A 144,179-nucleotide genomic window follows, 5' to 3' on the forward strand; every position below is an offset into this window, starting at 1 on the left:
CTTTATTTATCAGCCTCTTCTCTCTGCCTTGTCCCTACACTAACTGCCCCTCTATCCTGTCGGGACTCCTCCTCTTCCCTTGACCCTCCGGCTCCGCCCTCCCAGCTACTGGACTGCTAACTCTATTACAGTGATCGCAGAAATAAACAATTTTTTAGCTTGTGTTTTTCGTTATTTAGTGCACGCGAGCACCCTGCTTGTTTAATTTACGGTGTGCACTTCTGGAGATTGTGCGCGATCGCAGAAATAAACACAATAGACTACTGTGCTTGTACCTTATCCTGCCGGAGCTCCTGACTGTGGTGACTTACGTCTGCTGCAAATCTCCGTATTTACCCCGGTAGCGGAGACCGGAGAGGAGCAGTGGGGCCCGAGATAAGAGGAGCGGTTGACGCACTGGAAACCTGCCCTTCACTGCACGTTGATGTCCCAAGCAGTTGCTGTGGCTTTTGTCAATCCTACATGTCTTTCGTCTCCAGTGGTACTCTCTAGGAAACTAATAATGGGAATTCACTTTAGGTGAAACGTTTCTGCGCTACCTGCATTACAAATATAATCAGAGGTTTTTTTTTTTTTTACATCTATTATATCCGAGTTTAGTTTTAGGGCACGTCCTGGAGTAGCTAAGTAATCCCTGGTTGTTTGTAAAGATTGCATTTTTTCAATTTTATTTTTAAATAGATGTTTCTTTGCTCGCATTTATCATTTTTATTTTGAAATAGCTGTCGTTCCGACACTGATAAATTGCATTTTGTCAATATGACCCAAGGTTTGGCTGGACATACTCCTGCTTTCATTTCAGTGCCAAGACTGTTCCTTGTCTTGCATGAGTGATTTGCCTCAGCCCAGATTTCAAATTTTGAGGACGCTAAGCCTATTTGAAAGTTGCAAAACCTTTTTTTTGTTTTTGAAATTACGTTTTTCCCAACACAATTTTCCCCAAAAAATGCTGCTCTCTGAATGATGCTTGTTTCATCCTAGGTCGAGTCAGTAATCGCAACAAAGTCGTCCTGCAAGAGGTAATATATGTGAACACGTGTGAATTCTGATAGGAAAGCTTCATTGCAGATCAGGAGCGCTCTGTCTGCATTTGGAAAACTGAGTCACCATCTCAGTAATATGTGACCAGCAACGTACGGTGCATTTTGCACATTCCAGAGAGAATTAATGGTGGCATAGTTAATGAGCTTTCATGAAAATAATAGCCAGTGTCAACTAAGCACACCTTTGTGTCGCCACCAGTCATCACGTCAGTTTCGCTTTTGATGAAGATATTAAGCTTAAACATGTCGGGGCATAATCTCAAGGATCTATTGCCGAGTTATCGGCACTTTATCGCAGCCAAAGTCACGATCAATCTATCACGCAATTCACAAGCTGGTGCTAACAGCCGATACCACCAGTTTACCTGCGATAGCATCCGCAAAAAACATCGCCACAGATGACCCCGGCAACTATCGCTAATGAGATGCATAGTAGGTGTTCCCGAGCAAAAATCAGCGACAACACCACACCTCAACATTCTCAATGACCATCCAAATCGGCGATAAGACCACACAACAGGTGATAAGGCGCGTTAGCAGCATGAAATTAACACCTGCTCTGACCTGGTGTAAAGTCGGACAACAACCTGCACCATCAAAGGGAGCCCAGCCCAGAGCCACACATGAAGAACAACAGATGCCATGGAGCCACTGACCATGCATCCCGCAGCCCCGAGAGGGCAACAACACCCACCGCCACCCCCCCGGACTCCCCTCTGCCCTTGCCCACACCATCATTGCCCACAGGCTGACGGTACCAACACAGCGGACAACCAACATCCCTCCACAGACAAAGCTGCTGGCTGTGCTGCACCTGTTGGCCTCTTGTACCTTCCAACCAACAACCGCCAGAGTCGGAGGAGTCTCACAGCCAGCCATATCCAAATCCCCCACACCTGTCCTGGATGCCATCATCAGCCTGGTACCCCAGTATCTATACGTCCACCACAATGCACAGGAACAGCTGGAGACCAAGCAAGGACTATACGCCATAGCTGGATTCCTGCATGTGTTGGGGGCAATCGACTGCACATATGTCCTACTTGTGCCCCCTGCCGACACTGCACACAATCACCGCAACAGAAAGCACACACATTCAATCAATGTGCAGGCAATAGTGGACCTCCGGGGACTCTTCCCCAATGTCTTTGTCAACTACCCAGGCAGTGCGCATGATTCCTTCATCTTCCGACAATCCATCATCAACCAGCGCTTTGAGGCTGGCACCTACGCGAATGCACTGCTCGTTGGTAAGTACCAAATGAACATACCACCCACCTCAACTCCACACTCATGCAACACACAACTCTGGCAATGCACACGTTACAAAATCAAATACAACATGCCAAACAACATGCCCACCCACCAGACACAACAGCACAACTTACTGTGGCAACACAGGGCTAGCCATGTACATGAGCCATCATCGGCATGGCACCTTAGCCACACAATAGTGGAATGCGGGGAGAGGTGGGAACCAGGCATGTGTGGAGGAGGCAAGTGACCCATGATTGATAATGTACACAACGCCAAGTGTGGTGGAGATGTGCTGGACACACTGCAGTATGCAGACCACAGACAAATCCATGTCTACATGCACTGCTGTTGTTTGGAGTGTAGTGGACAGTGGACGCAACCATGTCACCCCAGCCTGTGGGGAAGATTGTGGAAATGTAGCTTGTGACGTTCCCACCCCCCTGTAAGCGTGTGCGGAGTGGGCTGGCCCAGCGCACACCAGGCCAGCGTAGGGGTGTGAATAAAAAGCACGTAGCTCTGGGCGTGGTTCTCTTCCGGAATGGCCAACGTGTCTGCCAGGGCGGCACCCCTCACGCCACCATGAGGCCGATGCCATGAGCGGTAGTGTCTGCGATCCTGAGCGCCTGCTGCACCCTAGGCCGCTGGTCCCCAGACCAGTCTTGCCCGCCACTGCGCAACCAGGCCTCACTGCTCACCTGCCGACACCGGCGTGCGTCAAAGAGAGCACACCACGTGCCGGCGCAAGCTCAAAGATGAGGCCCGCGACCTTGGCAGCCTCCTCAGACCATCACGGCCTCCGCGACACAGGCCCACTGTACTCCTTTCTCGTTGATGTACTCTACCGCTGCCTCTGGCCTACACTGCGGTCAAGTAGGTCACACATTTGGAACTGAGTCTTGATTATACAATGGCAGAGTACATATATTTATTGCAGATTTGATTTACTCCCTTCGATGTGGTGCCACTAACTCTGTGCATAGCATTCGAACGACACCTGTCGTGGTCCCTTGCTGACTACTGCCTTCTGCTAACACTGCGGTCGAGTAGGTCACACATTGTGAACTCAGTCATGATTTATTTATGGCATATTGTATATCATTGTACTCGCCTCATTGCAGAATGCATCCCCTTCATTGCAGACTGCATCCCCTTTCAGCTCCGGTGCCACTAAGTCTGTTCCCCAACATCCATGGACACTTTCCGGTTGAACTTTGGTGGCGACTGAGACTATGGACTGGGGAGTGTCTTCATCATGTTGGTGATACTGACTTTGTGGCAAAAATGAGGCTCTAGCATTCCACTCCTCCATTTGCCGCTTCCAGACGGCTTCTGCCCTCTGCATCATGCCCTGGAGGACACCTTCCACTATCCCTCGCAAACCTCCGCTACATTCACCTTCGACATCGACGAGGAGCCGCTCAGCTCGCGTGGCCCTATCTCACTGCACCGCAAGTCACCGTCCCGTGGCGGTGTGCCTGTGCCGGCCGCAGTGCATCCGGGGCCACTACCTCTGTGCAGCTCAAGTCATGGACCCTGTCTGATAGCATATTGGATGGCCTCCGGGTCGATGGACTGGGGTCATCAAGGCCATGTGTCTGTGGCCCTGCGCTGTACGCTGGCTCCGGCCTCATCTGTGGTCCACCTGGGCTCACCCATCAAATCGAGTCCTGACCTGCCTGGACATCGCATCACCGCTGGATGCACACGCCACCACCGGCAGGACCAACTCCAAACAGGTGCCAGAGTCGGAAGTGTCTTACTGCTAGCCTATTAGAGTTGCTCACACCTGTCGTGGATGCCATCATCAGCTTGATACCCTGCTCAGCTCTTCAGGTGCCACTAACTCAGTGCACCACAACTCATGGACCATTCAGCTTGCATATTGGGTGAACACTGTACTTTCTCCGGCTACCACCATGATGCTTCACAGTTGTTTCTGTTATGCTGGTGTTTTCTGTTTTCGCTTTAATTGTGATCACTGTTCAAGTGTTTGCCAGCACCAACGACTCCATGAGGGCTGGCTTACACTCACCCCACACACATCCAGCACATGTGTCACTGTACATGTGACCCTGGCAATAAAGGTTTCAAGCGCACGTGCCCGTTGCCAGTTCAATGAACTATCTGAGTGTGTCTGTGTGCTCATGATGTATGCATTGGGGCCCCGGGCCCTACAACATCACAATGTGCCATGTACAGAGGACGCAGCAATGTCACCGCAGGCAGCGGGTGAGACCTTGCACATGTAGCTTTGTCGTCCCCCACTCAATTCGCAAGAGGAGTGAACTGGGCATGCGTACGCCAGTCCAGCGTGGGGGTTTGGATGATTATCCCGTGGCTCTGGGTGTGGTTCAGTACTGGAAATGTGCTAAGGCATGTGTCTCTGTCACAGTGTGGGTCTCCGTTCAGGAGTGTAGATGGTCCCTGATGGGACTTTGACACCTACATATGTGATCTAGTTCGGCTTCCATGAGGTAGAACCCCACTGCACCTGTTTGGCCACCCCCTTCTGGCAGTCTGACACCTTGCCTTGGAATGCGATGTGTGCTTCGGTGGGCTGCTGGGAGCCAGCCGTGGTGGTGGGTGCTTCCTGCTGTTTGGTCTGTGTAGGGGGTGTGGTCTCCACGATGCAGCTGGGCTGGCCTGCTCCTAGAGGTGGGGTGCCTAAGATGTCCATTAGCTGTTGTAGGGCATTTGTGTCGAAGGTGTGGAGGTCCTCTTCAGCATCACTGTACAGTTGTCTCGTCTGCTCTGCTCGAGGTGTTGTTTGTCTCTCTGCAATGTGAAGGGGGAGATGCTTGTTGACATTGTGTTGGCATGTAGGTTGGCATATTGTTCAAGTATACATACAGACTGCATGACAATGTACATTGTGACTGTTTGGGAGGAGCGGACTATTTGATGCGGGACAGTGAACATTTGGACTACCTGACGTAGGTGAGGTTGTACGCATACATTTTCATCTCACAGTTTCCTGCGATGTCAGATGTGATTGGCCATTTTCTATGCATAAGCGGACCCAGTTGTGTCCTCTGTTCTGCAGTGTAAGTGTTGCACTGTGTACCACATTGTCGTCCATGTGGTTGTGCTGTCATTGCTATGTGTGTGTGCTGCATTGTGGGAGAGTCACACCTGTAGCTGTGATTTTGCTGCCCCCTATCCTTTGGAGGTGGTGTGCCTTTGACTTTTGTGCTTTTAAGGTGCTGTGATGTTGGCGACTTGGGCCATTTGTGCTCTTGGACGGTATTTGTACTCTTGTGCATTGTTTGTCTGCAGATGTATTGTTGACGTCAGTGGTTGTTTGTGCATGTGGATGTGTCAGAGTGTGACCTGCTCCTTTCCGGATGTGTTCCACACTCAGCCACCTCAGTTTCGTGGCGTGCACAATGTCATGGTGATTGTAATCCAGCCATGCTGCTCGTCATGTGGTGTCACTTGCATTGTCAGTGTGGCTCACAAATACGCATCTTTGCTGTGTTTCGCACGGGTGCACGTGTGTGTTGTGGAATTGGTGATGTGTGGGGTGGGACCCCTTTGGGCACATGGTGGACGGGGACCTACTTGATGTTTGTATGTGTGCTGCAGTGTGCCACGGGGATCAGAGACATGACCCAGGGTCATTGTGGGTGTGCGGTGTGCTACATGTCATTGTGCTTGTGTGCCATTGTGCCCATCACCCCCTGTCCCCCCAGTCCCTGTTCATTACTCACCATGTTGATGTTGTGTCAGGTCATGTCGAGCAGTGTCCGGACTCCCGATTCCTTGCACCGTCTCCACACTGATGACTCTGGCCACCATTTGCTCCGGCTCCTCCTGTGGCGCAAGACTCCCACCTCCATTCACCGTTGCTGCCTTCCTGTTGGCGTGCCAGCGCATCTTGGACTCCTCGACACTCCGACTGCATTCACGATGGAATGCCATTTTTACCTCTGTGTTGCCAATGACACGGTGGAGGTGACTGACAGTTGCTCTTAGTGTTCTGTCACCTTCGTGACGACGATCCGTTTGTCATGTGGACTGTAACCCGTCGACCTCTTCTACTTGGCCTTCCACGACCCCAAAGTTCCTTGCTGGTGGTCTGTGAGGCATGTGGGGTTTGCGTTGACCTGGGCACTCGTTCTGGGTGCATCCATGTTGCTACGCAGTTTATTTTGTTTTTGGTGCGTTTTTCTTGTTCTGCTTTTATAGTGCATTTTCCCGCATTACGCGTGGGAATTGCAGGTCTGTCGCTAGTTATCGCTGATTTTTGTATCGCGGTTGGCCACATTGCAACTTTATTCGCGTTCGTGTTTCGCATTTTTGCAGCATCGCGTTAATTTTAACGCGGTCATTAGACGCGTTATCATGGGACTATCGCATGGTGCTGCCAGGTTGAGAATACTACTTTACCACGGCGTTATTTTCCCGCGATAGACTGCGATATGCGAAGTGTTAAGCTAAATTTGCGATGGTTATCACACGTTCTTGAGAATATGCCCGTCTTGTACTAGATTTCTTCTGTTTCGGAAGGGTTCAAGCAGTAATAATATTTCAAAGGGAGGGGGGGAGCGCTCTTAGTTCTGCCGTTTAAAAAAAATTCCTGCTGGTAATTAGAAGTCAGTCAGCTGCTTGCCTTTATACTTGCATTGTGTAACGAGGGTGCAGAAATCCAACATTAAGCAGCATTCGTGTACTGGCAAACGGGAGCTCTGTGTCCCACAGTTCACTATTATGTAAATTTAGAGGTCTGCCAGTAAAGCCATTGCTATACCCAGATCACTTCTTGGGTCGAGAGATGATGTAAACTTAAATTTCACAGTCTGTTTTTTTTTTTACACAAACTGGAACTTTCATTCCAAAGTACATGGCCTCAGTATGGAATACATATATTGTTTTCAGCTTTGTACCTTAACAGTCTGCTTTTTAGTGGAAATGTTTGGGCATCCTCATAGCAGGAGTGCCTTAAGTGGCATTTTTGGGTTCCACCTACAGTGCAGCGCGCATGCGCTGCCAGCGAAAGCTATTGCTAATAAAAAAGCTTCAAACTGGATGCCGATAGTGCTTTGAAAATAGGTGTTTCAGAGCGCTAAAGAGCGCAGCATTGCCACAGTAGGCACTTCAGCAAAGTAAGTAGAAACAAAACATATTTCAGTGGCATTGACTGTGTTTCATCTTGTGTTGCTGTGCAAGGTGTCGAAAAAAAATTACTGACAAAACCAGTTGATGTCACAAAGGTGAAACCGGATGGCTTTGCCAATGCTTGGTTAAAGAGAGGATGGAGACTTGAACCATGCCTAAAAAGGCTCTCTACTTCAAATAGGTTGTATAGAGCGCACTTAGTTTGGAGGCCCGTAAACTTAGATCATCTCTCATTATATTTATAACTAGCTATGTCATTGGCCTGGACCAAATGATTTTCAAGCAGTGCCAAATATACGAGGTCTTTGTTCCAAGAAATCTCAGCTCGGTAAGTCAAGGCACCAATGAATTTGCGCGACGGTGTTGATGAATTCACAAGTAAGCTGGTGACATGTATCTAGCCATGAGCTTGCATTGGCTCTTATTTCACCTAGCCATTTTTCCATTGAGGTCCTTTATTAAACCCCATTGAACTTTGGCAAACCCCAAGCAATGCTTTATTAAAAAAATGCACATTTTGCTTCCAAAATACTTTTTGTATTTTAAAAAAAATATTTTTGTCAGTGCCTTTATTTCATCATATACCACATTGTCACCGTTGATGTTACTGGTTTGTTTACATTTTGCAACTATTTGGTACTTCTTAGTTATCTTCTTGGGCAATGTTGCATAAAACACTATTGAGTAAACAATGTGAACTTATAAAATATTGCATACCACTATATCACAAGATAAGTATAAAGCTAAGTATATATTTACTATTCTAAACTCAATCAATCAAAAACCTTTATTCGTTCTTGAAAACAATAGACCGTAAAAGTACATAAAAATATTGCACATAACTGTGAACACACATAGAAGTTTAATATGATGAGAAATAAGTAAGGAATTTTTAAAATACTAAGAGAGAGTTTTGAAGTACAAGACAAAACATGATGGCTAGTACCTCAAATAACCAGGCTGGCTGAACAACGTGACCATATAATTACATTGAAATATTACACATAGCTAAGAGCGCTCAAAGTTCTTAACTCAACATTTAATTTCTGCAATGATGGCGTAGTAGGATGCAATATTGTTTTCATGCAATACATTACACAAGATATAGTGAACCCACATTAAGTTTTGAAGAATGTATGACTGGTTGATTTCACTCATGTAATGAGACAAACGTAATATATTTTCAGAGAACTGTTAAGTATTCTGATTGATTATGTTACACTGAAGTTTTATGAATGTATTGTGAAAAAAACAAACGTTATTGATTCAATTCTCAGTCCAGACAAAACAAACCAGAAGTCAGCATGGTGGCAACAAGTAGAAAAAAAACAGGTCACCCACATCAAAAGCGAAAGCTACCAATTCTTCTGGAAATAACGTTTTCACTATGTCAACTATAAAGTCCCATTTTGTTGCTTTGTCTTTGAAAAATTAAAACACTATTGGCTGGTACGTGATGCCGTCTCAGAATCGCTGGCCGGCATTGCACAATTTCACTGAATGTGCTCCAGCTATGCCACCAAAGGTACTTTTTGGCAAGCAAAAACACTGTATGGGTGAGAAACCTCGAATATAGTGAAGGGTTTTTATCTGGGTGGAAGAAGTGGTGCACAAGAGCGGGCTTAGGTGGTCTCTCCCACACACATGGATATAGCTTCAAACCTAAACAAGCATCTGCAATGCAATCTGTCTCGCATTACTGAAAGTTTGAGCTATTGGTGTTGCTAATAATTATGCAACGCCAATAGCTCAAACTTTCAGTAATGCGAGAGATATTGCATTTTACATTTTCTTTCTATTTATTTATTTGTTTACGCAATCGCGGCACTCGTGCTTGTTGCTTACAAAATAAATAAATAGAAAAAAACATTTGCAAATCAATAGCTCTCGCATTACTGAAAATTTGAGCTCTTGGCGTTGCATTATTATTAGCAATGCCAAGAGCTCAAACTTTCAGTAAGGCGAGACCGATTGCATTGCAAATGCTTGTTCTTAGTTGTTGTGCTTCTGTGCGTTCGGGGTCCTGCTGGTGTGGCTGTTTGGACAGGTAAGGGGGTTGAAGGTGTTGACGTCTATAAGTTGGTCATTGCTGTGCTTTTGTGCCCGGACGTTTTTCCTTTGCCACAGTCTACAGGCGCCTCAGTCTGTAACGAGGTGACGCTTGTGTGACACTTGCAGTCGGTCATCCGGCTGTGCTCACCCAGAGACTGTACTTCAGTAGTGCACAACAAAGGAATGTGAGAAAATGACATTGTAAAAAATATAAGGTGTTCATTAGAGAAGTTATCGATGGTCACGCATGCGTGTCTGTGTGTGTGAAGTATTTTGCGGGCTGCATTATTAAAAAGCAGGAAACAGAAAGGCTACTGAAGTCCAGTGTAACCTCGATGATGCTGGTAATTGTCAAGCCTGCTGTTTCTCAAAATGTAAAGGGTCACTTTTTATCAGGCCGTGGCCTCACGTGTGTGGCATGGGCCCTAGAGCAAGGACGGACATGGAGCCCATGGCCTCTGGATGGACAGCGTTCAGTTGCCCCTCAGGCCTCTGGGCCCCAGTGCCACTGCTCCTTATACACCAGTGGGAGCTATGGCTCTGGCACACCACTTGAAACGCTATCTGATATTATTTATTTATTTGTATTTACAGAGCTTGTAGAGCGCGCAGCTACCCAAAAGGGTCTCCCGGCGCTAGAGCAAACAGCAACAGGGTGCATAAGCCCAAATTAGAATCCACTGAGCTCATTAAGAGCAGCTGAAGAGCAATGATTTCAAATTCTTATGGAACTTGAGTAGAGAATGGCAGTTCCTGAGAGCCAAAGGAAGAGAGTGCCAGAGTTTAGGGCCTAAGTATGCAAAGGAGCATCCCTTCATGCGGGCCAGGTGAAACCTGGGCACAGTGCATAGGGTGAGGTTAGCTGATCTCAATGGTCAGGTGGGGAAATAAGGTGACAACAGACCTTTGATGTATGTAGGGGCGAGGCTGTGCCTAGCTAGATTATCGCCCTTCACCTGGTGTTTGCTAGTTTTAGTGCAGGCAGCGTAATATGTGCACCATTGGTGTGTACCTGTGTACATGTGCACAGCCGGCGTCACCCCAATAGCAGAGTATTTTTTTTTTTTTTGTTTCCACCCAGACCCCCTTGGATTAGGCAGGACAGTTTAGGTCTGAGCAGACAGCAGTTTCCCCAAGACTCCTTGCTGTGCGACATGTCGAAACAGGTCTACAGCAGCAGCCAGCGGGTGCAACTTTTCACATCCTACTTTCTGCCTTTCAAAGCCCACTGACTCGGATTGCAGTTTGCATTTTTGTTCAAACGAACATTTCCGGTGAAGGGTTGGGCGTGCCACATTCCTATGGCTAAACACAGGAACAGAAGAGTTCTGCAAAATGTGTTTGTTAGACTTGGAATCTTTTGACGCGTTTCCCCTGAACTTTTGCTTTCTGACCTCCCGTTTTTGACTCTGTTTTTGCTGATGTAGTGTTTCTGCGCACTCTTCTCACTGCTGATCAGTGGTAAAGTGCAAATGCTCCTGTGATAAGTTGTGTTATGGATTGGTGTTTCCATGATTGGATATTTGATTTACTTGTTAGTCCCTAGTAAAGTCCACTGAGTGTGCCAGGGCCTGTGAATCAAATGCTACTAGCGGGCCTGCAGCACTGATTGTGCCACCCATGTGAGTAGCCCTGAAAAGGTAACTCAGACCCGCCATTGCGGAGTCTGTGCGCAGTTTGTAACTGCGATGTCGACTTGGACAGTGCACACACTTGCCAGTCCATCACCTTCCCTTTTCTTACATGTCAGCCACGCCTAAGGTAGGTCCAAGGTACCCCTGTGGGCTGGGTGCAGTGTATGTGAAAGGCAGAACATTCCCTGTTGTCTGTGCAATGTCCTGATAGTAAATTACGGCCAATTTCGTTTTTCGCTATTGCAAGGCTACCTGTTCCCCATAGCACAGAATGGGAAATTTGTTTATAACATCTTATAAACAGGAAATTAGGTAGGAAAATAAAGTTTTGTATTCCTGAAGGGGGAGGAGATTTCCTTGCACCTCAAAGGGCCTAGTCTGCCTCTGACCATGCCGTCTCCCTCTCCTGTCAGGAAATCACACCAGAGAATACAGAACTGGGCACAGACACTCTCTGCCTAAGAGATCAAATGATTTTGGGATATAAATATTGGGGCCCAGGCCCCTGAACTTTAGAACTCTTTTGGACCAAGAAGACTGCCAAGAAGAAGCTATGAGGAGGGACTACCACAATGCTCTGTGCTTTGCTGTGTTGACCTGCAGTGGCTGCTTTGGTCTTGGACTGAACTTTCTGCAATCAACTTTTGTGAGTTTCTCCAAGGGCTTGAGGTAGAGCTTGCCCCCGTACAAGAAGTTTCAGGAACAGCAAAGACTTCAAGCTCTTCTGCCCTCAGCACTGGGAACTGTGTGTTTTGTACTGCAACAGAAGAAAAAGCAACCAGGCGACGTCGACGACGCTGCAGCCAACTCCGTGTCCTGAAGGCACCGCAGAAGGCACCGCGACTCTGGTCTTACCGACGACGCCTGCTGATACCACCGAGCCGCTGCTGGCACCGCGACCTGTGAGACCCACACTCTGTACCGCTTCACTTCAGGACACCCTGGTATCCCAGATGCCGCCGCTCCACGTCAGAATCGACACTGCTGTTTGCACCGTGGTCTAGGGCACCGCTCGTAAAGTTACACAATGCACCGCTCTCATCCCACACTGCAGCCTTGGCCTACAGACTCTGGCGCCATCGACTCCAGTTTGTCTGCCGACGACAGCGCTTCAGCAACGACGCCGCTGCTTGCACCGCAACCTGCCTGCACCGCGACAGGAACTGTATTCACTTCACACTGCGACCCTGGTCTCACCTACGACGTCATCTGACACCGCCACCGAGGCACTGCTCGCACTGCGACCTGAGGGCACAGCACGCCGCACCGCTGCACTTCGCACCGCAGCACCGGACGCCTGCCGACGCAAGCGCTCCTGACTTCAACAGAGAGAAGTTCGATCTGCGACGCGTGTGACTTCGAAGGCCCCGACGACTCCTGCACCGATCTCCGGAACAGATGCCTGCGAACACCGTGCTTTCGGAAGCTCAACGAGAGGTCGCCGATGCCCTGCATTTCTAATAGGTACTGTTTGCGGGTCTTCCCGACACCGTAGCTTGCCCGCGACACCGCGGTCAGCCAGAACTGTTTGGATTTGTTTTCTCACAACGCCATGATATCGATATCAAGGAACTGGTTTTCAAGCATATTTTGATAACCGTAGATTTTTAAGTACTAAATTGTGGATTGTATCGTTTTTGGTCTTGTCTTAAGTATATAACAATATTGGATATTTTTCTAAACTGGTGTGGTGTCCTTTTGTAGGGCTTACACTGTATTACTGTTGGTTATGTGCAAATGGTTTACACGCTGCCGCTAAGATAAGCCTGACTGCTTGTGCCAAGCTACCAAGGGTGTGAGCAGGGGTTATTTTAGGAGTGTAACTCCCTTATCTTGACTAGAGTGATGGTTTCTGCTTGGCTTTGGCACATGTCCTAGCCTACCAAAAATCCCATTTCTAACAGTGCTCTTCTTGACAAAGCATATTTTTTTTAGATTAAAACGCAATTTGTTTAAGTTTTGGCATTGCCAGCAGCAAATCACATCACCTAGAATATATTGAAGGGACAGGCAGTGGTGTAGCAGAAACTGACCCCCTCCTGCCCCGAAATGTGACGACGGGCCCCTCAGTCTCCCTTATCTCAAAGAAATATATATATATTTTTTTTTTTCACTGAAAATAACCTTAGGTTTCAGGGACGATATAGTTAGAAATTAGCATTTAAAAAAACTAAATTCACTGAAAAACCCACAGGTTTCAGGGACGTTATAGTTAGAAATTAGCATTTAAAAAACCTTTAAAATTCAATGAAAAAACCATAGGTTTGAGGGAAAGTACAGTTAGAAATTGGCATTTAAAGACCATAGAAATACACTAAAAAAAACACAGGTTTCAGGGACGTTATAGTTAGTTGGACATTTCACTCGCACAAAACCAGAGAAATTCGGCCGTTATAGTTAGCTCAGCTAGCTATAACTCACGCCCCCGCAATGCACTGCAGATGACGTCACATATTACATCATTTATGACATGGCCAGTGACATCACTTGTGTTAAATATATCTTAAAAGGGACTTACCGCCCACTCTATTGCTTTCATTGGTTTGTGTGCTTGCGACTTACTTTTGCTCTGTTTCTATTGGCTGTAGCACACTGTTTCCTCATCCTGTGCTTCTTTTATCAGTTTCCCGTCACCAAATTACGGTTTCCATTTGCTTTCGCATTCCAGGTCGTGGCTTGCCCAGCCCTCCCACCACCTCACTCCTGTCGCCTCTTCTCTCTTTCCTCCAGTAGCCGCCTCCAACTGTCCTTTTTATTATTTTGAAGTATAGCACCCCATCAGACGCCCGCATTTGTTTTCTATATTTTTTGCAATTAAATATAATGCAAACCCGATTGCAACACTTTACACAAGCATCAGTTGCATTACAAATGGACACGTTCATTTTTGGCAATGAGACATTTAAGTGAGCCTCCTTTTGAGGCCTGAACCCAGTTCCCCAGCTTCAAATTTGGCCCCCTACAGCCGGTACGCCACATATTTGCATGTTCAGCTCGTACTGTACTAAATTTATTGAGCAAGAGGCACTTTTCCAGTTGTGCGTGTTATTGACTTATTTCATATGTGTAGTGTGTACATGGGGTGAGCAAGGCGGGGGACTAGAATTTGTGAGGGTTGTTGACTTCTTTCTGCTTCTTATCGAGTGATCTAGCAGTCAGTGGTGGTTGGGGCTAGCAACGCTTTCCAGCCCTTTAAATGCGGGCACTGCCCACAGACGAGCGTTAAAACAAGAATAAGGACGTATGTCTTTGGTGCTAAAACAGTGATTTTTACTTATTTTTTTTTATTGATCTTTTATTAAATCGCTGTTGTGGTTTTTTGCACAGATAGTTTTTTTTATGCAAAGCAGAGTTTTTAATCTCACTTATGGGATTTTACTTTCAATCTCGAGCCATAATTCAGGTTCTTCCTGGCTTTTTCTTTTTATTTCGTATGAGTGGTGTTTACATGGGGAGAGCAAAGCGAGGAACTTGAATTTGTGAGGGCTGTTGACTTCATCCGGCGCTCCTTTCTGCTTCTCATCGAGCGCTCTAGCGGTTGGTGGTGGGCGGGGCTAGCAGAGTATTTTTTCCTGTAATATATACCTTATCCAAAGTGAACATTTACCTGTGGGTGCTGCTATTAATCATCCATACGCCCGCCAGACAACGAAAATGTGAAACAAAAAAATTGACTGCTTTCTTTTAAACATGGGTCTTTCTAAATAATATTTGCACAGCTGTGCGCATTTAAAGTATGCTGTGGTTTAAACAACAATTTATGCTATCTCATTTTATACTAGCAGCACACAATGTAAAAGTTTTTGAGAGCTATTGCATTTCTTCATTTTGGGGGCGCACTAACTCGTTGTTACAATTCTAACAGGGAAATATATTGGCTACTGATACATTACACACATCCTCTTATGCCCAACAGTAAAATCGCCACACAGAAACACATTGCAAATAGTATATTTTAGGATTAAAACACTGCTCCAAATTTTTTTAGCATGCTGAATATTTCTTTTACAAGCCTATACTTCATACTAATCTTCTCCTTCTTTCTAAAACACAATATCATACAACTTTTCCTGCCGGCGTACAATATGTGAGCATTTTTTGGAGAACACATTTCACAAAATATATTTGGGGTCCATAAATCACTAGAAATCTATATAACACATTTCCTTTCTTTATTTCATATATTTATCTAACTTCGTCACATTTATTACATGAAGTGTATCCTCCTTGGGAAAGTTGTGCATGAATTCAAGTAGACAAGGAATCTTCACTCTTTGATAGGAGTTTATTCCAGCCAACAGGATATACAAGTATACAGGTGTAGAGGGCTCAAGGTGGCTGCTCCAACTGCTAGAGAAGCAATTCCATCCTCTAACCCAAACATTCCAAACATGTAATACATGGAATACTTAGACAAGTACAAAGTAACGTTCTAACATTTATATGTAAAAGAAGTGCACTAAGAATGAATGCATAGACACCACATATCTCCCTCCTTTTTACAAAAAGAGAAAATTACACATTTGACAAAAATTGTGAACAAAGATCCTTATTTAACATACCTACTGGGAATTCTCCTAAATCTCGAACTCCTTCTGACCTCAGGAGAACTTTCACCAATATTTACAACTGGATTGTAAACAGGATTGGATCTGGCCAAACGACCAAAATTCCACCATTGACCATTCTCTAATTTTGCAGAGTTACCTCTAATAATGACTACACGTGCAGGATCCCTAAACTTTGATTTCCCTTTTTGCAGTAACAAAGGATCCTTGACACGAACAAGATCACCAACAACAAATTTGACTTATTTCTTGGAGACAGGCACGAAAAGTTTATCACATCTCCTAACACTTGCTTCATCACTGCGATTTTTGGCAATGAGTGAATTCTCTGCAACATCACATTTATTATCCAAGCAATTCAACTTCCAAAACGGATTGAGCGTAGATACCACTTTCCTCCCTCTCATCAATTCAAAAGGAACACAACCAGATACAGAGTGAGGAGTAGTCCTATATGCCCACACTACATCTCTAACAGCAGACTCACAGTCTACTCTAGCTTTGATGGCACTCTGAATGCATTCAACTAGCACCCTATTGAATCTTTCATCTTTGCCATTTGCTTGAGGAAAGTATAAAGGAGTGCGCAAATGTTTGATGCCCATCTTTGTCAGAAATTCTTGCATGAGTTGTGAAGTAAACTGAACCCCATTATCTGTAAGTAATTCCTCCGGTGTGCCCTCTCTGCTGAACACATCCTGAAGAAATTTAATGACAGATTTTGTGTTTGGTTCAGAAACACCTCTGACCTCTACCCACCTGGATAAATGATCAATTAAGACTATGAAATATCTCATACAATTGGGTAGTACATGAAATGGTCCAAGTAAATCTACTGTGACCTTTTGCCACACTCTATTGGGAGAAATTGAAGGTTTGGGAGACGGAGAACTTGTGACCAAATGTTTGTCACTGTACAAACACTGTGTACAATTAACAACAAGTGCTTCCACATCTCGATCAACCGATGGCCACCCAAAATCATTGCGAACTTTGCGCTTGGTGGCAGTCATACCCAAATGACCTGAATGTGCCGTTTCTAGGATTCTTTGTCGAAGGCAATTTGGGGGAATCAATTTACCTTCTCTGACTAAGAGATCACCTTCCAGAGATAACTCATTTGCAACCTTACAAAATGGTTGTAACTCAGGTTCAACAGATCTTTCCTTAGGCCAACCTTTCACTACAAATTCCATAACTTGTTTGAGTACTGCATCACTTTCTAATGCTTTATGCCACTCTACCATGTCAGAACAGATTACAGTGTCATCAATGCTGGCAATTATACACTCTTCAATGTCATCTTCTGAAACATTAGACTTGTCCACCTGCACAGGATGTCTGGATAAAAAGTCAGCTTTAATATGTTTTCCTCCAGCTATGTATTGTACTACAAAATTGAATTCCAACAGCTTTGTGGATAGCCTGGCTAACCTAGCAGTTGCTTTTTTGATTTTGTTGCCAGAAAGGATGTCTACTAAAGGCTTGTGATCGGTTCTCAAACAGAATTTTCTCCCCCACAAATATGGTTTGAATTTCTCAATTCCCCATACACAAGCAAGTAATTCTTTTTCGATAACTGAATATCTCAGTTCAACATCTTTCATGCGTCTGGATGCAAAACCAATTGTAAGCTCATTGTTGCCAGACATTTGCAATAATACAGCACCCATGCCATAAGAACTGGCATCCACAGTAACAAAAGTATCCCGCCCTTCCACGTATGCTTGAAGAGCAGGTGCAGAAAGAATGCTCTCTTTAATGCGCTGAAAATGATCTTGACAGGTGGCTGTCCATATAAAATCCGAGTTTTTCTTTAAAAGACTTCTGAAACATTCAGTGAGACTTGCGAAGTTCTTTATAAACTTGGAATAAAATTCGCAAAGTCCAATGAATGATCGAAGTTGATCTTTGTCAATAGGGTGAGGTGCATTGACAATACCATCCACAATGCTGGGTTTAGGTTTAACACCATCCTTGGAAAGAACGTGTCCTAAGTATTCAATTTCATTTACTAGAAAGATGCATTTATCTTCTCTGACAGTAACATGATTGTTTTGCAATAAGGTAAGTACTTTTTCAAGTACCATGTTGTGTTCTTCTTTTGAAACAGTGTGCACCAAAATGTCATCTTGAAACACAACTACATTGGGAATATCTTTGAATAGGTTACTCATGACTTTCTGAAATACAGAAGCAGCTGACGCCAAGCCAAATGGCATCCTACGAAACTGGAAAGTACCATCAGGTGTAACGAAGGCCGTGAGGTGCCTTGATGACACATCCAGTTCCACCTGATGATACGCAGCTCGTAAATCTAGTTTGGAAAACCATTTGGATTGGCCGACAGCGGTGATTAGATCTTCAATGCGGGGTAAAGGATAGTTCTCTACCCAAATCGCATTGTTAATAGTGCGCAAGTCAATGCATAGACGAAGTTCGCCATTTGTTTTCTTGGCCAAAACAATCGGAGAAAGCCATAGGGTGGCATCTACTTTCTCTATAATGCCATCCTTTTGCATACTGTTCAACATAGCCGACAGTTCACCTCTAACACTGTGAGGAACTTTGCGTAGTTTATGCTTGACTGGTTGCGCACCTTCCTTAACCTTGATGGTGTGGTAAAAAAATTTAATCAAGCCAATTTTATCAGAAAAAACATTTTTAAATTTCTCTTTCCAAGTTGAATGGTCAGAAACTGAATTGGTAAGAGAAACGGGATATTTATGACCAGGTTAAATGATCATCCCAAATTCTGCTTGGTGCCACCACCCCAGAACATTAATACCTTTGTAAGCCACATAAATTTTACCATGAATGGTTTTAGTTTCAAAAGTGATGTTGCCACAGAAGTATCCTGCTAAGTCAATCCTGCTGCCTTCAAAAGCGGTAGTGACAACATCAGGAGGTAATAACACTTTGTGAGACCAGCTTTGTTTATACTTGTCAATAGAAATAATAGTAATTCTTGCACCCGAATCTATGAGTAGAGGAATGTTGATATTATCAATGAAAATCTGAACTAAAGGATCAGAAATTGTGTTCTCGGAATGTACATTATTAATGTCAATGCAATCTACTGCTAACATTAATTCTTCAAATTTGTTTTCTACAACATCAGTGTCAACATCAGAATCTTGAACCAGTCTGATAGGGTGGAGTTTTCCTCCTCTACAAACATTGCCAAAGTGACCAATTTTCTTACATTTCCAGCACTCTTGTGCTGCAGCTGGACAATTTTTAAAACTTGAAACATGGGAATTTGAACCGCACCTAAAACATACAATTCTGCCGCGACCAAAAGACGTACCTCTGAAACTTCTAAAATTTGAGAAAGCGCCTCTGGTTTTGTTGGTTACAGTATCATTTGTGTGTGATGGTTTTGTTGACAAAGCACAAGTGGTTGAGGGCAAAGGTTGAGTTTGCAAAATTTTTGAATCGCATTCAGAGGTTTCAATACTCTTTGCTATATCAATAGCTTCATCTAATGAAGGATTTCTACAGGATAACAACCTTTGTTGAATTTTCTTTGAATAACATCTAGATACTAATGGATCTCTAATTAATTGTGATGTAAAATGATTAATTGTGATGTAAAATGATCAAAATCACAGTAGCTGGCCAAAACTTTTAAAGCTGTTATGTGTCAATGGACTCATTGGGACCTTGGATGCGTGTAAAAAATTTGTGACGATGAACAACTAAATTAACTTTTCCCTCATAATAAATAGTTAATTTTTTGACAGCCAGCTGATATTCATCTAGATCACCTAAATCTTGGCCCAAATATACTGGTAAATGATCAAAAACATTTTGCCCTTCAACACCTAAGTAATAATACATAAGACTACGTTTTCTTTCTGGTTTGAATTTCAAACCATCAATAGCACCTATGTAGGCTTCAAAGGATCTGAACCAAAGTCGCCATTTTAGAGGTGGTTCCCCAGGGTCCTGTAGAAATAAAGCGGGAGGCGTAACGGTTTGCATGATGTAATCTGTAAATAAATGAACTAGGGCAGTTGTACCTGTAAATGGAAATGAATAATTAAATGGTAAACATGGAACAAATATTGACAATGTGATACAAAAAGCGTTGTTGATGGCTGTGCTTCAAATGTCAATCAGCAAAAACCCCCCCAAAATTGTTTTTTTGTTTTTTTTTACATGAGGAAAAACTCAAGCATATAGAGTGTTAATTGTTGATGAAGGGAAATGAAAAAAAATTATCCAACAGATGGCGCTGTGACAAAAGATAATGAAATCAAGGAGTGTAGTAGTTCTTGTTATGGAGCACTTCCTTTGAAAATGCAGTTGAACAAGTCTATGGTCACACTCCAGCTGTGAATCTGAAAGGAGTGGATATCCATGAAGAAAAAACAAGGTAAAAGATAATATGCAGAGTAGTAGTCAAGAGCTGTATTTACTTATTTTGAAAGTAACTTGTTTGTTGGCAAAGCAAGGAAAACTAGACGTTTAATTCAAAGTGTGTATGCCTTTTAAAAGCAAATGTATTCAAAGAGCTGTTTAATACTTGGCTGTTGAACTTGGAAACGGGATGAAAAATGGACAAACGTGTGAAAAGACAATGACTGTGCCTTCGCTTCTGAATTAACACGTTAAATAAAAGCAAGGAAATGTGGAAATAAAGGCTTTCCCTTCACGCTAGATTGAGCTTGTTGAAGGGAAACACTTAAAAAGATTAATGGCTTTCCCTTCACGCTTGGGAGAACAAGTCACTTAAGGACGGGTGTTTATCTTTAATTGTTGTTTACTTAGAGATGACACTGGGCAGAGCGCGCTGAAGTCGAAGTGCTGGTGATTGACAAAAGGTAGATTCCAGACTTGAGAGCATGCACTAGAGCACTTGTGCTGTTTAGAAGGTCTAATTGAAGGTAAAAAACGAGCGCGCTGCAGGCTGAGTGTTGAATGTTGACAGTGGAAGAATTCCAGACTTGAAAACACACTCTAGAGCTCTCGCGCTGTGTGGAAGATTTAATTTAAAGATAAACAACGATGCGCTGCCAAAGTTTACTTTGAAATCGTTGATGCTCTTTAATTGAAGCGCGCAATGCTTGACTTGCACTATGAAAGTCTATGCTTTGAAGCTCGCGCTGAGAGGTGTTGGCTTAAAAAGATTTATTTACTTTCAAGTCTTTAATCACGAAGCTCGCGCTGAGACGTGTAGTCTTGGAAAGATTTGTTTACTTTCAAGTCTTTGATCACGTACTTCGTACAGCTTTATCAAAGCATATCAGGAAATGGTTTTAACGCGCATCAGAATAATTGGATAGTGAGAGTTTAAAACAACACGCTTATTGTTGAAAGTACTGAAATGAATCTTGTGCAGGCAAATAATTGTAATTGAGTGACAGGGGGATGTCACAGGAAAACGATTTGGCCTGAAATGAATCCTTGAGCCCTCAGAAATAACAAAGAGATTACAGTACCTTATTGAAGTGGGAAAGAATAAAGTCCATTTTCTCTCAGATTTTGAAGTAGAAGAAAAATAAAATTATTCATCCCAAGCTTGTCGCCAATTTTGAAGTGTATCCTCCTTGGGAAAGTTGTGCAGGAATTCAAGTAGACAAGGAATCTTCACTCTTTGATAGGAGTTTATTCCAGCCAACAGGATATACAAGTATACAGGTGTAGAGGGCTCAAGGTGGCTGCTCCAACTGCTAGAGAAGCAATTCCATCCTCTAACCCAAACATTCCAAACATGTAATACATGGAATACTTAGACAAGTACAAAGTAACGTTCTAACATTTATATGTAAAAGAAGTGCACTAAGAATGAATGCATAGACACCACATTACATTAAACCGCACATGTGCTGTGCAGAGATAACAGACATCCCTCTTTAAACACATATGTAGTGAGTAAGACGTTGGGCGAAGCACAATTGTTGAAGTTATTCTTTATTGTAGATTAAGGTGCTGCACAGCAGCCGGCAGAAGGAAACATCAGGCAGCAACTGTACCAACATATTCATACCAAGGTTCTTAATTCTCTAGTGGAATACTAAAACCAAAATGGCCACTACACAGCGAAGACGTAACCATACATAAAATACTTCCAAAATGGCGCTTAGAATTTGCGTGCATGAAACGACTGGTGCTCAGACCTTCGCAATGCCGGTGCCGCTATTTTAAATAAACATTTAACAGTACCTCACAGTCCCCAACAAGAGAGTATGTGGTCCTCACAAATCTTCCTTCAACTGTCGTCGTTCTTAAGACATATGTGACAGCGTCGCAGGACCGTACAGCAGGACAGAGGCTCAGACGGAGACCGTGGGTTCAGTAGTCACCTGAAGATTGTAGCCATCAATTTTGTAGTGAGTAAGACGTTGGCGGAGCACAATTGTTGAAATTATTCTTTATTGTAGATTCAGGTGCAGAGGCCGGCAAAGTTCTCAATTCTCTAGTGGAATACTGTAACGCCCTGAACGTCTCAGGATCGTTTAACAGACACGATAATGAGAACGCAACCACTTGTGAAGGTTTAGTTATTTTAATGAAGGCAAAAATAATACAAGGAATAAACAAAGGTTATAGTCACTGGAATCCTCCAGGCTAAGTACGTTACCAGCCCACAGCACGGATGGTCCTAACCGTCCTCTGCATATACGCCGATCCCGGCGTATGCCAACAGAGGGCAGAAATGAAATGGCCGACAATGCCAATCGGTAGGCTGTGAGGGGCACGAAGAGTGTTGGGGAGAATCGAGGAGTCAGGGAAACACCCAGCCGGGGTCTCTACCTGAAGGGAGCAGCCGCTCAACCTCTTCCTCAGACTGCACCGGGACACGGAGTCACCTCCTGGTGATGCGTCACCGATACCCCAATCACAAGCAAAGAAGACTGAACCGAGAGCAGCCGCTCGATCGATCCTGTGGACTTCCGAGTCTGTAACGCGGCAAACACCTCCTGGTGTGCGTTACAGCTGGCAGTCCCTGTATCTCTGGTCGGGCTGGGAGTTACGACTCCAACCAGCAAAAGCGCCACTGCGCTTTGACTCAGCCGAGTCAAAAAGCGAAGCTCAATGGTTATCCGGTAGAGCTTCCGGGTCCTTCACAGGTGACGATGGGGCAAGACACGGCCCAGGGAGTAACGACTCGACCTACCTCCGTTCTTGCCTTACTGGAGCACCACTCCGGAACACTGCTCTTCACTAAGCAGGTACGTCGGTGTAAACACAATATCCGACAGCGTTGTACCTCCCGGTTCCTCCCTTTATAGGGCGTGTTGTCCTTGAGTTATGTAACAGCTCTCCTGTTTACATAAGGGCGTGTTTTCCTTGAGTTATGTAACAGCTCTCCTGTTTACATAAGGGCGTGTTTTCCTTGAGTTATGTAACAGCTCTCCTGTTTACATAACCTCTCAACCGCTAAGTATCCTGGGAGATGTAGTCCGTTTTCGCTGGTTACCGTTTTCCTCCCCTCGCATGACAGGAATTCTTGACAGTACATCCTCCCTCTCAGCGGCTCCCCACGGGTCCAGCGCTGGCAGGAAAACGCCGATGGAACAAGGAGACCAAGCGCGGAGCATGAACCCCTTCAGCCGGTTCCCATGACTGCTCCTCCGGGCCATAGCCTTTCCACGCAACCAGGTACCACAGCTTCCCCCTGCACCATTTGGACGCCCGTATGCCCGACACTTCATACTCCACCTCCGACTCCACGCATACCTGCCTAGGTGTCCCAGACGGCTTGGAGGGTGCTGGTTTGAGCAATGATACATGAAAGACAGGGTGTATCCGCAATGACTGGGGCAAGCACACCTTCACGTTCACGGGACCCATACACTTGGTAATTCGATAGGGGCCCATGTACTTGGGATGGAACACACTGTTCTTTCGAAACCTCATGTTTCTTGTGGATATCCAGACGTAGTCTCCAGTGCGGTACAGTGGCCCGGGCCTTCTCTTCCTGTCTGCCGCAGCCTTGTATCTTCTCTTGGCCTCTATTAGGACAGCCCTTGAGCGCATCAACGTGTCTTTTATGTGTGCCACCCTGTCCGCTGTGGCGGGAATCCTGTCCTCTCTGAACGGATGTAGAAATGGCAAGAACCTGGGATGTTGGCCATAGTTGCTATAGAACGGAGATGACTGTGTGGAGCTGTGAGTGGCGTTGTTATAGGCTATCTCTGCAACCCATAGCAAGTCGACCCATTCTTCCCTGGTCCACAAAACATCGCAGATACTGTTTGAGCGTTTGGTTCAGGCACTCGGTTTGGCCGTCCGTTTGAGGGTGGTAGCTGGTGGACAGGGCGGTCTTAACATGCAGCGCAGTGCACCAAGTCTTCCAGAATTGCGCAGTAAACTGCGACCCCCGGTCCGACACGATCACCCCAGGTAATCCATGCAGTCGTACCACATTCTTTAGGAGTTGTGACGCCAATTCCCCGGCCGTAGGGACTCTCTTGCAGGGGATGAAGTGCCCCATTGTCGTCAAGTAATCCACCACCACCAGTATTGCCGTCATCCCCTGGTCTACCGGTAGGCCCACCACGAAGTCCAGTGATATGCTATCCCATGGTCTATCCGGGGTCGGAAGTGGATGTAAGAGCCCTTGGGTTCGGCCATGGTCGGCCTTCATGGTAGCACACGTAGGACACTCCTGTCCCCACCTCCTGACATCCACTCTCATGGTTGGCCACCAGAAATGCCGTCCCATGCTAGCCACCGTTTTTTCAAAGCCCAAATGACCTGCGCATGGAGAGTCATGGCACCAGATGAATGCTTGTTTCCTTAGCCTAGGCGTGGGTATCAATAGGCACCTGCCCTTCAGGGGTATCCCGTCCTTCAGCTGCCATTCTCTGTGACTGAGGAGCCACCTCCGCCATGCGAATGACCTGATCCCTCTCTTTATTCCCCTCAGGAAAGTATCCGGTTGGATAACCCCCAATACCATCCTCGGGGAAATGATGGAATGCTCGGTCGCAGGCAATGGTTCCTTAACTGCAGATTGACGGGACAGGGCGTCCGCCTTCCGGTTTTCCGTCCCCGGCCGATATGTGATGCGGAAGTTGAACCCCGCAAAGAAGATCATCCACCGCAGCTGTCTGGGAGAAAGGTGTCTTGTGGCCGTCATGAACTGTAGGTTCCGATGGTCCGTGTACACCGATACCACATGTCTTGCCCCCATCAACCAATGCCTCCATTCGGTGAAGGCGTCCTTGATTGCGAGAAGCTCCTTCTCCGCAATATGGTAGTTGCGTTCGGCGTCGTTGAGTTTGCGGGACATGTACGCAACGGGATGAAGCACCCCTGTGTCGTGGTTGCGTTGGGACAAGATAGCCCCCAGCGCCACATCCGATGCGTCCGCTTCCACCACGTAGGGGAGATCCGGATCGGGGTGAGCCAACACCGGCGCCTTACCAAAGGCGCTTTTCAGGGCCTCAAAGGCTTTGTTCGCTTCAGGGGACCAGACAAACTCCTTGGACTTCCTCAGTAGCTGTGTGATTGGGGCCACCAATCCTGAAAATCCATCTATAAACCGCCTGTAAAAGTTGGCGAAGCCAATGAAACTTTGGACGTCCTTCACGCTTTGGGGCACCGGCCATTCTTTCACCGCCTTGATCTTTCGTTCTGCCATCTCCTGTCCCTCTGGACTCAGCATCACTCCGAGGAATTCCACGGATGTGACGTGGAAGTCACACTTGCTGAGTTTACAAAACAGCATGTTTTCCCTCAGCTTTTGGAGCACAGCTTTGACGTGGTGTACGTGCTCCTCCACACTGGACGAATAGATGAGGATGTCGTCGATATATACGACCACGTAGATATCCAACTCCTCTCTGAATACCTCATTCAAAAAGTACTGAAAGGCTGCCGGGGCGTTGCACAGACCGAACGGCATGACGAGGTACTCAAAAAGGCCGAACCTGGTCTTAAAGGCGGTCTTCCACTCGTCTCCGTCCCTCATGCGCACCAGATGGTATGCCCCTTTCAAATCCAACTTGGTGTAGATACGAGCTTTCTTGACCTGTTCCAGAAGTACACTGATGAGAGGCAAGGGGTACCGATTCTTTACGGTTATCGCATTCAATGCCCTAAAGTCCACACAGGCTCTCAGCTCCCCATTAGCCTTCGGGATGAAGAAGAGTGGCGAGGCGGCCGGAGACTTGGACGGGCGGATGAATCCTAGCTTGAGGAGTTTATCCAGGTACCCCCGGAGATGCACGTTTTCAGGCTCCGTCAGGGCATACAGCCTGCCGCTGGGAACGCTGGCCCCTGGCACCAGGTCGATCTGGCAGTCAAACTGTCTATGTGGTGGTAGCACTTCCGCCTTCACCTCATCAAATACATCCTCAAAACTGTGATAAGCCTGGGGGAGAGCCACATCTTTTTCTGCCGCTGTAGCCACCGTCTGACTCCCGCTCTCATCTGCGTCAAGGGATTCCGTTCTTATTCCACAATGCAGGATGCAATACGGTGACGTCAGTTCGATGCGATGTGTTGGCCAATCCACAGAGGGGTTGTGTTTCTGTAGCCACGGCAATCCCAATATGACGCCATATTGGGGCGCTCGGATGATGTTAAAATCGATTTGTTCCAAATGGTTCCTCCCACATCTCATCGGAAGGACCCCCGTGTGCTGCCCGATGGGCCCCGTCACCAATCGCCTTCCGTCTACAGCATAGACGTCTTCGGGTACAGCTTTGGGAAGAAGCACTAGCCCTAGCCTGCATGCCTCGTTGTGGTCCATAAACATGCCAGTGGCCCCTGAATCCACCATGACCACAATGGGTATCCACTGGTCATGCACTCCCACGTGCACCGTGAGAAACAGGTGTCGTGGTCCCTTAGTGACCGAGTTGGAAAGTGAAGGGATGGATGAGTGACTCCGAGATGCCCCTTCTTTGGTCTGGGAGTCCTCTAGTTTTCCGCCGGTACGTCCACCACGGCTGTTACCGACCGGTTGGCCCGATAACGTGACGTCTTCGGTTTGGCAGGGCATTCACGTACGTAGTGGCCTTTTTTGCCACAATATAGGCACAATCCTTGTTTACGGCGTGACTCTTTCTCCGTGGCTGTGAGGCTCGCTCGTATTGCGCCGATGTCCATGGGTTCTCCCTTGGATGCGGTGGAAGTTTCAGGACTTCCCACTGTCACATAGGATGGAAGGGATTTTCCTTTTCTCCCATGATCCCCCTTTCTTTCACTTAGCCTATGTTCCAGCCGTAATACCAGGTTGATAAGGCCCTCACATGTCTTGGGTTGTGGGTCAATATGAGCCACGGCGTCCTTGAGCTCATCGCACAGCCCGTGATGGAAGAGCGCCGTCTGTTTAGCAACAGGCCACTTGGTTTCCGCAACCAGCCTTCGGAACGCGTTGAGATACTGCACCAGGTCGTTGGATCCCTGTCTCAACTCAAGCATTTCACGGTCCGCCGTGTACGAGTCAGCCCTTCTGTCGAAGACCTTCAGGAATTCCTCGCGAAAAGCACCCCAATCACATAAGATGGGGTAGTCCCTGCTCACCAGAGGTACGGCCCATTGTGCCGCGTTTCCAGCCAAATAGGATATAAGGAAAGCCACACGAGCCTGACTCGTGGGGAACGCCCTTGGTTTGCACGATAAATGTAGCGCCACTTGTGTGAGGAATACCTGCACTGTGTTAGGATCCCCACTGTACCTCTCTGGTGTTGCCAAGGGGACGGCTACCGGCATTTCCACTACTACCGCAGGGGTCTGGTTCGTGAGGGAGGTGCTGGGCGTGAGCGGGTCCAATTGGATAGCATCCAGTCTGGCTTTTACATCGGCTGTTTCTTGCCTGGAGGCAGCCAATTCAATTTGCACGGTCGCTAAAGCAGCCAGCACATCATCAAGTGTTGCCATGTCTGTTATCGACCGGGAGACAGTTAGTGTTATTAAGGTCGGATATTTTGTAACGCCCTGAACGTCTCAGGATCGTTTAACAGACACGATAATGAGAACGCAACCACTTGTGAAGGTTTAGTTATTTTAATGAAGGCAAAAATAATACAAGGAATAAACAAAGGTTATAGTCACTGGAATCCTCCAGGCTAAGTACGTTACCAGCCCACAGCACGGATGGTCCTAACCGTCCTCTGCATATACGCCGATCCCGGCGTATGCCAACAGAGGGCAGAAATGAAATGGCCGACAATGCCAATCGGTAGGCTGTGAGGGGCACGAAGAGTGTTGGGGAGAATCGAGGAGTCAGGGAAACACCCAGCCGGGGTCTCTACCTGAAGGGAGCAGCCGCTCAACCTCTTCTTCAGACTGCACCGGGACGCGGAGTCACCTCCTGGTGATGCGTCACCGATACCCCAATCACAAGCAAAGAAGACTGAACCGAGAGCAGCCGCTCGATCGATCCTGTGGACTTCCGAGTCTGTAACGCGGCAAACACCTCCTGGTGTGCGTTACAGCTGGCAGTCCCTGTATCTCTGGTCGGGCTGGGAGTTACGACTCCAACCAGCAAAAGCGCCACTGCGCTTTGACTCAGCCGAGTCAAAAAGCGAAGCTCAATGGTTATCCGGTAGAGCTTCCGGGTCCTTCACAGGTGACGATGGGGCAAGACACGGCCCAGGGAGTAACGACTCGACCTACCTCCGTTCTTGCCTTACTGGAGCACCACTCCGGAACACTGCTCTTCACTAAGCAGGTACGTCGGTGTAAACACAATATCCGACAGCGTTGTACCTCCCGGTTCCTCCCTTTATAGGGCGTGTTGTCCTTGAGTTATGTAACAGCTCTCCTGTTTACATAAGGGCGTGTTTTCCTTGAGTTATGTAACAGCTCTCCTGTTTACATAAGGGCGTGTTTTCCTTGAGTTATGTAACAGCTCTCCTGTTTACATAACCTCTCAACCGCTAAGTATCCTGGGAGATGTAGTCCGTTTTCGCTGGTTACCGTTTTCCTCCCCTCGCATGACAGGAATTCTTGACAAATACTCACGGCCAGAACATTATGGCGCGAGCATTTCAACAAGTAAAGTATGCGGAGCAAACCACTACAACATTCTTCCGTGTTTTCCAACTCTCCAACAATAATTTATTGTTGGCGCCATTTTACCATAAGTGAATTTACAGTACTTCACACTCTTATTAATGAAACTTTTACATTCCATGGTGCTTTTATTATTCTCTTTTCCCTCGCTTCTTCTCTGGTCCTAAATCTAATTTCTGGGCAATCACTTGAATTCATTCCCTGAAGTCCATCTTCACTCCTCATTACACCCTCTTCTACTCCACCAAACACAGCAAAAATAAAAAAAATATTATTAATCATATAGGTGGAACCAAGTGCATTTCCAATGCTTGTTTTATATGCAAGCACACAGGTTTCACCTGCATTTTTAAATTTCCACTATCATAACTATTGAAAATCCGAGCTCCACCCATTCATTCCAATATTTTGACCAATTCAAAACAATATATCACGCAGCACAAACTCGGTCACATTCCAAAAGGTCAGTAAGACCTGCTCAGTATTGACCTTCATGGCTCAAATTGAGTGATACATATGTAACATTTTATGTTTTTTTCAGTTGTTGTAGTATTATGATTCTACAAATATTTGTTTTTTTCTTGTCTGATAATTTGGTCTTATATAATCTACTAATTATCCTCTGGCTTTTGAATGTCCCACATAATTGTAATTTTATTATCTGTAATTCGCGGATGTCTTTGCAAGCATGATAACCAACTAAAGCTCTCCACACATTCACTGCACTTGAACGGTTTTTCTTGTGTGTGCTCGCTGATGATTCTGTAAAGCAGAAGCTTCACTAAAACTACTTCCAAATTCACTGCAGCGGTCACAAAATTCTTTGTGTGTGTGTGTGTCTTGAGACTGGATAGCAGCTTTTGACGTTTGCAGATAAAGATTATTCTTCCTCCTGGTGAATACAAATTGGGACTGTACTATATATTTTAGACAGCAGAACTTCTCTTTCCTTTATCCTTCTATCGATTGTCAACACTCTGTTGTATTTTTTTTTGATTGGTTGCTGTGGTATAGTCAGGAAGAGTTTACAATACACCTAGGGCGCTGAATGATGATCTATTATCATTTTAGGAATCAAGAGCACTACGGTAATCACATCATATTGATCCCATGATCAAAGCTTGTATTGGACACTTGCTTACACAGGAAGTGGTTCATCAATGGTGTTACCTTAATTTTCTGGACGTCATTTCTCAGTCTTGTGCCGTGAAGGTGCAGAGCTCAGACTCTTGCATTCACTGAATTCCTCTTGACTGTTTCTTCCACGATCTGTCAGTTTTTGTTCAGGTTACAGAATACTGTTACACAATACTTCAGACAGTTGTTATGCAAATTCAAAGTATTATCTTAATTATTATAATAATTTTGTGCATTCAAGGCGTTTCCTATTGAATGTAAAGAGATTCATAATTACTAAATGCAAATGTAATATAATGTAATATAATGTGAATACACAATATTTATCTGGCTGTAAAAGACATCTGTTTGCTATCTTTGAAACTTATCAAAGGACATTTCACCATATACAGATATTTAACTAAAAGTTCTGTTGAGTAAGTCACATTGTATTTACTTCAGAAAAGGAGGTGATTTACCAGTGTTCACAGAGTAACTTCGTGAAGAACGGGTGCTCACAGAGCACCCACATGCTACAGGTAGAGCTTTAGGAAGATGCACATTGTCAAAATTTAATTTAAGAAAGAACAGATTGAAGAAAAAAGGCTGAGCAGGATGTGCTGCTGATACTTAAGTTTCAGGAAGTGAATAACAAAGGTAACTCTTCAGGAAGCATATAAGGTGTGCTTTTCTGTTCACTTTGGGTTAGCTCAAGTGCCAACTTCTGTCTTTACCTTGCTTTTTGTTAAGTAACCTTTACCACTATCCCTGCCCCCATGGGGTTGGTTCAAGCATTTCTGGTATCTTACAACTTAAAAGACTGATGCATTATTGTGCAATGAGGTGGATTTCGTTTTGCCATAACATTTGTTCACCTCTCTAAAACTAGCACATCTTACAGGGACTTCCTCTGGCTCGCACACATTATAAAGAAGAGATTCTTTAGTTCTCCCTAAAGTAGATAAACATCAGACCTTGTTGCATTTCAAGCTGCAGCTCCTTTCTGGACAGGGATTTTTTGTAAAGCAGAATGAGGGGCTCATTATAATGTCCCGCTTTTACAATATGCGCACAGATAAGGCAAACAAACTGATTCATAATTTAATTTAAATTAACAATATCAATCATTAAGGTCTTATAATAGAGAATCTATGACAACCAATTATTTATTTACCTGACAAATCGTCACAGCCTGCATATTAATCTTTTTTTTTTGCTAAAGCGCCAGAAAGCACAAAGTACCAAGGATAGTAATTATCGCTGTAGAACCGCTATGGAGCGCAGGTCAGATACACTAACCAGGTTTGTCAATGATTTCACCTCCTGACTTTAGTCCTTTAAGTTTCAATTAACCACAAGAGTACAATTTTAAAGCCCCTCCCCCCAGGATCTCAGAGGAGGCATTAGAGACAAACTGGGTGTCAGGCAGAGTCCAGTCCAGGCATAGTTGCCACTGATCAACTGGGCAGTTTCAGAAAGGTTTCTTGTTGCTTGAACAGGTCAGCTTTATAACCCTTGCAGTCCACATCTTTGTTCTTGGTAGAAGAGAGAGCAGGCCCAGTCCTCTAGGGATCTACTCAGGCAGGAAAAAGGCAACTTTCTAAAAGTGCAAAAACAACAATTGATAGACAGAATGCCGAACAATCTCATACATTCACCCCAGTACAGAGATCTGGGCCTAAATCCATCGTTTTTTTGCTCACCATGCCATTCCAGTTTGAACCCAGCCATATGCAAATCAGTCTTGACCCTGTGCCTCATGGGAACAGTCCAGCCCGAACTTTCTAAAAGTACCTTTTCCTTAATAGTTATACAAAATGTGATTTTATCATTAAATTGGAGTTTGAATGTCTCTTACAAAGAGTTCTTGAATTGTTTTGCTATCTGCTCCCAAACAGCAATTAGCCTTATTAGATGTAATAATGTAACCCAGTGTTTTACTATGGAGCAACCAGCCGTGCTACAGCGAAAATAGGTGTAGGACCTTTTTCACTGTACTGACATGTTGAACAGTAAACCTTTACCTGTCCTACTTTTAAATATGGTGTACAGTGCCTTATGGATGATAAGGCCTATGTGGAGGGGTCTTATTGATGATAACGCCTACGTGGAGGGGTCTTATTGATGATAAGGCCTACGTGGAGGGGTCTTATTAATATTTATAAAAAAAACATTAGGTCGGTCGAAAGGAGTGATTTTTTTGACAAGACGCATTTCCAGTTTAAAACTACGCGGCCAGACTACAATGGTAAAAGACACAATTGATGGACGGAATGCAGAACAAATCAAAACATTGACCCCCAGTCAAGAGATATGGGTTAAGTCCATCATTTCTTTGCTCACCATGTCACCCCAGACTACAATGCTAAACCTGGAGACCTGCTTAATAGTGCAACTGTAGTGTTTGACACAATGTCTGCTGCAGTCCAATGGTAGCATTCAATTTACAGGCCGGGGGTATACTTTGTACCATTCACTAGGGACCTATAGGAAATTAAACAAACCAATCAGTTGTATACCAATTTTACAGTGTCCAAAGGAGGAGTACAATCACTTTACTACTGGCTGGCTGGGGTAAAAGGCACAAGAGTTCTGTAGCCGGCAAAAATAAGGTGCAGCAAAAAATGAAGCCTCCTGCTAGCCAAAAGCTATGGTAGACCAATCGATAGCCTGCAAAGATGATAAAATGTGGAAACTTTTCTTATGTCTATTGTGTAAGGTATGCCTGGAGCAGGCCTACTGTCTCTATGACAGCACAGGCAACAAATCCAGTTCAGAAGTGGTATCACCGGGTTCAAGTCTTGAGTCATCAACACAAGTTTCGGTGTGAAATTCAAATGTAATCTACCACCTTCTTCACGGCGCAAAAAGGTTAAAAGTAAAGGAGGGCAGGGGAACTAGAGAAAATATAAAATCTTTAACAAAGGAAGGGCTGACATGACTACAATAAACTCATATGCAATAGAGAGTGTGTCTTCGATACATGGGTAGGATAGAGGTTGAAAAACAAAAAAGGTTACGACCTACACAAATAAGTGCCCATATCCAAACTCTATATGGCCTTACAGAAAGAAATGACCCAAATGTGTGGGAAACCAAAGATTATGTCAGGTTCGAATAACAATCCAATAGTTTTCCAGTGCTGCCCTACAGTCTTAGAGAAATAAAGATTGTAAACGTAAGTAACTAATAAATAGACTAGCACTAACACCTTTACGCTAAGACATTGAACGACCTAAAAATCCTACCCATATTTGCCGAATTAAGTTTGCAGGGGTGTAACTAGTTGGGTTGCAAAATAATGTCCCAGGTCAGGCGAAGTGGAGGGGCTAACGGGAAGGGGTGACGGTGGGTCAACCAAACTGACCCAATACCAGCAGAGCACCCAATGGGATAGAGGAGAAAGGCCAATTAGAAATATAAAAACGTGTATTGATAGTACTTAATTAGAGAGATTAGACAAACCAAATCTTACCTCTAAGTCTGGGCACAAGGACAAAGAAACCACTGCCAACGGTGATAAGATGACAACCACCGAGGGAAAATATTATCCAAACTAGATCGAGATCCCTGATATAAGTGCTTCGTGTTGTGCCCACACACCCATTCTCTCAGGTATACTACAGAAGAGAGAGAAAAACAGATGTCCTCACTATGAAACAGTGGTAAGGGGAAAGTCTTCAACATGAACACAGATTCCTACAGAATGAAGAGATATCCGTAAGGGAAACCCTTCAAGATCCCCTTGAAATGCATAGGAAGACTTCTCCCTTATTGCGCCCATGAAATCCAGTGAATAATCCCCAGATCATGACAATGGGCAGGTGCCTACTGTTCACGGAAAGATAAAGAAGGACCTCCAACCAAGACCCTAACTAAACGGTAAAGCCTCGGTCTCAAAAACTTGCAGTGGCTGAAGAAAGGAAAAAAACACACCGCCTCTCCTTCCATCATAATGAGAAATTCCAGATCGCTCGGTAGCTGAAAGAAACGCCCCAGAGCCGTTTACACTGCCCGCTCAGACTCCGCCCTGCACATGCCTCATGCTGAAGGCAGCTCCTGAACAGGTCACTGACACTGAGCCCGCTCTATGCTGCCGCGCGCTGCGCTTCCTACGTGCTGACCGCGGTATGAACGGGAATGAACGGTGGACCATGCGAGGGGAAAGCGCTCTCCCTGAATAAACATGCCGCGCTGTCGCTCAGACCTCCCACTCTGTTTGAGGTCCCTTTACGCATTTTGTTATCCAAAAAATGTATTTCTGAGCTTCCCGCGGCAGCACTGTAAACAACCGTTCAGGACTGTGGCTGGCCCGGAGGCGCTTTAATACCACACACCGGATCCTAGGCGCTACACACGTGACATATCAATCACTCAGAATAAAGGAAAATCTCATGTCTGACTCCGTTTTGAATCTTTCAGCCCAGGTACTTTGATCCCTTGATGCTACTGCCCCTTAAATGATCTATTTCCCAAAAAGTGACCTTGCTCTCTGAGCACGCGCAGTAAGAAGCGACATATCCCGGGCATGCGTAGTAAGCATGTCACTTATTGTCAGGGCATGCGCAGTGAGACATGGCACTTAACTTGCGAGCATGCGTAGTAGTGATACACGATACTTATCTTCTGGACATGCGCAGTAAGTAGATCTCTATAGGCAGCAGTAAGTGCCACAGTGCCCAGCAGGGAGAGGTTTAAATAAACTTCCAGGCTCCTCTCTCCAATCACTTGCTCGCTTTTATTCAGCCGGTAATCGCAAGATCCCAGTGAAGAGCCGCCCACGAGGTACCATGGAGGTGAGATCGGCTTGATATAGTTTGTCGGTACTTAGGGCTCATCACTGTCTGTGCCCCTCTGACAGCTTACCTCTGCCCCCAGTGTCACTTCAGGTAGGGTTAACCCCCTCCCTCCAGTGTCACTTCAGGTAGGGTTAAAGGCCACCCAGTGTGACTTCAGGTATGTTAACTCCCCTCCCTTTAGTGTCACTTCAGGTATGTTAACCCCCTCTACCTTCAGTGTCACTTCAGGTACGGTTGACTCCCCAGTGTCACTTTAGGTAGGGTTAACCCCCTCCAGTGTCACTTCAGGTACTGTTACCCCCCCTCCAGTGTCACTTCAGGTAGGGTTAACCCCCCCCCCAGTGTCTCTTCATGTGGGGTTAACCCCCCCCCTCCTCCTCTAGTGTCGCTTTAGGTAGGGTTAACCCCCCTCCAGTGTCGCTTTAGGTAGGGTTAACCCCCTTCCGGTGTCACATCAGGTAGGATTAACCCCCCTCCAGTGTCACTTCAGGTATGTTAAACCCCCTCCCTCCAGTGTCACTTCTGGTAGGGTTAAACGCCCCCCAGTTTCACTTCAAGGCTGTTAAACACGCCCCCCCTTCAGTGTCACTTCAGGTATGTTAAACCCCCTTCAGGTTCGGTTGACTCCCCAGTGTCACTTCCGGTAGGGTTAACGCCCTCTCCCCCGGAGTCACTTCAGGTAGGGTTAATCTCCCCACTCATGTCACTTCTGGTAGGTCTTAAGCCCCCTGCCAGTGCCACTTCAGGTAAGGTTAACCCCCCTGAAGTGTCACCTCAGATGGGGTTACCCCCTCTACAGTGTCACTTCAGGTAGGCTTAACCCCCCCGACCCTAGTGTCACTTCAGGTAGGGTCACCCCCCCCGTCCCCCTCCAGTGTCGCTTCAGGTAGGGTTAACGCTTCAGGTAGGGTTAGCCTCACCCAGAGTCAGTACAGGTAGGGATACCCCACTTCCAGTGTCACTTCAGGTAGAGTTAACCCCCACTCCAGTGTCACTTCAGGTAGAGTTAACCCTCACTCCAGTGTCACTTCATTAGGGTTACCCCCCCATTCCCGTGTCACTTCAGGTAGGGTTTAACTCCCCCTTAAGCGCTCATATTCTATATATTCCTATTCCTGAAGCTCTACACACTCCCTTACCTCTGTACCTCTTCGTGATTGCACTGCCCACACCAGTGTTCTTAGCACACACACACACCTGAATGGTGTATTCTTTAACAGATGATTTCACACTCACTCCTGTTACAATTCACTGATTCAGCTTTTTTAACCCCAGTAAGACACATAACTGCAGCATGTTGTTTCTCCTCCTCCTCCTCCGTCAGAGCTTGTGCCTTGATCACTGGTGCATCTACACTGTACACTCTTTCGTACTTTGGAAAAATGTTGTTTGCAACATGAATATGGTATCCTCCTCTAACATCCAACGACTGTCCTGAGAGTTTGCGGAGTACACTAACGTGGCGCAGAGGAAACGCCAGGAAGACGAGTGAGGAGTACTTTCTGCCACTCGGGTCAGAGAAATCATATTGTGGTTTTTGTATACCCTGGAAGGAGGACTATAGAAGATTAGTGATTGTATAGAAGTCTATCTCAAGCAGTAGATTTCTGGAATAGAGAGATATTTTACAAGCCCTGACGGACGCATCATATCTGACGAAACACGTGTTGGCTAGTGCTGGAAATATCTCAGGAATCAACATCGGAGTTGAAAGAAGATGGACTGGACTTCGATTTCACAATACATACTGAATGGTGCTCAGTATAACTTGCCTTTTTGTTATGTATGACTGCCATTGTCAGCCTCCATTACGAGTAGCAGAGTTATTCACTATGGTAATATAGGAACAGGGGGAGGCGTTCCAGGCGTCTCTATCAGCACTCTCAAATAGCCTGTCAGTGCAGTGCTGGCTTTAGTTTCCGTTTGGGAGCAGAGGCTCACGAGGAGCAGGCCGGGAGATGCACAGAAGGCGGTGGAGGTAGATGGCAAGAGGCTAACTTTTTAAACATTTGATGCTGGGAGTTGAGGCTGTTATGGCTGTCTCCCCCATTACCTCTAGGTTTCCCATTACCTCTAGGTCGCTTGTCCTCGACCCACTCCTCGAACTATGAGGTGCCTATCCAGTCCCAGGAGCCAGGGGCTACAATAAAGTACCATTCCCTCAGCGCTTCCTGTTTTGTTACCTGTCCTGCAGATGCAAGGCAGGGAATTCTGAAGTCGACTTCCACCAGCGTAGGTGATGTTATTCTCGCTTCTGGGCTCGGAGAAAAATTCTCTACCTATGTGGTAGCTATGCTGGTTGGGAGAGCATAAACAAATCCCCCTGGCACCCGATGGTGTCAATAGGAACATCATTTTAATGAAAGTCAGTCTGATATGACTTGTCTTCCCTCGGCTATGTGAGTGTTGCTGAAAGAGCACTCTTTACGCTTATAGGAGCAGGTCTCTTTGTTCATCGCTACTTCCCCCATTATGTTAGGTAGAGTTTGTATGGCTCAGATAATCGCTTGTAAGGGTTTCCAGGTGGTGGAGTAAGTGTGTAGATGTTGGGTGTCAGACCCTGCAGAAATTAGTTGAAGAGCCATGTCTTTAGCTTCTTGTGGAATTCAAGAAGTGAGGAGTAGGCCCGGATGTGTTGGGGAGTTTGCAAGGAAGAATGTGGCTGAGTGCAGGTGTCTTGTGGGGTGGTAGAAGTGCAGGCTTTTATTCAGGTATGCAGGTCTGATGTTGTGCAGCACTTTGTATGTATGCATGAGGAGTTTGAATTGGCTGCGTTTGTGGATGAGGAGCCAGTAGAGCTCTTTGAGGCGTGGTAAGATGTGGGTACACCGTGAGAGGTCAAGGATTCGTTTTGCTTTGGCATTCTGGAAGCAGTGTAGGAGGTGGTTGGAGCTCCTGGCGTAGAGTGCGTTGCTGTGCTGTAATCTGCTAGTGATGAGGGATTGCATGATAGTGTGCCTGGTGTTAAGAGATAGCCATCTGAATATCTTGAAGTCCTGAGAAGAATGTGGAAGAAGGAGGAGCTGACCGCATTGACCTGCAATGCCATGTTGAGCTTGTCATCCAGCATGCTTCCTAGGTTTCTGACACGGTCAGTCAAGGTAGAAGTTTATCCAAACTCCGAAGACCACCACCTGGAGCCCTGTGGAGAGTTCTTGTTCCCAAAGATCAGCACTTCCGTCTTGTCGGAGTTGTCATCCAGTCTGCTGCGTTGATCATGTAGTTGGAGAAGTTGCTTCTGATGATGGTGGACTTGTCTGTCACAGACAGGAGAAGTTGGATGTCATTGGTGTAGGATATGATGGTGATGCCTTTAGAGCTATGATGTTGGTGACCAGGGTCATGTAGCTGTTGAACAGGGTTGGGCTGAGTGAAGAATCTAGAGAGCCTTCACAGATCAGCTCCTTGGATTCTGATTTATACGGTGGTAGTCTGAATTTCTTTATCCTTTCTGTGAGAAAGGATCCTATCCAGTTGAGGGCTGGTCCTTGAATACCTATCTTGTAGAGTCTTCTGTCAAGTGTGTGGTTGGAGACTATATCGAAGACTGCGGAGAGGTTGAGTAGGATAAGGGCTATGGCTTCTCCTAGGTCCAGCATAGTGCAGATGTTGTCTATGAGTGCTGTTTCTGTGCTGTGGTTGTCCTAAATCCTGATTCGGTGTGGTTCAGTAGGTTGTAGTGTTCGAGGTGGCTGGTGAGTTGTCTGTTGATGGCCTTCTCCATCACTTTGGCCTGTAATAAAGCAGAGAGAAGGAATGGATGTTGTTCAGCTCACTGAGGTTGGCTGATTACAAATAAAATGTTATTAAGGTGGGCATTGACTGATGCATGTTTCCAGACTTCTGGGAAGGTGGCAGATTTGATGGAGATGTTGATGATGTGAGCGACAGCACTGCTGATTGGTGGACCTCCCACATTGTATATGTGGTGGAGAGATGGGTCCGTAGGTGCCCCGGAGCGTTCTGTTTTCATGATTGCTGCAGTATCTTCTTTGGTGAGAGTTTTCCATTCATTCAGTCATTCGTCTCTTTTTGTGGTGGTCAGGTGGATGATCAGATATTTGGGGTCTGATTTTTGTTCGGAGTTGCTGTAGAACTTTTCTGTTTTGCTGTGGAAGAAGTTTGATAACTTGTCGTCGAATTCCAGTGAAAGAGTGATGGTGCTGGCTTTGACCTCAGGGTGGTGAACGTTTTATGATTGTGACAATCTCCTTGCAGCTGTTGGAGCTTGCCTCTAATCGTTGGGTTAGTGGCCTTCTTTTGGTGACTCTCAGAAGTTGGTGTGAGCGTCTCAGTGTGGCCTTGTAGGTGGATCTGCATTGTCGTTTGTTCTCCATTTTCTTTCTAGCTGCTTGAGTAGCGTTTAGATTCTTGGAGGTCCTCTGTTTACCAGCTGGCTTGTTTGTTGGTTCTTCTTTGTTTGTTGCTTTTGATGGGCACAAGAGAGTCTGAAAAGTTCTTGATCCATTTGATGAAATTGGTGATGTCCGTGTCGAGGTTATTGTTGGTGTTGAGTTAGTCTGTTTGGAGGACGATGAGCCAGTCTGCCTCTGTTACTTTGTTCCAGCTACGGCTGGGTAGGTTGATGCTTGTGGGTGCATTGTCTTGCGCTGTGGTGATTACAAAGTTTATGATGGAGTGGTCAGTCCCTGTACGCAGTGAGGTGGTGTTTTAGGTGATCAAATCACTGATAGTGAAAATTGGATCCAGGGTATTTCCTGCAATGTGAGTAGGGCCTTGATACTTGAGGCTCTGCGCAACACAAAGATATCTCATCACACAGCCTCAACACTCCTTCACTCACCAAGCACACTACTGAGATCTGAGACCTACTACATGAACATTTGCTGGGCATTCTTATTTTTTTCAAGGCAACATGAATGAACCTTCGGACCAGACATTGCCACAGCAATCTCGGATGACTACAAGATTGTTAGACAGGACCTCCAGAGCAAGCCCAGAGGCAGAGGTGCCATCATACTCAAGAACACAATCCTCTGCTTCACCACCACGGACTCCACCGCCAACTATATGGAACACTTCACTTTCAAGCTTCACACCATAGCCAACCTCAGCCTATTAGGAACCCTTATATGCAGACCTCTGAGACCCGCTCCAACTACATGTGCAATTTCACAAACTTCATTGTGCCCCTCATCATCGATGCCAGCACATTCATCCGCCTCAGAGATCTCAACTTTCACCTAGAAGACCCCACTGACCCATACTCCACAGCTCTCTTACAGACCCTCAGAAACCTAGGACTTCCCAAGCATATTACCAGACTGATCTATGCCGCTGGTCATCTCCTGGACCCAATTTACACTTCCCTCAGCTACATCACAGTCAACAATACAGTACCATTGACCTGGACAGACCATGGGCTTATCAGCTTCAGCGTTCACATCCTATAACACCCAAAACCTCACTTCATTGGAACTGCCTGCTGGATCTGGAACAAAATCACAGAACCCGACTGGACCACCATACTCCGCACGCTCAACCTGAACATGCCAGCAGCTTACCTACTGCAAACTCTGAATACCCCAGCAACAACATTGCCACCATCTATGGAAACTTTGGCCGGCAACCAGACCCCATCACCCAGGTCGCCCAACTCCTCACTGAGACTGGGGAGCAAATACTGACTGCCTGGATCACCATCACCCAGACTCAATAAGTACTACCATATGACAGACCACTCGGGCTCCTGCCGACTCCTGCCCAGACCACATCTTCACCAAATGACTCCTTCCTAACAGCGAAGTTCTAACTACCAACCTCAGTGCCTCCACTGACTTAGCCGATATCCCAGACACCTGCAAACCGTCACTCCCCTGCTCAAGAAGCCATCTGCCACACTCTCCAACTACAGGCCCATCTCCCTCCTACCATACCCAGCCAAGGTCTCAGAGAAGGTAATCAATCTATCACTCATTGACCACCTCAACAACCATCAACCCTTTGACATCACTCAATAATGTTTTAGGCTCAACCAAAGCATGGAACTGGCACTCATTGCCCCCACAGACAACATCCGCATGATTCTAGATAGGGTAATCTGTGTCCCTCATCGTCCTGTATCTTTTGACAGCCCTCAGCACCATCTCACACCCTATCCTCATCATGCATCTGCATGACTTCAGTGTCCAAAGACCACCCTCCACTGGATCTGCTCCTTCTAAACTGAGAAAACACAAGCTGGCAGTCTGGCACTGTATTTCTCAGTAGCCTGCAAACTAATCTGTGGAGTGTGACCTGGTCAGTGCCCGTCGCTCATCCCGCCGCGTGGCTCACCTGTGTGTGCCTAGTCCCCGTTTGCCGCCGCCACTGCCAGTAACTGTTTCTTGGATTGTTATTGTATTTTATTTAATTGTATTGTGCCAGTACTCTGTTTCTCCCGCTGTTGTGCCCCTGACTGTTTGCCTGCTATCGCCGTTTTCCTCCCCCTGTTTGCCACTGTCGTGCCCCTGATTGCATTTCTGTTCTCTCGGTTCTCCCGCTGATCCACCCCGCTCCCCGCTGCTGCTCCCCCGCGGCCCCACCCCCGTTCCTTCAGCCTCACCTCGCTCCCCTCCCCACTCGCCACCCCGCTCCCGCCTCCCAGCTGCTCCTCCCTCCCACTGAGTACTTAAGGTGGTGTCCGCGAGGCGGGGAGCTGTGACCTGACCTGACCTGGTCAGTGCCGGTCGTTCCACCCGCCGCGTGGCCCACCTGCGTGTGCCTAGTCCCTGTTTGCCGCCGCCACTGCCAGTAACTGTTTCTTGGATTGTTATTGTATTTTATTTTATTGTATTGTGCCAGTACTCTGTTTCTCCCGCTGTTGTGCCCCTGACTGTTTGCCTGCTATCGCCGTTTTCCTCCCCCTGTTTGCCACTGTCGTGCCCCTGATTGCATTTCGGTTCTCTCGGTTCTCCCGCTGATCCACCCCGCTCCCCGCTCCCTGCCGCTGCTCTCCCACGGCCCCACCCCCATTCCTTCAGCCTCACCTCGCATCGCTCCCCTCCCCACTCGCCACCCCGCTCCCGCCTCCCAGCTGCTCCTCCCTCCCACTGAGTACTTAAGGTGGTGTCCGCGAGGCGGGGAGCTGTGACCTGACCTGGTCAGTGCCGGTCGCTCCACCCGCCGCGTGGCCCACCTGCGTGTGCCTAGTCCCCGTTTGCCGCCGCCACTGCCTCCACTGCCAGTAACTGTTTCTTGGATTGTTATTGTATTTTATTTTATTGTATTGTGCCAGTACTCTGTTTCTCCCGCTGCTGTGCCCCTGACTGTTTGCCTGCTATCGCCGTTTACCTCCCCCTGTTTGCCACTGTCGTGCCCCTGATTGCATTTCTGTTCTCTCCGTTCTCCCGCTGATCCACCCCGCTCCCCGCTCCCTGCCGCTGCTCCCCCGCGGCCCCACCCCCGTTCCTTAAGCCTCACCTCGCATCGCTCCCCTCCCCACTCGCCACCCCGCTCCCACGTCCCAGCTGCTCCACCCTCGCTCCGCCCCCTCCACTCTCCATTTATGGCAGAGTCCGCACGTACGCGCAGCGTTCACGCCCAGCGGGTGCGCCAATGGTGCGCCGAAGGCGCGCCAAAGGCAAGCCCGTCTGCGCCCATCCACGCCTGGACCGCGCCCAGCGCCAGACCCCCTGGCCCCCGCAGATGCCATCCCACCCGCCAGACGTATGACGCCGCCACCCTCAGCGCACTCAACACCGGACGCCTCCCCGGCTGCCACCAAGCCACCCCAGGACGCACCAGCGGACCCTTCACCTGCTAATCCTGCAAGTTCCCCTGCATCCGGACCTGCAACCGACCCGCACCCGCCAAGCCAAGCACCAACAGCAACCACCTGAAGTGCATCCTACTCAACACCCGCTCCGTCCAAAAACACGCCGTGGAACTATGGAACCTGCTCGACACCACATCTCCGGACGTCGCCTTCCTCACGGAGACCTGGATGAACGCCTCCTCAGCACCCAACATCGCCATAGCCATCCCGGACGGTTACAAGATCACCCGGAGGGACCGCGTCAACCAGACAGGAGGAGGCATCGCCATCGTCCACAAGAACACCATCCGCATCACGACCAACTCCGAAGACACCCTCGCAGCCGCCGAACATCTTCACTTCCAGATACACACCGACCCCAAGACCACACTCAGAGGCACCCTCATCTACAGACCCCCAGGACCCCGCACACATTTCAGCGAAGACATCGCAGACTTCATCAGCCCACACGCCCTCCCCTCCGCTGACTACATCCTCCTAGGGGACCTCAACTTCCACCTGGAGAACAACAACGACAACAACACCACCACCCTACTGGACAACCTCGCCAACCTCGGACTCAAGCAACTAGTGAACACCCCCACCCACTACGCCGGACACACGCTCGACCCAATCTTCTCCTCCAGCAAGTACATCTCCTTCAGCCACTCCACCGGACTCCACTGGACAGACCACAGCTGCGTCCACTTCAGCTTCAGAAAGACCACCACTCACCACCTCCCGCAACAGGTCCCCCGCAGGAACTGGAACAAGATCACCACCGACCACATCACTGAACCACAACCCTCCCGCCAGATCAACGGACCCCAACCAAGCAGCCCACAACCTCACGCAGTGGATCACCAACTGCGCCGACGACCTCGCACCCCAGAAAACGCATCCCAGCAGGCCCGGAAGCAAGAAAGCCCTGTGGTTCAACGGCGACCTCAAGAACTCCAAGAAGAACTGCCGCACCCTCGAGAAAGCCTGGCGAAAGAATCCGACCACAGACAACATGACCGCCCTCAAGCACGCCACCCGCAAACACCACCAGCTGATCCACACCACCAAGAAGACAGCATTCAAGGAACGACTAGACAACAACGCACACAACTGCAAGGAGCTCTTCAGTATCGTCAAAGAGCTCTCCAACCCCAGCGCCGGAAACAACGACATCACTCCCTCACAAGACCTCTGCGACTCACTCGCCACGTTCTTCCACCGCAAGATCGCAGACATACACAACAGCTTCGGCGAACAGACCACGCACCCCACCACTGAACCAACGCCCCCCCCCCCCCCCCCCACCACCACCACCCTCCGTGACTGGACCCCAGTCAACACCGAAGACACCATCCGCATGATGAACACCATCCACTCCGGATCGCCAACCGACCCATGCCCTCACCACGTCTTCAACAAGGCCGACTCCGTCATCGCGCCCCATCTCCTGGACATCATCAACTGCTCCTTCAACACTGCCACCTTCCCGGAGAGCTGGAAACACGCCGAACTCAGCGCCATCCTGAAGAAACCATCAGCAGACCCCGCCGACCTCAAGAACTACCGCCCCATCTCGCTCCTCCCGTTTCCTGCCAAAGTCATCGAGAAGACCGTCAACAGACAGCTGGCCGCCTTCCACGAGACGAACGGATCCCTCGACCACTCACAGTCCGGCTTCCGAGCCAATCACAGCACCGAGACCGCCCTCATCGCAGCCACCGACGACATCCGAACCCTGCTCGACAACGGGGAAACAGCGGCCCTCATCCTCCTGGACCTCTCCGCAGCGTTCGATACTGTCTGCCACCGCACCCTAGTACAACGCCTCAGCAACGTCGGAATCCAAGAGAAGGCACTGGAGTGGATCATCTCGTTCCTCGCCGGAAGAACCCAGAGAGTCCGCCTCCCCCAGTTCAGATCTGAGGCCACCGAAGTCATCTGCGGCGTACCACAAGGATCATCACTCAGCCCCACCCTCTTCAACGTGTACATGAGCCCCCTCGCAGCCATCGCACGCAAACACAGCCTCAACATCATCTCCTACGCCGATGACACCCAGCTGATCCTCTCCCTCACCAACGACCCCGCTACCGCCAGAACCAACCTACACGAAGGGATGAGAAAAGTTGCCGAGTGGATGAAGAACAGCTGCCTGAAACTGAACTCAGACAAGACGGAAGTCCTCATCCTCGGATCACCACCATCTGCCTGGGACGACTCCTGGTGGCCCTAGGCAGCGCACCCAAACCAACGGACCACGCACGCAACCTGGTTCTTCATCCTGGACTCCTCCCTGTCCATGACCAGACAAGTCAACGCCGTCTCGTCTTCATGTTTCAACATCCTTCGCATGCTCCGAAAGATCTTCCGATGGATCCCCACCGAAACCAGGAAGACGGTCACCCAGGCACTTGTCACCAGCCGACTGGACTACGGAAACACCCTCTACACCGGAACCACAGCCAAACTGCAACAAAGACTCCAACGCATCCAGAACGCCTTCGCACGACTCATCCTGGACATCCCCCGCCACAGCCACATCTCCGGACACCTGGAAGACCTGCACTGGCTCCCCGTCAGCAAAAGAATCACGTTCCGCCTCCTCACCCACGCACACAAAGCCCTCCACGACCTGGGCCCCAGGTACCTCAACAACCGCCTGACCTTCTACACTCCCACCCGCCAACTACGATCGACCAGCCACGCCCTCGCCGCCGTCCCACGCATCCGAAGAGCCATCATGGGAGGAAGATCCTTCTCCTACCTGGCAGCCAAGACCTGGAATTCCCTCCCCATCCACCTCCGGATCGCCTTCAGGAAACTACTCAAGACCTGGCTGTTCGAGCAGTAGCGGACCCCCTTACCCCCCCCCCCCCCCCAAGCGCCTTGAGACCCCCCGGGTGAGTAGCGCGCTATACAAATTTCTTGATTGATTGAGTAGCACAAGGCTGTTCCCTCAGCCCCACGCTTTTCAACGCATACATGATCCCACTGGACAAAGTCATGCAAACCCACAACATCAACATTCTCTCCTACGCCAATGAAATGCAACTGATAATCTCCCTCTCAGACAGGACCCCTAAAACAAGAAGCAAGATCACCACCTGCATGACGAATGGAAGCAGTCCAACTATCTGAAGCTGAACACCGACAGTTCAGATGTAGTCATCTTCGGCCGCAGCACCTTAACTTGGAATTACAACTTGTAACCGTTGAACTGGGACCTACATCCTCAACCAACAACTACACCAGGGAACTCTGGATCATCATAGACAACTAACTGAGCATAGAGAGTCAAGTCAATGACGTCACAGCATCGTGCTCCCACACCCTGAAAATGGTAATGAAGATTTACAAGTGCTCCCCTACCACACCAGAAAGACTGTCAGCTTCGCCTTCGTCACCATCAAACTATACTGCGAAAACACCCTCACTGCCGGAATCTCCAAACAACCAACCAGAAGGCTTTATTCCATCCGGAACTAAGCAGCAAGACTGATACTCAAACTCCCACACTGGACCCACACACACACCACACCTCAGGGAGCTCCACTGGGTCCCCGTACACATATGCCCTCACTTCAGACTCCTTACACATACATTCAAGACACTACAAAACTTTATTCCCCCTTACCTGAATCACCTTCTGCCAACCACACAGACTCCTCCGTTCTGTCCAACTCCTACTTGCACATATCCCATGCATACACAGAAACAAAGCCAAGGGCCGGGCGTTCTTGCACGTTGCTACTAAAGCCCAGAATGACTTACCTCCTCACATCTCAGCCTCCTTCTCGCTTCTTGAGTTCCGTAGTAGGCTGAAGACTTGTCTTTTGGAGTAACCTCGCTATAGACAGTTTAGACTCCAGTACTCGCATAGCGTTAGGATACCCTCAAGGTTGATAGCGCGCTCTACAAATACTTGTAACCTAGCATAACCGTATCAAGCTCATCCAGATGGAATTACATTGGCTCCACTTGCCAGGCCTCAACATCTTCAAACCAGATGCATCATTTACAAAGCCATAATGAATAACACCCCTGCTTACTTTACAGACAAGCTCACCAACTCTGGTGTCACTCGGCACACCCACAGCCTGGACACCATCAGGCTGGAGACTAAGAACACTACATCACAGTATAGAAGCAAGACACAAACTATCTCAGCTTTTATCACTCGTTGACCTTATTCTTGCCTTTGACCCTGTACACAACTCTTCTGCCGTTTGGTGCTGTACAAGTACCATATAAATATAAACCTATGCGCATACACACATGTATTAACATGCCCAGATAAATAGCAATTCATGTTCCCTATTAATTTCCTGCAAATTGAATCTGCAAAATGTAATGGAGCAAAACCTTATCGCCCACTGTAATTACTGTATGCAATAAACACCTCCTTGTTTATAGATGTGTGTGAGGGGATTGTCTTTTAATGACCCACTTGTAATCAGGCACTGAGTGTTAAAACTATTATTTAATCAATTGTTTCATATTTAAAGTGGTCTTCAGCCCCTCCCAGTCAGTTTATTCATTCCGCCTTTTTAATTTCAGAAATGCTCTTAAGTGTATCAATCTCTGCTTCTATTAAAAAGAAGAGGAAGAATGTAGTGGAAAGTTAACATTAAGGTCAATCTATTTAAGATGAACACAGGGACACAGAGTGTAGCAGCCAAGATAGAAACATAACAGTTTTTGTTCCAGACACAGATTCCCTTTGGCAATGCTTCTTGCAGTTTCTCACCGGACGACTGGAATCTTTTACAAGAATGGCAGAAGGAGCTCTATGGGAACGTGATGAAAGAAATTCACCGGGCGCTGATCTCGCTGGGTAAAGTTGCAGTATTGATCATTAATATGAGACGTTGCTGTCATCCGGATACTGCATGTATGGATTCTTGCTTTGAAGTTCTGTCTTTGTTCTATCACTTTCATTCTTCCAGCAGTAATGTTGTGGGTGTGTCGAGGTGGAGTGGGTACTCCTGAAAAACAGGCCGCAGTGGTTATGATGCATGCTTAAAGATTGTTAGTGGTAACAAGCATTTGCAATGCAATAGGTCACGCATTTACAAGAGTTTGAGCTATTGGCATTGTAAATGACAACGCCAATAGCTTAAACTTTTGCAAATGCAAGACCCATTGCATTGCAAATGCTATTTTTGGAAAATCTCCCCATGCTGCGCTTTCACTTTGAACTGAGAGCCAATCATTTGCAACTAAATAACAAAGACAAAGGGGAAATTGGAGGTTTTAATCATCAGACGGGTAAGACCTCAAAAGTGAGCATTGCTTCCCATTAGCCGCCACAGATAATCAATGAAAAGACAGACTTAGTTTGAGGTCTACAGACAAATTGGTTGTTTAAAAAAATAATTGTTTTCATGCAAATCTTTTTTTACATTTTTTGACCAAAAACTGGCCACACATGTTTCACGACATCAAGGTCTCTTCATCAGGGCCATACAATGGGCTACAAAGTAAAAGTTAATGTCAAAACAGACAGTGATCATAACCAGATACAAGGAAAGACAAGAAAAAGGTAATGAATGAGATAAATAAACAAAACAATCATTACATCAGAATCACTTGTGAATATCTTCTGGATAAAATAAAATTGAAAAATCAAAGACACAACGGGTTTGTGAACATAAACAAAGATATGCAAAGGATAGACCCATAGGTACCAATCAAGAGAAACCCATACTGTAGTATTGAAACTATAGTTATCGATCTAGTGGACACAGTCACCTCCTTTTCAGTGATTCCTTTGGGATGAGATAGCTATAGTTTTACTATAACATTTATCAGTGGAACATTTACCATAGAAGTACGTGACAGGATATGACGACAAAAACTCAGTAGGAGTGGATGGAGGTTGGCGGGGGATAGCTCAGAGAAAAAATAATACCTAGGGGGAAACTGGCATCATAAATGAGTTCAGAAAGGCCTGGTACAGGCACAGAGAGTTTGAGTAAGCAAAGATAAAGTTGCATACCACGTAGAGTCTGGGTTTTCAAAGAACGCAAGGAGTGGGCAGGCTGAAATGGCTTCTCTTCAAATGTAATTTCTGCTTAGTTTTGCAAATGCCCTCTATTCCTCCAAGGCTGTGGAAACTGTTACTTCATGTTACTGCAATGTCAAACAATACAAGAAATACTTTTCTTGAAAAAAAATATAAGTGGTGCAATACAATTTCACACGGGAACAGAGCAGATCTTTTTTTAATCGACCTCTACATCTTTCTCCACCCTCCCACCCAAGTAACTGAATGGCGTGTGCGCTCAGACAATGTCTGAATTGCTTCCCTTCATATGACCAGAAATCTGGGATACTGTGTGCAGTCTGTAAATACGGCCCTGAGGAATACGTTACAGTAGTCAAAGTATGCTGCTTGCGAGGCAGGATGGGGTTTCTTAATCGGTTCAGTCTGTTTGAGAGCGGTACTGAAATTACATTGCGCTTCCCAGCATGCCTTGTGTTGCTGGTGGAGTAAGCCGCCCCCAGGTTTGTTTCTGGTTTACATCTGGTTATAGAGTTTGTTAGTAGCAGCTATGTTGGTGAAATTAGAAAAATAATTGGACATTATCAACCATCTACAGATGTAAAACAAGTGAGAAGGGGCGGGCATACTTCTCTGTGGGGCCAACGGTTGCACATACCCCTCGTTCGCACACATTCTCTTTTCCTGCACACAGCGTTTGAAACAAGCATTTGCAATGCAATAGGTCTCACATTCACACGATTTTGAGGTATTGGCATTGTTAAATGACAATGCCTTCTATTTATGTTTTGGGTTTTAAAACATAAATACAAGGCATTTGTTATTTACAATACAATACAATACAGGATGACACGATGTAAAAAGGACTTCCATCTCCAGCCCAAAAAACAGATACTAAAATAAAAATAAAAAATTGACTTTATACACTAAGACAAGGGGCCTGTATACTCTACATAGTGGTGGTTTGGCATTATCACTGTCCGTCAATATTTCTGAGGAACCCTAGAGTCACCAAACCTGCAACAATAACATGGCAGACCCCAACAGATTTACAACGCGATTACACTTAGCCAAGGGCAACCTGGGAGAGGAGCCAGGGCTCTGTTTGGATAGTGGGAATAAATGAGTAGAAGGGAAGGAGTGAAATTTCCACCTAAGGTTTTAGGGGGTGTATCCTGTACTGCCCATCACAGGTCCCCCCCTACCTATAGCCCCACACCTTGAGAGAGGGTAGGTTTTGTATCATAGGGGGCCCCTGGCCCGTTCTGGCCACACCTGAATTATGAGACCCTTGTCCTTGCCCTTCCAGCCTAATTTGTAGGCCATATTAAATTGACCAGCGGGTCCTGTGTTACTATATGACAATTACCACTCAGCCAGCATAAAACCCCTGTGTAGGCCCTTCTTTGTTAAATTGACCATAGGTCTGCCATTTTGCTGTATAGCAGGCTGATGGCAGGTCTGACCCAAATTATATTCAGCTTCTCTTTCTGCAAGGCACTCTGCTCCAAACCAGTAGCCCCCACCCTACCCGAGTGCTCAGTTCACTGTATGAGTTCAACATCCCCCTATTCTTTCGACATACATCTCCATCCCAAAAAACAGATACTAAAATAAAAATAAAAAATTGACTTTATACACTAAGACAAGGGGCCTGTATACTCTACATAGTGGTGGTTTGGCATTATCACTGTCCGTCAATATTTCTGAGGAACCCTAGAGTCACCAAACCTGCAACAATAACATGGCAGACCCCAACAGATTTACAACGCGATTACACTTAGCCAAGGGCAACCTGGGAGAGGAGCCAGGGCTCTGTTTGGATAGTGGGAATAAATGAGTAGAAGGGAAGGAGTGGAATTTCCACCCAAGGTTTTAGGGGGTGTATCCTGTACTGCCCATCACAGGTCCCCCCTACCTATAGCCCCACACCTATAAAACAGATTCCCCGTTCAGAACAAAAAGATGGGAGGAAAAGAGATTAATAAGGAGATTGGATGTAATGGAGAGCTACTCAATCAGTCGGAGTTTGTCAAAAAGGGAGATAAACTTATATCAATCTTTCGAATCAGGGATGTCCATGAAGAACACATTATATGGGGTTTGGGTGCTGCCAACTTGATCATTTCATGCCAGTCCCTTAATTAAACAATCGATTCAGGACTTTATTTTTTTTTTTAACTTCCGAACTGCCACAAGGTGGTAGTTTAGACTTGAGACAGCAGCAGAAATACTATATTTGGACGAGAATGAATGAAACTTTTCATGAGCAAAATGAAGCAATGGAGATGAGGGAGATATATAAATATCACAAATTACAACTATTTGCACAATGAGACACTATACTAGCTTCTTGGTGCATCCCTGTGTTGGAGGAGGTGAAATGTCTGGCAGGCATTTACTGCACTGTGAGAGGTGGACATCGGTGAAGTTTGAATGGGAGCTTCTGAAGGCAGCCTGTTGACAGCGCTTCTGTGCACACTCCAACTGAGCGAGACAAGGAGGTGGAAAGACATGGATTGAGTGACACTAGGACACAGACACAGTAACAGACGCGTATTTACAGACCCTGAGATTTATAGAGATAGACAGAGGAGCATAAAGACATGGGTAGACTTCCGCTACAACTTTATGCAGACACAGGGTAGAAAGGCACCGGGCACTCACACCAAAACGTAGGGAGACATTAATGGGGCATACAGGAAAGAGTGAATTGGCACTGACAATTAATTACAAACAATGCAAAGATAGAAACTGAAACTTTGAGAAACTTAGAGAGACTGAAAACGGAATAAAAGGCTTAAATAATTAATGTGACCTTGTGGGGGTTGTGAAAAGTGACAACATGATGCCAAAATCAACTGCAAGACTATTTATTGCACAGGACCAGTAACACGTTTTTTAATCATCATGCAGCACTCTCGAGGCTGATGTTTACCCAAAGTCACAAGTTAATTATGCCACAAAAAGTCACAAAAAAAGACATTGTTGACTAGACACACAACCAAGCACTTCACAAAGTTAGAGAATCTCAAATCTTAAAGCAGTCAGATTTATTGCTGGAAAGCGGACTTCAAACTGTCTAGCTCCCTGGAATGGTTGAGGGCAGGCACTGGAGCGTCTAATCAGCAGCCCCTGCTCTCTGCCCTGTCTCGAGTCTCGACCCCCTCCTCGGGGCCCGACTTTGTCCATTACTCTGAGGCCTGGTCTGTACTACCTGTCACGGTGCAGCGCTGCACCCAGGGTCTCCATGCGCCTCCTGGGACAGCTTCTCTGCCGCATCGGGGTTTCTAGTTTTAGACGCTTGGCCATAGCTAACCCCTGGCAACGGCTGGGCTCAGCACTGGCCCCCCATCATGGAGCGAGGAGGGCGATGGCTGCCGTGATGGACTGCTACTCCGGGAAGCATATGAAATAGGCCTCCCGTCCCAGGCGTTGCGACTGCGAACCCGGGCTGCGGCATTAGGTGCACCTCAGACAGCTTTCCAGGCTGACGGGGCAGGAAGGGGAGGCTAACGGCGCAATGGGGTTGAATGAGGAGCGGACAGCTTTATTTGCGGTTTCTAACCAGATAGGTACCCATCATGTAACAGCACAGCACCAGCAGGAGCGTCTGCCTGCGCTGGTTGAAACTTTGAGTTGTGCACTGCTCGCGCGCTGCAGCAGGTCAAAGATTCTATCCCTCCTCGGGGCAGAAGTAATTGCGCAAAATCAGACTGACTCTCATGAGGTCCGTGCTGAATGCCGTGGTGTAACATTGTAGACAAACCTCGCTCAGCTGAGTCAGACCCCCAGCTCCAAGCAGCAGATCGCAGCTTGCACTAGCTTGCTAATTCGGTTACACAGTGGTGCTAAATGCTAATTAAAGCGCTCCGCTTGACAGTTGAGGAGGCGCTTTGAATGGGTGACATCGCATTTCAGTGCGGACCACCTCACTGAAATGCGACTTGTGCCTTGCTTGCCGACTGCTCCTCCTCCTGCATTGCTGCTCCTGGCTTCTGCTGCTGAGCAGTGGGGGCGGGTAGAGGGAGGGGGGTGATGTGAGTCCAGGACGGTGCAATGCTGGTAGGCATAGAGGGCTGCTAAGTGAAGTGCGGTATGGCACACTGTTATAAAATAAGAAATGGATGGTTTTGACGGCCTTTTTACATAATCAGTGCGGTCTGCGCGCTACAATGAAAGTGAAAGGGCGCATGGCGCGCTGATTGTTGCAGGAAAGCATGTCGGGCCTGCAGTACGAGAAATTAATTAAAGAAAAGAGTGCTTACAGGCTAAAATAAACGTACTGTGTGACATCCGAAGTAAAAGAGCAAGTCCTCGTGGGAGGTTACAAATGAAGACCGGACGGTACCCAGGAGGGGCTAACAAGTCTATTACCATTCAGAAGCCAGTATTTACGAAGGACAATGACACAAGCCACAGAAAAATATGGGTGGAGATTGGGCGTGGCTTCAAGTCCATACCCTAATACAGCATGGCTTTCAGAGCAGCCCATGCGCTGCCTAGGCTTGACCTAAAAAGGGAACGGCGGCCACTGGACTGGGACAGTAGTAAATTAGGGCATACTTTGGACACGAAGGGCATGCTTGGCTGGTGGGGGTAGAGGCTGCCCGAGAAGAGGTAGTACTGACCAACTGTATGCTGCAACAGCCAAAGGCCAAAGTGCGGCCGGGCATTGGCTGCTTTTGAAGGGTTGGGCGCAGAACCTTCCTGTCCATACATTAAGCTAATAATATTAGCCAGTTAGATGTGGTTTCTATGATATCTAGGCCTGAGTAAGTTGCCACTCTGCTATTGCCCACTCTATTAATTCTGCTTTCCAGGCTTTTCCTTCGGGCCTTAGACCTCACCCACTGTATTGCAATCCGCCTCCTCGTCAACATCATACTGAGCGCCAAAATTCAGGTTTTCATTATGGAGCATTTCCGTTTGGCATCACACCCAACAGGCACATTTTGATAGAGAAGGATGCTTGCATCCGCTGCAAACTGCGGGCCTGGTGGGGTATTTCTTAGTCAATTTATTTGGCCTCAGGTAGGTTCAATGTAAATGGAGAAAACACACTCGCTAAAATGTTGCCTTCACTCGTTCACATGATGTGAGGAACTATGTGTTTTTGCAGTGCCCCCCTATTTTTATCCCCAATTGTGACCTCCTAGATGCTGATTTTCTGACTGCGAGTTTGCCCTGGGCTATGCTAACCAGACCCAGGGCCAGTACTCTGATTAAAAAGGTATATAGTAATTAGGTATAATTACAGTTGGCAATGACAGACTCCTCTAAATCCCTAGTATATAATGGGGCAAGAGGGATTCAAACTACCTATAAGTCCCTAGTATATAATCGGGCCGGGAGGTTTATAGGCCCAGTTTACTTCCTGCACTGGAGTGTGCACTGTTGTTTTGCCTGCTGTCACTTTTAAAGGCAGCCCTGCTTTGCAGATTGTCTTTAAAAGTAGATTGTATGCAAATTTGACTTTGGAATTAAAGGTACTTCCAAAGTGCTAATCTACCTTATTTTTACATAAGTCTCCCCTAGGTGCCCCAAGGGTGGGGTGCCATGCAGTTACATGCAGGGACATTATAAAAGGTGTTTTATATGCCATAGTGAGTGAAAAACAAACAATTTCCCTTTTCCCTATTGTAGACACTTCGCTTTATAGGCTAATATTGAACTATTTTATTTTAGTACATATAACGATAGAAAAATATCATTCAAGGATTCAAAAAGATTGGTAATGATAAATCCAATGACTTGCCACTGTTGAATTTACCATAAATAATGGGGAAGAAATGTTATTGGGCTTCCTTTTTTGTGAGCCCAAATCCAGTCTTCTAGCAGCCTCTCCTGATTAGTCAGCCTTAACAGGCTTAGCCAAGCCGCTTTGATGAGGTGATAGTGGCCTGCGTGAGCAAAGGTTATCTGGTGTGGAGAGCTCTGCAGCTGCAAGGAACAGGTCACAAGGGGGAGTATCAAACTGGACTTCAAAGACAGCAGGACAGCAAGGAATGCCCCCCTGCCAGCTGGCAGGCCTAGGAATGGAATTTGCAGAAGGTCTGGTGGGGGATTGTTAATGGAAATGAGCCACCCAGGGCTCGGAAAATCCACTCGTCCAGTGTCAATAGCGAGCCAGATTAAATCGGGACAAGCTATCTTTAGGGCCTACTCGCCCATTCTGGCGAGCTGACAAAAGGTGTTCCACTTGCTCACAAAGTAAATGACCAATAAAAATGCCTTTAAAATCTGTTATCTTGTCACATTTTTCCTCTTCCTGTCTCTCTACATTTACTTTACTTTCTGTCACTGAAGTTAGAGGATTTTGTAAAGTGACCTGCGTGACAGTCAGGATGAGACCCGTTCACGGGTCAACTACATTACAGTTAGGTTGAGTAGTGTATTCAAGTTACTAGACATGCAGGTGTAGTAAAATTTTTGATTTTTTTCGCCCTGCCACATGAGTAGGTTGGTTTAGCTATGTTTTACTCTGCTGGAGAAGAATCCTCCATCTTGGATTTTAAAGTGCAGTGCTTTGTGGTACAAGAATATGCCACACTTTGGAGGAGCTGTCATACTTTTGGGTGGCACCCTGCACCTGATTGGACAATGGTGCCCCCTCCCCCCTCGCTTGGTGCCCCAGAGCATTGAATAAATATGTGAGGGCCATATTTGGTGTTATTTTAAAGATAAAAATATTTCTTATTTTTATAACATGGTGTGGTATGTTTATTGTGTGTTGTCTAACGTATTTAATGTATTGGTGTTTTTAAATGCTTTACACACATTTGTTTACTAAGTTAAGCCTCCCTGCTCATTGCCAGCTACCAGCTGTTGAGCTATGGGCTAGTTTACTGAGACCTTGACTGAAACTAACATTGCATTGGTAGCCTTATTCATAGTGGTAGGTTCATACTTACCCCTACTAATAATCCACCTTCCAACACATGCCCTCATCCATTCTGCCACAGTCGGTTCATCTGAACAGTCAGCAATCCACTGGTCTGTAGCTTGGTTGTGCCACCTTTATCTATCACTAAGGCCGCATGTAGATGTGTTATTCAGCTCTGCCAAGTACTATGCATCAGGGTACTTGGCAGGTGTCTGCATCACCTCGCCAGTCCCATTACCTGTTGTACGACTGCATGTTCCTGTTATTTATATGGGGACAAAATCCAAATCCCTCGGGCAGTGTGTGCTAATGCATTCTGATGCAGTTGAGAGTATATAGAGTTCCTCTTGTGAATGGGAGCATTTATGCCCCGAACACGAACCAGATGCATGTTTTCGAGTCTCTGGCCCTGCAGTTGTCACGAGACATGCCAATTGCAATGGTGCTTGGAGGAGATTATAATTGTGTGGAAATGTGACCCTGGCTAGGTCAGTTCCCCCTCTTATTGGCTAACCAGTAGTAAAATTAACTCTAGACTATCGAGGATGGGCGATAAACTGAGATTTGGCTGACGTCTGGAGACTAAGGTATATTCCTCTTATAAACCAGTTTATGATCTACATGTCCAACTGGATAGACTGATGTGCTTCCTGGAATTAGTGAGATCATATACATAGAGTATTCTACCAGCACATTAATGGACCGCGGGCCCTTCATTTTCAGAGTTGTGTGGAGATGACAGCTAGCACCAATTCCTTCATGGAGGCTCTCGCCCTTACATTTACACAAACATATGTTTAGAGATCCCTTGGGCAATGCAGGTGGGAAATATTTTTGAATCAATCATGGCACAACACACCACATCAACTTAGAGTGGGATGTCTTTAAGGGTGTGGTACGGGGCTTTTGCATCAGTCAAACAATAGGAGTGCAAAAGTCCTTAAAAAACAAATTGATCAAACTGGAAGGCAGCATGCATGCGCTGGAAATGGCTTTCCAGTAGACCCCTTGATCAAACCCATATTAGGAAAATGAGAAACATGCAACTGTGGTGGCACAGTTAAGGGCCCTGAATGATCAAGAACACTTGGACTCCACACATGCAGAGAGTGGCAGAGCAGAAACTGCTGGCCTGGTTGTTATAACCTGAAGGGAGGAGCTAGCTGCTCAGTGACTGAGATTAATAGATCACTAGGTGACGTTGTGTTCTGTCAGTGTGACATGCACATGGTCTTTATTCAACATTATTGAGAACTGTGTGACAAACCACCCCCGGTTCCTGAGGAGGAAATGGAGACATTTCTGGATAGGGTAACATTTTCACAGTTAGCGGTTGAAGAGTGTGAGACATTAGGTGGGCCTGTAATGGAGTCTGAAATTAAAGAAGCCATCAAGGAACTTGCGAGGGGTATAATGCTGAGGATGTATGGGCTACTGGTGGAATTCTATCAGACATATGTGGTCTCCTCGGCATCCTGTTTGGCCGCCATTTATTCTGGGTCATAGAAATGGGGTTCCTAGCTAGACACTACTAGAGAGGCTCTGATTGTCTCCATCTCCAAGCCCATAGTAATGTATTTGCAGTAGCCTTATCCCCTCTTCACGAGGAACTTGTATTACAAAATCATCAGCAAATATTTGCTGTCACCCACCTCAGGCTTGTATTGGAGACAGGCTGTTGGTGCAAATGTCTAAGAGCAGAAGAATGCCTTCTTTTTAAAAGTTACAAACACAAAGTACCTTGTCTGAAATTATTTACACACAAATTGGTTTGATGTAATCAAGAAAAGTAATTAGCATGACCACTTCTTCATTGCGTTATATTCGTTTTACAATTTATAGGTTCATTTTACAAGACAAATAATAACCATTGGATGACATAACCATTAGTTAAATATATAAACTTCAGTGGCCCACATCTCATTCATGAGTGCCTAAAACCAACAGAAAACAATGTAAAACATTACCTAGTTTGAAAATCAGTTAAAAATGTACTAGTTCACAACTCTGTTACAGAAGGAGTTGCATTTATTTCCCTCAATTACCAATACTCCTGAACTAAATATAAAACATCAGGGGTTAGTACACCTTATTATTCTGGCCAATATGAGGCCCCAAATCAGTCACACAGGTTGCCTCTCCAAGGTAAGCACTTCCATATCATCCAAATGCTTGGCAGTCGACGCAATTCAACCTCTTTTGTTTTAGGGTCTCCTCGGGCTAGAGAACTAGGTACAACTTACTAAAAGTGGCCTTTTTTTAGAGTGTAGTGATAAATTTGACTTTAGCAGTAGAGAGGATTTTTACCATTCCAGAGTTAATAAACATGACAGATCTACTCCCACTCAATCTAGAAATTAAGTGAACTAAGGCATCCCCAATATTTTCCTATGAGAGGGATGGGCCTCACTGTAGTGAAAAACAAATTTAAGTGTTTTTCACTACCAGGACACATAAAACTTAAACGTACATGTCCTGCCTTTTGGTTGCACAGCACCCTTCCCTATGGGCTACCTGGGTCCAACCAGAGAAATGTCTTAAATGTAATAAAAGGAGAGTGCAACTCTTAGCAAGGGGTTTTAAAGGCCAAGTTGACATGGCAGTGTAAACTGCACACACAGGCCTGAGACATGTTTAAAGGACTACTTAAATGGGAGGCACAATCCATGCTGTAGGCGGTCCACTAGTAGCATTTAATTTACAGGTCCTGGGCACATGTAGTGCACTCTACTAGACCATGTTTATGGGAGTGAGCACAAGCACTTTAGCCCTGGTACAACCGTGATCTGGTACAGGTAGGATCTTTATTCCATGGTACAATCGTATTCTGGTACTGGTAGGTTCTTTATTCTATGGTACAGTCGTATTCTGGTACTTGTAGGTTCTTTATTCCATGTTACAATCTCGATCTGGTACAGGTGTGTTCTTTATTCCAAGTTACAATCACAGGTTGGTAGAGGTAATTTCTTTATTCCACGCTACAATCACAATCATGTACAGGTAAGTTCTTTACTCCATGTTACAATGACAATCTGGTATAGGTGGTAGGTTCTTTATTCCATGTTACAATCACACTCTGGTACATTTCGGTTCTTAATTCCTTGTTACTATCACACTATGGTATTGTAGCTTCTTTATTCCATGATACAGTTGCAATCGGTTACAGGCCGGTTCTTTGTTCCATGTTACAATCACGATCTGGTCCAGGTAGGTTCTGAATTCCATGTTGCAATAACAATCTGGTACCGGTGGTAGATGTAATATTCCATGATATAATCACACTCTGGTAGAGGTAGGTTCTTTATCCCATGTTACAATCACACTCTGGTACATTTTGGTTCTTTATTCCATGTTACAATCACAACCTGTTACAGGTAGGTTCTTTATCCTATGTTACAATCACAATCTGGTACTGGTGGTAGGTTCTTTATCCCATGTTACAATCACAATCTGGTACTGGTGGTAGGTTCTTTATCCCATGTTACAATCACACTCTGGTACATTTTGGTTCTATATTCCATGTTACAATCACAACCTGGTACAGGTCGGCTCTTTATTCCATGATACAATCTGGTACTGTAAGGGTCTTTTTTCCATATTACAATCACAGTCTGGTACAGATCTGTTCTTTATTCCATGGTACTATCAAAATCTGATACAGGTAGGTCCCATGTTACAATCGCAATCTGGTACATGTGAGTTCTTTATCCCATGTTACAATCAGACTCTGGTACAGGTAGGTTCTTTATTCTATGTTAAAATCACACTCCGGTACCGGTGTCTGTTCTTTATTCCATGTCACAATCACAGTCTTGTACATATGGGTTCTTGATTCCATGTTACAATCACAGTCTGTTACATGTGGGTTCTTAATTCCATGTTACAATCAGTCTTGTACAAGTGTTGTTTTTATTCCATGTTACCATCACACTCTGGCACAGGTAGGTTCTTTGTTCCATGTTAAAATCACAATCTGGTACAAGTCAGTTATTCATTCCATGGTACAATCATAATCTGGTACATGTGGGTTCCTTATTCCATGTTACAATCACAATCTGGTACATGTGGGTTCTTTATCCCATGTTACAATCAGACTCTGGTACAGGTAGGTTCTTTATTCTATGTTAAAATCACACTCCGGTCGCTTCAGAGTAACTTGCTGCAGGTGCAACAGACCATACAATAATACCTTATGGGTGCAGCAAAGGAGATCTGGGAAGCATCGCAACACAGAATATATCAGTAGGGGGACAAGTCAAGTAAAATGCTGCATAGACTCTGCCTGGTAGACAGAGCCCCCGCTGCGGTCCTGACCTTACGGGACGCTGAGGGTAGCCTTTGCTCATCTCCGGGAGGGTGGCTCAAGAATTCGCATGGCACTTTACCTCACTATACGAATGTCGCAAGCAACTCTCAGAAGCCCAAATAGCGGAGTTTCTCAGAGATATCCCACCCCGCAGACTCGCTGACCAGGTACGGGAGCAACTAGAAGCCCCAATCACACTTGATGAGTTGAGCGGGGCCTTGCATGACATGCGCCTGGGGTGGGCCCCTTGACCCAACGGATTCCCCATAGAATTTCTGCCACCGCACATGCACATGCCAGGCCCACATCTACTGGCAGCAATACAGGATGCCCATGAACAGAATATATTACCCTGGGCGTGGCGTCACGCGGAGATTGTTTTATTCCTCAAACCGGGTCGCCCGACGGAGAAGCCCTCTTCATACCGCCCAATTTCCCTCATTAACTTCGAACCAAAACTCCTAGGGAAGGTTCTGGCGGATCACCTGTGCACCTGTGAGGCGGACTTAATCCATCCAGACCAATCAGGCTTTATGCCATACCGAGCCACCTGTCAGAACATCTGCAGAGTACATAACGCCGTGGCATTAGCCGCAGAATTAGGACGCCCAGCGGCTATATTATTGGCCGACATATACAAAGCATTTGATTCTCTTAGCTAGGTCTATCTCTTCCAATTACACGAAGTGGCTAATTTTGGCCCTCTATTTACAACGTATGTCCATTTGCTATACACTGACTTGACGGCCTCCGTGCGTATAGCAGGTCATCGCTCACACCCCTTCCCTATATGCAGGGGCACGAGGCAGGGATGCCCCCGCTATTATTTGCTTTGGCTGTGGAGCCCCTGGCTGTGTGGGTTTGGAGTGACCCAGTTTTCCGTGGATTTGAGTCGTCTCAGGTGAGATCGGATCGTATTGCGCTGTATGCGGATTATGTCCTCTTCTTTTTAACGGACCCGTGGTTCTCAGGCCCACACCTCTTGCAAATCCTCAGAGGGTTTGGGTAAACTACGGGCCTCCACACCAACCCTGCTTAATCCGTGCTTTTTCCAGTATGTGGCAACCAGGGGCGGGGCACCTGGGCGACGCAGCTATCGCACGCGACTGGGGGTTTTAAATATTTAGGCATTTTTATGTCGCTCTGTCCAAAGATTTCCTGGGAACATAATATTAACCCGGTACTTACAAGTCTGAACAATGAAACAGCAATTTGGTCCTCCCTCCCCTTATCGTTATACGGGTGGTCTGCCAAGGATTCTGTACCAACTTCAAAATTTCCCTTACAGTATACTGAGGTCCTGGTTTGCGCAAGTCAATGCCGTACACATTAAATTCCTGTGGAATGGGGGAGCGATCCGTGTATGCATACTACAGCTCATCTCACCTCCTAATAATTAATGAATGGTGGTATAACTCCCCAACGGACTCTGCTTTTGCGCTAGAGCATGCGGCAATGGAGGAGGTTCCCCTTCTTCAGTTCCTGTATAGCTCTAGGAATCTCAGTGTACTACCCCCTGCGAGTAGAACTGTGATTCGGCTCTGGCGGTACAAGGTGAGGCAAATGGAGTGGCGCGGGACCCTGACCCAAACAATCCCCTTGTGGCAGAGCACGTACTTGCGCCCAGTGACGGCCTTGCAGGGGTTTTGACAATGGGACTTGGTGGGAATATCTGCGCTAGGAGATGTGATGCAGGGCACTACATTGAAATTCTTTCAACAGTTGCAAGAGGAATCGCACTTACACAAGACACAATTCTATAAATATCTTCAATATCTTCAACTACGTCATGCACTAGACCCCCTGATACGTGCTCTAGAAACCCTACCGGAATGCCATCCACTTGAGGGCCGTCTACTGATGGGAGACCTGGGGCTCCATAAAATCAGGCAAATATATCAAACACTGACTACACACACACACGAACAACACTTGATAAAACTAGGAGAGCATGGCAAGACGATATCTCGGATTTGACAGATGATGACTGGGCCGAAGCCATAGCCAACCCCCGGAGTGCTGCGGTGTCTACACGCTACCGCCTCATTCAATTCAAGTACATACACCGGGCCTATTACACTTGATTCTGACTTTGGAAAATGGGGGTAATTCAGCCACCTACCTGTTTGAGATGTGAAAGGGAAAAGAGTAAATTTTTACATACGGTCTGGCGTGTCTCTCTTTAGCAGCCGTTCTGGAGGAGGGTGGCTTCTTGCCTTAGTGACATACTTTCCTGGGAACTCCCGCTAGATCCAAGACTTTTCCTTTTACACCGCACTGGATCGGGGGTAACAAATAAAAACAACATTTCCTTTTTTTGGCTCTTACCATTGCCAAACGCGACATAGCCCAGCTGTGGAAGGGGGTCCAATGGAAGGCTAAGCTAGATAGATGTACGGGTGCGGAGATCGCAGTGTTTCTGGCCAGTGATGCCCCCAGAAGCATAGAAAGATATGGACTCTTTGGGTGACATACCGAGGGATAGACCTTCCCCCCCCTCCCATCTTTAGACCCCTGATAGAACTTATCACTCACACCAATGTTTGATACACGTTATATTTCGCATCATGTGACTGTCTGCCTTAGCTTATATGTAACTTTTACGCAAGCACGGGGATCTAGGAATGTCTGCACTGTGTTTGTATTGTTTTGCCTGCAGTTCCTGCAGGAGTTACAATTGTTTAAATACTATGGTACTCCTGATTCATCTTGTTTCCTACAGGTACTGGTTGGGCTATGAGCCATATTGCATCAGGAAAACCAAATAAAATTTGTTATTTAAAAAAAAAAATCACACTCCGGTACAGGCCGGTTCTTTATTCCATGTTACAATCAGTCTTGTACATGTGGGTTCTTTATTCCATGTTGCAATCAGTCTCTGGTACAGGTAGTTTTTTTAGGTCTCGCTGAGCCCAGCACATGCGCTTGCTCGGAGAGACATTTTGTATGTGCGCTTTTTTAAGTGCTGCTTGCTGGCCTAGCACTTGCGTGCATGTGAGCGTGCACGTGCGCAGCCACAATGCGCTAGGCCAGCCAGCAGCACTTAAAAAAGCGCACATACAAAATGTCATTGCGATCACTTTCGCTTTCACAGCGATCGGGATGATGTTATAATCACTGCACCCGCGCTTTACTTTTAACATTAAAAGTAAAGCGTGGGTGCCGCGATTATACCAAAAGTAAAGTAATAGAAAGAAACATCTATTTCTTTACTTTTGGTATAATCGTGGCACCCGCGCTTTACTTTTAACATTAACCCCTTCAGTGCCCGCCCCTTTCCCCGCCCTGTGCCGGCCGTTGTATTAGCGGGCGGGGTTTATGATGAGCTGGTCTCGTCATGGGCACAGCGCGACCGCGGCCCATGACGAGACCAGCTCGTCACGGGCATTGAAGAGGTTAAAAGTAAAGCGCGGGTGCCGCGATTATACCAAAAGTAAAGTAATAGAAAAAACATCTATTTCTTTACTTTTGGTATAATGGCGGCACCCGTGCTTTACTTTTAACGTTAAAAGTAAAGCGGGGGTGCCGCGGCTGCCTGGTTGTTTAATTTTATCTGCTCCCCCACCCTGTAGATGCCAGCTGCCATTGTCTGAGAGGGAACTCATGTCACAAAACACTCTTTAAAAAGATGCCTCCCAGGTTCTTAATGGAACAGTCTTCTTGTTACTCTGTTTACAATGTAAGCAGATCAGGCTGCATTTTTACCTCCTTGTTCTCCGCCGAGTAGGGATGTCTCTGCATTTGGATGCTGCAATGGAGTTCTATGACATTAACCTGGAAGATTATATTTATTGAACATTCAGGGGATACAGATGAGACCTCTATTAGGCTTCCTTTCTGCAGATCTGAGTACGAACTTGCAATTAAATACACGCTAGGATGCTGTTTGCATGGAAGAAAACTTTGCAAAAAGGAGGTATGTGCCGAAAACGAAGCGGGGAATTATTATTATTATGCAGAACCAGGACTACAGATATGTAACCTTTTCTTCACATGCTCTGCATACCCCTGCATTTAGCGTTGGGTACGGATGTTTGCAACTTCTTTGAGAAGGTCGAGTCACAAGAGCAGCAGTGACCATGCCCATGGTCCACAATGCACCGGCACAGAGGCTCCTCCTCAGATTGTTTTCAGCTCAGCAGGCAAGGGAATCATGCGCAGGCCCCCTCCTCTCTCCCCTCCCCTTGCGGCTTTTTACTTTCAGCGTGAGGGTTCTTCTGGAAAGGTAGTGTTATGCCTTTTAAATGCGTGTTTTTTATTAATTTGCCAAAACTATGAAAACAGGCTTTCTGTATGTAGTCGACTATGCCCTCTGCCATAGTTAAACATCACTTTGATCTGCGCCTCTTCTCCTCACTTCCTCTCCCACGCTGCGCCTCGCTGTGACAATAGCTTCTTTCTTTGCCTTTACCTTCTCTGCTACGCACGCAGCGCGGCGCGGCTGCAATTACCATTCAATTCCATGTGCGCCTCAGAGACAGTTGCTCCGGTCTCTTAGCTAGAGAGCGCCCACTCGTAAAACAAGAGCACTCACAAGCAGAAAACCATATCCTGCTTTAGTTCACGCTCTATGTGGCAGCATGCACTTGCCTCTCTTCACGCCTCTACTTTCACTTTGATCTGCGCCTCACAGTGGCAGCTGCTTCAGATTTTGCCTTCACTTTCTCCCCCTGTGAATATAGTCTACAATATGCGCTCTTCCGTCTCCGTCCACAGCAACGCTGCCTCACTTTAATGCGCTGACACTTTCTCCACGGTGCATATCACGTTTGGGTTCCTCCCGCGTTCAGCCTGCGCTGCCCTTCCGAAATTTCCTTTAATTTACTGCTTGTTGCAGTTGCCAGGGGCACTTTTTAGGTCTCGCCTGAGACAGCGCTTTAGCGCTGCTCTCGCGAGAGCTTTTGTAAAAGGGGGATCTGGAAGTGCAAACTAGTGCTTTTCAGGCCTCCAAATACAGTGCATGTGCGCCAGGCGCGCGCACCATTTGGCAGCCTGAAAGCACTAGTTTGCACTTTGAAATCCCTTGTTTACAAAAGCTCATTTCGCGGCCGCTTTGATGAGAACATCAAAGCGGCCGGAAAGTGCTCACCATTTGCCACCCCCTCCCTTATCCCACTTCCCTCACAATGGCGACAGCTTGTTAGAGTTTCGTTCCTATTTAAACCTGCAGACTACTAAAAGAAAATAATTCCTTTTTTTACTGTTGGATGAAGCCAGATTTACAAGAGCGATAGTTCATTGCTGTTTAACCAGGTAAGGAAAATTTTCGGTGAATGTACTTTATATGGCATTTGTATTATTATAAAAAATCCCACTTTGCATCACTATTTTCATATGTACTATCTCTCGTGATACTGCATAAACACGCAGCAATTATATGTACAAACTTTGCTTTTTCAATGCCTCTGCCTAACTTTCCTTATTGCTAGGACTTTCTAACTGATTTATTTGTGGCCGCAAGGTGTTTGCCGTTCCTACCTTCACAATTTTCAAACTAACAAACGCAATAAAGCTGTTAAAAATGTTACACTGTGGGATTTTTAAAAATTAAATGCTAGTAAGCACTGTTTAAAACTTGTTGGTGTAACCCACTGCTCCCCCGCTCAGACACTTTGCTGCAGCGGCTCCCGCTTACTATGCTAATTGTTCTATGGAGCCTGTACTTGTCCCTGCCACTCGCCTGTATGTTATCCTTCTCCCTCACTGCCTCATAATTGTTGCTCCATACAAACACGTTTCTTGGCGGCCGCAACGTGTCTGCGTCCTCCCTGAGCACCTTACAAACACTTACCTGCAGTGGCTCATGCTTACTACAGTTATTGTCTGCTGAAGCCTCTATTCGTCCATGACGCTTGCCAGCATTTTATTATCCTCCTTAACCGTCTCACCACTGAGACAGCAGCGCTACATTCTAAGATATCACAACTAATGTGCAAGAACTAACACAGCAAGGCTTTCACTCGTGCTATCTTATATAAATGTACTGCTTAAATGGACAAAGTTTGTTAAGCTGTCTTAGTCACAGCTTATACCTTTATTTTAGCCCGTTTTTAAAATTATATTTTATCGTGCTGTTGTTTTAAAGGCAATCGCGTTATATCAATACATTATGTTAATATACTGCCATATGTTTTAGCCTTAATATACACACAGTGCTCTGCAAAGACACAGATAGCAGCGCTATCCCTCCAAATACCACAACTAATGTACAAAAACTGAGACAGCAGCGCTATCTCTCAAACGTTACAGCCCCTGTTAATAGTATGCCTTCCAGACAGAAACACACTGTACCTCCTACTCACACATACACATAGTTGTAATCAACAGTACAATTTATTTTTGGCCATAGCTGGTGCCAGCATTTTATCCTTCTTCTTAACCGTCTCACCACTAAGACAGCAGCGCGATGTTTTCAGATACCACAACTAATGTGCAAAGACTAACACAGCAGAGCTATCACTCCTGATACTACAAAATACACATAAAATACTTTACAAGTATAAAGACTGCAGCACTATCCCTAAAAATAAAACACCTGATGTGCGATAACTAAAACAGCAGCGCTATCACTCGTGCTATTTTATATATACGTAGTGCTTACATGAATAATGTTTGTTTTTTTGTCGTAGCCACAGCTTGGACTTTCTTTTTGGCTGTTTTTACAATTGTATTTAATTATGCTGTGTTGTTTTAAGCCAATCACGTTATATTAATAAGTACTTACACAGCGCGGCGCGCACCACGCATTGTACATAAAATAAGATCTCTTATTTATAACACACACGTTTAATCTGCAGGCGCAGGGCTGCTATGCCCCCTCACCCTTAAGGTCAGGTTTACATCGCCACAATTTAAGATCTAATTTTAAAATCACGAGTGCCAGCTACTGCAAAGCACCTATGGGCCTCTCATTTCCCTAGGTATGCTGCTGCAGTCTACCACAAGCGCTGTGTAAAGGATTAATATAGCAGTGCTATCACTCAAAATACCATGCTATTCTCACACGCATAGTAATGTATAACTAAGTACAAAGATAGCAGCACTATCTTTTTAAATGACAAGTAATGTACATGGACTGAAACAGCAGCGCTATTCATCCAAAGTTACAGCCCATGCTAATAGTACTCCTTCTTGGGAAAAACACACAGTGCCATAGTACTGTTTAGTAAACGTTATCTTAACACACGGGTCAGTGCGTCACTGTTTTACCAGGAAGGGCGCAGCTCGCTCTAAGACACAGCTCTCTCTCTGCTCTCGGCACTCTGGCCCTGCGCGAAGAAGGGGGGTAGCGTTATTGCTTAAAAACCCCTTGTCTGTTCTCACAATTATGGTAACTTACTTTACACAGCGCGCAGCACACCACGCATTGCAAATAAAATACCATCTCTTATACTTTATAACACAAGCACATTTAATCTACAGGCATAAGTTTGCTCTGTCTCGTCATCCTTAAGGTCAGGTTTACATCTGCACCATCTACTGCACAATCCACTGAGAGAGCAGCAGATGTTTTCAGATAACACAACTAATATGCAAGGATTAACACAGTAGGGCTAACACTCGTGCTACCTCAAAATACACATAAAGTACTTTAAAAGTATAAAGATAGCAGCAGTATCCCTCAAAGTAACACAACTAATGTGCGAAGCCTGAGAAAGCAGCGCTATCACTCGTGCTATCTTATATATACGTAGTACTCAAATAAACAATGTTTTGTTGTCTTAGCCACAGCTTGTACTTTCCTTTGGGCTGTTATTAAAATGGAACTTTTTCCTACTGTGTTGTTTTTAAGACAATCCATTATATTAATAATTAATTGTAAGATACTGCAAAATGTTTGAGCCTCAATACACGCACAGTGCTCTCCAAAGACACACACAGCAGTGGTATCCTTACAAATAACAAATTTGATATACGAGCACTGAGACAGCGAATATCTCTCCAAGGTTACAGCCCGTGCTAATAGTATGCTTCCTAAGAACAAGCATTTGCAATGCAATAGGTCTCGCAGTTACACGAGTTAAAGCTATTGGCATTGTAAATGACAATGCCAATAGGCATTGTTATTTGCAATGTCAATAGCTCAAACTCGCGGAAATGCGAGACCTAATGCATTGCAAATGCTTGTTCATAATTAGGATCAGTCGCGTCAGAGAGTGAATCAAGTGGAGGTTAAAGCGTGCTCGCAGCCGCGGAGCTCCTGGTAACAGCCAGGGGTAGCGTGAGGGGGCTCCTGCGGGCGGGGAGGCGTCATGTTGAGCTGGCCCCCTGCTCCTCACCGCATTTCACCCCCAACTCACTCATCTCCACTAGTTTGCTGATCTGGCAAACTGCAGCTTGCTTTCCTCACCGTCAGGCATCTCAAAATCCACCAAATGTGTACTTTGAGAGCTGAAGCAGGGGGTTAATATATTCCTAAATTTCTGGTGATTTGAGAAGCATTTCACACGTTCTGCCGTTCAATCACCCATCGCTTGCATTTACCCAGACCTTAATTTTGTGAAAGTTTCACGAACTAGGGCAAAGGTGACCGCTGTACTCCGCAAACAGCATTTACTGCCCAACCCTTCTGTCTTTTACGTAAAGTAAATTTTAAAAAAACGACCACAAAGCACTGATCTTTAGTTGCGGTTAGACCCTTGTACAGCTCCCGGACAATGAGCCTGTCTGGCTTGTCTCATACTAGTTGAGTAAGGAGGTATGGACTGGTGAAGTACTGGGTATTTTAGACCCAGCGGTGCAGGGGCACACACCCTATGACTTCTGGGTTCACCCTGTTCCGGACCTACAGAAACACAGAGTCTTCTGGGTGAAGTCAAAGAATCGTTTATTGGCTGCAGACCAATGACAGGTATCCTAGAAGTACAACAGCGTGTATGTTCTCAGGAGACTGCTGAAAATCATAGGAACGGACTTCTCCTTAAGTACAAAATATCATGCTCCAGGCACACATTCCTTGGTTTACGATATGGTCATATAAAGGCATACATTACAAACGAAAAAGCAGAGTCATGATGACCATCCCACATTCCAGTTCGGCCAGCCCACAATGATTTACACAGTAAGGTTCAGATCCCACGTTTGAAGTAAATAGACCCCCCAATAAACATGAGCATCTCCTGTTTTGGGAAACAAGTCATAAAGCAAGAACAAGCAGGTGTGGAAGAGATTAGCCGGGGGATTGTGTAGAATGAAAGGGCTTTATGACGGGTCAAACCCTGATGCTAATCACAGGTGGACGGAGGAAGGGGAGCTCGTGAGACCGGTTTGACCCGGGGCAGCAGAGCCAGCTGCCCAGGTCACAGAGAAGTCAGAGGGAAAGCCCATGTACTGTGAGGCCCGTATTAACTCCATCATAGCCTATGTGAGGGCAATGACAAGATGGCCACTGCTTCCAAAATGGAACCCGCGTAGTGAAGCAGAATAACGTGTACACAGTGCATTCATAGCTAGAACGATATATAAAGCACTCGTACATGCCGCATTTACCATTTGCGGTTCGCTAATACCAACATAGACAGGGGTAGGGCCCTGTCCCCTACGCGGTCCCGAATATTAAAGTACGACAGACCCTCCTTTTGCCCTTACATAGGCAATCACTATACTCATCTTAATCCGAGTCTAGGTCAATGTTCACGAAGTCATGGAGATGTTGCTGTAGCATCATCCTACTACTTAGCTCGTCCCTCGATACAGGTTTCCTTACACATAAGGTAGCACAGAGACCACATATCGCGGGAGCACACTGTATACACAGGCAGAGCAGGAAAAGCATGGCTAAGATCATTCCAATGACCATCAGAACTTTCCAACCCCAGGCAGATATCAATTCTCAGAACCACCCACCAGTGACCAATCTCCCTTATCCACGTGTATGGCTTCAGATATTTTATGGAGTTTGGAGATGGCTTGATACACTGTTGGAGCATTATCTGGTATGAAAATGCAGCAACTGGATTGGATGACCTTGCATACCCCACTGCGGTCTGCAAGAATAACGTCTAGAACCATGCGGTTCTGCAGAGTCATAAGGCGATCCGCTTGGAGCTCAGCTGTCAGATTACTAAGGGCACTAGCCGTTACATTGACAGTGGATTCAACCACCCGAGTCAGCTGTCTCAGGTTCCTACTATTGACCATAGGTCCCCAAAACGGCAGGAAACCCAAGAAGAAGTCTCCTGCTTCCTGACCGGCAGTATCCTCCTTACTAATCACACCTCTCACAACTCTGGTCTTGTGATAGTCAGAGGCAGCAGTAAATGTCGGCGGTAGCAAGTTCGCAATATAACATGTGCCCGAGAAATCAGGGGGCAGCCATGTATATGCTCGGTCATGACAGATGAAATATGTGCCCTTAGCAGCCAAAAACGCAGGGGAAAACTGTGACGGGAAAGTGTACGTTTCAGTACAGTCACTTCTTCCCAGTTGAGCTCTAGGATTCTGACCATTACCCTGTAAGCAGAACCGACCCATGTGGGGTACGACCCAGATTGGAGATGAGATTTTCCGCTGTCTTTCACCCAGACTAATACTATACCCCGTCGCGTTCCATCCTACATAAGGTCTCAACTCTTCTTTGGGAATGGAGGAGTATGCATTAACTACTCATATCGGCAACTCCTTTCATCAAAGCCTTATTATTGGTGATAGGTCTGATGGAACGCGGTTGGCGAGGGGAGTATGTATCTAGAGCATAGAGAAACATGGTTTGGAATGCCCATGACGATCCATTGTAACTGTACGGCAGCACCAGGTAGGGAATACCCTTGTTAATGGTATGTGGCATTAACCCACACACCCAGCAATTGGTCGTATTCATTACCAGTTGGTGCTGGTGCAAGAGCTGGATAAACGAGTTATTTACGAACTCTGATCGTCTGGTCTGTTCGTGCTCAGGCAAAGGGTGAAAAGAGTGAGAGGAGGCAGTAGAAAGGAATATAGGCTGTTGAGTGGGTTCAATGGGCTTTTGAGCGGAGAAGAACACAAATCCTACAATAAACATCATTATGCTACACAGTGTAAAAAGGCACAAAAAGACAAAACATTTACTTTTTACAATTCTACACATCCTTGCGTTAAAGTTCATTTCCTCAATTGGTCTCTCCATCTTAAAAAACTCCATCCTCTACTCGGGCCGCTCGCGGTGGATGAGTTTCTTCTGCTAAGGAGCACGCCTGTCAGTCCAGGGAAACGCCCTAGACTAACCAGAACCGTTGACCTAGCGTCTTCGGCCTGTACCCCAAAGTCTTGGCACCGCGACCCTGCGGCAGAACCCGGATAGTGGTTCGAAAAACAAAAATCAAGAAAGTCCTTCAGATGGGAGAGCAAAAAATGTCAAAAGGAAAAAGTGAGGAAATCTATATTTGTCCATGGGCCTAGGTCTCAAATTATAGCGGAGACGGCCAGGTGCTGTTTGGTCTCGGAACAAAAGTTCAGGCTCAGTGGTGTCCAGTCGACTTGATGGTGGCACAGCTTCCTGCAGAATGTTGTCACTCTCTTGGTCTGAAACTGTGTCTCTTAAGCGTGCGTCACTGAATGGTACAAAGCGAGGTACAATGTCTGTCTCTGAGTCGGCGATACCCTCCTTGACCCACTGGTCATATGGCAGAGGCAAGGGGACTACTTTGCAGTGAGTGCCATGAATCCAGTGCTTCTTCCCTTTCACTCGCACTGCTGATCTTGTTGAAAGAAGAACAAGATGAGGGCCGATCCAGCGAGGCTCGTCGTTGCTCTTGCGCTGGAAGTTTCGTACTAGCACCCACGTACCAGGGTTGATAGGGTGTCCAGGAGGTTCAGAGGATTGGGGAAGAGTATCATGTACCTGTTGGTGCAAAACACGCAGTTTAACAGTCAAATCATACAGGTAATCGAGCAGTACTGGATGCTCTATTTCGCTAAATTTCGCCGGTCTTGGCACGCCCCACACATTAGCCGGGCGGCCAAAGACGACCTCATAAGGGCTAAGTCCCACTCGTGAGTGTATGGTCATTCTGGTGGACAGGAGTGCTAGGGGCAGAGCGTCAGGCCATTTAAGGCCAGTGCTCGCCTGGATTTTAGCCAGCTTGAGTTTTAAGGCTCCATTGTAGCGTTCCACTAATCCAGCTGACTGGGGGTGATTTGCAGCGTGGAACTTCTGCTTTATCCCTAGCCCTTCACATCCATTCTTCATCACTTTACCCACAAACTCACTTCCGTTATCACACCACACCATTCTTGGCATCCCAAACCTAGGGAAAAACTCCTTCACAAGGGCTTTGGCTGTGGATAGGGCAGTGTTATCTTTCAGAGGATAAGCCTCAATCCATTTTGAGAAAGCACAAACAACCACCAGTACATATTTCAGGTTGTTGCATCTTTCCATGTGAATAAAGTCCAGCTGCAAAACTTCAAATGGACATGATGGGGGTGCAAAGTGACCAGCCGGAGTTGGGGTTCCCCTACCAGGGTTGTACTTCAAGCATACTATGCAATTCTTGACCACGTTCTCTGCACACTTGGGAATCCCAGCATTCTGCCATACTGGAGCCAACAACTTGCATATACCTTTCGTACTGATATGTGCCATTCCATGTGCCATAGTAACTACTGGAAGCACATATGCATCAGGCAACAACCATCGCCTATGTTCTGTCAAATCAATCCAACAACCATTCTCATCCAACTTACCCATACTTTCTCTCCACTTGCTTAACTCTTCCTCTGTGGCTTCAGCTTGAAGCAACTTCACACTCTCTATTGTGTTCTCACACATTCCCACATCATTAACCCATCTTGCGGGACCTGCAACATACATTCTAGTCTTCACATTCTGTGCCGTTTCTCTCGCGGTCTCATCAGCAAACGCATTCCCACGTCCAACATCATCTGTGACTTTCCTGTGCGCACTGCATTTCATGATCGCAACTTGCAACGGTAGGGTCAGTGACTCAAGGAGATCATTCACCAACTTGCCATTCTGAATTTTAGCTCCATGTGACGTCAGGAACCCACGCTCCTTCCACAAACGCCCAAAATTATGAGCCACGCCAAAGGCGTACTGGCTATCTGTGTATATGTTCACTCTCATTCCTTCAGACAACACACATGCTCTCGTGAGGGCGATTAATTCTGCTGCTTGGGCCGAATTATGTGGCACTCGTGCAGTTTCCACGACCGTGTGTAAAGTCGTGATAGCATATGCAGCAGTCGTGTCACCATTAGGGAGCTTGAAACAGGACCCATCTACCCATAAAGTGCCATCACACTCAGTCAGGGGAGTATCTTTGAGATCTACTCTCCCTTTCGTTTCTTCTTCTGTTCTGAACAGACAGTCATGTTGCTCAATCTCATCTGAGTCTGCTGGAATAGGCAACAATGTAGCTGGATTCAGCGTATTACATCTTTTTATGTGTATGTGATTAGCTAACAGTGTAAGTTCGTAGCCCGATAATCGTGCACTAGTCAAGTGTTGTGTCTTAGTTCTATTTAATAATGTATCTACAGCGTGTGGAACCATGACAATCAATGTGTTGTCCATTACCAAACCAGCCGATTGTCGGATAGACATCGCTGCAGCAGCTGTCGCTCTCAGACAGCTTGGCAATGCCCTCGCTACAGGGTCCAAGGTGGATGAAAAATTTGCGCATGGGCGCGGTCTGTCGCCAAAAGGCTGTGTTAACACTGACAACGCACATCCATCTTTCTCGTGAACATACAATGTAAAAGGCTTACTGTAGTCGGGAGTACCCAACACAGGTGCTGAACATAATGCATTACGCAATTCCACAAAACTTTTCTGGCACTCTTCAGACCATGGGATAGGATTCGGTGTGTCTTTGCATGTTAAGGCTAACAAAGGTTTTGCCAATAAGGAAAAACTAGGGATCCAATGCCTACAGTATGAAGTGATGCCCAAGAAAGCACGCACTTCTCTCTGTGTTTTCGGCACACTCAACTGTGCAATAGCTTGAATTCTTTCTGGGGTCAATTTCCTTCCCTCCTTCGATAAGAGATGACCTAAGTAGGTCACTTCTTGTCGACAATATTGCAGCTTAGAGAGAGACACTTTGTGGTGGAATGCGGATAAATGGCGCAACAGTGACAATGTGGCTTCTTTGCAGATCTTTTCAGTATCCGCAGCGATCAGTAAATCGTCCACGTACTGAATCAGGATAGCGCCACTAGGTAAAACAAGTGCATCAAGCTGCGCTTTCAGAGCCTGACTATATATGGATGGACTCTCACAGTAGCCCTGGGGAGCGCGTTTGAAGCGGAAGCTTCGGCCTCCCAGACTAAAACCAAAAATATCTCTGCTCTCTTCTGCAATTGGGATACTAAAGAAAGCATTCTTTAAATCGATCACTGAAAACCATGGAGCAGAGGCTGGAATCATCGTTAACAAGGCAGTTATATCAGGGACAACCGGAAACTGTGGCACAACAATCTTATTAACCTCTCTAAGATCAATCACAAATCTGTAAACAGGTGGCTGTGAAGGATCCGTTCGTTTTAAGACAGGTAAAATCGGACTATTGCAAACGTTGCCTCTTGTCTCTTCAATCACACCCTTATTAATCAGGTCGCCGACATTGTCTAACAATGCTTTCTGTCCTTCATTAGAGATCTTGTACTGGGGAATACGTGGCAGTCTGACATTAGCCTTTAAAGTCACCACATATGGCGGTATTTCCAAGAGGCCCACATCATTGGGACCAGTAGCCCAAAGGGCATCCGGAAGGGACGACAATTCAGGTGGCATCGTGTTTTTAGACAAATACATTGGGGAAACCACTTTCTTGCCTAATGTAAGTTGTACTCCCGGAGGAGAACAATACAGTGTAGCGTGCAATCTTTTCAACAAATCTAATCCCAGCAAATTCTCACCACAACCTGTTGTCAGGATCAGGGGTGCTTTCAGCTCACAAGGTCCAACAGAAAGTGACATGGGACTGGAAATCGGGTTCCTAACTGGGGCGCCAGAAAAACCTACTGAAACGTTTATATCGCCAGACAAAGGTGCGCCAGGGAGTTTTGAATGCATGATTGAACTCTTTGCAGCACCAGTGTCTAGCAGAAAGGGCTCCGTTATATTTGCTGTAGTCACCTTAACATACGGTCCGCTCTGATCCACTGGCACTGAAACAACTCCCTCTCTCTGCCTACGGCTGTCCTAGTAATCATTATTCTCTGCATCACCGTCCTCTGCATAATAATCATTACTATAATACTGTGCCGTATTACTAGTCGCGTTAGCTTGCTGATCAAAGCTATTGATGGTACTTTGAGGCGGCAGAGGACGCGCGTTCTGGGGAACACTTCCACGCCCTCGGCCTCTAGGAGCTTGCTGACCACCCCTACCTCTTGCGCCATACATATTACCGTTCCGCTGCATTAATTTAGGGCAACTGTATTTAAAATGACCTTCCTCTTTGCAGTATGAACATTGGTTGGGACCTACAGGGACACGTGGTTGGTAATACCCGTTCATTTGCTGATTGTTCTGAAACTGTTGGGGTTGGTGATAGACACCTTGGGGTTGCCTATAATTATTACCACCTCCACGTGGCGGATAGGCCTGCTGTAAAAGGACCTTCGTCTTCAGTTCCTTCGTTTTCTTCTCCGTTCTATCTTTCTCGTCTTTATCTCTATTTTCATAATACTGTGCAGTAGCCAGTATTTGCGCTGAAGAAGAAACAGCCCAAGAACTTTCTGAATCTTTTAACTTTTTACACAGGTCAGGAAGTAAATTCTGCACAAACGTATCCACAAACAGCCGTTGGCCACCCTCAGTACTCATATCTTGCCCACTGTGGTCAATAAACGTTTCTTCAAACCTAGTAAAGAAGTCTGACACTGTCTCATCTTTCTTCTGCTTGCATGCAGATAACTTATCCCAATTTACGCGCATCGCAGGCATTATTGTCTTCATATACGTGATGATTCTACCAGGCAATTCAGCTACCAAAGGTTCTGGTTTCGCACCACCAGTTTGTCTAGCGTCAGCAGCAATAATGTTAGTCCATGTATCCCCTAGTTCTGCATTGTGATCTACATTACGAATTGATCCCCATAGAGGCTGTGGAACAACATTACCAAACAACATGTCTATATCGGCCAGATTCATAATGCATGACCCTGCCGTCTGTGACAACTCCTTATAATAACCTGCTGGGTTTTTACGGGGATCAGGCAAGGACTGCTTAAGCGCTAACACCTCAGAGCGCTTCCATGGAACATGCACCCAAACACGCTGGAAATGCGCTGCCACAGCGGGGTTACCACCGGCAGCTGCAACCGCTTCCTTCCATACCGGGGGAACTTCTCTCATAGGGTATTGTCGCGCTTTTGCCTTTTTCCCCACAAGGACCTCTTGTTCAAACAATGACTGTTGGCAATCTTCATTCCTTAAGGACAATACAACCGCAACTGCTTTATCTACTTCGCGGTCCACAATTATACCAGTTCCAAAATCGAACCTTACTTTACACAATTCCTGCGGGTTCGGATTTCTACCACTATCCTCCAATTCTTCACAGAGAATTTCGCACATTTTCTCAAACACATATCTCTGTTTAGGGGCATCCCATTGATGGAAAGTGTTAACAACTGATTCCACATCATACAGTGAAGGGAAAACGATCCATCTACGCGCCATGTGATCTATTACCTTTTTCTCATCGGGGTTAGGCAATTGGCTGCGCAACTGTACACCAGGAGTTGCACCAGATGACCCAAAGAGAGGAGACATTAATGTAGTAACCACATTAGCTAGGCGCTGTCGCGCTGAAGGAGAAGCTGAGGCGAGAACAGGGGGAAAAACAGAGGGAAGAAAAGAGGATGTAGAGACAGGTACTGGAGTGGTGGAAGGAAGAGTGTTAGGGGAGGCAGTTACTGGATTAGGCAAAGTCGCAGGAAGTGCGGGGGCAGTTGGAAGCACAACTGGCAGCACTTGAGAGGGCTGCGCTACAGGAATAGGAACTGGCTGCAAAGCAACTGGCGGTAGCGGCAAGGCTTGCAGTACATGCACTGGAGGCGGCATATTTACAAGCTGGGGAGGCGCCGTGGCAGTTTGAGCATACGGGGGTGGCGAACTCAACAAATGTGACATCAAAGGATCTTTCTCCTTTTCTTCTGACTCATCCTGCTTAGAATGTGGCAAAGCTGGGTAACATTTGTCAATCCCTAACTTACGCTGCCTGTGCAATTGCTCATTCATTTGCTCCTCTTCATTGTCTTTAAATTGTACAGCTGCTTGCATTACTGACATACCTCTCTCTCTCTTATTCTTTTTCGCTAACTTAATTTCCTTCTGTTTGGCTTCCTTTCGCCATAAGCGGAAAGAGTCAAACATCGCCGGCCGGGCTTTCTTCTTAAACAATTTAATTTCCAGATTATCTAAAATATCGGTATCAAAACTACCATTTTGGGGCCATTTTAAAACACCATCTTTCCTGGTGTAGTGGATCCACACTTCGTTATATGCAATGGGGCCTACGCCATGTTTTACATAGAGCTCATAAGTTGGAGTTCCAACCGGAGGAACCGGACATGATTCCTCTAGCTGGAAATCTTTTCCACAACCCAAACAGAATAATCTACCAAATAGTCCAGAACCAGGCATCTTCGCTCACTAGTCTAGATCCAAACGTCAAAGGATTATCGATTACGATATTCTCGTGAATACACGAGTCCTCTGGTTTTGGCGTTTGCAAACTCCAAAGTACCAAGTCAAATGATCCCAAAGGATACCAAAACAAATGGGAGACGCTCCACTTATACTTAACTGAATATTGCTGATCGATGGCGTCACCAGAAGACTCTCTCGATTGTTCCGCTCTCTCAAACTCGTCAAGGGTCCAAAACAGGTCGATTAATCAGGGCAGCAGTCCTTCGTAGCCGTCGGGACGCGGAGAACCTCGCAGAAAAGACTTTCGGACCACGTCGACATGCAGGGGTCGATGAAGTGGCGGCCTTCCTCCGGAATTTCCACACGAAGCTCCTCACGAACCTCTGGCTTGGACTGGTACCGCTGAAATCGTCCCACGTTGGGCGCCAAACTGAAGTACTGGGTATTTTAGACCCAGCGGTGCAGGGGCACACACCCTATGACTTCTGGGTTCACCCTGTTCCGGACCTACAGAAACACAGAGTCTTCTGGGTGAAGTCAAAGAATCGTTTATTGGCTGCAGACCAATGACAGGTATCCTAGAAGTACAACAGCGTGTATGTTCTCAGGAGACTGCTGAAAATCATAGGAACGGACTTCTCCTTAAGTACAAAATATCATGCTCCAGGCACACATTCCTTGGTTTACGATATGGTCATATAAAGGCATACATTACAAACGAAAAAGCAGAGTCATGATGACCATCCCACATTCCAGTTCGGCCAGCCCACAATGATTTACACAGTAAGGTTCAGATCCCACGTTTGAAGTAAATAGACCCCCCAATAAACATGAGCATCTCCTGTTTTGGGAAACAAGTCATAAAGCAAGAACAAGCAGGTGTGGAAGAGATTAGCCGGGGGATTGTGTAGAATGAAAGGGCTTTATGACGGGTCAAACCCTGATGCTAATCACAGGTGGACGGAGGAAGGGGAGCTCGTGAGACCGGTTTGACCCGGGGCAGCAGAGCCAGCTGCCCAGGTCACAGAGAAGTCAGAGGGAAAGCCCATGTACTGTGAGGCCCGTATTAACTCCATCATAGCCTATGTGAGGGCAATGACAAGATGGCCACTGCTTCCAAAATGGAACCCGCGTAGTGAAGCAGAATAACGTGTACACAGTGCATTCATAGCTAGAACGATATATAAAGCACTCGTACATGCCGCATTTACCATTTGCGGTTCGCTAATACCAACATAGACAGGGGTAGGGCCCTGTCCCCTACGCGGTCCCGAATATTAAAGTACGACACTGGGGGGTACTGTACATAGCGCACTTTAGGCTCGGTAAGCCCGGTTTAAAATCCCCCAACTATCTGTGTGATCCTCGTCAAGTTATTATGTTTGCCGACCGGCACCTACGTTCTAATAGTTGTGAAAACCCGGCAGTGCCTCTAGTCAAGGCGGGTCAGTCATTCACGCGTTCCAGTTGTTCGAATGTATTACACCTCCATGTCCCAAGTTTGGCGCTGCAAAGGCAACAGAACGGCCTTTCCTGTGCGGCACTAATCCCTCTAAATCAGTAATGTGCTGGCCTGTTATTGCACCACAGAAGGCAGTTTACATAATTCAGTCATTTCCAGCCCTGCATGCAGCCTGCACTTAGCAAGTTCACCCTCAATGCTGAACCACCTGCATATGCCAAATTAGTTGCTTTATAATATTAGCAATATTTTTTCCTAAACTGCATTCTTGTGCGCGTGGTTTTACGCGTGGATTGCTTCTGATTTAAACCTTGAATGTTGCTCTGGTATATTTCTCTCCAACTCCCCCTTCCTCTCTCAAAGTTTACCAGTGCCTGCTGCACTTAACCTGGGGGAGCTGGGGAAAAGTGGCAGATACAATGAGTGGCATTGAGCTCTCAAAAGTGGGCTCCAAGGGCACAAGCAGTGCAGGTAAATGCCCGGGGAATAAAAGGCCTGGCAAGCCTCATTTACCATCTTCACCCATCGCCAACATATCTCTCAAAAAAGCAGCAGTATTCCTGTTCACTTCGTTAGTTTTAAAAACCTTGCCGACAATTAACTTCACGAAGTTGGATACTTCAGAATAACAGGAACAAGAAGAGAAAAAATAAAATCAATGTCTGGTGTTGACTGCCAGCCTCGTCTTTGTCAATGCGTTTTTTGTAATGGATTTAGCAAACACTTTCTAGGCACTGCTGGGCCCTTATTAACATATTTTAAAAAATGGCTGAAGGCAAAATGGAGTCTTAAAAAGCCCACATTGCTTTAGTGGTCCACAGCACCGAAGTGCAGATATGCTTCTAGTGGAAGAGCAGAACTACATCACCCAGGAGAAGTTAGTCACTGGGTCAAGTGGGATGACCCACTGTCCCATGCTGTAGTTTGCGGAAGGTAAGATATGAATGACAAACCAATGGATGAAGAGGATTGGCTGAAAGTCCCAGTAAGTACAACCATTGAATATATCATTTTAGTAAACTAAAAATGCCTTGGAAAAGATGCCATCCCAAGAAAGTGATCAAGGTAAGCATAAAAAATGAACAGTTTTTTTCAGGGTACATCTCTCCTTTTGTTAATATTGTGTGAAGTCCACAAACATAGTAACTTTAAGGGCATAAGATGTAAATTTGTGAACTCTGCACAACTTATCTAGGAGAAAATCTAGATCACACAGACTAATGGCAAAAAACTGTTATAATAGACTAACCAAAGCGCATGTCATCAACACACCCTACATTAATGGGATTCAATGCAGTCAAAATATAAGCTACGAAGTTCGTAGATATGAACCACCAAATTATCTGTGACCCCAACCTTGACGCTTTCACCTTTAATTAGGGAGCCCTAAAAGCTTGGATGAGCAGGTCTCAACCGGCTATGCACTTACCATTCTAGCAAGTAACCAACTGATTAACAATTTATCCCCGGCAAAACCATTGGCATAGCCAATCGGTCTCGTCTATGGGACCTTATAAGTGTTTAGCCATGTAACACTTGATGTTGTTGCACCAAGGATATTGTGCTGGATAACTAAACACGTATAAGGTCCCAAAGGCGAGACCTATTGGCTATGCCAATGCTTGTTATTCCATGTTACAATCACACTCTGATACAGGTCAGTTATTTATTCCATGTTACAATTGCAATCTGGTACAGCTGTGTTCTTTATTTCATAATGAAATCCCAATCTGGTACAGGTATGATCTTTATTCCATGATACAATCACAGTCTGGTAGATGTGTTTTTTTTTTTTATTCCATGTTACAATCAGACTCTGGTACAGGTCGGTTCTTTATTCCATGTTAGTCACTCTCTGGTACAGGTCGGTTATTTATTCCATGTTACAATTGCAATCTGGTACAGCTGGGTTGTTTATTCTATGTTGAAATCACAATCTGGTACAGGTATGTTCCTTATTCCATGTTACAATCACAATCTGGTACAGGTAGGTTCCTTGTTCCATGTTACAATCACAGTCTGGTACAGGTAGGTTCCTTGTTCCATGTTACAATCACAATCTGGTACATGTAGGTTCCTTGTTCCATGTTACAATCGCAATCTGGTACAGGTAGGTTCCTTGTTCCATGTTACAATCACAATCTGGTACATGTAGGTTCCTTGTTCCATGTTACAATCACAATCTGGTACAGGTAGGTTCCTTGTTCCATGTTACAATCACAGTCTGGTACAGGTAGGTTCCTTGTTCCATGTTACAATCACAATCTGGTACAGGTAGGTTCCTTGTTCCATGTTACAATCGCAATCTGGTACAGGTAGGTTCCTTGTTCCATGTTACAATCACAATCTGGTACATGTGGGTTCTTTATTCTAAGGTTACAATCCGACTCTGCTACAGGTAGGTTCTTTATTCCATATTACAATCCCAATCTGGTACAGGTAGGTTCTTTACTCCATATGATGTAGGTTCTTTATTCCATGTTACAGTCACACACTAGAAGTGAACTCTCACTCTTTTAGATGCTTTCCGGGGGTACTTTTATTGTATTTTAAATGATTTTTTGCACTAATTGTTTGATGATGTTAGATGCAGTGCGAACACAAGGAGATAATGGTCGGAGCGCTGAAACTTTTCAGACACTCTCCCCAGTCACAGATCTGGGTTGAATCCATCATCGTTCTTTAGCTCACTTCGCCACCTCAGTTAAGACCCAGCTATATACAAATCAGTCTTGACCCTGAGCCTCATGGGAACAGTACAGCCCGGACTGCCAAGCCAGGTCTTCCCTGAACTGGAAACAAGCATCCTGAGACCTGCTTCGGGGTAACAACCCTCATCAGCCAGACTGGCTTTAATCCGGTGGCAAAGTGAACAAGGGACCCACGTCTGGGCATACCCTGCCAACATAGGGCGAAACAAAGCAAATGCAAGGAGATGATGGACGGAGCACATAAACTTTTCTGACACTCACCCCCCAGTCACAGAGCTGGGTTGAATCCATCATTGTTCTTTAGCTCACTTCGCCACCTCAGTTTAGACCCAGCTATATACAAATCAGTCTTGACGGTGTGCCTCATGGGAACAGTCCAGCCCGAACTGCCAAGCCAGGTCTTCTGTGAACCAGAAACAAGTATCCTGGGACCGGTTTCAGGGTAGCACCCCATATCAGCCAGGCTAGCTTGAATCCAGTGGCAAAATGAGCATGGGGTCCACGTCTGGGCATACCCTGCCAACTTAGGGCGAACAACGCAAACACAAGGCGATGATGGACCGAGCGCTGAAACGTTTCAGACCCGTGCTCTCCATGCTACTGGAGTAAAGCTAGTACAGGTAGGTTCTTTACTCCATGTGACGTAGGTTCTTTATTCCATGTTACAGTCACACACTAGAAGTGAACTCTTACTCTTTTAGATGCTTTCCGGTGTACTTTTATTGTATTTTAAATGATTTTTTGCACTAATTGTTTGATGATGTTAGATGCAGTGCAAACACAAGGAGATAATGGTCGGAGCGCTGAAACTTTTCAGACACTCTCCCCCAGTCACAGATCTGGGTTGAATCCATCATCGTTCTTTAGCTCACTTCGCCACCTCAGTTTAGACCCAGCTATATACAAATCAGTCTTGACCCTGAGCCTCATGGGAACGTTCCAGCCCGAACTGCCAAGCCAGGTCTTCCGTGAACCAGAAACAAGCATCCTGAGACCTGCTTCGGGGTAACACCCCTCATCAGCCAGGCTAGCTTGAATCCAGTCGCAAAATGAGCATGGGGTCCACGTCTGGGCATACCCTGCCAACTTAGGGCGAACAACGCAAATACAAGGTGATGATGGACAGAGCGCTGAAACTTTTCAGACCCGTGCTCTCCATGCTACTGAAGTAAAGCTAGCCTGGCTGATGAGGTGCGAAGCCCCGAAACCAGTCCCAAGATGCTTGTTTCCTTTCCAGGGAGGACCTGCTCTGGCAGTTCGGGCTAGACTGTTCCCATGGGGAACAGGGTCAAGACTGATTTGCATATGGCTGGCTTAAAACTGGAATGGCATGGGAGACAAACCATGGATGGATTTGGTCCTGGATCTCTGTACTGGGGTGAATGTTTGACATTGATCAGCATTCTGTCCAGACTTACCTGGGCATTGTTGCTTCGATTTAGTGCTCTAGGGTGTGTTGGAGATTGGGACTCCCTGGCCGTGTGCAGTGTCAGTTCGCCTCAATAGCACTTGAGTGGACGCCATCTTTATTGGCAGTCTAGCTTTTTTTTGTCACTTAGAACTCGGTCTCTATTTAATGAAGAACGATGCGCAGCGGACACGCTCCTAAGGCAAGCCCACCTGTGCCTGGCAGGGGAAAGGGGCTAGAAACCCTCATCCTTCGCAGGTGAATTGGACACATTATACTTCAAAGGAATGGAAGGTCCTTATGTTGATATCCAAGGAAGTGTGCTCTCATTCCCTGAACCCAATGTCACTGCCAAGTAGGTGCTCATATTGTAATTATTCATTTAAATGTACCCCCGCCATGATACTCCAGGAAGCTCATGGCGGAAGGAATTTACCAAACTTTGCAGCTTCCATTCAGTCCACACAGGAATGGTGAATGTTTCTAGTAAACAGTCAGTCTCTCCCTAAAAATAAGTTTGAAATATCACTCTACTGGGAGAACAAAGTCCAGACGCCCTCTTCTTAACGTGAACGTGGCTACGGCAGGACAGCTAGTCAGATATTGCATTAGCTCTTCCACCTGGCTACGCAATCACAAAAATGACCGATCTGGGAAGAAATGGGGTAGGCAAAGCTATTATTTTCAAAGAGCACTTTCAGTGTAAATCGTATCCCATCACCATTACAGGCTGCCAAAGTCTTTTGTGTTTTCATGAAAACTTTCCCCCATATTCACCTTCTCAGGTATGCCTCTATACCACCCTCCAGGGCCTGCCCCTTCTCAGGTATGCCTCTATACCACCCTCCAGGGCCTGCCCCTTCTCAGGTATGCCTCTATACCACCCTCCAGGGCCTGCCCCTTCTCAGGTATGCCTCTATACCACCCTCCAGGGCCTGCCCCTTCTCAGGCATGCCTCTATACCACCCTCCAGGGCCTGCCCCTTCTCAGGCATGCCTCTATACCACCCTCCAGGGCCTGCCCCTTCTCAGGCATGCCTCTATACCACCCTCCAGGGCCTGCCCCTTCTCGGGTATGCCTCTTACCACCCTCCAGAGCTTGCAGCCCAATTTGTACAGGAATGGCCTGGAACTGTAGCAGCTCATAGTCTTGCATCATCCACCTTCACAGTACTAGGGGACTTACATATTCACCTGAAGGATAATCTGTGCACGTCGGCTAACAATCTTATACAAGATCTTTTATGACTACATTTCAAACAGTAGGTGATCCATCCTACGCACTCCAAGGGCCATCTCCTGAATCCTATATTTTCAAATCTTAAATCTATGCAGACATTCACTCTCTGGCCAATATTATGGTCGGATTATCTGTTGATACAATTCAACATCCTAAAAATGAAATCACCTAATGTTGATAAAGCGTTTGGAAGACCTTCAAGGCAGTGGTCCAAATTGGACATTTTAATCTGGCAAGCAACGTTGAGTAGGTCCACTCATAGGACCGATGAGGAAGTTGGTGCATCCTATCTTATTTTAAGGGATTGGATAGACTCTACGGTGGAAAGCCTGGACCCGATAAGTGCCGTTAGATCTTCCAGCACCAAAACAAGGGCCAGTTGGTTCTCGCCCGGGTTAAGGGATTTTAAGAAGGAATGTAAAAAACAAGAAAGGAAATGGAGGCACCATTATTATGATGAAAATAAAAAGTTGTATAAGATATCAATAAAAAAGTACGGAAAATGAAGTGCCAAATTGAGTGACTTTGCTGACGAGATTAGCCAGGCAAAATACCCTGCCAAAGAAATGTATAGGAATGTCAACACATTTTTGAACCCAGATGTTGCAGGAATAGGTGCCCCTCCTTCCAAGGAGTGCTGCAAACATCTGGTGAATTATTTTCTGGGTAAAATCAAGTTTGATTCTTTGGGAGAGACATCGGACTCCCCAAATATATCAAAAGCTGGCGATCTGGTACTGGTAGTTTCTATATTCCATATTACAATTATGATCTGGTACATATAGGTTGTTTATTCCATGTTACAATCGCATTCTGGTACATATAGGTTTATTGTTTCATGTTACAATCACAATTCGGTACAGGTAGGTTCTTTATTCCATGTTACAACCACACTCTGGTAACTTCTCTCAAGGCTCCATCGTCCCATCAACTGTCCAAAACCTGCCTATCTAGAATCTGCTTACACAGGCTGACATTCCATGACATCATCACATTCTCTAGGCCACACTAACCCATCGTGCATCAGTTTACCTACGCCAAGAATGCAAGCATGCAAGACACAATGCATCTCTCAGTGTATCCTGAGGGAGGCATCTCTCACATTCTCTCTGCTCAGGGTTTAAGCCGTATCATTGATTCTTATGTTGGGGAGGATGTGTCTCACATTGCCTCTCTTGAAGGGCGATGACATCTCCCACGCGGTCTCTCTTGAAGCACATGCCTATCTCTCACTCTTTCCCTCCTGAAGAGAAGCTCATCTTCCACATTGTGTTTTGTGAGGGGAATGAGTCCTTCTCTCACATTGTCTCCATTGGATGGGTGTGCACATCTTTCACTTTGTTTGTCTTTGAATTTCTGGCCTAAGCCTGACGTGCTGTGCTCAATATCCGCTCCACCAATGAACGTCTGTGGTGTGACTCAAACAGCAGATACTGCTCAATATTGTATATTGCCCTTTGCAGACTTAATTATTTGTGATTTCTCTCTTTAACAGGCCCTCTCATTGCCAGTACTGTCTTTTCATTGACAACGAAAGAAACACAACTGCTCCATCCTATGCACAACGATGAGTCCGAGAGAAGAGACAGTGTCAGCTCCCCAAGTAAGCAAGCGGTGCTTTAGCCAGGATATGAGAGAGAGGGCCTTGTCCATATGGGACACTTGTGCTCTCTAGACAAGGCACTGCTTACCGATCACAGCAGTGACCACACACTCACGGAGGCACACATAAGGTGTATTCTCACTAGACAAGGCACTGCTTATTGACTGCAGCATTGAACACACACTCACTAAGGCACAAACGTGGTGTATGTCCTCACTAGACAAGGCACTGCTTACCGTTCATAGCAATGACCACAAACTCATGGAGGCACACACAAGGTGTATGTCTTCATTAGACAAGGCACTGCTTAACCATCACAGCAGTGACCGCACACTCTCGAAGGCACACACAACGTTTATGTCTTTACCAGACAAGGCGTGCCTACCCATCACAGCAGTGACCACCCTCATGGAGGAACACATAAGGTGCATGCCTTACTAGACCAGGCACTACTCACCCATCGCAGCAGTGACCACACACTCATGGAGGCACACACAAGGTGTACGTTTCAACTAGACAGTGCACTTCTTATTGACTGCAGCATTGAATATACACTCACGGAGGGACACATAAACTGCATGTCCTTACTAGACAAGGCACTGCTTACCAATCACAGCAGGGACCACACATTCATGGAGGCGCACATAAGGTGCTTGTCCTCCTTAGACAAGGCACTGCTTACCAATCACAGCAGGGACCGCACACTCATGTAGGCGCACATAAGGTGCTTGTCCTCCTTAGACAAGGCACTGCTTACCAATCACAGCAGGGACCGCACACTCATGGAGGCGCACATAAGGTGCTTGTCCTCCTTAGACAAGGCACTGCTTACCTTTCTCAGCAGTGACCACACACTCACGGAGGCACACATAAGGTGTATGTCCACACTAGACAAGGCTATGATTACCAATCACAGCATTGAGCACACACTGAGAGGCACATACATAGAGGAGGAAATGTCCAACTGAGCAGCCCCTAGGAAGCAGACGAAAGAAAAGATTGTCTTCGCAGAATTAAGAATATTGGAAATATTGAAATATCTCTTCCCTTCCGAACCCTTGTAATGGTAAATTGCCCATTGTAGCCCGCTCCAATTGCAAGATTAGCAAAGAATGTGGAATATTGTCCATCACTGGGATGTTGTACTGCCACAAACCTCTGACATTCAGGAAGCCTTTGTCCGATTCACCTGTACAGAAATGGTTGTGCCTCTGCAGGAAACTGGATTGTTAGACTATCGGGCCTCCGTTCTTGATATAAGGTGTGGCTGAACTCGAGCATGGGGAAAACAATCTTGTGCATAAACATAAAACAAGGTTACTGTGAAGAATTCTATGCTTTCTTTTTGTAGTCTGAGAAAAGCAATTGCATTCCTCTAACAAAAGTTCATTTGGCATATGTAGTGTTGCACCAAAACAACATTAAAGTTAGTATATAAGCCCATACCCATATCAAATTTAGTTCAGCAGAAAACAATTTAACAACTGAAATGTCTGGCGTAAATCTTTTGTAGAGATAGGCAAGATTGAACAAAAGACTAGGGTGTTTTGTATTACGTCTTAGTGGGTGTTAGTTTAAACACAACAATCAGCTTTGATTTGCAAAACTGCCTCTAGGAGACTTGGCATTCAATCAAAGTAATGCACCTCACAGAATAGGTGTTTAGAGAAGATCTATTCTCTGAACATCATGTCCTTTCTTTTAGTAGTTTCACCTACTTGCAGAAAAGTCCATGTTTACATAGTTAACACAAAATGCAATGGCAAGATCTTCTGAACTTGTAAAAGGTAATGGTCCTAACCTTATAGAAAGAATATTATTGGTCTAAAATTGTATGTTTGTAATAGATGAAACTCAGTTTGTATAAATCTGTAACTGTCAATAACTTGTTCTACCTAATTTTCTTTTCGTCATTCTGCTATTTTTTTGAGGAAACAAGAAGAGCCAGCTTCAACTTTTATTGATCATCTTGGTCAGGAAATTGAAGAAATCAGTGCAGACCCAGAGGCGGGTAAGTCCTAAATTGTTGCACTTCTTGTGTTGGACAATATGGGGTCACTCCCAGTATTTCATTTGTTTGGGACTCGCCTCCTGGTAACCTTGCACTTTAACTCTGGGGCACTACTACCTGGTGCCCAGTGTACGCACCCGAGGCCCTGAAAACTTGATTGACACTTTTAACTGTTCTATAAGATCCCAGTATATGGTGCAGAAATGCACATTAATAGCAAGGAAAGTTACATGTCACCTCTGAACTACGGCACTTGTTGTGCCGTCCGCTACAGTGGAAGTGAAAAGTAGCTTTAGGCCTGCCCTGTGTAGCTTGACTGCAGCTCACAGTGTAGGGCGAATAATATGTAAGAGTTGAACACGTGTGACATTAGAAATGCCATGCTCACCCAGTGACTGGGCCCAAACAACATTGTCACTGATCAGACTATAACTAGTAATTAGGAAAAGTCAAGGTATAACAAACGTACATACTTTATAACTTTTGCCCTGTACCAGCCATAGACACATTTCAAGCACCTATTTTTTATTTATTAACAATAAAATCTAATGACTAAGTCAGAATTTTTATTAAATATATTGTAAATGTAATTTTAGGAAGCTGCCACTGCTGAGCTGGGTACTTCCAATAAAAGGCCTCTTGAATTCTGTCGAGTCTCTGAAGTCACACAAGAGGTCCGCTAAATGGCCCTTGAAAGAGTGCAACTGTTTGTCCATGATAGAAGAGAAAGGAGATGCACTTCTTCTGTGCTCCTCTCAGGTCACAGATGGCAGGTCCAGTCCTCTTCTCCATAGCTCCAGGGCACCACCGGGACCAACCTGCTTCAAGTATACGACCTTCGGTTTCACACCACGGCTGCAATTTCAGCAGCAGCAGCCCACTCGAAAAGGATTTTTCTTCCCAAAAGTGTCAGTCCCTTCTGAACTTTTTGACCTCCAGACTTTGTCAGGATCAGCCTACTTGTTGTATCAGACCAGTGCTCCATTTGGGTTGGACAGTGTGTAACTGCACCTCAGGCTCTGAGAGTGTTCCGGTCTACCCTTGGGTTGGGCAGTGTGTCATTGCACCTCAGAGAAGGTTCAGGTCTACCCTTGTGTTTGACAGTGTATCACTGCACCTCGGGCTCAGAGAGAGTTTGAGTCTAGCCTTGTCTTAGACAGTGTGTCGCTGCACCTCAGGCTCAGAGAGGGTTCAAATATACCATAACTAAAGCAAACAAAAATCCTACTGAATTCAAAGTTGGAGGTAACGGTTTTACCACTCTGGTTATCGTACAAACAGATCATCTTTTAACCCTCTAATTTCTTTAGCCATTTTAAAAGAGGTTTCCCAGATGTTGTGCTTTACTTGTACAAGAAAAAAATGCAAAGGTAAAAGCCACAACTTTTACAACATGAGTAGTCATCTTAAAAATGAGAGCATTCCTAGCTAGCATCAGTAACACGGTGTTCAGAAGTTCAAGTTCTTCTAACGTTTGCCGCACAATTTAAGTTCTTCTTTCTCCCCCTGGCCTAAATGTCACATAACCAATGACCTGCTTCTGAAAAAGGGTTTCATAGATTACCAAAGAATAAAGTAATTTTCCTTCATTTACCAAAAATTAAGTTTATTTTACTAGTTTGTATTAATTATATGCAGTTTGTGCAGTTTAGCTTAGAGAGTTTGGGATTTTTTGTACTGTATACACCGTGGCGTCACTCACCTGTGTGTCTGTTCTACAGCTCATCTTTTAAGGCCTCTTTTCAGATAGTTGCTTTTTGGTTATACTTCATGGATTTCTCAACTCATTGTGTTTATTCAGTCATTCTATCATGCAATTATATTTGGTATGTCTCCTCTTTTCAGGGGTTCCACTTATAACAGCAGTGTTTTCACTGAGCACAAGACCAAAGGAAGAATCATGTGTTCAGGAGACAACAAAACCTGAAATAAGGAGTTCAGGTGAGCATGAGAAGATGTGGTTAGTTACAAGTTAGTAGAGAATGTAACAAGCTTTGTGTGTCTGAGAATTAATGCATCCTTGTACAGATCCATGGAAACTTAAGGGGTGGATTTAAAGGAGGCTTGTTACAGCAATTATCATAGCAGATTTTACTGAAATTTGACATAACTTTCAATGGATGAAAACAAAAATATACAAATATGTAGATATAGATGTGTAGAGATATGTAAGATATTATAATCTGGCTGCGGGTTCTGATACCTGCCAACGTTTCTCCTGGACGTGCCCTTTGCTGCTGCTCGGTGTATGACCGTTCAAACCACCCTATGAACTCCATCTCCCAGGTTGCAACGCGGCCTCACACAGCTGCTCTGGGACCCGCTGACGAGGGGGAGGCACCGCTCCACCTCAGCGCATAAAGCGCAGCCTCTAGCCCCGCAGCGTGGGTCCCTGTAACCCTTTTTCTGCCCTCCTACCGGTGTTTGAGTGAAATCTGGCTGCGGGTTCTGATACCTGCCAATGTTTCTCCTGGACGTGCCCTTTGCTGCTGCTTGCTGTATGACCATTCAAACCACCCTATGAACTCCGTCTCCCAGGGTGCAACGTGGCCTCGCACAGCTGCTCTGGGACCAGCTGACGAGGGGGAGGAACCGCTCCACCTCAGCGCATAAGCGCAGCCTACTCACCCGCAGCGTGGGTCGTGCCGGGCGAAGCCCGGGCCAAGGGCGGGGCCGTCTGAGCCCGTCCAAGACTGATCGAGGCTGGGCTGGGCCATTCCCCTGATAAGTTGTGTTACGTGAGTTTACATGATAAAAGTTTGGGCATCGGGTTATTGTTGTTGAACTTTGGAGTTTTGCCGAGGGGTTTTGGAAAGAGTGAAGGTCTGGGTTTTTGGTACTCCTATAACTGTAGGGAGTGTGTTATTTTGACTCACTTAAATAATCATTCTTGTACTACTCCCATATAAAGGAGGTATAGCTATAATTTAGTATGGGGGACAGTACTTCTCCACCTACAAGGCCTAACACTCGTCAGAAAGCCACTGTGTGCACGCCCATTGTGAAACCATGCCATTGATAAAATGTTACGGCAGGCAATTGGGGCGGTCTCTAATGCGATCGAACGCACTGAAAGACGGCTGTCTCTAACGCCTAGGATTCCAAACTCCCTAATAACCTTGGAAATCGAAGATCTTGATTACTCTCAAATAGCAAATCCTTCGACCACTCCTGATTTAAGACCCTCACCTGAAAAAGTAATTTCTGGGAATTCAAATAAACATGACATGGGGAGTGGGGGGGAATCAGGATAGGTGGCCAGAGGAAACAAAAAGCTCATAAAGGGTAAAAGCAAGTGAATAGCCCTTCGAGAATAACATCAAAGACCCAGACAGAGGGCCATATTACTGGGGGAAATGGCTTAGCTGCAGTGGATCCTCCAATGTGGGCTTCAAATTTGGCTAAAGAACTTAAAACTCATTTTGAAATTCTTATACGATCTGAGTTAGAGGTGGTTAAGAGCCAAATTGAGAAGATTAAATCGATGGTTGCTATATGGGGGAGCAAAATAGCTAGTATTTCTAACATCTTGGATAACTTTAAAATTTCTGACCAGACTCCCACATACCAAAGCAATCATGCGATTGTACCTGCCTCCACTGCCCCTCCAGCCTCTAAAATCTTAATGGAACCTAGCCCCCTACTCAACAAACTGTAGATCCAGTTGTGTTACATCATGGGGCATATAAGGAGGAGGACTTTGCTCGTGGCCCTATGACCTTGCCAACAATCTTAGGACCGCAAGTGGAACAAAATCTTTCCAGTAATTGTAGAAGTGATCCTGGGAATAATCGACAATCCAATAGAAGTTTAATAAAACCTAGCCTGACGTGCATCGATCTACCCCCGGCCTCGACCCCCTACACTGTTATTTTATCTGGAGTACCAGAGTTAGAAAAAGGTAGAAGGGAGACTCATTCAGAATTAAAAAATAAAGTGACTTTTTGGCTAAATAAACATAGACCGCTCCCACCCCTAATACAGTGTGAAATTCTCTTCGTTAGGCGGGTTAGTTGGCTGGGACAGAGGCGTAAAGATATTCCGAGGGATTGTTTCCTGAATAATTTTAGGGACACTAGGGTGGTCCAATATATTTTGAATTGGGGTCAATCCGGGGAGATTAGCGGCATTCAGACGCTCTCTCTGGGTTATTTTTATCCCCCTAGTCCCCTGACTGAAAGAATGGGAGGAGTCTAAAAAAAATAGGAAATGAGAGCCCAGACTGGTAACCTGCAAAATATGGGCCGAGACTCTGAAACAAACCCGTCCTTTAATATTCCAGTCAGTAATAGATACAGCAGTTTAGATCTAGTCGAATGACTGGATCTTTCAGCTCTATTAATTGAAGACATAGACACCCAGCCAGTTGTGCCCCAAAATTGTGATAGTCCTGAGGCTGGGGACTACTCTCTTAGGAATACTCTTGAGCTTGCAGTGGCCCCTGGAAGCTCGGGTGCTCCGCTAAAAACATCTGGGGAGGCTGTGGGAAAAGAACAGGAATGGGAGAGGACTCCGTGCCAGGTGCTACAGCAGGAGCTGGAATCCCCGCACATACAGATTGATAAAAAAAAAATAGATTCGCAGAATACAAGGCTTCTATCTTGGAATATAGCAGGTCTTACTTCCAAGCTGGAACTCCCTGATTGGGAGAAATACATTGACACCCATGAGAGTTGTCTCTTTCAAGAGACGTGGTCCATTGAACCACTGTATAGAATAGGTTATGCTGCATATTGTATTCCAGCCTTGCAGGGGCCTAGAGGGACACCCTCGGGGAGCCTCTGCATCTGGGTGGCTACTCATTTGGGTTGTACAATTAAAGTTCTAGATACGGAATCTCTGGATATCCAGTGCATTCTCCTTTTCTTTGATGATATATTTAAGTTGGCTGTTATCAATGTATATTCTCGCCCTGTGAGGATGGGGCAAACTTCACAGACCATAGATTCATTGGCCTCTTTTCTTCTTACTATACCAGAATCTGTCCATACAATAGTTGGGGGGGATTTCAATTGCCACTTCAAACCTCTTAATGGCTTAAATGTCAACGTTACAAGTGAAGAAGACTCTGTGTGGTCAATTCCAGACTGTAAAATCTACCCAACAAGGGGGTGCACCCCGCTTTTTCTTCAAGTGACTTCACTTACCCGTACTTATTTGCTAAGGGCTTGTAATGGTAGATTTTCTTCAGACAGTCTGGGAAGCCCAACTTTTAATAAATTGGGGCAGGCTTCTACAATTGAATATATTCTGGTAGATGTTGAGAATTGGTCTAGAATCAAGGATTTTGTGGTCCATGGGGGGCGCTAGGTGGCGCCAGACCAACATGGCCGCACACCTGTGAGGCTCTCTCCAGCCGGGCGAATAAAATACCCTTAATTCCATCCTGTGGCACCAAAATCTGCTTTCTGTCCGGGAATCTGGAGCGGATTGGGTGCAGGCATAATCTGTTAAAGGCTTGAACCGATTCGTGCTTCCGATCCTTAGCGCGGAGCGCTGCATTCTTTGCCGGAAGGGCTGCAGGGACTCTGTGGACGCGGCGTGCGCGGGCACGCAAGACTGGGGACTGGCTGGAGCCGACGGGCCGCAAGGCACAGGTGGGGACAGAGTAGGCCGCGGAGCTGTCGCCTGAGGCCTTGGTGACGGAGGTACGGAGCTGCGGGATCCGCGACTTGAATGAGGTGAGGAGGATGCAAGCGGGCGAGAACATTCACACTCAGAACCCGACGGCCCCCTGACACTGGAACGGAGGACGAGATCTGCCATTACTGAGAGATACATATGTGGGTGGAGAATCGGTGATGCCCCCAAAGACTCTGTCATGCTGAATCCCATGCGCCCCATTTAATATTTGATTCTGGCTCACCTGAGGGGCTGCTGCTTGGTTGCTATTTCCCACCGATTGTAAGGGAGGAGGAGACTGTTTGCGTGGAGGCCACACGTGCACTATACACATCCCTTCACCTGCCAGGGGCCAGCCTGTAGTACACCGGAGGTATACACGACCCTGCATTAAATCCTCCCACCTACTGGGGCTTGGGGTGGATGCCTCGAGGTACCCAATACTGCTGTCTGCGGAGGTGCAATTGTTGGTTCTGCTGGGTGGTGCGGCGAACTGAAGGCCCCCAACTTGCTGTCCTGTCGCCACGGCCTGCCCAACTCCTGCCGCCAACATGGGTAAAACCGACACCAGGCAATCTAAGCTCCCGTTTGAGTCTCAAAAGAAAAAATCCCGCACACCCTCAGCTGAGTGTGCCGACTCAGATGGCGGGGATGACGCTGAGGTAGACTGGAAGGCGCTCTTACTCACTCATGGTGTCTCACCTAAGATAGACACCATGTCCACACGCCTTGACTCCGTGGCGCACCGACTCGATCAACAAGAAGAGATATTGAAGGAAGCGGAGCAGAGGGTTTCTGGGTTGGAGGATGGGGCCACGGTCAGCACCACCAAAATGTCGCAAATGGAGAGGCTCCTAAAGGTGATCGCAGATAAAAACGAAGATTTAGAAGCGCGTTCGCGCCGAAACAATGTTCACCTTATTGGGTTGGCCGAATCCACCAATGTGGGCAGAATGGAAACCTTTATTGAGCAGCTACTATCTGATATCTTTGGCCTGGAGGCATTCTCTAAGCAACTGGTTGTCGAGCGGGCCCACCGCTCTCTCGGCCCTCGGCCCATACCCGGTGCACTCCCTAGACCGGTCATCATCAGATTTCTGAATTACAGGGACCGGGACACTCTACTACGACTAGCCCGTGAAAAACAACCGGTACAGTTTGAAAACGCCACGATCTCCTTCTATCCGGACTTCACGCAGTCGGTGCAGGATGCGCGGCGAAAGTTTGCAGCGGTAAAAAAGAGGCTTCTCCAGCGTGATATCCAATACACGATGCTGTATCCGGCCAAGCTGCGTATAGTCCACCAGGGCAAACAGATCCTATTTCACAACCCATCGCAAGTGGAAAACTTTTTAAAAGAAAATGGGCGATCCCCTGGAACTACCCGGTCCCCGTCGGGGCGGGCTAGGTCCCGCTCTCCTACCTCTGCATTGGACTGATGGGTGGACCTCTCTTTGTCTTTCTTTGTTGGCTCTGTCCCTAGCCTCATTCGACTGTCTGTACTCTGTCCGCTGGGCGGAGACTATGGTACATGCTGGTTTAAGTTGCACCCCCAAGCATTGTAATGTTCCGGCTGTTTAAGGGTTGTCACTTTTCTCCCTTTACTGTTCGCCCTGGCACTTCCTTGCCACCCCCCTCTCCCCCCCCTCTCCCGCAGTCGCCGCTAGTCGACGAGACTGGCGTGCAGCGGGTGAAATATCGGGGAGATGGAGGGCGGGTCTGGACCCGTTTCGTCCCCCACAATGGGTGTTCCCCCTCTATGGTTGCAATTTGGTTTCTTGGTTTTGGACGGGTGGGAATGCATTCCCGACATGATTGGGATGTCGTCATGGGTGGGGGAGGGCGTACTTTTGGTACAGTAAATGTTATTGTTGTGAATGTTGAAGATGGCGATATAAAGCACACCTTTGAGTTAATACCCAAATTGGTCAGTGAAAAAGACACAATAGAATTGGCTGGTGACAGTGCTCTCATTGGTCATTTGAATTCCTTGGGGGGACAGGATGTGTGACGGTAACAGAGATACTAACTTGGGGGGAGTGATCTCCACTCTTACATGGAACGTTAGGGGGCTGGGCGACCCCAGGAAGCGCAGACAGATAGTTAATGCTCTAGATAGACTAAAGGTGCACATTGTATTCTTACAAGAGACCCACATGGACCCACTTCGCAAAGGTAGTTTTGCTTTTAGATGGGCTGCGTACTCTGTTTTTGTTCCTTATTCTTCTTATGCTAGAGGTACTGCCATCCTGATAAAAAAAACATACCCCATACATTCCTTTGGGGGATGCTGTGGACCGTGAGGGGTGGTATTGTTTAACATGGGGCAGGATTGGTAATGAAACTCTTACTTTGGCTTGCTCCTACGGCCCGAACAGTGATGACCCTAGCAGTTTCCTCGTCCTCCGGTACAAGATAAAAGATATCGATTCGACTCATTTGGTATGGGGAGGAGATTTTAATGCAGTCATTAACCCAGTAGTAGATAGATCTAACCCCTCCGCCCATCATTACACTAACACGCACAGATATCTGCGTGATCTATACGATCACCAGGATATTATAGACACATGGTGGCACTTACACCCGACGTTGACGGAAGGCACACATTGGAATGCCGCACACGCTTCCTGGGCTAGACATCATGATCTCTCAAGGGCTCGCCCCCTCTTTAGTGGCGGCGCAACATGTTGGACGTACATTTTCCGATCATTCCCCGGTCCTGGCTAAGCTCAGGCTAATAGACACAGTGGGGGGACCACCACCATGGAGACTGCAACCCAACATACTACTTGATGAGCTCTTCCGAAAGGAACTGGGTCAAGAGCTTGAAGAATTTTTAATGCATAATAAGGGGTCGGTGGATTGTATGGCAACTATGTGGGAGGCACTGGAGGTCACCGTGCGGGGTATTTGTATTTCCAAGAGCTCAGGAGTACTGCGTGCGCTGCGAGACACGTTGCACAAACTGGGGCAAACACTGCGCTCACTGGAAACTCTTCCGGACTTTGCTGCTAACGCAGATGCACAACACCAGTTCAGAACCGCATTGACTGATTACAAATCCACTGCCGGTAGGGAGGTTCACTTCCGGAGTAAATACTTCATGGCTAGGGCATACGGAGAGGGCGAGCGCCCGGGAAGGATGCTGGCGGGATTTGTGAGGCCCCCTAGGCAATCTAACTATGTCTTGGAGCTGGAAGGTGAGGGAGGAACACCGTTGCGCGACACACACTCGATCATAACTGCCTTTACAGTTCACTATGCATCACTCTATACAACTACCAGAAAGGTTCCCCTGGAAATGGACGAGTATCTGAGAGAGATTATTTTGGGATGGCTACCAGACTATCAGCAAGAATTCTTGTCAGCGCCCATTGGCCTGGACGAGATCCGGGATGCAATAGGGCAGATGGCATCCGGGAAGGCGCCTGGCCTAGACGGCCTGCCCATAGATTTTTACAAGGTTTATGTGGATCTATTGGCTCCTGTGCTTAGAGAGGTTTTCGTGGAGGCACACTTCCACCGTCGATGCAGGAGGCCCTAATCATCTCCCTGCTGAAGCCGGGGAAACCGCCCCAAGCCTGCGACTCATATCGGCCCCTCTCCCTTATCAACTGCGATGCCAAGATTTTGGCAAAAGTATTGGCTAATCGCCTGAAGTTATTGGTAGAGGGAATGGTGTTGTCTGACCAGGCGGGGTTTATTCCTAGTAGAGCTACCTCACACAACCTACGTACCCTCTTCTCGATCCTGCAAAATGTCGACTCTGGATTACCAATGGTGGCAGTCTTTTTAGACGCCACCAAAGCCTTTGATTCACTGGAGTGGGACTACCTCCTTTGTATATTACGCAATATGGGACTCCCTGCAGTGTTTCTGCAGTGGATCACAATCCTCTATCATAAACCAGTAGCCAGGGTGAGTATTAACGGCAGGGTATCCGAGGCCTTTTCAATATCACGAGGCACGCGTCAGGGTTGCCCCCTGTCTCCCCTCTTATTCGCCCTGGCCATGAAGCCTCTGGCGGCCAGGCTCTGTCAGCACCACCGGGATAAAGCTCTGCGCTGTTTCCAGAGACAAGTCCTGATATTCCTATACGCGGATGACATTACGCTCTACGTAAGAGACCCATCCAATAATCTCAACCCACGCTTGAGGGAATTCATACGATTTGCTGCCCTGTCTGGGGTTCATATTAATTGGGGTAAATCCACTATATTCCCTCTTACTGAGGCGGCAAAAATCTTCCCACTCGATTACCCATTGCAATGGTGTGACAGTGAAGTCAGATATCTAGGAATAATGATCTCCCGGGATCGTGAAGAATTAATGCGACTGAACTATGGACGTGCAATGGACCATATCCAGACTTGCGTGGCGAGATGGATCACGCTCCTTCTCTCCATGGCGGGACGAGCGTCCCTCATTAGGATGGTCATTCTCCCGAAACTCCTTTATTTATTTTTAAATGTTCCCTTTCACCCGGGCAAGCCTTTCTTTAAAACCTTACGCACTGAGCTCATCAGGCTAGTTTGGGGAGGTAAACGCCCTCGTTTGAGTTGGGACACCCTGACCCGCCCATTTGCTCAGGGAGGTATTGATTTACCGGATTTTGAGCTATATTATCAAAGCGCGCAGGCCCACTTCGTCTACTACTGGATCCATCCCCCCCCCACCCCCCCGCCCCCCCCCCCCTTTATGCCCCAGGTTGCGGCCGAACACTGGCTGGCAGACCCTGTCCCGCTTGAAGGGGCACTATTTAGTAAACCCGGGGCACTATTTAGTAAACCCGAGGCACAGGTTACATATCACACCCCTGTATCCTGCTCCATATTAGCTTGGCGTTATATTGCACAAAAAGCCCTGACGACATTTGCCTACTCTCCACTGCTCCCTCTAGTGTACCACCCTTCCATGCCTCTGCTGCAGGAACAATTGTTTAAAAATGTCATGACCAAATTAAAAGTGAAGACCTGGGGGGATGTTTTCGCTCATTAGCGCATCTGTTTGGGGACCAGACACCTACCTCCTTGGACACCTTTCTATATATCCGTCTCCGAAGTGGGATTCAGGCAGTGACTGAGACGTTCCCTGACGAACCACCTACATTGGATCCCCTGCACCAGCTGCTAAAGGCTGATTCTCCAGCACACGCGGTCTCTAAATTGTATCACTCCATGCACACCTCACTCAACTCCGGGCCTTGCAAAGCGCGCGCTAGGTGGGAGGAAGAGCTGGGCGCACTCATAGAAGATGCACACTGGATTTTTTGCTGCCAGCAAACTGAGCAGATCTTGTCCAGCAGTAGAATCAGGATTATTCATTATACATTTCTTCATAGACTTTACTGCACCCCCGTTCAAATGCATAGATTCGGCCTCCGAGTGGATGATCTCTGTGAGCGCTGTCGTGCTCCAACAGCAGATTTTCTGCATCTGGCTTGGGAGTGCCCTGACGTTGCGCGATACTGGCTGCTGGTATACTCGGCCCTTTCTGAGATGATTGATACCCCCCTAACTCCATCTCCACTCCAAGCGCTATTGGGATATACCAAACTAATAGGAAGGCCTTACTGTAAATTCATAACTGTCGCTCTCCTTTTGGCAAAGAGGCGTGTGGCTTGTCGTTGGGGGAGGAGCAGAGCTCCAAAGTTTAAAGAATGGGTACAGGATTTGCTATACTGTCAGGACACGTTGCTCAGATACGCAGAACTTCTTCCTACTGCTTCTAAACCCGCTGATATATGGGAGCCCCTAAAAAGTTATCATCTTGCACACCCTTTGGATACGAACGCCGCCACCGTCGCTGCCACCATGGAGTCCGCAACATAATTTGTGGAGACTATGGGAGGTGGAAATTAGCACTCCTGGAGTCTTGGGGCCTGGGTTGCAACCGTCTTTCCATTACTTGTGACATGGTAATCTTCTCGAATAAGGTCATTGTCTGGTGAATTACAGCTGAGGGTGTGCTCTGGCGCTGCTGATGTGGGTACCCGGGTGCGCCATACAAGTCAAGGTTAAGATACGTATGCACTGCCTCAGTATTGTTATTTTTTCTCCCCAACCTGTGAATACAGAGCCGGAACACTATTCTAGACCCATCCGGACTAACATGATGATTATATGCCACTGTAAACGCTGTGAACACTGTTTGGCTTATTTGCTCCTTGTAATGTACGCCTGTGATGAAAGTTGTGTATGTTTATTGGAAACTGAATAAATAAAGTTTAAAAAAACAAAAAGGATTTTGTGGTCCATCCTCGATGTGAAAGTGATCACAATCCATTGGTACTTGTGATAGCCTACTCCGAACTCATGAGAGATCAGGGGTTGCTAATTCAACCTCCCCCAACCCTAATTACAATAGAAGGGGGTAGAAAAGTGCGCTGGGGGAGTTTTGCTACATCTAATGAAAAAATGGCTTCTTTGTACACACAATCTATTCCTTATTTAGAAACTGATTTTTGTGTGTCCGAAAATCATCAAGGCCAGGAATAATTGTTGATGATAAATATGAATCAGCGGGACATGATTTCAAAGTTGTAAGAGTTCTTTTATAATCATGGAAATAATAACAATTACGATCCCAAACCTAAACACCCTTGGTTTAATAAAGCGTGTAGGGAAGCAAAACGCACACTAGTACTAGGGGTTAAGAATAAGGACCCTATACGTACCAGAATTGACAGGTCACACTATAAAAATACCATTATTGAAGCAAAAGCAGCTTGGGAGAAAGAAAAATGGGAAGCAATTAAGATAGCTTTGGACACTAGAGATATGAGAGGCTTTTGGAATTTGGTTAAAACTGGCCACTCCGAAGGCAACTCAGCTATTGAACCAAATCTGGGGAAAGAAGCGTGGAGATCACATTTTACAGTTTTATATTCCATGCCTCTGGATGAAGCTGTAGTACATGGATCAGTAGACATAGATCAAATTCCCCTAAATAGCGACCCACCACTTTGCCCAGCGCCATGTTAACGTCCAAAATTGTACAAACTACTTCCTAATAAGGCACCGGGTTTGGACAGAATTCCTGATGACCTGTTCAGAAACGAACAGGTGGTGTGGGCTCCTTATCTACAGATACTATTCAATGCTATCATTCAGGGTATGGCACTCCCTTTGACTTGGGCTGGTGCGGAAATTATCCCAATTTAAAAAAAAAGGCTCCACCTAAACCCAGCAAATTAACGGCCAATAAGCCTTATTGATGTTTCACAAAAGATATTTGTTTGTGTTCTCCTGGGGCGATTGCAATCTTGGATGGACGAGATGAATGTCTTAACCCCGCTGCAAGCGGGATTTAGGCCTAAAACCTCGACCATCGACCAGATTTTTACATTGCAATTAATCCACTGGAAAACAGTAACTTTGGATGGGGGTAGCCTTAATTTAACTTTCGTGGACCTTAAGTCCGCCTTTGATATGGTTCAGCGTGAACAGTTATGGGGTCTTCTCCCCGATATGGGAGTACCGGTCTATCTTTGCCAATTATTGAAGCGCCTACATGAAGGCACCTATGCGATGGTAAGATACGGTAAGAAAGGAGAATTGACTGCTCCTTTTCCTGTGGCGAAGGGGGTAAGGCAGGGATCGTGTTAGCGCCAACCCTTTTTTCCCTCTTTTTAAATGGCTTAATTGAGACCCTCTTGGCAGTAAAGTACATGGACTCACCAAGGCTAGCTAATCGTAAAATACCGGCTTTAATGTTTGCTGATTACACGCTGCTCCTGTCTAAATCATCAATGGGTATGGAGCGTGTATTGGATGAGTTTAGCGCATTCTGCAGGAATAGAAATTTGGAAATAAATGTTCAGAAAACTAAATATATGGTTTTCCACGCCAAAACCATTAATTGTTCGCATCCCCAAATGGAGGGTAGGTCCCTAGAGAGAGTATCCATATTTGATTACCTATGTATTACACTTAATGACAAGATGGATTGAGGGACTCAAATTAAGAAGGCCAATCTGAAATTAACACAGTCAATGGGTGGTATATTGAAAGTTCACAAAAACTGCACCCAGAAAGTGGTTGGTCCCCCGGCAGAAATCTATAAAATCCAAGCGAGGGGAGCCTCTTTATGCGGAGCTGAACTCTGGGGACATAGCCCATTTTATACTCTGTCGGCTACAGAGAATATTTTTATAAGGCAGTTGTTGGGATTACCAAGAAGTACGCCCCTAATCCCATTGAGGATGGATTGCTTTTGAAGAACACAAAGTACAAATTCATGCTGTCTGACATCAAGTTTTTGGATCTTAAGCAGCAGTACAAATTAGAATTGGCCCTGGATAGCATCCAACCATTCATGGCTAAAAAATTGTATTTACAATTTAGGCACGGTACGTTACCGCTCCGTGCATTTACGAATAGATGGAAGGGTGCAACCAAGGCTGATTGCCCTGGCTGCTCTGACTCCGAAGAAACAGAACTCCACGTGACGCTCGTTTGTCCTGCTTATATTAGGCCCAAATCGAAGTGAATCCTCCAACTTTGTAGGAACCTTTGGCTTAGAAACTATGTTGAGGTCTTTAGGCTACTTAAATATGAAACACTTCCTTTATTTGTAGTCGCTACCTCGAAATTTCTATTTGCGGCGGTGCATACGTGGAGGTATCTTAAAGGGGAAAGAGCTTGGGCGTAACTAGATGCTGGTTATTCGCTAATAAAGTAACTGTCCTATGTTTCTATATAGCTTCATCCAGAGAATTGTAATAACATTTTTGTTTAGGTAAAACAATTTTAATGTTTTTTTTTTAACTTATTTTTTTGTAAAAAACAGGTTTTAATACTTTTATAATTCCCACTAAGGTGACCTGTAATATTCTGATAATTATGTATGCCAATCTTGGGGGGGTCGGATAGATTATGTGGCGAGAGCCAATATTATAATAAGAATGCATTATACTATTCTTTATGAACTCATTGATGTTTTGAATATTTCTGCTGACTCCATCACTTCTGTAAGAATAATCAATTATATTTTATGGATTGTAATATGTATTGTACTTTTATGGCTGTATAGCCGAAATAAAGTTTTTTTGACTTGACTTGATATTATATTTATATTTCTTTCAATGAAAAAACAAAGGTTAAAGGGAAGTTACAGTTAGTTGTTAATGTCCGTTAAGATGTACCGTTTTAAAGAAACAAAACCACTGAAATATACAAATAACTCTAACTCGTACCCTAAAGTAACTATAACTCACGTCCGGCCATGCACAGTTTTGTCATCAATGATGTCATAGGACGTCATGCGTGACGTAATACGGGAAGTAATTAGCAATGGATGGCGAGTGAACGAGTTAAAGTTTTGTTGGGGCACGAGGTAGGATAATTGCCTAGCTCAAATATACAGAGAGGAGAGGAGTAGGATGATTGTTTCTGCTGGTGCTAGATGCAACAACACCTCCACCGATTGACTCAACACCGGACAACATTAGTAACTCATACCCTGGTTGAAAGCACTGTAAAAAGATTTGAGCTTCCTATGGCAGTCAGACAAAATGACTGTCTATATGACTGTGACGACATGCAAAGAGACAAGTAAGCTGAGGCAGACCCCAGCTACAGTTGCAGTAGTGGTTCCTAAACTGGACAAGAAATATAAGGAGCCAGATGAGTCACTAGCTTGTCTTCTGGGTCACCCACAACGGGACCAAATACAATTCTGTGTTTTTTTTTTAATCATATACTCCCGGCTACCCTAATGGACACAGCTTTTGGTCGTGTGCAGTTGTGGGTTGGCGGCAGGGCCTGGCCTCTGGCCAGGCCCAGCAACCAACTCCCCCCATGGGCTCCTAACCCCTAGTGGACGACCACCCCTCACTTTACATATTTATCTTTAAAAAAATGTTGCCCATGCACAGCGGGGGTTGGCTGCTGCAGCCAACCCTGTGGGTGCCAAGACCCATGCTGTGCAAATCCTTTTGCTGTGTGTGGGTGTTGTGTTGCCTGCAGGCCCTGCACACTATCCCCTGCGGGTTACCAAACGCCTCATGAACCCATGTCAAAATCACTGTTTTGACCTGTAGTAAAACCCGATTTTAAATATTAAATAACTCACCTCTAAGTGTTGCTACTCAGAAGGTTGGGTGCATAATATGTAAGTGTTGAACATATTCCCCAGCTGAAAGCGAAGAGAACTACCCAATCTCCCAGGAGTTCTCATCAATAAGGTAGAAATACCTAAAGATACCATCACATTTACGTGGTCTCACCCGGGACGGTGTTCCATCATAACTTCTATTCCCTGTAGGAAGATGGACGGCCTCAACAATTTCATCATCTGCATCAACCATCTGAGGAGCCTCTGATCTGTCTGAACCCGGAAGTGAATGGCAAACCGGTATGGTCACAGCTTCTTCAGCACCCAAATCACAGCAAAGGTTTCTCTCTCAATGGCAATCCCATCTTTGTTCCTGGGGAAGTATCCCCCTACTGATGAAGTCTACAAGTTAGTCTAGGGCTGCCTCATTTAACTGGGACAATACTGCCCCAATGCCATACTGTGAGGCATCAGTTTGCCCAATAAATTCTTTGGGAAAGTCCGGGGCCTTGATTACAGGGGATGTGCACATGGCCTGTTTGAGGAAGTCAAAGGCTTTCTGGCATTCCTCTGTCCAGATCACCTTTCTTGGCTCCTTCTTCAAAGTCAACTCACTCAAAGGTGCAACAGTGGTACCATACCCCTTGACAAACCTCCTGCAGTAACCAGTAAGGCCCAGGAATGCCTTCACTTTTGTCTGCCTTTTGGGGGGCTTCCAGGCCATAATGGTTTCTATCATGGCCTGGAGGGACTGCTCCTTACCCCTGCCCATCAGGCATTCCAAGTACACTATAGACCCCTGCCTTATCTGAAACTTACTGGCCTTGATATTAAGGCCTGCGTGTTGCAGAACCTGAAGCACTTCCTGGAGCTGAAACGGGTGTCTTACCAACTGCTACTGCTGTGGCATCCAGGTAAGGAGCTCTGAAGACCTCCATTTAAAGCCACATCCTGGTTCACCAGCCTCTTGAAGGTGGCAGGGGCATTTTTCTGGTCAGAGGGCATTACCTTGAATTCGAAGTGGCCTCTGGTGTGGAAACGCTATACTCAATTTAGCTACCTCAGTTAGGGAAATCTACCAGGAGCCTCAAGTCAGTACAAAAGTTCTCAGGAACTTTGCAGTTCCCATCAATGAGCTCATCATCTGAAGGGACGGGTCACTTAATTGAGCCCCTTGTATTCCAGACAGAACTGGAGTTATGGTCTGGTGCCCGGTGGGACAGCCTTTGGAACCAGCATCACTGGGCTGGACCAGGGACTACTGGAGTGGTCCCAACTCCAGCATCTTGGAGACCCACTCCTTGGTGCTGTCCCTCACCTTGTCTGACCCTCTGTAGATTTGTTTTTGACAGAGGAGCTGTCACCAGTGTCAGTATCGTGGGTATACAGGTTAGTAAGCCCAGGGCTGAGGGAGAACTGAGATTGACACTGTCCCAATAGCTGGCGACAGTCCCTCTGCTGCTCTGGGGTCAGAGTAGGGGAGAGGTTGACACCATCCACTGACCCATCTCTCTCCTTGGATGACACAAGATCAGGGAGAGGTTCCCTCTACTCCATCATCCGTCACTAAAAACGTGGTGACTTTTGCCCTGTACCAGCTACAGACACATTTCAAGCACCTATTTTATATTTATTAACAATGAAATCTAATGACTATGTCAGAATTTTTATTGAATATATTGAAAATGTAATTTTAGTAAGCTGCCACTGCTGAGCTGGGTACTTCCAAGAAAAGGCCTCTTGAATTCTGTCGAGTCTCTGAAGTCACACAGGAGGTCCGCTAAATGGCCCTTGAAAGAATGCAACTCTTTGTCCATGATAGAAGAGAAAGGAGATGCACTTCTTCAGGGCTCCTCTCAGGTCACAGATGGCAGGTCCAGGCCTCTTCTGCAAAGCTCCGTGGCCCCACTGGGACAAACCTGCTTCAAATATCCAACCATTGGTTTCAGACCATGGCTACAATTTCAGCAGCAGCAGCCCACTCGAGATGCCCCATGGTGGGGCTACAGGCAATTGAGGAGGAGGACCCATAGGGGGTGTCTGAGTGTCTTGAGATCCACCAGGTATGAAGCCTACTCCTTCCTTTCAATCACCTCATAGGGCGCTATCCAATGATCTTGGAGGGCCCTGTGCTCAACTGGCGCCATCACTCTCACCTTCTGGTCTGGCTAAAACTCAACCAGAGTGACCTTCTGGTCATATTGTTGCTTTGTCAACTTCTGGCTAGCTTCTAAGTTATCAGAAGCCTTTTTCCAGAACGTCTGCATTTGGTTGCGGCAGGTTAGCATGTAGCTAACCACATCCTGAGAGGACTTCTCTGGAGCTTGCTCCCACCTCCTCTTCACTAAACTGAGAGGCGCCATTACTGGGTGACCATGGAGGAGTTCAAGAAGGCTCCGTCCTACTCCTTTCTACACTATTCTATGTATGCAAAGAGTAGGCACGGCAAGAGGACGTCCCACTTCCACCACATGGCCTCCGGTAGGTCCATACTCATGTCCTTGAGGGTCTTGTTGAATCTCTCATCAATCCCATTAGTCTAGGGGTGATAAGTTGTGAAGAACATCTAGGTTACCTCACATTCCTTCCACATGAACTTCATGTACATGGGCATGAAGTTGATGCCACTGTCTGACACCACTTGCTTGGGGAAACTCATCAAGGCCCTAGCCACTGCAGGTGAAGTTATGATTTTCAGAGGGATGATCTTTGGAAAGCATGTGGCATGGTAAATGTAAATGTCAAGGTATTTATAGAGCGCACTGTCACCAGACAGCCACCTTGCGGTGTCGCCTTAGCGGTTTCCTGGCGCTGATACTCATACCGCTGTGGAACCCCTCCTGGCTTTCCCTGTGAAGTGTCCACTCCTGGGCACCCCCAGGGTGAAGCCAGGCATCCTTAGCGCTGTTGGGGCGGTGTGGAGGCTAAGCAAGCTATTGCCCAGAGTTGCAGCGTGGGGCCCATGATTAGAATAGGCACCGAGGCGAGAATAGACAGGTCCGAGGAAATTGAGCCCGAGCCCCGCCGAGGCGGGAATCGAACCCTGGTCCCTGGCCAGAACTCTGCTTCAGGGTCTGCCACTCTAACCATTGAGCCACACTCCTCCACCAACTCCTGGGTAAACCTGTTGCCCAGGGCAATTTTGGGGTCCAGAGACCAACAATGTTGATGCCCACCCTCTCAAAGGAAATGCCAACAGGCATGGGAGTCAGGGAAACCTTGAGCTTCTTCCCTGTCTTCCCACTGGCTTGGTAAGTGAGACGAGTCTTACAGAAAGCATCTGAGACTGTCCTCATCGAGGGCCAATAAAAGTGGGTGACAAACCTGTCAAAGCTCCTTGTCCTGTCCCAGATGTCCTGCCGGGATATCCCATGAGTCAAACCCAGTAGCAAGGCCCTGTAACATTGGTGAACCACCAGCACATGTTGCCCCATGCACAGGCTCTTTAGGCTCACTGTAGAGGAGGCTCCCAGTAAATAAGGTGATCTCCAGAGGTGCCATCAGTTGCCTGGGTTTCGGCCTGCCACCTCAGCCTCTCTGGGGTTAGGCAATCGGTAGGTCCACCCTCAACTTGCCATCCAGCAGTCTCAGGCAGATCTCCTACAAAGGCAATGTCCTCCCTGGTTGGGTCCATGGCCGCCGCCTCCTGCACCTCATCTACCAGTACCGCAGGAGGTTCCAAGGCTGGTTTCCCACGCCATCTGCTGTTCCCTTTCTTTGCAGCTGCCTGGACCCTTCTTCCATGCTCCAGGCTCTCTTGACTCTCCTCCCAGGCACTCTAACACATACATTGAAGAAAAACCCACTTACTCTGACACTCTCCTGCAGCGTCTGACTTGTGTAATTGCAGACTAGTGATTTGGGGAAGCTGCTTCCTTATCTGGGAGAGAGACTATTTTGCTAATCACCACCAAAACATAAAAAATGCCCTACGTATGAATGACCTTTTCCACAAGCTATGGCTGAAGGTGCAAGCAACCAAAGTTGAAGTGGCTTAACCAAAGTCGTCTTTTTTTAAAATTGATAATCTATTATCAGGCAGAGGACTAAAGCTGTCCGGGGAGACACTTAAAATATACAGGCGATCCTGTTTTAAAACATTCAAAAGACTCCTGACTAACAGAACATATTAACTACACAATGGTTTTCCCAAATTAACAACCAAGATGTAATCTACTCTGAAGAATCTGATTGATCGAAGTTCTCAGTTGTTGTGTAATCGATTGGCGGTTTTTCAGCTCTAGCCTGCTTAACATCATGCCCATTGTGCACCATTGAGCATACACCAGCCATTGTTCGGACTGGTACATGTTTGTCACTCAAGGTATCCAACACTTGCTTTCATTAGACTTATGGAGTTTTGTCAGTAATAGGGCAGAATAACATTTGTCATTCAGTGCACATGCTTATCCGAGAACAATGTGACATCTTTCTGCTTCTTGACTATCATTGATTGTTTGTCTGTGTTATGACTGTCCCTCTTTCACAGGGGACAACTGAGATGTTTTTTGTTTAATTAAGAAAATATTCTTCCTAATTTATTTTTTCATTCTATGTCAGGTATGTCAAGTATGCTTGTGAAGGAGTCCACTACATGCTATGAAAACAAGACCTCTATTCCAAAGACACTCCTTAACCAATATCGAATACTCCAAAGTGAGGACAAGCACACCTTCTCCACTGATGGTAAAAATGCATTTAAAAGAATTGGGAATCATCTACACTATCAGAAATACCATGGACTAAAGAAGCGCTTTCCCTGTACCTATTGTGGAAAGGGTTTTGCTCACAAATCCTATCTTCTCCGTCACCAGAGAATCCATACTGGTGAGAAGCCCTTTTCCTGTACTGAATGTCCGAAGAGTTTTACTCAGTTGTCAATTCTTCGGTGTCACCAGAGAATTCACACAGGTGAGAAACCCTTTCTCTGCACTGAATGTGGGAAAGGTTTTACTCAGCAGGGAGGGCTTATCCGTCACCAGAAAATACACAAGGGTGAGTTTAAAAAACCATTTCCTTGCTCTGAATGTGGAGAGTGCTTTGTGTACAAGTCAGATTTTCAGCGTCACCAGAGAAGCCATATTAAGAAGAGCTTTGAGTTTAAATTAGACTTTCAACAAGACCAGAGAATTCAAAATGATGAAAAGCCATTTGCCTGCACTGAATGTGGGAAGAGCTTTACTCTCAAATCAACACTTAAACGCCACCTGAAAATCCACAATGGTGAAATTGAGAAACACTTTTCCTGCAGTGAGTGTGGGAAGTGCTTTGCTTACCAACCAGGACTTAAACGCCACCTGAAAATCCACAGGGGTGCAATTGAGAAACCCTTTATCTGCAGTGAGTGTGAGAAGAGATTTCTCTATAAGTCAGATTTAGAACGTCACCGAAGAATCCACACCGGTGAGAAGCCCTTTGTGTGCACTGTATGTGGAAAAAGCTTTATTCAAAGGTCAAATCTTCGACATCACCTAAGAACCCACGAAGAAGCCACTTTCATGCAATCATTATGAAAAGATGTTTAATCAGCGCACATGTTTTAAACATAGCCAGATAATCCACACAGGTGAGAAACAATTTTCATGCATTGAATGTGTGAAGAGTTTTAGGTATGAAACAGACCTTCAGTATCATCGTAGAGTTTACATGGATGAGAAGCTATTTTCTTGCACTCAGTACAAGAAGAGCTTGGTGAATAAATGATCTTCACTGTCACCAGACGTTCCATGGGTGATAAGCCATTTGCATTCACAGAATGCAATAAGAAGTTTGTTAAAAAGGACATTCTATGACCCTAGATTGTCTACACTGGTTGGAACCCTAGAAGTTGAAAGATCGTTTCACAAAAGATATCTTCAACATCACAAGAGAATTTTCACGAGGCCTGAACTTTTAAAACGTATTATGAACTTCAAATAAGTATTCATATCAATTGACAGTTTAATCCCTACACCAGTGATGGGAAAATAAGTTGTAGATCTGCGTTGTGTTATTTACTGCTTCTTCAGTTGAAATTAATTTGCCTGATCGTTTATAAATTCTCACCTACTGCCACCTGTCTGAGAAAGCTAGTGTGGAAGGGAATAACTGCATCTGGTATTTCCTGTAGTTGGAACTGTTCAATAGGGATCGGCTGCACTTTGCTTATTGAGGAAAGTCCACTCTTTGATGTTTTTATCTGCACTAAGTGCTTCTCTATATTTTTGTTATTTCTTTTAGCCTGGGTCTTACTTAATGTCATTTCTATGGTGGTCAGCAGTAAATATATGAACCTTGTCTTTCCACAAAAGGATGAATTTGGACTGTGAACATCTCTTTTAGGCCATGCTTAGTAGACCTGGGTGGAGTTTCACTCCGCAGAACTCAGCGAAGTGCTAGAAGAACTCTGCCGCGCTGTGCGGAGTTCCATAAGCGGCAAAGTCTATTGTGTCGCACTGCTCCCACTGATTTTTTTTGTGCTGGAAGTTTGTCCCACGCTGTAAAATCAGCACGAATGGCCCCAGGCATCACACCAGAGGGCGCTGCTGCTTTCTACCTCTCGAACAGACATTCTACTCGAGTGGCAGATTTCTCAACGTGAGCGGCCGCCACCAGCTGCTAACACCTGCGTTAAGGAATCTTGCCGAGAGGAGGTATAGCGCCCAATTTTTTTCTCATAGGCGCCTACCAACTTAGTGTTGAGACGCTCCAGAGAGAAAACTCCGCTCTGTGTCACCTCACAGAGTGTTTCGGAACTCAGTGCAGAACGTAGATTGCTAATCATATCTTGAGATATGATACTTAACTTTTTTGTTTGAATTTCCTATGAATTTTTATGGATTTTTCAAATATATATTATTGTATGCTTTTATGGTTATACTATTTAATGTATACAGAATAAAGATTATCTGATCTGATGGGAAAATACTTTTATAAAAAATGTATTTACAGAATCGCTAGAGAATTCCCCAAGGAGGTTGCAGCTCTCTCAGGGCATGGCTGTAAAAAGAGTTTTCTATAGTACGAGAAATGCTGCACTCAAAAGTGCTGCACTCAAGTATGTTCTTTCTGTGCAACAAGTGTGAAAAAAGCTTTATTCAAAGCACATGTGCTCTAACACGGAGGAATTCAGACAGGAATGATGCTCTTCTCCTGCGCTGTTAGTGTGTGACCTACACAGGTTGCTCCCTATACATAGATTTGCAATATGTGACAGCCCGCTTGCCCCTACCATATCACTGCCCCTTGTGCTGTGCAGCCCACCTGATTCTGCCATGTTATTGCCCCTTGTGCTACGCAGCCCACCTGCTCCTGCCATGTTACTGCCCCCGTGTGCTGTACAGCTCACCTTCCCCTGCTATGTAACTGCCCCCTTATGCTGCACAGATCCCCGGCCACAGCCATGTTACTGCCCCTTGCGCTGCTTAACCCACCTGCCCCTCAACAGCCATCAGCATTGAAGCTAGGCTTCATGTGAACGTGTGGAACCGAGCCCAGCACCTGCCACATGAAACCAGCACTGCAGTGTTTGAATGATCAAGAAACGCGAGGTTTCACCAACATTTCTAGGGCTGCAAAAGCATTTCACCTTCTTTTAGTACATTATTTTTTTTATCAGCCTGGCTCCTTCGTCCAAGCTTCTCCAATGTGAAGTCTTTTTTAACTAGACACATACAGTTAGCGCTCAGGACCTTACTGAGAGCTCTTGGCGTGAGGAGAGAATCCCGGACATTTAGTGACAATTTTGAGAGAGTAGCTTTGTGAAAGAGGCTTGTCTTTCAGACCCCGAACTTAGCCTGCACAGTTGTGATATCTGGCTCAGCCGTGTAAATTCTTATCAAGCGCCTAGAATCTCAGTCACCCAGAGATCCCCATGGGCAGCAACAGGACAGAGACAGGTCATCCCAAGAGAGCCCTCTTGGCCAGTCCCAGGGTGGAATAGTACAATGCGGGCTGCAGAGTAGAGGAGTCATCGTGAAACCCCCTTTGTACAGGAGAATGAATGTGGCTGTTAGGAGGGGGCAGACCTGGAGAAGGAGGCACAGTTCACACCAGTGGAAAAAGATGATGTGTGGGCATAACACAAACTGACTTGCACTACTCGTGATAAAGTGTTGCATCTTAGTCACTGCAGCAGTTCGTACATAAGAGCGGAGGAGTGTTGCACCACTCCCATGCACTGCTGCAGAAAGCATGTAAAATAAAATGGTAATAAAATCAGTTTATCACTATTTTAATTTTTACTCTTTCGAACGTAGACTTTTCTCAGCACCACAAGGTAATTACCCTTCTAACCGGCTCGGTTAAGGAGCTTGACAACGTATTCAGGACAGAATCCTTAACTTAGTTCACTCTTCTCCCCTTTTTTAGCTGTATTAAATAAGCTGTGTCCTGGATTGTTTAAATCAATCACGTGACCCGCGCTATATGCTCGGTTACTACGAACTCGATCTCAATAGCGCCATCTCTTCGCCAACCACAAACTGAATCCCAAACAGAGTTGGATATTGTCATCAATTCGGGTAAGTCGCCATACCCTTCCTTTAGAATTAAGGACCCTTTGCTATACATTCTTGGGAACCAATGTCATTATTTAATTTTCAGGTATCGGTGTGCCATTCATTGGACCCCTTGAGCACCACATGATTCTTGTTGAGGTGGGTCCTTTTCCCTTGATGTGCAGACATTCAGTAATGGTAACCCTCATAGGTACTCGTTTTAAGTTCCCTTGTTTTCACTCTATAGGGTCTACTCTCCCCCTCCTTCCCTTCCCCTGTCCTGAGGAAGATCCGCATGGCTGAGGAACCAAATTCCCTCGGTTGCCGTTAAGTGAGATCGAAATGTCGACGCTATCCCTTCTCGCACCTGGACCATCCTCCCCAATTCCCCTGTTCCAGCTCAAAAATTCGAATGATTTTTAAATTTGGCCAGGTTGCATTGAACTGTTTATTCATTATCAGTTTTTGTACATTTGTGTAAATATATGCCACTTATCTTCTGTTTTGAAAACTGTGAGTCCTCTTGACTCCTTCTAATTGTTTGAGCACCCCTCTTCTACACGTTCCCTTGAACAATTTTCTCCTCTCCTTTCCATGACCCTCTAAGTTTTGTTTAAAATGTTTGTCTTTAACTCATCAAATAAATATTTTGTAATATAACATAATTTTGTCTTGCACATCATGTTTGTTTGGTAAAATTGATGATTTATATACGTTTTGTGAGCTGACTATTGCGAGCTCTTAATAGTTTGCAACTGTTCTTATGTATGTACCTGAGGTCACAGTGCCTGATGAGGTTAGAATCATTTTAAAGTCCGGGTTATTTGTGAAGTAACAGCCATGAGGCTGCTGCCACAAATTAGGTCAAATGCACTAGTGATGTCAGTCACTGGTGAAGTCACAGTTGTTCTTGAGGTCACAGCAATTGCTGAGATCACGGTCACTAGTGACATCACAGTGATTAGGCAATTCAGTGGTAAAGACAATCTCACTGTAATTAATTAGGTAAATAACTAGTGAGGTCATGGTCAGTGGTGAATTCTTAGTTACTAATGATGTCACAAGTCATTGGAAGGTCTTTGCCACTGGCGGGTTTACTGTCTACAGTGGATTCATTTTGGGCAGCTGAGTACCAGACTGCACAGACCATATCCAGTTTTACTTTTAGACACTTCCAAATGAAATGGACGCAATAAATCACAGAAACACCAAATTTTCAAAGAGAAGTACACAGCGATTGGGGACGGTTTAGGAAGCAAGTCGCCTCTATCACCGTGCATGTTTGAGGTGAGCTCCTGGAAGTCGCCACCAGTGTGCCTTGATTGTCTGTGATCATGACGAGGCGCTTCTTGTACGAAGTAAAATATTCCAGGAAGCTCTTCTTTTTAAGCCACCAGTAGCTTGGCCATCATCACGTATGGGCAAGGGTTTTGGGGAGCGTGAGCAGCCGGTGCTGTGGTGGGAGGCTTTCATGCGGGACTAGGATATATAACACCACCAATCCCTCAAACCTTTATCTCAGCCCCACACTGAGAGGCGCCCCTCGCAAACCTCTAAGTGGGGGCCGCAGTAGGAGTGACCTCCTCTCCCCCAATCCATTAAATGAATCTGTAAGATGGCGGGCACGGACAGGAAGAAGGGGAGTCTCTGAGCACTTGTTTTCAGACTCCTTCGCACTCGTATGAAGGCACTAGCACAGAAGCTTTACCCCACACGATGTATGGCACAACACCCCATCCCGCCTTAATAACACACATGGTGCACACAGGACACTTTAAGAGCTCCGGGTCACCGAGAACTTTCTTCATTGCAAGTAGATCGGGCGACTGTACAGAGGCGGCAATAATAGAAGGGTGCACATGTAGAGTGCGTTTTTATGCATGTTCACATGACGCAGCACCATTTCTACATGTCACTAACCGCCGCAGATTATTCAGTCCATTTCTACAATCACAGCAGAAGGTACTGACAATCTCCCACCAGAGTAGAAACCTGTGCAGACATTTCCAGGCTCTCTCCTCTGTCCGGGCCTGGAGTGGGGCAGGTGCAGATAGGGGGTCTGAGGGGTTGCGGAGGGGTCTGAAGATGGAAGATAATTGCACTGACAGACAGGGGTAAAGTCATTTTCATTTATGCATAAGTATTTCATTAGGTGTGTATATATATACATCATTCTAAAAAAGAAGTGTTTAATATAAAATAATAAAAAGATAAAAAGCAAATGTGCCAATATTTAGACTTGATGTGCAGAAATATGCCATACTATGCAATTTCTCATGTTATGTATAGCTAATAATAATTTGTTCTCAGCAAATCATAGCATTTTTCTATGTCTTTCAGTTCAGGATAGAGTCTGATGAAGTCGATATTATTACATGTCTGCAAGTTCGTACACCCCGTTCATTGAATAAAACTTTCAGCATTGATTGTCGTTCTTCCACTAAGGCCAGGCGTACAATATGTATAATATTTTCATTTCCTGATTTACACAGTCTGCAGATCAAGTCCGATTTTAACTTATTCCATCTTTTTCCAATACATTCTCCTGGGGTGCGACCAAGAGGGTAATACATTAAATCAATTTTTGAAGAACCGCAACCATTCTGCCTCTAAATACATTTGTTGCTTATGTGTCTCATATCCGTTAATCAAAGACCGGACGTGAGATCTAGAAGCCAACATTCCTAGGTCTTCAATTGATTGATTAAGATAAGTACAGGCGGGCGCATCCTTATTCTGTTGTAATTCATGCCACACGGCTTGGCATTGTTGGTTTTTGGAAGATGACTTTATTCTGTACCACGTTTTTATTTAGGCCCCTTTTCTTGCAATACTTGATTAACTAATCCGAATTGCAATCTTATCTGAGCTAGAGATGCATTTAGAGGAAGATGAAATAATGATCTAAACAATCTTGCCGATCCAGTATTAATCAGGGCGGCATCTCTCCCTCGAAAAAGTTAGTTTCACATGTAATGCCGGGTATCGGTGTAGTTGAGATGACTTTCAGTACAGAGGTGATGCTTGGTCCAGCTAAAGTTCTTTGTAGAGATGGGGGCGTGGCCGAGCCGAGCTGCAAGATGGCCGCCGTGTAACGGGGCTCTGCCGGCCGGACACCTAATCCGTCAGACAATCCGACCTTTGCCTTGCTTTTTGACCATTAAAATACACGGCGGGAAGTGCCCAGGTGAAGGGGATCCTAGCGGTGCCACTGCGGTTGAAATCGGCCTCGGAGATCCGGAGCTACACGGCCGGACTGGCCGAGCGGCTTTTGGGCACCGTGCTGGGCGGAGACCTCTCCTACGCGAGACCCTGGTCGAGGGCCGCGATCTGGCGGATACGAGGCGGCTCTCGTGGACCCAGCTGAGACGTGGTGAGCCCTGCGACTGGCGCCCGAGTGGCTGCGGTGGCTTCCTGACGTGCTGAGGCCGGCCCCTGCTGGGGAACTGGTACCGGGGGGAGGCTGAGCTGGCGGACTGGCTGCCTAGGCCTATCCGGCGTGTCTGCGCCCTGGTCTGATGCCTGGGCCGATGGGCCTGCTGGAGTGAGGAGACGGGAGAAGGAAGCTGTGGCGCCCGCTGGTGGGCCCGATCCCTGCCCGCAGAAGGTGATATCCGGCTGCCGGAACCTGCCGACGACCTGCTCTAACCCTTGTGTGCCGGCGGGCCGGGGAGACACGGCGATTGAGAGGCTTACTGAGCGGGAGGTCGGCCGGGCTGCCTCCCGGGCCACTGCGAGAGGACGGTGAGGCCGCCATTGTTACCCGACTAACGCAGACCCGCGCCCTGAATGTGACGAGAGCTGGCCTGGTCTTCCCTACTTGGCGGTGTTCCTCGTGTGGAGGGGGTGACTGTGTGGTGACCACTCCACCTACGCGTTCCTTGCGCTTGGTGGCCTGCTTGTTGCTTGATACCCCTCACCGCCATTGTTGGTAGGTGGCGGGCCCTCGGGGGAACCATGGGGAAATCGGACGCCAAACAGAGGAGCTCCCCTTCGAGAAGCAGACCTTCCGTGGCGCCGAAGCGGTGCCGGAGTCGCAGACGGTGGTCCCTGAAACACAGTTGGACCCAACACCGGACGATGATGTCAAAAGTATGTTCCGTGACCTTAAGGGCTGCCTAAAGGAAATTGACGGAAAACTCGACTCCATGGCCCAGCGACTGGATGGCATATCGCACAGGGTCGACAAGCATGAGGAGCGTATCACGGCGATGGAAGCGAGAATTGCGGACTGCGAGGAGGGCCACGGAGACACCCAGGAGAAGTTACTCCGAATGGACAGGGTCCTGGAGGTGATACGTGGGCGCAACGAAGATTTGGAAGCTCGCTCCCGCCGAAATAATGTACGAATTATTGGGGTTGCCGAATCCACTAACATTGGAAATATGGAACTATTTGTGGAAGGAATGTTCCGTGAACTGTTTGGAGAGGGACTGTCGGCCATGTTCTTGGTTGAACGCGCACATCGCACGTTGGGGCCGCGACCCGTGCCGGGGGCTCCGCCGCGGCCAATCCTGGCCCGGGTTCTTAACTACCGGGACAGGGATACCATCCTGCGGTTGGCACGTGAAAAGGGGGAACTAACTTTTCAAAATATGGTTATCTCCTTGTTTCCGGATTTTACGCAGGCTGTGCAGGCCGCCAGGCGCGAATTCATACCGGCCAAAAAAATCTTCCAGAAGGTGGGGACTAAGTATGCAATGCTGTACCCGGCCAAGCTGCGGATCCATCATAAAGGGAAGCCCATGGTATTTACTACGGCGGCAGACGCGATCAAGTTTGCGAGACAGGCGGAACGTTCGCAGCGTGAGAGGCGAGATGACCAAGAGAATCCGCCGATGGGACAGCTAAGTGACATTGAATGACATGACACAAAGACACGCGTGCCCATGCTGGGTCGCTATACTACATTAATGTAGGGCGCGCGCCCCATGTCCAACACTGAGTGTCCCTGAGACCTGCAGAGGGAGATAGGTCCGTCCCTGAGCTGAGAGACTGGTCTGTTCATGCATTATTAACACTACTAGTATCCTGCGGAGAACTGTGATGAGAAGCATGCAGGGACTTCCAAGCTGTACCTTGAGATACTGCTTTAAATGCTAGGCGGAAATGTCCGGCCACCCGGTCGTTTATAGACTGGGGAGTGAGCCGGTAACCCCACGCCCCTGTGGGATGATTCCCGAGATACTATTGCAAGACAGTTTCAGTTGGGGGGGGTGGTGGGTGGGGAGGATATCTCAACCTGATTGGGGGGTTGGAGTGGGTGGGGGGGGGTTGGGGTTATTGTTGGTTGGTTCTACATCACTACACTTTCTGGCTACACCACTACATGGCGATGCGGTCCAGACACGGGCAGACTTACTGTGGTTGCTGATTCATAGGACGGGAGGGCGAGATACCTGCGAGTGGGCCCTTCTACTGGGTCCCTCGGTGACCACACGTCTACATGAGAAAGGCACACACAAGCTGCCCTGACCGCGTTGCGCTGCCTTACCTGGAATATCCGTGGTCTTAACGATCACCGAAAAATATGCTTGACCCATGCACATCTGACGCGACACCAAATAGATATATGTTTCCTACAGGAAACCCACTTGACTCGCGCCGCCGGGGACAAGCTTAGAAATGCACGGTGGGGAGAGGTACACACATCGGGTTGCTCCAACTACTCCCGTGGAGTGGCCATTCTTATCCGTAAAGGCCTTCCCTGGCAGACGTTCAAGGTACAAGCTGATTCGGGTGGGCGCTACATCATACTACTTGGGCAGCTCTTTCATATGCCGATCACGTTGATTAATGTATATGGCCCCAACTCGGAGGACCCTGGCTTTTTCCGGAATGTCTGGCACCTGGCGCAATCCCTGGGTGGGGGGGCTTGCTTGTGGGGTGGAGATTTCAATGCTGTACTTTCACTGGAGCTAGATAGGGAGGGGGTGGCCCGCACGCATCATCCGCTAGCGGCTGGCCTCATCCGTGGCCTAATGGCAGATTATACTCTACTAGACACGTGGCGCGTACTGCATCCCGCGGTTAGAGAAGGCACCTGCTTCACCCCGCACAGGGGTGCCTGGTCCCGCTTGGACTACTGGCTCTTAACCCCGCAGGTACATGTATGGGTCTCTGCAGTCACTCACAGGGCGCGTTCCCTCTCCGATCACTCTCCTGTCGAACTAACTCTGAATGTCCCCAAGCCATATATCACACCCTTCACGTGGCGGCTACCACCACATGCCCTGACAGATCAGGTGTTTCGGGAAGAGATTCATCAGCAAATACTTGACTACTTTGAGCTGAATGAGGGATCTGTGGCTTCGCTAGGCACGCTGTGGGACGCATTTAAAGTGGTGGTAAGAGGCCACTGCATTGCGGGGCAGGCAAGGGTCCTAAAGACTATCAGGTGTTCGCTAGGCAAATTAGAGGATCGCCTGCATTCCTTAGAGGTGCAATACTGTTCGGACCCCTCGGCGGCCACGTTGGCCGAAACTCGCACAACGCTAACTGCATATCAGGAGGAGGCTGACAGGGAACTTAAGTTCCTGACTAAGCATGCTGTGGCCCGTAGATATGGAGAAGGGGACTGTGAGAAGTTGGCCTGGTATATGATGTTCACTAGTTAAAGTGACCACCTTGTACCATGCCAAGCAACCCTTATGGTGTGGTTGTAAGTCAACCTTTTCGGACTAGCTGCCCTAGTGGTAGCGTAGGCTAAGCAGTCTTTGAGGCTAAACTCGTGATGCGTGTTAAGCCAGCTGTTTTACCAAATGCAACCCCCTTTTATACCAATGAAAGGACACCACACAGATATATATTCAAAATATATATGTATTTATTTCTCAAAGTAACCCCTAGTCTCTTTATGAGCACAGGAGCACAAATCGTCAAACAAGATTATCACAGAATACACAGAAGTTGCACTTTATATGGATAGGCCCTGGTGGCCACTCGAACCATATACTAAAATAGTGGTATAAGTACCACGAACAGAAAAGGGAAAAGGCCTAGGGCCTCTAGAATCGCTGGGCCTACAAGGAGCTAACGTCAGTTAGTGACCAGGAGGTCCACGGGTGGCGTGTGCAGAGCAAATAGTCACACGCGTGCTCCCATAGGTTTCAATGGGTGCGTAAAAAGTACAAAGTTACTGCAAAGGAGATCTTCCGGGTTGACTAGGAACTTAAGATTTGGAACACAAGCACTAGAGATGTATTACTACACATGGGCACCGGAGTACCAGCTTTACCTCACCCACAGGAAGCGGGTGCATAGTCCTCAAAGTGCGTCGGGTTTCTTCTATCTGTTCCGTTGAGCCTGGGACAAAGATGCTGCAGGCGGTCGGTCCGGGAGAGATGCGGTGGATCCAAGGGTGGATCGGAGTTGCAGAAGACCTGAAAGCAGAGGGGACAGTGTTCACAGTCACTAGCCAGTGACCGGCGTGGCACCAGGTAGGTACCAGGCGATGTCGGGTGCAAACAGGTGATGAGGGGTAGCTTGTCTCCGCAGCCACGTGGTCCCTGAAGATCGACGACGTCCAGGAGTCGGCTCACGAGCTGTCCCACGCAGGCTCTCGTTGTCGGCGGTGTCGGCGACTTGGTCGAAGCAAACAAGCCTTGGCAAAAGCAATTGTAGAAGGATTCGGAAATCAGCTGTTGGCTCTGACCAGCAAGGTCAGAGGGATTGCTCCTTTGGAGAGGAGCAAGGGCCAGTCTGGAGCAACCAGACCAGCGGTGTTTTTCGTAGAGTTCGTCGCCAAGATGGCCACTAGCCAGCGGGCCAGCAACCGGTTAGGCGCGTCGAGTGGCAAAATGCAGAAGGGCCCCACGCAGATCGTGGAGATGCTGGAGGGCTCACCTTTGGTGCAAATGCTGCTCGAGAGTTGGGCTTCTCAGATCCCAAAGCACAACTTGGAGGGAGCCTCGGTTGTTGCACTTGTCAGCTTGTCGTAGTCGATCCAAGATGGCTGGCTCCACGTGTCTCGGTGCCTCCACGGGTCTCCTCTTTTCAGGGACTGTGGATCGGGCGGTGAGAGGTCTGGAGGTCCAGGTCTTGTCAGTCTCTGGGCTCGGGCTCCGGCGGGAGGCGGCGGCAAAGCAGACGTTGATTCGCTGGATGGTGCTTGCGTTAGCAAGGTGGTCACTCCCTGACCACAGGGGAGATTGGCTTCAGTCCTCTGTGCAGCAGAGCGTCGAAGTTCCCGTCTTCTTCTTAGTTTCAAGTTGATTCCAGGATGTCTGAAGTCTTAGGACACAGCTCCTACCTTTAAGCGGATTCTAGGGGCCGGACTACCTGCTAGGTCCCTCCCTATGGGTGGGACCAGGAAGGGGGGTGGTTACACCCCCAATCCTTTGTCCAGCTCGCCCCAGGCCCGGGACTGGTGTGCCCCAGGACCGGTTTGAACTGGCATATGCACCGAGGCTCCTTGTGAGCCACAGGCATGTCTGGTTTCTTTCAAGCCCTACCTGACCAATACACAAAATCCTGTCTGGGGTGGTGCACGCACCTCCCCTGGCAGGAAACCCTTTGTCCACACCTCCCAAGCTGGAAGGACTCCCAGCAGCAGGAGGGCAGACTTGTGTCTGTGGTGGCAGCATCCATTTTGTGGAGCTGAGGCTATGTCTGATTTTACCCGGGTTTCAGGTACTGTACATGTCGTGTCCCTCTAGAAGGGTGGAATGCTAACCCCGTCGCCAGAATTGGCGAGGGGTTAGTATTCCAATTCGTATGACACCTTACTCGACATGTTTTGGTAAAGCCAAACCAAAGATAGCATTTAACCGCGAGGTTCATAATGCACTTAAGAGTATATGGTATGACGATATCTGGAAACAGTAGAAGGAAGTTGTTCCGACCACTGCAGACAGGCTCAGCTCATGCCAGAGCACCATCTCACATGGAACCAAGCACTCTGCCTTCAGGATTGTTAAGGCCTGCCATAGGAGTGACTTATAGGTTACCAGGTGTCCCATTTAAGGTTAGGTATAGGTATACTACACCTAAGTAAGAGGTGATTACACCAACTTACCCCAGCTGAGTGATCAGCCAGTTGTGTCAAATTGTTAGGCCAAGCCTGGGGTGGCATAATACATGCTGCAGCCCTTGGCAGGCCTTGGGTACACCAATGCCCTGGGTACCTAGTGTACACTGGTACAGGGGCTGACAGGGTGATCCACTTCCAATTGGTTATGCACCTAGGGTGCATAGTTTTAATTTAGTAGAGAGAACAGCAGGCTGGGGGTCTGATTGGCAGGCCCACAGCCTCAATATGTCAAAAACCAGTGAAGCAAAAAGCAAAAATTTGGGGTGACCATAGGATAGCAGACCCTACTCTCCTACAGGGACCGCCCGGGTAGAACACTCGCCCTGCTCCTGCGCGCACAAAGACCATCTCCCTTCATATCCTCAGTGATGACACAGGGAGGGGATAACGTATGCACTCCCCCTGAAATCCTAGATACGTTTCGGACCTTCTACAGAGACCTCTACAGGTCGCGGGAGGCCCACACGCCGGTGGAGCTTGCTGAATATTTGGATACTGTACAGCTTATCTGGTTCAATGCGCACCAAAAAGACTACTTCGATCGGCCTTTTGAGGCGGATGATGTGCGGGAGGCCATAGGCTCCTTGGCGGCCGGAAAGGCGCCGGGTCCGGATGGACTGCCGGCGCAGTTATACAAGGAATACGCAGATCTTCTGGTCCCCCGTCTGTTGGCAATGTATGCTGAGGCGGTCGAGTCGGGTATGCTCCCAGGGTCGCTTAGAGAGGCTGTCATCATCACCCTCCTGAAACCGGACAAGGATAGCCAACAATGCGACTCCTACCGGCCACTGTCATTAATTAACACTGATGCGAAGATTTTTGCGAAAATGCTGGCCACTCGGCTACAGCCGGTGTTGCCCCTCATGATCCGTCCGGATCAGTCGGGATTTGTACCGGGCAGATCGACCTCTCACAACCTCCGTACCCTCTTTGGAGTACTACACTATTTGGCCCCACATGTTAAGGCTGCGGCGGTGCTACTGGACGCCACCAAAGCGTTCGACTCCCTGGAATGGGGGTTCCTGTTTCCGCTGCTGCAGCGCATGGGTGTGAGTGAAGCCTTCATTGGCTACATTAGACTGCTCTATACCGGCATCACGGCTAGGGTGAGAGTTAACGGGCTCGTCTCGGCGCCCTTTGCAATTCAGAGGGGTACCAGGCAGGGATGTCCCCTGTCGCCCCTGCTCTTTGCTATCGCCACGGAGCCTTTGGCTGCTCGCATCAGGCAGCATCACGCGGCTAGAGGCATTGGGTTCTCGTCGAGGGCCTTGACGGTATCACTGTATGCTGATGATATCACGTTATATGTCACTGATCCTCAGACGAACCTCTCCCCTCTGACGGGAGAACTGACGCATTATGGTCAATTATCGGGGGTGAATATAAATTGGGAAAAGTCGGTAATTATGCCCCTGACATCCGGGACTCCACGCTTTACTCCGGATTGCCCGCTGAAATGGGCCACTGGCCCGGTGCGATACTTGGGGATTTGGATAAGCACGGATAAACAGCAAATATGGACGGAGAATTATGGACGGGTGATGAGTTGGGTGGAGGAGAGGGTCGACCGCTGGAAGCACTTGCCCCTTTCGCTGGCTGGAAGAATTGCGGTGGCCAAAATGGTGATCCTGCCCAAACTCCTCTACCTGTTTGGGAATATCCCACTACCCCTGAATGCACATTTTTTGCGGCGGCTACGCTCGAAGATGGTGGAGCTGGCCTGGGGGGGTAAACAACCGAGGGTGGGATGGGAGACTCTGACTCTCCCACAGCGACAGGGAGGCCTGGCGGCGCCGGACTTCTCCTTATATGCTTACTGTGCACAGGCACAATTCCTGCATTACTGGGCACATCCTACACCGTTTCAACCACATGTGGCGATAGAGACGGACAGAGTAGCCCCGCTGCCGCTAAATGTAGCACTTTACGTGCCACACACCCGGAGATGCACGGACATAGACCCGGTGCACGCACTCAGGTGGGCATGGGATGGGCTGCGGCGGAGGGCCGGACTTGACCTTCTTTATTCACATTCTGTGCCCCTGCGCGGGAACCCGATGTGGCCGCCGCTGCGCAGCATGCAGACCGGGGAGCGAGCTGAAGAGCTGGGCCTCCGCACTGGGGGCGATTTGTTTCCGGGAGACACCTTCCTAACTCCGGAGCAGATGTGTAATGCAGAGGCTCCGACGGTGCTGGACACGCTTCTTTACTATCAGCTCCGTCACTCGTGCCGGAGGTTGTCTCCCGCGTTCCCGGCGCCGCCGCCGGCCCTGCTTGCCTTGGAAAATGTACTAGCTGTGGAGTCCGGGCGCAAACTTATATCCCGCTTGTATGTGCAAATGCAGACTTGCCACCCCGTGGTTCTGCCGGCGGCGCGGGGCATGTGGGCGGCAGAACTGGGTACGGATATTTCGGATCAACATTGGGACTTGTGCTGCAAGAATCTTGAGATTTTGTCCCCCAACTATAGGCTGCGCCTGATCCACTTCAAATATATACACATGACGTACCGTACCCCTAGCCGGTTGCACCGGATGGGTTTAAGAGACACGGATGAATGTTGGCGCTGCTACACTCAGGGGGCCACCTTTCTGCATATGGCATGGAACTGTCCTACATTGTCGTCATTCTGGGCAAGGGTAGTAGAGATTATATGCGAAATCACTGGCCTACAGATCCCGTGCACCCCACAGGCTGCGCTTCTTGGTATTTTGCACATGGTTAAGCCCAAACACCGTAAGCTACCAGCGATGCTATTGTTACTAGCTAGAAGACAAGTTGCAATGCACTGGGGAGTTGCTACGTCACCTAGCATTCGAGCGTGGGTCACGAGCGCAGTCTACTGCCAGACACAACTTGCCCTGTACTGGGAGCTTATGCCGCTGCGTTCACGACCTAAGGACATTTGGGGGCCTTTCACACAATGGTTGGAGCAAGCTACACTGCAGGCGCTGTAACTCGATACTATTCCCTAAGGCGGACGTAAGATGGCGGTGACTGTATTTCTCAGGGGGACTTTTTGGGTGATGAATCGGATTGAGGTGACGCATGCGGGCGGGATGGGACGCTCGGCTGCTGAATGCCACGCACCTGATAGTGTAGCACTGAGTTCGTGTGATGGTACCCACATTGTGATGATCTGTTTGGTGTGGAGGCGTATCGTCATCGCTTGTCATATGTACACAACAGTGTGTGATGTTGTTTTAAGTTTGTTTTTGAAAACTGCAAATAAAAAGAATTTAAAAAAAAAAAAGTTCTTTGTAGAGATTGAAAGGTCAAGGTAGTAGCTTTTCTCTGCAGATATTTCTTGTGCTGTTGGAATGTGGCCCTATCATTGAATAATACACCCAGACATCTGTAGGTAGAAGTCAGCTCCAGTTGTTTCCACATAGGAACCAACTCTTCTGTTTTTTTTTTTTTTTTTTTTTTTGTTCTACCGCTAACTTCCATCACCATTGATTTCTTTAGGTTGACTGTCATGCCATTTATTATAGAGTAAGAATACAACTTATCGATTAGTCATTGTAGGCCGAATTTTGGTCTGACTCATCAGGATGACATCGTCAGCATACAAAATCTGCATAGTACCTATTTTTGGTGCGTGGGAAGTTATTTTATTTAGTTCAAAATTGAGAGATCGGCCAAAAACAAATGAAATAGATATGGGGCCGACAGACATCCTTGCTTTAGCCCAGTGGTTCCCAAACTGTGCGCCGTGGCTCCCTGGGGAGCCGTCAAGCCTAGCCAGAGGAGCCGCTCACCAAGCACTTTAATACATTTTATGTTACGTTATGTTAACAGAACTTATAAAGCGCAGTGTATACCCGGAGGTGTCTTGGCGCTAGTTCAGCAATCAGAGGTGAGGGAAGAAAGAAAGACAACGGATTAAATAGCCATTTTTTCAGGAGCTTCCTGAATTGAAGAAGAGAGGGAGGTGACCTAATGTGTAATGGGAGGAGATTTCATGATTTGGAGGCTCCAGCCAAGAAACTGCTTCCTCCCCATTTAGATTTCCTGAATCTAATGGTGTTTATTTTGAACGAGCCTGTGTCATGATTGCCGATTACAGTCCCCGGATGAGCGCGCTCCCGTCCAAGATGGCCGCCCACGACTGCGCAGGTGCAACGCGGTCAGGCGAGTTGAAAAGCCTGACTTCCGGTGAGCTCGGAGCTTCGCATTCCGGTGTGGCTCCTCAGGCTGTTGCGATACCTACCCCAACGTTCGGAGTTCCTGGACTATTCTGTAGTCATTCTACGCCCTTGCTCTTTGCCAATTTCCCATAAGAGGATTTAGCGGTTGCTTCCGATTCACCGCCAGCCTCTTAGTCAGAGCTCTGACACCCGAGCCTTGTTCCTCCCGCTCGGGGCATTTTTCCAGTACGCGCCGCTGGCGCCTGTGTTCCCTTGCTCCCTCTCCTATAGGTCTCGACAGGCAGTAGCGGGCAGAGGTGTGCTCCGCCCACCTTTCCGGATATTGTCTCGTGGGCCGGCCGGGTTTAACCGCTCCCGCTCCCTCTCCCCCCGTCCCAATACCCCTCTTAGTTCCACCCTTCCTTCGCATACCCTTTCATTGCAGCTAAGCTTTCTCCAGTCCTCCAGAGACCCGCATTATTCATCACTTAGGTGGAGTTCTGGATTGATAGGATCCTTCGTGGCATCTTGCAGTGGTGTTCCTGACTACGTTCAAGGCTCTGCTCTTTCGAATCCAAGGTACTGTGCCGGGGGAGTTAGAGGGTTTAGCTTTTACATATAGGACGTACTACTTATCTCTGTATTGTTTGGATTTAAGGTTTCCTTAGATAAAGACGCTGGGAAATAGGTGTTTGTCTCACATCGTACCAGTGCCTGTTCCGGTAGACTCCCTAGGACTCACCTTTGCAACAATCACGGGTTCCCCCGCTAGGTAGGCGAGCTGCTATTGGATTAATAAGTACAAGTGGGAGGGGGTATCTAGGTACATTCACAGTAGTTCTCTTCATTGTTCAAATATTCCTTGTGCTTTTCTAGAGTTCCGCATTCCCCGGACCACAGAGGAGGTGAAGACTGCAGTTCTCTGGATGCTACCCCCCTTTCCTTGTTTTGTCTCCCCTCTTTCCCTTCTTACCTGTGTATTCTAGGGTTTGATAGATACACAGCGTGAGAGTGGAAGGTTGGGAATTAGCAACAGCATTGTGGGAACTCGGTGGCGCTCCTGCAGAACCATCTCCGGTAAGATCCTGACAGAACGCGAAGCCCAAGTGGTTTGTTCTGCCCGGGCGCCATGGAGTTACCCCAGGTTACGTTAGCGGATTTAGCTAATATGATAGGGAATTTACAGTTAGAAACACAAGCTTTGACCACTCGGGTTAATACACTACAAAGAGAGAGGCCTGGGGAGGGTGGCTCTAGGGACGCAGCTCAGGTAATACACGTAACCACTCCTCCGTCCATTCCTCTCGCTCCACCTGAAAGATTTTCGGGTGAATCTACCAAATGTGCCACTTTTATTAGTCAGTGTCAGCTACATTTCACATGCAAAGCGCACTGTTTTCCCACGGACCAGGCAAAGGTGGCTTTCATGATCTCTTACTTAGGAGGATCAGCTGCAAAATGGGCAATTCCGTTGATAGAACGGGACGACCCTTTATTACAGGACTACGGGGCCTTCAAGGGAGAATTCAAAAAACTCTTCGATAAACATACTTATACGCAGTCTGCAGACACCGAATTACTAGCCCTCAAACAAGGGACAACAGATCTGATTTCCTATATCACTTCGTTTCAGAGGTTAGTGGTTGAAGCAGAATGGCCGGGAGAAAAACGCAGTACGTTGTTTTATCGAGGCCTTAGAGACGACATTAAAGATGCCCTATCACAGATAGTCGATCTCCCTAGTGATTGTAAAGAACTTATTGACTTGGTGGTCAAAATCGATCATCGTCTACAGGAACGGAAGAGAGAAAGAGGGAAACCAGAGAGTAGGACAGTGACGTTCCGAGAGAAAAGAACAGAAACCGCTTCTGCAGTAGATGAAGTGGAACCTATGCAGATAGGGACAATACGTGGTCCTTTGACCCTTGAAGAAAGACGCCGAAGGCGTGACAACCAGCTATGTCTCTATTGCGGGAAAGCGGGTCACTTTCTCAGAAACTGTCCTACCAAACCTGTGCTGACCAAGAAGTCGGAAAACTAGAAAGCCCGGGGCCTTGTGAGACCAGGACTCCGGGTTATTCAGGTTTAAGCGTCTCTTCTACTGACCCCCTTATGGCTCTCTCCAGTCACTTTTTTGTCCCTCCGAATTAATTTGGGAACGTGGGAGGACAAAGATCCAGATCATGATAGATTCAGGAGCTTCAGGGAACTTTGTAGATAAGGTTTGGGCCCAAGAACAGCTTATTCAGGCTCAAGACAAGGGTTACGAGGAAACTGTAACCACGATCGAAGGAAGCACTTTAAAATCAGGTCCCATCACACATAAGACAGAGGCCATACAAGTCCTTTTAGAACCTAATCATGCAGAAAAAATAGAATTCGATTTAATCCAATCCCCTCAGTTCCCGGTATTGTTGGGCCTCCCTTGGTTGAGGTTGCATAACCCTTTGATAGATTGGAAGAAAGCAACAATCCAGTTCCGACCAGAAAGCTGTTTAGCACCTACAGTAACATCTTGTCAGGCCGGTAATGTGACAGGGGTAGAGGAAGAGAACACGTTACCCCAGGACTATCAAGATTTAAAGGCCATTTTCAATGAAAAAGAGGCCACCAGTCTTCCCCCTCATCGACCATATGATTGTCGAATAGATCTGCAAAACGGAGATAAAATACCCTGTAGCAGGGTTTACTCCCTCACGGAGAAAGAAAATCTTTATTTGAGAGAATATCTGGATTCCATGTTGGCCATGGGATTTATACGTCCTTCCAGATCTCCAGCGTCCTCCTCTCTGTTTTTCATACCTAAGCGAGAAGGGGGCCTGCGCTGCTGCATAGACTATAGGTCCTTAAATAAGATCACGATTAAAAACAGGTACCCTCTTCCGCTCATCTCTTCTCTCCTTGATCGAGTGAGAAGTGCCCAAATATTTACCAAACTAGATTTACGGGGTGCGTATCACTTGGTCAGGGTAGTAGAGGGAGATGAGTGGAAGACGGCCTTTTGTACTAAATACGGCCTTTATGAGTATCTTGTAATACCCTTTGGGCTGTGCAATGCCCCCTCAGCATTTTAATTCTTCATTAATGAGGTGCTCAAGGAGATGTTGGAGGTCTATGTCATTGCATATATTGACGATTTACTTATTTACTCCTCTTCCCTGCAAGAACACATACACCACGTAAGAAACGTTTTACAGCGACTACGGGACAATCATTTATATTGCAAACTCGAGAAATGTATGTTTCATGTCCACACGGTACCTTTTTTGGGCTTCATTATATCACCACAGGGGTTGAGTATGGACCCCCAAAAGGTTGAAGCCATCCATCGTTGGCCTGCTCCTCAGAAGGTAAAGGACATTCAAAGTTTCCTTGGCTTCGCTAATTTTTATAGGCATTTTATCAATGGATTTTCAAGAACGATAGCGCCTATCACGAAACTGTTGAAGAAAGGGGTTCCCTTTTTATGGACAACAGAAACCGAGAAGGCGTTTCAAACGCTAAAAACAGCTTTTACACAAGCTCCGGTACTCCAACACCCAGATCCCAGGTATCCATTCATCGTGGAGGCAGATGCTTCGCAGGTCGCGGTGGGTGGGGTGCTATCCCAGGCAGACCTCACTACGGGCGAATTGCATCCAGTAGCGTTTTTTTCCCATAAGTTCACACCTGCGGAATTAAACTATGCTGTTGGCGACAAGGAACTGTTAGCCATTAAAAAAGCATTTGAAGAGTGGCGTCAGTACCTGCTGGGGGCTAGACATACAGTCATGGTGTTCACAGATCACCGTAACTTGCAATTCTTAAAATCAGCCAAGGCCTTGTCCATGAGGCAATTGCGGTGGGCTCAATTTTTTAGTAAGTATGATTTCGCTATTCAATATCGAGCAGGCAGACAGAACGGTAAAGCCGATGCCTTATCTCGGTTAGGGTTTGAATTACCGGAAGAACAGGTAGATCCACCCCACATCATACCTCAGAATAGAATAGTGGGATGGATTTCAGAGGAGGACTTCCGCACTAAAGTGAAGACAGACCAACAGACAGTGAGTGGGCAAGAAATGGTGGACTCTGTTGAGCATGTTACAAAAGAAGGGTTCCTTTACGTGCAGGAAGGCCTGGTTCTTCCTACTTTGGACTTACAAAGACAGGCTCTGGAATGGTGTCATTCACACCCTTTGGCTGGACACCCTGGAATAAAAAAGACCATCGCCTCTGTAAGAAGATGGTTTTGGTGGCCCACTCTGGGAAAGGATGTGGAACAGTATGTGAAAACCTGTCACGTGTGTGCCCAAAGTAAGACGTCCCGACAGAGTCCTATGGGATTACTTCAACCTCTACCTACACCCCCTCTGCCATGGCACACAGTGTCAATGGACTTCATAGTGGAATTACCCCTCACTTCCAGCGGACACACCACCTTGTTGGTAGTAGTGGATCTGTTCACTAAGACGGCACATTTTGTTCCACTACAGGGTCTCCCTACGGCTGCTGAACTAGCTACGGTATTCCTCCATCAGGTAGTCAGGTTACACGGTTTTCCCTCGGTGGTCGTGTCAGATAGGGGTGCTCAGTTTGTTTCCCGTTTTTGGAGGAAACTATGCTCTCTGCTGCAAATGGATGTCAGATTGTCCTCTAGTCACCATCCCCAAACTGATGGCCAGACCGAGAGGGTAAACCAGTGTTTTGAACAGTACATAAGAAGCCAATCATTACACTCCAGGACAGAATGGGACAAGATGGTCTGGATAGCTGAATATGCTTATAATAACAGTCAACACGCATCCACGAAACACACACCCTTCTTCTGTTTTTACGGCTTCCATCCTAAAACCTTACCCTCTGTCACCACCTCAGACTGTACCGTTCCAGCAGTCAGTGAATTCATTCAGAATATTCAAGACATACACAAGATCACTCCGGTTAACTTAGACCAGGCTAAAGCACAGTATAAGAGAGGGGCGGATGCTCATAGACAGGCAGAACCTTTGTATCAACCAGGGGATGAGGTATGGTTATCATCAAAATATATACCTTTAAGGGGTCCCTGTAAATTCAAACCTAAGTTCCTTGGGCCTTACAAGATTAAAAGAGTGATTAACCCAGTAGCTATGGAACTGAACCTGCCAGTGTCATTTAGGGTACACCCCATCTTTCATGTTTCATTGTTAAAGCCCATGGAACCTGAGACTCGTCTTCCTCCGAAACCTGCTCCGGTATCAGTGGATGGAGATGAAGAATACGAAGTAGAAGCCATTATCGATTCACGAAGAAACAGACGTCGATTGCAGTACTTGATACACTGGAAAGGTTACGGCATAGAGGAACGTACGTGGGAACCAGCTAGTCATGTACATGCTCCTCGATTAATCCGGCTATTTCATAGAAGTCATCCTCACAAGCCCAAACCTGTGGGAGGGGTTCTAGGGGGAGTATACTGTCACGATTGCCGATTACAGTCCCCGGATGAGCGCGCTCCCGTCCAAGATGGCCGCCCACGACTGCGCAGGTGCAACGCGGTCAGGCAAGTTGAAAAGCCTGACTTCCGGTGAGCTCGGAGCTTCGCGTTCCGGTGTGGCTCCTCAGGCTGTTGCGATACCTACCCCAATGTTCGGAGTTCCTGGACTATTCTGTAGTCATTCTACGCCGTTGCTCTTTGCCAATTTCCCATAAGAGGATTTAGCGGTTGCTTCCGATTCGCCGCCAGCCTCTTAGTCAGAGCTCTGACACCCGAGCCTTGTTCCTCCCGCTCGGGGCATTTTTCCAATACGCGCCGCTGGCGCCTGTGTTCCCTTGCTCCCTCTCCTATAGGTCTCGACAGGCAGTAGCGGGCAGCGGTGTGCTCCGCCCACCTTTCCGGATATTGTCTCGTGGGCCGGCCGGGTTTAACCGCTCCCGCTCCCTCTCCCCCCGTTCCAATACCCCTCTTAGTTCCACCCTTCCTTCGCATACCCTTTCATTGCAGCCAAGCTTTCTCCAGTCCTCCAGAGACCCGCATTATTCATCACTTAGGTGGAGTTCTGGATTGATAGGATCCTTCGCGGCGTCTTGCAGTGGTGTTCCTGACTACGTTCAAGGCTCTGCTCTTTCGAATCCAAGGTACTGTGACGGGGGAGTTAGAGGGTTTAGCTTTTACATATAGGACGTACTACTTATCTCTGTATTGTTTGGATTTAAGGTTTCCTTAGATAAAGACGCTGGGAAATAGGTGTTTGTCTCACATCGTACCAGTGCCTGTTCCGGTAGACTCCCTAGGACTCACCTTTGCAACAATCACGGGTTCCCCCGCTAGGTAGGCGAGCTGCTATTGGATTAATAAGTACAAGTGGGAGGGGGTATCTAGGTACATTCACAGTAGTTCTCTTCATTGTTCAAATATTCCTTGTGCTTTTCTAGAGTTCCGCATTCCCCGTACCACAGAGGAGGTGAAGACTGCAGTTCTCTGGATGCTACCCCCCTTTCCTTGTTTTGTCTCCCCTCTTTCCCTTCTTACCTGTGTATTCTAGGGTTTGATAGATACACAGCGTGAGAGTGGAAGGTTGGGAATTAGCAACAGCATCATGGGAACTCGGTGGCGCTCCTGCAGAACCATCTCCGGTAAGATCCTGACAGCCTGATGATCTTAAGTTCCTAGTAGGGGTATACCGAGAGGGCTTTCTTCAAGAAGGGAGGTACAGAGCCATGGAGGGATTAATATGTAGAGAGACTTAAAGTTAATTCTATTCTTTACCTTCAGCCAGTGGAGATCTTTCAACGCAGGGAGACCGAGTGATGCTTAGGCAGTCCCAGTAGAAGTCTGGCTGCTGAGTTCTGAAGCACTTGCAGTTTGTTAACACATTGGGCCTGGAGACAGTAAAAAAAGCCATTGCAATAGTCTATTTTGGCAAGTATTAAAGTAGATGGGACTGTCTTCCTGACAGTGGAAGGAAGAAAAATTAGTGTTGTAAGATGAAGAGACCACAGAAGTTATTTGTTTACCTAGATCTAGACTGTCATCAATAATGACCCCCCCAGACTCTTGGCCTTATTTGTAGGGCCAGGAAGAGGTCCCATTTCTGCAGGCCAGCAAGATGCTGACCAGAAATTAGGGTTATTACCAAACATGCTCACCTCGGTTTTCCCGGCGTTGAGCTGAAGACGATGCTTGCTCAACCTAGAGTTATTGTGTCTCATACAGCTCTGGATGTGATGACTGGTGTTGTTAGCATTGTTTGAAGCAGAAAGCACGATTTACATGTGTTCGAGGCATGTGGGCTGCTGAATTCATATCTGTGCATAGATCGCCGCCTAGTGTTGGGTCCGGATGATTGCACATTGTTGTCCTGGAAGAGTCTTCGAAGTATCACGAGATAGGTGGCTCCTCCCCTGGACTACAGTGCGCATGGGCATCCTCTCCATCCTCAGATTGTTTTTTTCCGCCATTGGGTTCGGATTTGCTTATCTTAGCTCAAGTTCGGAAACTTTAGTTTAAGGCCAAAAGGCCTTTAGATTTCGTCGGTATTGTTCGCGTTCGGTATCGACCAGTTTTTTAGTAACTTCTTCACGCTTTCCGGATCCGCTTCGGTCCGAACATCGATCAACGCTCGACGATGGAATCGAGGACTCCTTTCAAGAGATGTCCTTTATGCCATGCGAAATACCCACACGTCGATGTCCATCCGGTGTGCAACAAATGTCTCTCACCGGATCATGATGAGTCAAAATGTATGGCCTGCGCCCGGTTCCGCTCGAAGAAGACTCTGCGGAATCGACGGGCGGCGAGATTGGAGGCACAGCAATCAGCGCCTGCCCCGGTCAACATCTTCGGCACCGAGGATGAGGAAGTCGAGAGCGTAGAAGACATAGACTCCAGCCATGCTTCCGAACGTGAATCCCGATCGGAAGACGATGATGAGGTGATCTTCGAGGACGAAGACGTCGTCGGCGAGGTAGGAGACATCGATGAGGCCCTTGGGGCCCAGGAAGATAGCTCCAGCGAAGAGCTAGGCCAATCCGTCGATACGGAGGCCGAGAGACAAAGTCTTCATAAGGCTCAGGTCGAGGGATCGCCTGCGGGCCTTACCCAAGATCAGTCACAAAGTTCTTCGGCCCCGCCTCAAGGCCCGGCCTCGAACATTTCACAGGAGCCATTAATGTCGAAGACAACTGGATTTCATTCAGTGAAACCGAAACCATCCGTCGCACAGGTTACATCGAAACCGAAAGTGCAACTAGTTCAGGTCGGATCGAAGGCCTCGAAGCCCTCCACTCCTTCGACGCCGGCGCAGGTCATCGGCACCGAACACACCAAAACGGACTTCGTGCTGAGCTCACCAAGAAGGGTTCCGGCACCGAGTCAAGGAAGAAGGCCCTCTGTCCCCACAAGGCGCCTCGGCCTATGGCACCGAAGATTGCGGCCCAACCCACCAAGGTCATGGTGGTCAATCCGTCTGCGTCGACATCAAAGAGTGCGGCGCCTACCAAATCATCGGCTCCAAGGAGCGTCGATACCAACCTTCGGATCGATGACCCAAAGACTGGGAAAAAAACGGACACCGCATCGACGCCTGCCTCCAAGGTACCTATCGGTTCCAAAGCGCCATCTGCGTTCACATTGCAACAGGTCTCAGCGTCGTTGCAGCGCATCAGGGACCGGGCAACCCTCGAACCTAAGTCGGGTCCCGAAACGCACAAGGTCGCAAAAGCACACTCGGCACCGGCGCACATCACATTTGGATTGCCGCCGCCCAGGGCACCGAAAATGTTCGAAATTCGGACACGTGTCCACCAAACACAGACACTATCCGCTGGACAAATCGATATCGAGCCTTCGCAGGAACACTTTATCGACGCCGACACTGGTAGGCTGCTGCTCCGCAAGCGGAAAATTACACCAGAGAAGGGTTTGGACTCATACAAGATTCCTTTAAAACAGAAACTGCCAGCAGGTTCCACACCAGTGCTTCAAGAAACCTATCAACCCTACCTTCAGGACCCACCGTCTTTTTCTCCTACGCATTCGGAGGCGGATGCCGGAGAGGACTATATAGAGGATGATACCACTTATCCGGTGGATATCGATCCTGATGACCACCTGCAAGACCCAGATCAGGCATGGGGAGACCCCACCGACCAGGGTAACGCACCAGATGCTCCTGACACGCAGCTTTATAATATAAAGACATCTCCCACGGAGGATACTGCTGCCTTCAATGCCCTCATTGAACGGGCTGCTGCCAATCATGGAGTGGACCTCCATTCTGACACTGTAGAGGAGGATTTCTTAGTGGACACGTTCGCCTCCTCTGAGAAAACCGTCAAAACTCTGCCAATGTTGAAGGGGGTTCTAAAACCTGCAAAATACATTTTTAAAGAAACAACCAGGGCGCGGGTGTTGAACCCGAGAATCGAGAAAAAATACAAGCCAGCACCCGGAGACCCTATGTACATTAAGGGTCAGTTACCATTAGACTCCATGGTTGTTTCTAATGCTCGCAAACGAGCACATTCACAAACAGGTGATGCTCCTCCCCCCGACAAGGAGTCCAAAGTGCTGGAAACATCAGGCAAAAGGATAGCAGCGCAAGCAGCAAACATCTGGCGCATTGCCAACACCCAGGCACTCCTGGCCCGATATAATAGGTCACACTATGACACACTAGAATCGCTGCTACAACACTTGCCAGATGACTACAAAGAGGCAGCGGAGCTCCTTATCAGAGAGGGCCAACTCCTTACAAATGCGTCCATCAAATGCGCACTAGATGCAGCCGACACTGCAGCGAGGGCGATCAACACTAGTGTAATGTTGAGGAGGCACGCATGGTTGAGAATCTCAGGCTTCAAACCTGAAATTCAGAACAATATCTTAAATCAACCGGTCAACCCAGACTTTTTATTTGGCCCAGAGGTTGACACTACCCTTGAAAAAATTAAGAAAGACACTGAAACTGCAAAATCTATGGGGGCTCTGCAGTCGCAGCAGTTTCGGAGTGGCTCCTTTCGTCGCCCCGGGAATAGAGGAGCAGCTAGAGGTCAGGGGTCCCAGCAGCAGTACAATAAAGCGGGTACACAAAGTACCTATGATAAAAACAATAGAGGTGGATATCGTGGATCCAGCACCAAAGGCAGAGGACGTGGGTATGGCAACACCAGGTCCTCCCCCAAAAACAAACAGTGACGCCTTCTCCCTGCCCCCCGACCACATAACACCTGTCGGGGGGAGACTCCAACAGTTCCTGTCAGTCTGGAAGTCCATCACCACAGACAGGTGGGTCAGGGAAATTATCCAGTACGGTTACTGTCTCGAATTAACGTCCACTCCACCCAACATACCGCCAAAGCACCGTCCTATGTCCGTAGAGCACTTGGCATTATTGCAGCAGGAAGTACTAAGTATGCTGCAAAAAGGTGCAATAGAAGTCGTGCCCGTAAACCAACAGGGGACAGGAGTGTACTCTCTGTACTTCTTGGCCCCAAAAAAGGACGGATCTCTCAGACCTATATTAGACCTGAGACCCCTCAACCACTACATTCTGTGAGAGCATTTTCATATGCTCACCCTCCAGCAGGTTCTACCGTTACTCAGTCAGGGAGACTTCCTAGCCACACTGGATTTGAAAGATGCGTATTTCCACATACCCATACACCCATCACACAGAAAATATCTCAGGTTCACTATTCAGGATCAACATTATCAGTTCAAAGTTCTCCCTTTCGGAGTAACAACAGCACCCAAGGTCTTTACCAAGTGCCTAGCGACAGTGGCTGCACATTTACGGAGACAGCACATTCACGTCTTCCCTTACCTGGACGACTGGCTTGTTCAGGCAAAGTCAGCCCAGCAATGTGCCAGCCACATATCCCACACCATTCACCTTCTTCACAGTCTAGGATTCTCACTAAATTATCCAAAATCACATCTTCAACCCGCACACGTACGCCAGTACCTGGGCGCGACCATAAACACTGGCAGCCACAGCTCAGCCAAATTTAGTAAGGATCAACAGCATGCAACTGCTGATCACAAAGTTCAAACCTCAACACTCCCTTCCAGCGCGAGTGTTCATGCAGTTGATAGGCATGATGGCCTCCTGCATCTTCATAGTCCCGCACGCGAGACTACACATGCACCCGCTTCAGGAGTGCTTGGCACGTCAATGGAATCCGGCTCAAGGACAATTGACAGACCTAGTGTTGTTGAGCGGTCGGGCATACAACTCTCTGCATTGGTGGAATCCACAAAACCTTTGCAAGGGCCGACCTTTCCAAGAGCCTGTCCCACAAATAACACTGACGGCGGACGCATCTCTCCAGGGATGGGGAGCTCATGTACTCAATTACACCGTGCAGGGACTATGGACTACGCAGCAAAAGAAGATGCACATCAACCTTCTAGAACTGCTGGCAATCTTCCTATCAATGAAGGCATTCAAAGTACACTTGTGCAACAAAGTCGTGTTGATCCGGACGGACATGACTGCCGTGTACTACATACAGAAACAGGGAGGAACACACTCTCCACAGTTGTCTCATCTGGCTCAGAGCATTAGGAAGTGGGCCATTCAGAGGAACATATTTCTCATGGCGGAACACCTCCCGGGCAAGGACAACCAGATGGCGGATCTGCTCAGCAGACACAGCCACCAAATGCACGAGTGGGAGATGCATCCGTCAGTACTCCAACCGTACTTCCAACAGTGGGGTCATCCAGAGATAGACCTATTCGCCACAAACGAAAACGCAAAATGCCAAAGCTTTGCCGCCAGGTTCCCACATCCGCAGTCACAGGGCAATGCGATATGGATGAACTGGTCCGGCAGATTTGCGTACGCTTTTCCCCCAGCGCCCTTGATACCGCTGGTGGCACACAAACTGCGGCAACACTCCCTAACACTCATCCTAGTTGCTCCCACGTGGGCACGCCAGCCATGGTACACCACGTTTCTAGAACTTTCCGTGGTACCGCATCAAAGACTGCGGTTAACACCCCAACTTTTAACACAGAACCTTGGCGCAATTCAGCACCCAGATCCGCAGCAGCTAAACCTGGCGATCTGGCTCCTGAAGTCTTAGAGTTTGGCTACCTCAACCTGCCTCCTGAATGTATGGATATCATCAAGGAGGCCAGGAGACCCACAACCAGGGCTTGCTATGCGGCTAAATGGAAAAGGTTTGTCTTTTACTGTACTCACAATGACATTAATCCGCTGGATGCATCCATTCAGAACATCCTCTGTTACCTGTTACACTTATACAGATGCAATCTGGCGTATAGCTCCATCCGTATACACCTCACCGCGTTAGCCGCCTATCTTCAAAACAGGCAGCACCTCTCTTTATTCAGGGTGCCCGCCATCAAAGCCTTCTTAGAGGGACTCAAAAGAGTGATTCCTCCAAGGCACCCACCGGCTTTAGTGTGGAACCTAAATGTGGTCCTCACCAGATTAATGGGTCCACCTTTTGAACCTCTATATTCATGTGAGATTCAATTCCTCACCTGGAAAGTAGCTTTCTTAGTGGCGATCACTTCGTTGAGAAGAGTTAGTGAACTCCAGGCACTAACCATTCAAGAGCCATTCATACAGGTTCACGCAAATAGGGTTGTACTACGTACCAACCCCACGTTCATGCCTAAAGTCATATCGCAGTTCCACATGAATCAGACTATTGAACTGCCGGTTTTCTTTCCTAATCCAGAAAATGTCGCAGAGAGGATGCTCCATACACTAGATCTACAGAGGGCCCTCATGTACTATATAGACAGAACAAAGGATTTTAGGAAAACACAACAACTCTTCGTTGCTTTTTCTCCACAACACAAAGGCAACGCCATTTCCAAAGCAGGGATAGCCAGATGGATCGTTGAATATATTCAAATATGCTATCAAAAAGCTAAACGCACATTAACGATTCCCCCACGAGCCCACTCAACACGAAAGTTAGGAGCGTCCATGGCTTTCCTGGGTAACATTCCTTTAGAGGAAATATGTAGAGCAGCTACATGGTCCACAATACATACATTTACTAAGCATTACTGCGTAGATGTACATTCAAAACAGCAGGCAGCTGTAGGACAGGCTGTTCTCAAAACGCTTTTTCAGACTGCTGCAGCTGGCACGGGCAGCCGCCGCTAATGGAGGGACTGCTATATAATCTATGCACAGATATGAATTCAGCAGCCCACATGCCTCGAACCGAATATGCTACTTACCAGTATGTATCTGTTCTTGGCATGTAGGGCTGCTGACATTCATATCACCCACCCTCCTCCCTGGCGCCTGTAGCGGCTGCAGCACTCAGAATTACTGTATAGCATGGTCATCACTGGCCACCAGACTACAACCACATCTCTCCACGGTGATCCACCCGGATCAGTTCGGATTTATGCCCAGCCGCAATACTGCGCTCAATCTGAGGAGGCTACATGGTGTTATAGAGCGCAGATCCACCATAGCAGAGGGCACAGTTATACTCTGACTAGATGCACGAATGGCGTTCGACTTAGTTGAATGGCCCTTCTTTTTTGCAGTCCTCGGCCACTTGGGATTTGGGCCCAAATTCTGTGCATGGATCTAATTACTATACACTCAGCCACTAGCCCAAGTAGTGGTGAACGGCCATATATCGACCGATTTCCCACTAGGGAGCGGGACAAGGCAAGGTTGCCCATTATCACCACTCCTGTTTGCAATAGTGCTGGAGCCCCTGGCGGCCTGGATAAGGCAAGACCCAGTGATATGTGGATTGCTGTGGGCACTGGACTGGGAAGACGGAATCTCGCTATATGTGGACGACATACTCATACTTAACGTTCCCAGCTCGCTCCATTAACTGCCTCTTAGATATCTGCACGGCCTATGGGCGGGTATCCGGGTATACCATCAACTGGGCAAAGTCACTCCTCTATATCCTACATGGTTCCAAGGCTCCCATGTGGATGTACACTTCAGGTAGCGGATACTGGCTTTAAATATCTTGGGATATTCGTAACACATGATCGAGCACAGTTCATTGCACAAAACCTAACCCAGCCCTTGACGATATTCAGGTGACGTCAAACACTGGCGCACACTGCCACTGACAATGCTGGGAAGGACAGCCCTCTTTAAAATGATGGCACTCCCCAGATTTCTATACGCACTACAAAATACACCGTTCCCTGTCCCCCCAACATACTTCACAGCAATAAATGCGGAAGTGACGACTCTGCTTTGGGATGGGAAAACTCCCCGTATAGCTATGCACAAACTTACGAGAAGCTGGTACGACGGGGGTATCGCCCTTCCTGATATTAAAATATATTATTGGGCATCCCAGTTGGTTGCTATCAACCATTGGATCCATGTACCCCAAGAGGACCCAGCATACCGAATGGACAGACACCTTCTAGACACTCTGGGGATTATGGGAGCGCTATACAATAGGGCGAGAAGGCACAACCTCACAGGTCCCACAGCGCACATGATACATGTCTGGTTCGAGGCACAGAGAGCATTAGGATGGGAGGGAGTAATAACTCAAGCTATGTTGTTGTGGGACACAAAGAGGCTGGGCATGCTGCGCAATACCAAAGGCTTCAGCCAATGGGATCTGATTGGAATATCGAAAGTTGGAGACCTCTGGAAGAAAGGGGAAATAGTCCCATTTGCATATTTGCAGGCCACCTACGGATTAGCACAGACAGAACTATTCTGCTACATACAGGTTATTCACGCACTCCAGTCTTTGATCCCACTAGGAACACGACCTGAAGAATCCTCACCATTAGAAGATAGGCTTCTAACAGACCACCTTCACAAAAAGGCAATCTCACAAACCTATCGGAAAATTGTGAATAACCGCCCAGACCCCACGGCAGCTTTGAAGGCCAGATGGGAACAAGCAATAGCTGAGCTAGATGAAGCTGACTGGCAGGAGGCACTGGCGTCCCCAGGGGTTTGGAATTTAATAATATATCTACTTGTCCATGGGGCAGGTTGCTTCATAAATCTACTTTTCCTGTAAAAAAATCCACTTGTCTCTTTTGTTGCATGTAATGCTGTGACAAATTATGGCAGCAATCTCATTATATAAGAGCTCCGAAATAGCCTCTCTGATTATGCCAGGGCTCCTTCCATAGTAGGGTTTGAATACTAGCAATCTGCCATGTTTCCGCAGATCTGCATACTGGCGCTGAAATTAATGACAAGCAACAGTTCCAGGGTTGGAATGCCTTTTTGAGTCTGTGCAAACCTACTAACTTGCATGTTTTAAGGGTTTTCACCAACTCTTCTCTAATCTTTTCCCATACTGAGAAAGGTTGGAGATTTACTCCTGGCAATGACAGATATAAAACTTCTTCCAGGGTTGGGAAAGAAGGGTTGGAGGGAGAGTGAAATGCAAACACTCAGATTTTCTCACAAGCAAATCTACACCTGCAGATTTGCTCGTGCTAAAATGCTGTTGTTAAATATTTTCTATGAGTACTATTTCTTGGCCTACTTCTGTAAAGTCTTGTGAATTCACAAATGTTGTATGTCTGCACTCAATGCAGGGACATGAGTGCACTTTGGAGACTTTATTTAATAATTGGGCCCCTAATTAGGTCTGGCGTTAACCATGATCTTTTGTGTTTATTAAAATTCTGTCTATTGGCTAGCTTCATTGTGAGTGACAGTATTCTGTTCTTTCACAAGGAGCATAATCAACACAGTCGTTTTGTTCAGTGCCAGGAACTGCTGTGGCAATGTGTGCTTTTTGAGACCAACACAATTTTTGCTTTTGCCAATGTTTGTTATGATGAGGACCCGGCAGCTCCCACACCAATAAGGTTTTACAAAACCCATGCCAAAACAAGTCACACACTGACGAAATCAAAAGGCTGCCCAACAATTTCTGACCTATTAGCTTTACCAGTGCTTGTTTATTTTTATGTTCCATAATCTTATTGAAACTGGTTACACTGACTTATTATGAATATTTTTTGGAAATACTAGCATACATCAACATATTTTATTAACTGATGCTGCAAAAAAAGGTACCTAAATGTTACCGTAGTTTAGCAAAATGTTTTTGCAATTTCTTGTGAACATTTTATTTTGAAAGCAAAGAACCATCACTCTTGCTTTCAAGCTTCTGCATCTAACCAGAGAGCATTCTGGGAGCAGTATACATAGCCTCATATTGCTAAACATTGAAAACGTGGGTACACATTTTTACACTAGAACCACTGACAGTAGTACAGTCTGAGCTAACAACATGTACTTTAATCGCTCACCCTAATAATAAAGGTTTTGCATTAATGAACCATAAATACAAGTTTGAACAGCATTAACACATGGACACAAATATTACCTTAACTGCAGGCAATGCCTTTCCCTGATCCATAATGTGGTACTGTAGACTGGCAGTCAAAGGGTTCATGTTTTAGGGGGTTGGGCCTACTTGTCCCAAGGACAAAATACACATGAAAGCTTGTTGTTCTTGACCCCAAACAATATGTCCCGGGCGTCGGGCTATAGAAATTCCACCTCCATGGTCCCCTAGGGAGGCAGCAATACCGTCGAGGCTTATATTGGTGCAATTAAAAATCTTAATCCGTACATATTATACCAGGACACTATTGCACACAATACACTGAGCAGACACGCCACTGTGTCTCAGGCAATGTGGGGAATCAGGTACACTTTACCATACTATCTGGCTTTGCCCAGAGATAGCGCGCTATTGGAGAGCAGTGATGCGTACGCTCTCACAAGTCACGACAGTCACGGTTCTCTCAGAACCAAAACGTTGTCTTCTCAATATCTCGGAACCCACGGATTTAAACAACACAGCGCAAGACTGGGTAACACTGGGCATGACAATAGCAAAACGAAATATAGCGCAACGCTGCGGCTCTAGACTTACCCCTGCCCTCAGTCAATGGCGCAATGATATGGACATGGCAATGGTGGCAGAGAAATCAGTCTACATTCACCGAGGGTGCCCCAAAAAATGGACGAAGGTATGGAGGAAGTGGAACGCCTACCGTGGAAATATATGTGAACCCCCCCCCCCCCACAGGATGAGTCTGGGTCCGACATTAGTGAATGAACACACCTTGGTACAGGATGTTTCTTGGATATGTTATAGTTGATTTATCAGTCCCACCACCCTGGGTGGACGAATCTCCGATATGTATAAACAGCGAGACTACTCTGTAAACTGTTACATCTATGGTTGTACACCGTGAAAAATTATTGTATTGCAAGGCATTGTAATGATAAAAGAAATGTCAATAAAATTGTTTAAAAAAAAAAGAGCTCAGTAAGTTCATATTAAAATCTCCAGTCACAATAACGTCTGAGCGGGGCTCTTCCTGAAGGCTAGTTAGTATTATATTAGCAAGATTTGAAGCAGGTGATGATATTGACCTTGTGTTTGAAGGGATATAAAGGTTAATCAAGAAAAAAGTTTTTGCTTCTCTTATGCCATCTTGTTAATTTTATTAGATGTTCTCGACTTCTAAAATTATCTTTTCTTCTTTCACTAGTAGGTGTATTGCTACAAAAGTGGCCAGGCCACCCTTTGACTGGCCTGCCCTGCCCTTTTCACTTTTACCACTGAAGAAAAGAAACCAACATATTTGCTAATTGAGAATGGTTTTAACACCCAGGTCTCTTTTCTCCTTCAACTCTGCTGCAGACTGAACAAGAGGAGAGGCCGGAACTGAGGTCAGGAAACCCTTCTTCAGTTTATACAATGTGCTTCGTGGATTTTATCAAGAGGCGAGGAGCGCCCGTTGGTGGTCGTTGACAGAACTGCTGCCTCCAGTCTCCAGGAGTTGAATGTATTTCAAACAAACAAGCATTTTGTTTGCGGGAAAGACCTGGGTTTTTAGATGTCACAGACACTGATGTTTTTAAGATGCACACAGTCCAATTACAGGGTCTCACAAGGATGCTCTGTTAGGCTTCAGCTGGAGCAGAACTATTTCACATCCTGCTTTCTTAAGTAAACACCAAACTGGTCTTAAATTTAGTTTTAAGCGTATTTATTTCCAGGCCCTAGTTGTAACTCTAGCCCTGGAATCTATCCATCAGCTTTGTAGCCCTATAGGTGTGTGGGAAATAAGCAACGCATCAACTACAAATATTAAGGCAGGTATGGGAATCCATCAAGTTTTGGCATTCAAGCAGACAGGTGTTAACATGACTCAGATAGAGGGAAAAGAGAGTAGGCGCCAAGATACAGCCCTGCTAAACTCTGATATTGACATGAATGTGCTCCATCAACTCCCCCCGTCTTCCCCACCTCACTTCCCCCGCCTCCCCCACTTCACTTGGGCATAGTTGCCCTCATGGATTCAAGCCAAAATGATTATCAGCGACTCCACAACCCCAATCTCCTTCAGATGATCCCAAAGCTTATGCATGGGCACCAGAACGAAAGCTGCCCTTAGGTCCGCGAAGGCTGTTTACAAATGATCCTTAACTATCTGTATGTAGTTCCAAGTTATCAATGCCAAATGAAAGAACTGGTCAATAGTACTGGTTTGAGACCTGAAACCTGCTTAGTTGTTGGAAGTTCTCGTGCTTCCTCCATCCACCCTTGAAGTTCCATCAGAATTATTCTACTAAAGATTTTCGAGGAGTTATCAAAGGCTAATTGCAAAAACAACAGTTGATCGACAGACTGCAGAACAGAACCAGTGCGCCTGGTATGCCCAGATGTGGGTCCTAGGCTCACTGCGCAGCTGGAATCAAGCTATCCTGGCTGAAGAGGGGTGGAACCTCGAAACCGGTCCTAAGATGCTTGTTTCCGGTCCAGGGAGGAGCTGGCTTGGTAGTTCAGTCTGGACTGTTCCCATGAGGCACAAATACTGATTTGCATATGGCTAGGTCTAAACTGGGGTGGCATGGTGAGCAAAAGAATGATGGATTTAACCCAGATCTCTTCACTGGGGGTGAATGTTTTGATTTGTTCTACATTCCGTCCATCAATTGTGTGTCTTTTGCTTTCTTGCCCTTAGTGCGCCAGGTATGCGCAGACGTGGGTCCTGGGCTCACTGTGCCACTGGAATCAACCTTATCCTGGCTGAAGAGGGGTGAAACCTCGAAACCGGTCCTAGGATGCTTGTTTCCGGTCCAGGGAGGACCTGGCTTGGCAGTTCGGGCTGGACTGTTCGCATGAGGCACATGGTCAAGACTGATTTGCATATGGGCAGGTATAAACTGGGATGGCATAGTGAGCAAGAGAATGATGGATTTAACCCAGATCTCTTGACTGGGGGTGAATGTTTTGATTTGTTCTGCATGTCGTCCATCAATTATGTGTCTTTTGATCAAAGGCTAATT

At 46.9% G+C, this 144,179-nt stretch overlaps 1 protein-coding gene across 2 annotated transcripts; it reads left to right on the forward strand.

Annotated features, from left to right (window-relative positions):
• The first annotated feature begins 19,997 nt into the window (after positions 1-19,997).
• LOC146869252 (uncharacterized) lies at positions 19,998-110,139 on the forward strand. Of its 2 annotated transcripts, XM_085646225.1 has the most exons (6): positions 34,457-34,565; positions 47,035-47,161; positions 85,444-85,551; positions 87,491-87,562; positions 89,408-89,503; positions 107,804-110,139. In XM_085646225.1, exons 1-6 carry the CDS (start codon positions 34,560-34,562, stop codon positions 108,754-108,756), a joined length of 1,362 nt encoding a protein of 453 aa, XP_085502351.1. In that variant the 5' UTR covers positions 34,457-34,559; the 3' UTR covers positions 108,757-110,139. The 2 variants fall into 2 exon arrangements, with proteins under 2 accessions (XP_085502341.1, XP_085502351.1); XM_085646215.1 differs by lacking the exons at positions 34,457-34,565; positions 47,035-47,161 and adding an exon at positions 19,998-20,053.
• The last annotated feature ends 34,040 nt before the right edge of the window (positions 110,140-144,179 follow it).

The sequence above is a fragment of the Triturus cristatus genome, chromosome 1_1 (genome assembly GCF_964204655.1).
Source record: "Triturus cristatus chromosome 1_1, aTriCri1.1, whole genome shotgun sequence".
Classification (NCBI taxonomy): Eukaryota; Metazoa; Chordata; class Amphibia; order Caudata; family Salamandridae; genus Triturus; species Triturus cristatus.

Coding starts and splice junctions, on each gene's coding strand:
- LOC146869252 (XM_085646225.1), top strand. Junction 47,162..85,443: donor CCGGGCGCTGATCTCGCTGG/GTAAAGTTGCAG, acceptor TCTCTTTAACAG/GCCCTCTCATTGCCAGTACT. Junction 87,563..89,407: donor CAGTGCAGACCCAGAGGCGG/GTAAGTCCTAAA, acceptor TCCTCTTTTCAG/GGGTTCCACTTATAACAGCA.